This window comes from Pezoporus occidentalis, unplaced genomic scaffold (genome assembly GCF_034315485.1).
Source record: "Pezoporus occidentalis ecotype Australia unplaced genomic scaffold, CSIRO_AGI_Poc_V1 ctg112, whole genome shotgun sequence".
Taxonomy (NCBI): domain Eukaryota; kingdom Metazoa; phylum Chordata; class Aves; order Psittaciformes; family Psittacidae; genus Pezoporus; species Pezoporus occidentalis.
In genome coordinates, this window is record NW_026912907.1 from 2280998 (window position 1) to 2425176 (window position 144179).

General features: G+C 36.7%; 2 protein-coding genes and 2 long non-coding RNA genes across 6 annotated transcripts in view; 2 read left to right on the forward strand and 2 right to left on the reverse strand.

Moving 5' to 3' along the window:
- Positions 1 to 10824: 10824 nt before the first annotated feature.
- Positions 10825 to 24884, forward strand: LOC134171477 (uncharacterized). 2 transcript variants are annotated; one of them, XR_009967645.1, is made up of 4 exons: positions 10825 to 11312; positions 19099 to 19255; positions 20897 to 21064; positions 24825 to 24884. It is a non-coding gene; the product is annotated as an uncharacterized LOC134171477 (long non-coding RNA). The 2 variants fall into 2 exon arrangements; XR_009967646.1 differs by lacking the exon at positions 24825 to 24884 and adding an exon at positions 24135 to 24234.
- Positions 24885 to 53525: 28641 nt separating this feature from the next.
- LOC134171483 (uncharacterized) lies at positions 53526 to 65401 on the reverse strand. Its single transcript, XR_009967647.1, has 3 exons — positions 62818 to 65401; positions 54131 to 54197; positions 53526 to 53786 (listed from the first exon to the last, which is right to left on the reverse strand). It is a non-coding gene; the product is annotated as an uncharacterized LOC134171483 (long non-coding RNA).
- Positions 65402 to 78280: 12879 nt separating this feature from the next.
- Positions 78281 to 100689, reverse strand: TMTC3 (transmembrane O-mannosyltransferase targeting cadherins 3). 2 transcript variants are annotated; one of them, XM_062633758.1, is made up of 14 exons: positions 100499 to 100688; positions 99676 to 99892; positions 98367 to 98585; positions 94253 to 94352; positions 93461 to 93576; positions 91638 to 91810; positions 90682 to 90934; positions 87151 to 87299; positions 86749 to 86869; positions 86022 to 86133; positions 85177 to 85280; positions 84143 to 84312; positions 82002 to 82228; positions 78281 to 80464 (listed from the first exon to the last, which is right to left on the reverse strand). In XM_062633758.1, the coding sequence occupies exons 2-14, from the start codon at positions 99862 to 99864 to the stop codon at positions 79653 to 79655; spliced, it is 2745 nt and encodes a 914-aa protein (XP_062489742.1). In that variant the 5' UTR covers positions 99865 to 99892; positions 100499 to 100688; the 3' UTR covers positions 78281 to 79652. The 2 variants fall into 2 exon arrangements, with proteins under 2 accessions (XP_062489742.1, XP_062489750.1); XM_062633766.1 differs by lacking the exon at positions 98367 to 98585 and having other exon boundaries at positions 100499 to 100689.
- Positions 100690 to 107350: 6661 nt separating this feature from the next.
- The window catches only part of CEP290 (centrosomal protein 290), a 49601-nt gene continuing 12772 nt past the window's right edge, over positions 107351 to 144179 (forward strand). The window contains 42 exon segments of the mRNA XM_062633870.1: positions 107351 to 107545; positions 108694 to 108746; positions 109311 to 109432; positions 109575 to 109652; positions 110420 to 110489; positions 110742 to 110788; positions 111259 to 111402; positions 111626 to 111679; positions 112640 to 112792; positions 113166 to 113348; positions 113659 to 113748; positions 113834 to 113956; positions 115719 to 115842; positions 116393 to 116565; positions 117190 to 117352; positions 117989 to 118089; positions 118183 to 118270; positions 118742 to 118854; positions 120514 to 120598; positions 121885 to 122027; positions 122636 to 122800; positions 123761 to 123910; positions 124881 to 124996; positions 125283 to 125385; positions 125535 to 125765; positions 126303 to 126476; positions 128277 to 128388; positions 129087 to 129292; positions 131426 to 131577; positions 133366 to 133477; positions 134202 to 134657; positions 135624 to 135788; positions 136033 to 136140; positions 136228 to 136362; positions 136910 to 137173; positions 138406 to 138513; positions 139076 to 139272; positions 139985 to 140198; positions 140394 to 140531; positions 140622 to 140843; positions 141406 to 141522; positions 142803 to 142948. Coding sequence (XP_062489854.1) covers positions 109331 to 109432; positions 109575 to 109652; positions 110420 to 110489; positions 110742 to 110788; positions 111259 to 111402; positions 111626 to 111679; positions 112640 to 112792; positions 113166 to 113348; positions 113659 to 113748; positions 113834 to 113956; positions 115719 to 115842; positions 116393 to 116565; positions 117190 to 117352; positions 117989 to 118089; positions 118183 to 118270; positions 118742 to 118854; positions 120514 to 120598; positions 121885 to 122027; positions 122636 to 122800; positions 123761 to 123910; positions 124881 to 124996; positions 125283 to 125385; positions 125535 to 125765; positions 126303 to 126476; positions 128277 to 128388; positions 129087 to 129292; positions 131426 to 131577; positions 133366 to 133477; positions 134202 to 134657; positions 135624 to 135788; positions 136033 to 136140; positions 136228 to 136362; positions 136910 to 137173; positions 138406 to 138513; positions 139076 to 139272; positions 139985 to 140198; positions 140394 to 140531; positions 140622 to 140843; positions 141406 to 141522; positions 142803 to 142948 — 5825 coding nt within the window. The 5' untranslated portion in view covers positions 107351 to 107545; positions 108694 to 108746; positions 109311 to 109330.

Consider the following 144179-nt stretch of genomic DNA (forward strand, 5'->3'; position numbering starts at 1 on the left):
AGATGATGGCACTACTCAGGCTACTGGATTTTTTCTGGTGTCACAAAAATATGAGGCTTATGTATATTGTCCTTCTCCACATCAGGGTCAGACCTTGGTGTTCTTCACTTGTCTCATCTTTCTTCTTTGCAATGGGACAGACTTTCTTTTATCTTCTGAAACTTCTGAGGAGCATAAATGCATTGCTACAGTCCTTCCTTCTATAGACTTTTTACCCATAAGTTTCCTGCTATAGGTCTACTTGACCTTCTCCTGTTTGAGACAGAAGAGTTTCTTCTCTGTTCTTCCTCTCTGTCTGCTTTCTCCCACCTCCAAGCAGTTGTTCACATCTTTGATCTTGCTGAAAACGTGCTTCAACCTTTATCACTGCTGATCTCCTACACTGGTACAACACAGCTCAACATCTGATCAGACATGTAAAGAGCTGTAAAGAGCTTTTCAGTCATTTACATCCTTCTTCTTCCATGGAAAGGAATATATGTGCCTCCTTGAAGATTCAAAACAGACAATATGTCCATTTGAGACAAGTGCTATTAGATTTAAGTGGGGTCACTCAAAACTGTGTATCCATCATCCAAACTATAACTATTTTCTAAAAATACTGTGGAGGGCACAATAGCTGAGGTCCTAATATTTTACCTGTAGTAAAATCAACCTATTATGAAAGGCATTCCAAGAGCTGGGAAGTGGGAGTGGTCAAGGCATTTAGCCTTCAGGATGACTGTGCTGTCATTGTATAAAATAGTGTGGCACAAGCCACTTGTGTCTGGGTGATTTTGTAAAATGGAGTATATAACTATGATGCTGATTTCAAGAGTTTAGCCTTCCCATTCGTGCTACTAAAGAATCTGACAACAGTCATGCTGTGGCACCATTCTCAGTCTGGTATCATGTATCTCTCCCTCTCACACACATTCACAGCTACTCTGTCACCTCCATGAACTAGACAGTTTGATCTGTGGGACTATGACAAACAAGAGAAATCAAGGTCTTGCACTTCATCTGAGAAGCATATCGCATTGTGAATTTCTGAGCTTATAACATCCCTGATAGAAGAAACCTGAACAAAGCTTAGTGCCAGATCCTTCCTTCATTACATAAACTGATCTAGCACATACTCTCATCAGAGAGTGGAAAAGTGGCAGTTCCCTATTTATGCTGCCACAGCAGTTGGTACTGCACTGTATGCTGTAGCTAATGGCAGACTTCTTGAATAATACATTACAAAAAGCTGCATATAGATTCTTTATGCAAAGCACTTCAACTATTGAAGTCAAGAGAGGTAAATTAAGATGACTCTGTTGTTTCAATTTGAAGATTAAAGAAATTATTTATAGATAAGGTCAATCCATATACTTTTAATAGGGTAAGAGATTGTGAAGAGAAGTTGAAAGATCTGCATGTCTTTTAGTGCATCGGTAGGTCTGAACAGGAGCACTGCTTATACTGAAGGGCTATGTCTGTGTTGTTATCAGATGTATAGAAGCCAGGATTTAAAGATTGACATAGTAATAAGCTTAACTCCAAATGAATATAGCTAATCTTCTAAAACACCATTAAATTATATTCCTTTCCAAAATATGTTAGAGAAAAAAAATAACCTACTTTGCTTCTGTAGAAAGCAGCCAAGTCATTAAAATATTATATAGCATTTTATTCCCTAATAGATTGGGTATGCAAATAATGTTATGGATAACTGACAGCTTGAGTGTGTCAGGTCATACCTAGAACAATATGTAACACAATTAAAAGATGTCCTGTTGAGAAAGACAGGTTGTAATGGGAAGTAACAGTTATGTAGTTATTATTTACAAAAGTTATCCAAATTAATAAAATACTCCCTTACAGTATAAGATAAAATGTAATCTAAATGTTTTTCAATACTTCCCAGTACATGACTAACTGGGCAAGTCAGACAAAAGATTTGCTTACATTTCCAGTGATGTTAGGTATCAAACAAAGAGCTGTCAGTGGTAATTATGGAGAACATATCAGCCTACCTGTGAAATTAACAGTAGTCAGACTGATCAGAAGAGTTAGAAAGAATTTCCAGTGACTTAAATGGAAGATAAAAGTGAGGGAAATTTTGGGTCAAAGTTGTTTAGCTGAGAATGATAATGGTGGTAATTCATTTTTTTAATGGGCTTCTTAGAGTAAAGGAGATAACAGTAGGACTTTTAATCTGATTAGAGTAAATATCTTGTTACTAATCTTGTCTGATTACTCTTTAGTTAGTTAGTTAGAAATGTAAGTATTAAAACTTTAACTAGAAATGTTGATAAGATTAACTGTAGTGCATATAATTCACCTAAACAGAAAACTCTTGGAAAACCAGAAACATTCTTCTCAGTTCCCTGATAAACACGTGCTGTTTTTTTAGGCACAGACATGTGACTAGATCTAATGAAGTTAAACAGCGGAGGTAGATACTTCTCCTGGAAAGTGAGAGAAGTCTTCTTTCTCAAATGGAAAAGAGAATTAAACCTTGACTTCTCACTTCCTCTGCATGTATTCTAATCACATAAGAAATAACTTCTAGAAATAACCATTGTATGTCTAGGGGAGAGAGATCAATAGACTAACTTTGAGAATAATCCAAGATTAGCAATGCACTTTCTATGTTGGCCCACCACTGTATTCCTTCTATCCTATTTTTGGAAACCCATGCTCAGTTGCTTTGGTAAAGACAATACAATATGTTCACAACAAAATTCTGTTGTGAAATATGCTTAGGTCCAAATGGAAGAGGAAATCCCTATTTAGCTACTTTCATGGCTGGATTGCTGCTGAGCGTTTCAGGTGATAATTTAACATTTATGGCCAAATTGATCTGCCTCATAATTTTGCTACTTCCTGAAATGGTGCAGTAATTTTAAAATATAATTGTAAAGGTGCACATTTTACAACACGGGGAATAAATTTGATGGGACAGGAATGAATGTGAGAGCACAGGAGGGAGGAACACCTTTAGCTGTGAGAGAAAAGCCAAACAGCCTTTATGTTTGGGGATTCCTTTGGCACACTCTCTTAAATGGACTGTGATTCAAATACCAGACCAGCTAGATTGTTGTGTTTCTGCCAAATCTGGCAAGTAATTCTCAGAGTTCTAAAGTGCCTTGTTTTCAACAATTTATGATTTTTTTTAATGAATTCTTTGTAGCTATGACTTGGCACAGTTCCACTGATTTCAGAAGCATATAGCTGATTTACACCAGATGAGAATGTGGACCCCTGAACAATGCTACAAGTAGAACATCTTGAACAAAACAGTCTGGAGTCCACAGCTGGGAACACCATTATCCCCATTATTTCTTTGAAATGCCTGTACTCAAGGCTTCCACAATATTTTGAAACACTTCAGAGGGCCTGAAGCCTTCCTCCTATTTTGAGTCCTAAGAAGGGTAGTTCCCAAGAGCTCACAAAGGAGATGACTATTGAAGCCAAGGCTGTCAAAACTGTGAAAGCCCATATTTAGCTCAGCACTTTAGGCTAGCATAGGTGAATGGAGGCTGTGTAAATTGGTCCAATCGATGTATCAGGACAACCAGTCTCAAGTCGTAGCATCCTGCTTAGTGTAGAGACTACCTAGACACTGTATCTGTAGAAGGGATGTGCTGCTGGGCTGCAGCCTTAAGCAACTGGATAAGATTCTGTAGGAATACAAATAAGACACTACTACCTAGAAATGCCATGCTTACAACTGAGTGTTCTTCCTAAGGTAAGAGGAGGAGATAACAGCAATTTACCAGTTATAACCACACTCATCCCCATAATGTGACAAAGAATACAGGTTGTTATTCTATGCTAGCAGGGATGCTATACTTCCGTTAACAATTTTTTTGATAAAGTTTGCTTTTGCTGGCTCAGCCAAGGAATCCATCAATTCACTTCAGCAGCTCTGAGCCAACCCCAGAAGGAATAGTATTGCCAGAAGCAGACATTCACCTGGCAGCTTCCTACATCAGCCCACTAGCTTCTGGTCATTTGGCCCTACCAAGCCCCAAGAGAAAGGCTGCCAAACAGTGCATGGTTTCCACATGGTTCCCACACGGTTCCTACATCCTACAGCAGGCTGAGACTGCCTTGCAATCTTGGCGATCTGCAAGTAGCTCTGAATATATATTGGAATGACAGCATTGTTTGAAGAAAAGTCTGAATATTTTTCTAGAATACTTTTTTTTTTGCTGATCTTTTTGGCCTTGAAAGTAAATATACACTTGGATCATTTTGAACATGTGATGGGTTCCAGAAGTCAGAAAGACTGTATACAAATGTACTCTTTACTGCACTGCACAACAGTGCTGAGTGACTGTACACAGAGGTTAGTTTCAGACAAGTCTCGCTACAATCTTTCTCTAGTTAATTGAAAAAGATGAGCTACTCCAAGGGTAGTTCTGAACATGAGAGATTCTGAATTGTCATCTGAAATAACCTCTTACTATTAACCTCTTTCTGTCCTTTTTTTCCCTTTTTTCTAAGAACCTCCTATTCTTTCTAGGGAGAATCCAGGGTCTTTTGGACTGTTCCCCTTCTCCCTTGAAAAAACTCCATTCACAGTGAATATAGATTCTTCCCTAGTCACCCCTCTTAGGAAATTAAATTTCAGCTTTATCTTCCAATCCATAATTCACCTAGAACTGACATAGATTTTTGTATATCCTTCCTTCCTTCCTTCCTTCCTTCCTTCCTTCCTTCCTTCCTTCCTTCCTTCCTTCCTTCCTTCCTTCCTTCCTTCCTTCCTTCCTTCCTTCCTTCCTTCCTTCCTTCCTTCCTTCCTTCCTTCCTTCCTTCCTTCCTTCCTTCCTTCCTTCCTTCCTTCCTTCCTTCCTTCCTTCCTTCCTTCCTTCCTTCCCCTCCCTCCCTCCCTCCCTCCCTCCCTCCCTCCCTCCCTCCCTCCCTCCCTCCCTCCCTCCCTCCCTCCCTCCCTCCCTCTCCCCTTCTCTCCCTCTCTTTCTTTCTTCTCTTTCTTTTCTTTCTTCTCTTTCTTTTCTTTCTTGTCTTGGACTTTCACATAACTTTGCCCAAACATGCCTAAACATCCTGTAATTTACTCTCCTACAGATAATCAGGGGTAGAATTTGAAACTCTACCAAACATACCGACTTATTTTACTTAGTCAACCAAGCAAGTATCACACCTTAGCAGAATTAATCTTTCATAATTAAAATCAATAAAGGAATTTTTCTGTGAAATAATTCTTGTTGAAAGATGCTGATTGACTGAAGCCAAAATTTTTATGAAGTTACTCTGTTCTGGGATGAGATAGCTGATAATAACTAGTCCAACTCAGCGTATAGCTATGAAACTCTACTGACTCTACTGACTCTAGCTGACCCTGCATATAGTCATTTGTTCTATCTCATTTTCTGCAAATTAAAACTGATAACTGGATCTGTTCCATTTCATGACTGGTTGTTTCATATAAACAAAATAAAAGTTTCATTAACTAATGCAAGGCCACTCCTTCAGTCTGTGGGAGACTAGCTTCAAGTTCTACCTCTAAATTAGACAGAGATGGGAATTAACTTGGCTATGACACAGCTTATATGAATGGTTTGACTGCTCAGTAGTTTCCCTTCTTGCAGAGGTGTGAGAAATTTCTGAAACATCAGTTTCAGTTGTAGAGAATAACCCCAAATTCCCTTAAGCCACATTTAAACATGACACAGCCTGACTTTCACCAAGCAACTTAAAATTGTAGGTTCTGATGCTCCAAAACCTCTAGTGCATTTTCTCCTATGCAAAACAATGAATAGATGTTCTTCCAGTCCTTACTGGCTTTTTTCCCATAGTAGATGATGAGAGGCAAGTCTAGAAGGTAAGAGATTTGGGCAAATTATTGCACATTACTCTTATTTCTAAATATTTGTAAGTGAAAATTGTTACCAACTCATTAAGTTGCCCTCAAATTAAGACAAAACTTTTGTATCTTTATACTATCTGTCCTTGTATTTGTAATATTTTGGAAAGAAATGTTTTAGAGGGCAGAAAATAAGCTTCTTTATGGAGTAATAGTGTTTGTCTTATCAAAGCTTTGCAAAATATTATGGTTGCTAAAGATATTCAGCATGATCAGTACATGCCAGAACACAATGTTGCCGAAGCAAGTGATGTGTCCCTTTCTGGTATAACAATCATCCTTTCAAAAGATTTCATGTTTCTGTATTTTCTACCCTGTAAATATTGCAACAAAATAATTATATAACAAGCCAGGTATGTTTTTGTTTTCATTGTACTTTGGCTTATAAATAGTTTAATTAATTGCCATTTATCAAAAACTCTCATGTGCACTGCTTCAAAGCTGTTCACATTTGGTATTCCTCTTAAAGACATATTACAGGCATACAGACAGAGCTGTTGGAGCAAAGGAAAACACACTTAAAGCCTAGACCCAGGATTATCTCCACAAAAGATATAAATGGCAAAAATTGGAAGTAAACACCCAGGTCAAACCCCTCTAAATCACATATCAGTTATTGCTCAATTCTCAAGGCACTGAAATATGAAAGGCAGACAGTTTTTGCAAATAACAACACTGAAGTCCAGCCTCTGAATATGACCAGGAGTAATGTATTTCACCTTCTGCTAGACAGCTGTCTTATGCATAAGCCTAGTCAGAATTCAGAGACAGGACGTTTGTATTCTGCCTTGTGCATCCTATAGGCAGTCTCACTACAACCTAACAGATTGCAATGGGAGAAAGTACATCCAGTAACTTCAGGATTGCTTGGGATGCAAGAGATTAAAGATCTGCTCCTTTCTCTGCTGCACGTCAATCACTGTCTCCCAGAGAAATCACCAAACAAGCAATTCCCAAGCCTTTCGCAGCCAATCATCACATAAAAAAACTGGTAGCTCCCTGTGCCCCATCCACTATCATGCTAGAGTGGCTATCTCTGCTTCTTTACTTTCCTCTGCCCTGCCAAGAGCTGCTTCCTACTCCTTTACCTCACCGCTCTGTGGATTTAACTATTCAAATTTTCATTTTCATCTTATGTACTTTCATAACATCCACCTCTGAGGGAACCTTTTGCTTGGATTGCACCTACTATCTTGAGTGAAAATTGTGGTTATATGTTCAAGAACTAAATTTCTCATTAACACCTGTGTAAGATACTCCACTTTACACAGTAGAATTAAATATTCATGAGACAAAAGAATGTAAGAAACAGTGAAAACCTAAGGGCATTCACCTGGGAAGAAGAACTTGATTACAAATTCTGCTCCAATTAATATTTTTAGCATCAAAAAAATTTTTTTTTTCTCTGTTTCAATGAATATTTTGCCTGCAAAGCTGAACAGCTCCCTCAGATGTGTTTGAGGAAATCCCAGTCAAGGGTACTTCCTAGCAAAGACAAGAAAACAGTCAGCCAAGGTTTGTCTCCTCATGTAGGAAACAGACAGTTGTTTCTCTTGGGTGCCTTTCTTCCCTTCTGGGACTGTGACTGCACATGCCACAAGACCAAAACCCATGTAACAGTAAAAGAACCTATATATAGCTCCAGCTGACAAGGAGACAGTAGGTCAGAAGAATATGTACCCCACCTGCGGTTTCGAAGTTAATCTGATTGCAGGATATCCCTGGTTTTGCTAATATTGTTAAATAAAATCCCAGCTCTTTTTATTTTCAAGAAATAGAACATGGAAATTGATCAAAAATATTAGTATGAAAAATGAGATGAAGAGACAATAGAGCAGAAAAATAAAGTACAAGATGTGATAAAGCTGTCTGTGATTTTGACTGCTTTCAATGAAGCAGGTCAGGAAGCCTTTGCTTCACAATCAGTGACTGTAGTGTCATGCCAAAGACATTCTTACTTTTCCTAACTTCTGTTGCAAACTGAATTATTCCAGAATTGTATCAGACATGGGAACATAACTAAGGCATTAGACTCATCACCACACAGAATAATTTGCTTTCTGCTGGAAACAAAAGGGTAATTGTCTCTACTGGGAATCAGTATGATGCATGCTTAATAATATATTATTATTTAACAAGCCCCATGGGTGCTTTTAAGTAGAAGAATGGTACATAGGTTGCTTCATAGCAGTGTTCTTTTATTGCTTCCCTGATATTACAAGAAGCTGTTCTTTAAAATTTATGCTAAATATTAGTTTTCAGTTCTTATTGCACCTAGAGGAGTTAAAGTTTGATCATACATGAGAGAATTTTGAGAATGAAACTGTATCTTGTTTTTTAGGGAAAGATGAGATCAAAAGATATTCTCTAGGGACACATATGATCTAATTAGTAATAAAACAATGACAGTTATGCCCTGTTGGCTTAATTAATGATATTCTCCAGTAAAATTGTTTACAAAAATAACTGTTAATAACAAATAAACAGGCTGTGAAGGGCTTCAGTGTGGTATTATAAAACAGAAAACTTGCTGGAATATGAGTCACCATTCAACTGAAAGTATTTTTTATTTCAAACAGATTTATTAGAATGGCTAAAACTCATAAAAGGAAGACAGCAGAACCAGGCCTGAATGTACGACCAATAGCAATACAACCCTGATTTGCCCATTATGTTACAAAACCTTGTTTTCCGAAATCCAGTCCTTTTCATATATCATTTTTTTGCCCCTAAAAAAATTATTATCTCATTTTCATTGCTAGATATTTTTTGTTCAGCTTTAGCTGGCTTACAGCAGTGAGATTTTTTAATCAAATCAGAAACAGTTGCATTTTTTGGTTGACCAGTTCCAGCTGACCTAACTGTTATCTGCTCATTGAGTTAGCTTAATTAACTGCACCTAATTTATGTTAAAAGCAATGGGAATTATAACAGGCAAAAAAGTTAGATACTCAGAAAACTATCTTTGAAGTTAAAATTATTATAAATTTGCCTGCTTTTTCAGTGTTATTATTTGCTAGAGTGGTTAGCTGGAGCCTGGTGACTTCAGACAGTCTCCTTTGAGACTGACTTCCTGTTTATTCCATGTTTATCTGAAAGCATCCTTTAAGTAGACAAAACAGAGCTCTGAGAACAAGAATCAACTATGACAAATTTTTAAGTAGACATTGCAGTCTGTTGTGTATATAAATCCTTCCATATAGTAGATGATATTCTGTACTTAGAAAACTGCTTCCCCTCTCAATCTTCAAATTAAGTGTCTGCAGAGTATTTCAAAACAAGCTTTCAGGGATAGGGGAGGTGTGGGAAAGTCCACAACACGGTAATTGTTGGACTTTATGATCTTATAGGTCTTTTCCAACCTAGCTGATTCTATGATTATCACACAAAATGGATTCAATTAGTGAGAAGCCACAATACTTGCAAACAGATTTTCCAGCCCAACTTTTTATTGATGGAGTGGGTGGGAAAAGAAAACAGTGCAGTTCTCTAATTATTCTTCACTTTCATGGACGTCTTCTTCCCCAGCCCGAGATAAAATCTGATATGCCAAACACTTGTCTGACTTCTCTTTAATATCTTGAAGTCACGAAAAATGAACAACCCAAGGTGAACTTTCCTGCAGCTCACACTTATTTTTTTACTGGGGACCTTTTTGTGGTGTCTACTGTTACTGTAATTTACATTTTTTAAAATCTCTTTATTTTGTTTATTTTTTACTGCTTTCTCCTATAGATTTCTCTCTGAATTTAATATACCAGTTGCTTTCAAGAATTCACTGCACATCATTTTTCTAAACTTTGATCATGAAGCACCAGATAGCACAGACCTACTTCATGCATTCACAGAAAATACTTTGATTTATTTATTAAAGTATGGCTTTTGTCTCTTTTATAACAATAGGAGAGATTTACCTCATTTTCAGCAGATGATTTACTACAACTGTGTATTTTGCTCTGAAGTATTTGTGCATCCTCCATTGAGCTATATTTATACAGCCAAATATTTCTCTATAAAGATAGATTTTTGTATTTATCTTACTGAAATTCAGAATATTTTTATCAGACCATTTGTCAGATTTTTCAAGATTGTCTTGAATTCTAAATTTGCCTCAAAAATCCATGCAACCATTCATCCAAGTCACCAACAGAAGTGCTGAACCCTCATAGGTACAGGGCAGATTCCCATAGAAACTTATTTTATTTAGCTGCTAGTCTGACAGTAGTGGAAGACAAATTACTGTTCCTCTGGGTATGTATTTCCAATTAGTTGTGCAACTGCTTAATCCAGTTGTCATTTCCCTAGTTACTTCATGACAGCGCCTTTTAAGTAGTACCAGACAAGACTGATATGTGCCAATCCCCCCTTGCAAAAAATAAAATAAAATTGCTATCTAGTCAAAGTAGGGGAATACTTTCTTTTAAAAAGTAGCATATTTGGAGAATACCATCTTGATTGGTACTTATCTCCCTGCTGTTTTCTATTTGCTTAGAAAATATTTGTGGGTTTTTTGTTTCAGTAGGTTTGTTTGTTTTGGAGCTGAAATTAAATGGACTAATCTAGATCACTAGTTCCTTGCTTTTATTAAATACATTTGGATGACTCTGTTAGGCCTTCAAATATTTGCAGTTCATTCAGCTATTCTATAACCCATTCTTCCCTTACTAAAGCAGTGTAACCCCTTCTTTCTCTGCTGCACCTGTACTAATTGGCTGACTGGATCTGATTTTTTAAGTGAAAAAAAAAAGAGAATATGAAGCACATGATCAAATGAAGATAATAGCTGCCTATCCTGCCTCAGGAAAAAGCTTCTCATCTGAGTTAATATTAACCCTTACACCTCTTGTTTACTTTGCACTCTGGACCTTATGACTGTGTCCCTTTATGTCTGTGCAACTATTAATCTTTAGCAGTATCTATTAGAATCTACTGTTATTGTTCTCATATCTTGTTTTCAGGGGGACTGAAACCTTACCCAATCATGAGCGTGGCAACTGATGTAAACCTGTATCACGTAAATGCAAATTGTGTGTTCTGTAACAGAACTGTGGCTGGGCAAGGGAGAAGCTCTCTGACCTGCCTGACATGCTTTTTGGTGCCTCCTCCTCTAGAAAGGAAGAAGTAACAGGAGTGTGTTCTCCTGAAAGCAGCTGAGCATATCCAAGTGCAGAGAAGCCTTGGGCAGCAGTATAGAGCATCCAAGGACACAGAGTAGAATGGGAGCATGAAGCATTGAGATAACCAGGAGTTTTCCTCATGAAAGGAGCAAGGGGCCTTTCTGAAGCAAGAAGTAGTTCCAAAGTCAAGACTCAGAACCAAAAGAAAGCAGGAGACCCAGAAAGAACTGTGTGCAGTTTGTGGAAACCAAGGAAGCTACAGGAACTTGCTGGAAAGAGCAGCAAGGCTGAAGAAATGGATGCGTCCTTACAAGAGCACAACTGGCAGGGTACTGGTTTGTTTCTGACCTTTAATTTCAGGCTCCTTTTCCCAGGAGATCTGAGGTTTTCCCTTATAAATAACTACCTGGTGGAGGTTTCATATTTTGTGTTACAGTAATACCAAATTTAAGACACTGGTTAGCAAATTCAGGATTTTCTCACACCACGTGTGGGGACCAAGTTCAGAAAAAAGTTATTGCAGACTCCTAGAGCTGATTAAAGACACAAGACAACAAGTACTCCTAAGCAAGCTGCAAAAAGGTAGGAAATGGAGGAATCACCCAAGACTTAAGCCATGTTTTGATGTTCTGTTTGCAGTAAAAGGAAACTAGAAAACCTCCAGGTATGACTTAGGAGTCATGAAGCCACAAAACAACACCGGAATTGAAAAGCGCTGCTGAGTCAGTCCCTTAGTTCCCACAGATGAACTACAGTAATAAGGGTCTCTAAACCAGCGAACTGCCAAGACAATAGTCTCTGGAGCAATGGAATAAGAACTGCAGGGAGAAGAATTGGCTATCCAGAAAGTTCCTCCATTTATTGTCTGCAACTCTGCATTAGGTGGTCTTTCTCTGAAACAAAAAAGGGAAGGATATATTAAGCATCATTGTGAAATCCTTTGGCTTGTCTCCATTAATGATGACATAAGTTAGAATAAATTATTATATGAAATTATCCAACTATAAATTTCAACTTGAAAGAAAAAAATCAACTGATTTTTTTTCTGGAGTTCCCCCTGCTCTCTCCACCAGACACAATGTAATAAAGCAGAAAGCAGCGGAGATGAGCCAGCAGTTTCATGACTGGTGGGAAAGAAGGTTCCTGTTAGGTGGAACACTCAATATTATTTCAGTGGGATTGGTTGGGATTCTATGTAAACAACTTTGCCTTCATTTCTTAGGTTCTGAGGAGCAATATTTAGGATGGGTTCATGGGTGAGTTCTTGCCAGTTGGTACACGTGTGCTGGGTTTAGACGTAGCAAAGCTACATTTTATAGTAATATTTTCTGTTTCCTGGAAAAACTGGTTCAAATAGCTATTGGATCTTCTGTAAAAGAAAAAAAGTGACCTCCCACCTGGTAGTTTTTGTCTTTCAGGAGTCAAGAAAATCTCTTTCTTTTGAGGATCCCCATTATCCAGACAATTCCACACAGATGTCCAAGCTTCACAGATCCACAGCATTCCCTGTAAGCTTTAGTTCTGTTACACCTCCTTTTTCAGTCCCAACAATTATCTTCTCTGATCCTCACTTTTTTCCAAATGTAATTTTTCATACTGCACAGGATTTAGGTTAGTTACACTGGACTTCTAGGTTTATTGTGATTTAATTTCAGAAAGCAGGTAGAGACCATGTAACTAAAGTGATTATTCTGACAAGACTTTTTGTGTGACAGACAGGCTTTGACTATTGCTGGTGCTCAGCTCTGAGAGATACCATTACATATATACCAGACCAAATATAGGATTATAACAATTATAACCTGCTGCCTAATTCCTGAAAGTACACTTTCATGGAAAATATGTCTTTATTATGCACTCCTCCATAGCATAAATAAAGTGTATTTTACATCTGTACATATCCTTATTGAATTGCTGAGATACTATTCCAGCTTCAGCCTGTACTTTAAGAGCTGTTAAAACATCTGATTTAGGGAAGGTGCAGACATAAAAACAATCCAAGTACTAAAAAAAACCATAATGGTAAGGGTAATAAAAAGCTCAGTCTGCCCAGTTTTTCAGAAGGAGATTGAAAGCTTACTGTGTGCAAATACCTTGGAGAGAGGAAAAAAATATTGAAATTGTTTGGCTTTTTTTATTTTAGTAATGAAGGCATAACAAAAGCCAGTGTCTGAAAGCTCAGCAGAAATCCAAATAAGAACAAAATATATGTTTTCAGCAGTTTCAGTAAAAAACTTGTCCAAGTTGTGTTTTCAAGTCTACATAGCATGAGTCTCTGAAAAATCAGTTTTACTGTACACTAGCATGGCTTAGTGAAATTCAAATTACTTCACCCAAAGGGGGATAACTAAGTGAAATGTAACTGCATATGACTTTCATGTTAGATTATGAGCTAATGGTATAGTAGACTAAGGTTATTGGTAGAGCATGTTATTGCTCCTTTGAAGAAGTTCCCATATATGTTAGGAATAGGACTTCTTTTGCTCTCCAGCATAAAACATGTTTTGGTTATTTGCAGTGGTATTACTGTAGGTTTGCTGGTACTGGTTACCAGATTACTTACTGATCTTTTTTTTTCTTCATGTGCACCAAACAGCAAAAATCATTAATTGTGCTATTTGGTTTTATAGTTATGGTATGTAATTTCAGCAGTAATGAGCAAATCAACTTGTTTGTATCACACAGGTATTTGTAGGTTGCTCAGACCATAAACCAACCTTTCAAGTACTGTTATCATCATATTTTTCCCCTGTATCTTATTTTTGGTTTTTTATTGTGTGAAAAGAGGCATATTTCAACTTTCTCACTGCTTCTTTTAAACAAAAAGATGAAACTTTCCTGGTCACTGGCCTAGATGTAACTTCCTGTTGTGCTGCAAAATGTAACCTTAAATATTTACAAATATTTGTAGGCATTAAATACACATGATGTTCAGTTTCTCATTTCTTGCTGTGAAGCATATACATGCACACAGATAGATATATACACAGATATGCATATTCTTCCTTTTTCAACTTTCTATACTTGAATTCACCGTTCATCCAGAGAACATGGTGTTGCGTGGTTTGAATCAAGGTTATGCATATCCACAGATTGAATAAATCCTTTCTGCAAAATAAGGAAATATAAACAACTTTAGATAAACATGTCTTTAGCATTTAAAACCTAGTCACGTAGTCCTAGTAGAAGTATTTTAACCATTTTTTCCAGTATTTCTATAGGCATATCAGAGTCAAAGGAAATCTTAGTAACCTTAAAATCTAAATACACTAAATTGCAATTATTATTCTTTTTTTTTGTTTACCAAGCTGGGAATTAAAGAGAAATAGGGAAAATAAACAAAATACTAGCTACTATAAACAAGCAAATGAAGGTTGCTGCCAGAACATTTCTCCAGTTTTAAACTTCCCACACCAGTCATAATGCCAGAAGTTATTTTTCAAAGAATTTTAAACACCGTTGAAAATAAAGATTAAGATGAGTTTGACATACAGAATGAGAAAATCATAGAATTACAGAATGGTTGAGGGTGGAAAGAACATCTGGAGTTCATCAAGTCTAATCCCTCTGCTCAGTCAGGGTCAGCTAGAGCAGGTTGTCCAAGGACTGTGTCCAGTCCAGTTTTGAATATCTCTAAGGACGGAGGCTCCATAACCTCTTTGAGGCCATCTGCATAGTAAAAAAGTGTTTCCATGCCTTTGGATGGAATTTCATATGTTTTAATGTGTCCATTATCTCTCATCCTATCAGTGGGCACCACTGAGTGTAGTCAGTGGCTCACTCTTCTTCATTCCCTCCTCTCATGTTAGTATACGTATATAATATACTTTTGAGCCTTCTCTTCCCAAGGTTGACCACTCACAGTAATCTCAGCCTCTCCTCTTGTCAAATGCTCCAATCCCTTGCTCATCTTCATCACCCTGAATCACATTCACTCAAGTAGGTCCATATCTTTCTTGTACTGGGGAACTCAGCATTGGATTCAGATGTGGCCTTACGAGTACTGACTAGAGGGGAAGGATCACCTCCCTTGATCTCCTGTCAAACTCATCCTAATGTGGGCCATGAGGCTTTTGACATTCTCTCCTGCAAGGGCACACTGCTGGCTCATGGTTTGTTTGTTGTCCAGAAGGACATCAAATTCGTTCACTGTTAGAGCTGTTTCTAGCTTACTAGCCCCGGTTTGTACTCCTTCCAAGGGAGCAGAATTTAGTACTTGACCTTGTTGAACTGAATGGGGTTACTGTTGGTCCATTTCTCCAGCCTGCCCAAGTCCCTCTGGAGGGCAGCGTGACCCACTGTTGAATTAGCCACTGCTCCTAGATTTGTGCTATCTGCAAATCTGCTGAGTACACTCCATCCCATCGTGGTATGATAGACATGAATCATAGAATAGTTAGGGTTGGAAAGGACCTTAAGATCATCAAGTTCCAACCCCCCTGCCATGGGAAGGACACCTCACATTAAACCATGCAACCCAAGGCTCTGTCCAACGTGTTGAAAACAATTTGTCCCAGTATTGATTCCTGGGGTGCACCGTTAGTCACTGTTTTCAGTCACTGCTGATAACAATCCTATGATCCCAGCAGTTCAGTCAGTTTTCAGTCCACCTCAATGACCTTTTACCTAGCCTGTATTTTACCATTTTTTCTATAGGGATGTTAATGGACACAGGGTCAAAAGCATTGCTAAAGTTGAGATAAACAACTTCCACTGTCCTGCCCTCATCCACCAAGCCACTCATCACAGAAGTCTATCAGATCACTCAGGCATGGATTCCCCTTCATAACTGTATGATGGCTAGTCCCCATTACCTTTCTGTCCCTCATGTTAGGAAATGATTTCCAGGACGATTTATCTCTATTCCCTTCCTTGTATTGAGGTAAGGCTGACCAGCTTCTGGTTCCCCAAATCCTCCTTCTTGCCTTTTCTATATATCAAATGGATCATGTAGCAATGGGTGCATATTCTCCCTACTTTTAGCTCTTTTTGTCTTCTGCATACCTGAAGTGCATGTAACTCCCAAATTCTTCTTAGTTCAGGCACTATAGTTATTATTTGTTTAGAACAACTTACAACGATGAAAGATCTATTATTCAACCAGTCTCAGACACTTAGAATTTGGATAAATAGGGCTATTTTTATCCTGAATTCTGCAAAATCACACTTTCATTCTGTTCAGTTTAGTCAAAAGTTGAAATGACAGAGTTTATATGAAACAAAAAAAAAACACTGGCTGACTGCTTATTAAGTGATTTCTAAAGCAATCTAGCTGTTGGTTTCAGCTGAACAGGAAAATTAGAGAAAATTTAAGTATCAGGGGAAAAGTACTTAGAATTGGCCACTGTGGCAGCTAACTGTGCTAAATTAATAGCTTCTGAGATTTTCCCTTTTTTGTTTTAAGTGTGAGTGGAAAGATGTTCAAGAAGGTTTTCAATTTTGCAACAATGGATTTCACATTGCACATGGATTTCAATGAAAATATTATCCTTATCAAAATTTAACATTTTACTAGTAGCTCTTTCTCATATTCAGACTTACAGTACTTTGTAGGGTTAAATTTCTGTCAGCATTAAAGTGCTGATGAAATGGGGATTACATGATAAAGAAATTTTTTTTTTAATTACTGTCACAGAAGTCTCATTAATGCAGAGTCTCATCACAGTAATTGCTTGAGAAACAGGCATTAGAACATCTAACAGCTTTAAAAGACTTTGCTGCATTCAACCCAATGTTGCATAAGTGTGTTTGATTACATTTTTTATCTCCATATTTACTTCTGACAAGGTAGAAATGGTAGAAGTAGAACACAGTATAGAATAATAAAAGTATAAGAAATAAGAAAATAGTGGAAACACAGCATTAACAAATGGTATGCCTAGTATTTTGTTATCTTTCTTTGCAGCAGACATAATACCAAATGTCAATCACCTGATATTAGATTTTGCCCTTTTGAAATGCTTTAAAGACTAATTATGTGGACCAGACCAGTATCTCTTGCAATATCCCTGTGGTGATATCTGATAATAAAATGCCTTTGATCATATACTAGTCATATTCTTACTTCAAGTCACACACAGCATATCTCTAGAGGAATGGCAAAATATTGCTTCAGCTTGATTGTGCTGCTGGCTGGGAAGTTACCCAGTGAGACACAGGTTACTGTTAATTTTGATACTTTGAGTGGATGGATGATTTGACTTTCACTATATCTGTAAGATGTAATGGTTTTAACATTAGTATTGGAAAAAATATGGTTCAGAAAATGGCGTGCAGAAGGTGTCCCACGTGAGATATTATTTTCTTAGGAAAGCTTCTCCATAGAACAAAGTAAAACTTCAAATACATTGACTTCTCCCAGTAACAACATGGAGCCCTGTTAGGAAGACAGGAAGGCTCATTGAGTTAAAAAAGCTAAATTAGTGACAAATTGTTGGAGATGACTCTGTAATATTTGATGACAAAATATTTTATATACAAAATCAAATGTTTGGTGTACAATATATATTGTGTATCCCAAAGGGAATTAGGAAACTAATAATCCTGCTACAAAATTCTTGTTAAAGACACTGGGATGGCAACCCCCTCTGTAGAGTTAATCCTGTGATCAGATGGTTTACTTAAGAAGAGGTCTAGAAGTGTGATCAAGCTAACACTGTCCTAGAGAGACCCTTTTTTTGAGAAGGAGTATCATGCAGAACATTTAGTAGGACCTTATAAATGATCCCATGGAATCAAGGGACGTATACCCAGAGGATACACTTTGGGGAAAAATGCCATTTTTAGTCATCTTAGTGACCTCTTTGTCCATGACAAAAAGTCCTGTGTTGTTCAAAAGGAAAGTAGCAAAATTCTAGTTCAAAAGTAATTTCCTTAGTCTATTGCTCTGTACTTCTCACATCTCTGTTTCCTTCTATCTGCTCCCTCTCCTTTTTCTATGAAAGTCATCTATTTATATAACAGTAAAAAAGCTTATGTCAGGATCCCAATTACCTATACCTTCCTCTTATCATGTCTCCTTTAACCTTAGAAGATCAATTCTTGCCTTCATTCAGCACAGTAAGACCAGCTTGGGATCTCTGTAAATATGCACAAAGCTACTTTCTTGTTCCTCTTTACTTTCCTTTTTAAAATTCTCCTTTGCATTGATGCCTACATCACCACCCGTTTGTCAGTGTTGATCTGACATCTCTACTCTTGTGCTTATAGGCACTGCCTTCAGAAGTTGCCAATATTTTTTTCTGTATTTATCCAGTATTTAAACAGTCAGTACTGATCTGTCACTAGTGTTCCTCAGCTGCATACTAGGAAAGTAATCAGTAACAACTTCATTAGTCTAGCTCTAGAAGTTTGGAGGAGGGTCAGCATTTGACAGAATTTGAGGATCTGAACAGGCTGATGGGGCAGAGCTGAGAGAGGACCACCTAAACCTAATGCATTATAACATCCTGTGGAGTGAATGGCAAATATGGATGAAGAGGTTGGTGACAATCAGAAATTGCTACAAGACAGCTTTTTCCTTCCATCCTATTATTCTTTTATATATGAGTACTATTGTCTAAGACATATAGTCATAAGGCATATACAATAAGTAAGGGGCAGAGCCTGCCAGTTTATATCCTGAAGTACAGCTGGAGACAAGCAGTCCCATCAACACAAAATATCTTAGTTACTTATAGTTAAAATATACCAAAAAAGGAAAACAATTATGTTCATGTAACCAGGATGTGTCTTTCTTGTGCACTTAGAATTGTCTTATTTCTTAATTATTAGCAAACAAAAGTATATAGAAAGAAATGACAGCAACTTATTTACAGGTTAATTTATAATCTAAATGGTTGCATGGAACATTCTCCTGTTACGGGTTTTGTCTTAAGTGAGGGCTCAGAAGCTAAACACAGAACAGTACACTTAACACTAGGAGTATTTAGTTGTGGCTGCTCATCTGGCCCATACCATTTGCCATTCCAGGCAATGTAATTTTATGGATCAGATTCTCATAAAGCACTTTTCTACACCTTGTGCACTTCTGATGACAATTTATTCTTTCAAAGCCAAAGTCTTTATATACTAATGAACAACATGTGACACAAATAAAATAATGATTTTTTCTCATCACAGCTAATTAGGTTGGGCAGAACCTCTCAGTGATGCGGCCAAGTAGTTTTGAACAGGCTTCCACTGCTGTGAAACATCTGTTTGCACTTGACTGTGTCAGGTTGCCAGAAGTGGGATCAAGCTAACTGTGGAACCAGGAACCAGTGTCAGACATGCTAAGGTGCTATAAGTAGCTGATTTTTCCTAATTGCTAAGAAATGTAGAGTACGTAACCCAAGCTTACATCTTTTGAGGAGATTCATTTTTATTTGAAAAACTGAAAACAACTCAGATTAACACCACCTTTCCTTGGGTTCTCCAAAGGCTCAGCACTGTGCAATTTTATACATCTTTCAAGTGTTATTTTTCTGTGATCAGGTTGACCCAGCACTGAAGCAATTTTTGTCTCAATTAATTGTGCCTTCCTATTGAAAAAAAAATCCTTCCTCTAGGCTTGCTATCAGTAGGTACAAGTGATTATCCACAATTGTTACCAAGATAAATTGTTGTCCACTTCTTTCCGAGGCAGAACATGATCAAATCCTGACAGATAGGCAATTTTAGGCAAAAAAAAATTCTTCTCAGGAATAGGCTATAATGAATTAGCATATTGGCTATTTACGAGTTAATTTTTTACCATTATTTCTGGAAATTATGGTAGAATGATTCCTTTTCATTAATCAAATAACAGTAATTAAGTTCAATAATTCAAATTACCCTGTCTGTTTTTGTACACAAGTTTTCTGCATGACCCTCAGGTTTAGTGGGCATGTTCAAAATTACAAACAAATGTTTAAAGTGGGTCTATTAGTACAGCAACTATTTTGATGCATTATGAAGAATTCCTGAACAGAATATCCCATCTGACAACTAACCATTGCTAATTAATTAGGGACATTCGCTAAAGAAGAGAAAATAATCCATCTTTGTTGATCCTGTTAAATCAGAAAACATCTTAAATAACATAAGGTATTCCAAATTGGTTTAACAGAACTTGTTATATAACCTTTAGGAAGGACGGAAGAGGAAGAGTGAGCCTTTAAGTATGTACGTATATCTGCTCTGAATGTTCATCTTGGTGCTGCAACAAGATGTCTTTCTTATATGGCATGATCAAGGCACTCTAAGAACACATTATGGGAAATACACACTCTTATGACCTGCTTGTGTTGCGCCATCTCTTCTTGTAGTGAGATCCCAGAGGTCCACGAGATGACTCAGTATCCTGAGGATGTTAAATCCATGCAACTGAAAGCATTGAATTAGCTTGACTCAACACAGAAGAGTTCACAAAACATGCAAAGCTTTGCTCCCTTTCAGATACAGATCCTATATTCTCCTCTTCCAGAGACAGGATGTTAGATACTGGTTTTAATCTAATATTCCCCACCACTCCATATTATCCTTAAATCTGTATGATGTTCTGTGCTCCTGAAATCTGTTCCTTAGTTCTGCAGTAAGTTCTCTTTCTTTCAATAGAGTAAAAGTCCTGGAAACCTGAAAGGTGAGAGTCCTGAGCCATGTATTGATATCTTCTTTCTTTATACAATAAAATATTTTGGGTTACTTTTTTGCATTTATAAATTTTGAATACTATGAACAAAGGAAAATTAGAACTCTTAGAGAGAGAACCTAATGAATCTGAGAAATACAGCCCTGTTTTAGGCAGACCACGATTTTCATGTCATATAGGCCTTTACTGGGAGCATGGAATTTGTTATTCAGAGTTTTCTCTGACCACTCTGGTTAATCTCATTCTCTAAACACAACAGCTTCCCTATGTAAACACTAAAATGTGCCTTTAATTTATGACTACTTGCAGACTTGGAATTTATTGGATTTACAGAAGACAAGAATAAAGCCTGTTGCTATCTCTGTGGATCAAAGCATTTCTTTGTTAGCAGGATGTGCACAAAAAGCATTGCTAGTGACAAAATTGTATCTCCAGAGCAAGCCCTGCAAAGATTTAAAGCTGGAGTAGTATTCAGAGGTAAGGAAAAAGGAGATGGAAGAAAAGCATTAAGGTTGTTTGACTTTTTAGTTATAGACTACAATGAAGTAGAAGAGATTTTGTTTTCTTTTGTAGCATTTTCATACTGACAGCTGTACTTCTTGTTTCCTGAATACACAGTCCATGTTGCAAAGAGCCCTATGATATTCAAAATAAATTAAATGTGAGGTATTTCTGTATTAGATTTTGCTCAAGAAACACATCTGAGCATAATAAAATAATACATACAGCAAGTATTGAAGTTTCATTTATTTCAATGGGATTTGTACCTGGACCTCAGTGAAATTAGTTCTTTAATATCTGTTTCTACTGTTTTTCATATGCAGCACAATTCACTACAAAACAGCTAGTGGACTCCTTAAAATACCACCAATAAGCAGCTGTTCTGCAACTTGTACATACAAGGTCTGAAAGGGAGACTGTCACTCTTGTCTAGAGGATTAATTTCAGTGGGATTTTCTTTAAAATCTACTCCTATGTTTTCAAACTCACAGGGACAATTCAGGGTTCTGCTTTTCAAAGGTACTATTAGTATTAATAATATGAAAGGTGCTATTTTCAAAAGAATAACAAAAAAATCACAAGAATATCAAGAAAACTAAACTGTTGCAGGTTTTTTCTCCTCATGAAAACCTTCCTACAGCATGTTCCCTGTATACTTATGCAAACCCCACAGATGTCTACATTTTATAATACAGAGATATTTTAAGCCAATCCATCATCCTTGCCTAACAGCACAATGTAGCTTGACAGAGACTACCACTTGCATGAAGCCTTGAAGAAATATAACACCTGAATCATCATGAGTGTTAATATTTATATTCGCAATCTCACTTGCCTTCAGGGCTTTGCAGATGCTACTGCTAAAATGTAAGATAACCAAAGATGACATGTTAGCACCTGAAATATAGTTATATAAAGCAAAGGTATTATTTATGAAGACTTTTATTAGAGGATATGTTTAAGTACTGCAACACAAAACTATATGAAGACATCTAAGCTAACTCTAAAAACACATTGTCACTAAGAGGAAATGGCATAGTTGTTCTAATGTGATATTCTGCCTTGGCCGTGGCATGTCATTTCTCAGCCAAACTAATTTCCTTGGATGTAATTCCACAGAGATGTGTGCAGCCCTCTAGCACTGACTGAATGAGACTGCTCCATGGAAGCCTGGATATCCCTGTGATGTTCCTCTTTGCTGTGTAGACTGACACATATGAAGAATTTTGAAGGTTTGGTCCGCTGCTCATCTTTTCATGGGGCACAGCAATTCACAGAACTTACATGAACTAGCAACAGCTCTACTTAGGTGGCTCTGAAAGTTAAGAACTTGACAGCCCTAAGGCCACAAAGAGGATGAGTACGTTAGAAAGCTTTTGTGGCATCATTTTGGGGATCATTTCCAAACAACCCTGGGTATATGACGAATACTAAATTTACATATAAGAAACAAAACCGAACTGTGAAGATGAATTTGAGAGCCTCTGTTATAAGATTAAGAGATGATTAATATGGCAAGCTGAAAAGCTGAGTGAAAGGTTTATTTCCTTCAATTGGTCTAGCTGCATTTGAACAGAAGAAAAATTATATGCTTACACAATTCAAAGGTGGATGGCAAATGTTAATCCTTACCTAATGATTGATCTGCCATGGATTTGTTTTACATAAGGGATCTCCTCCCTCTTAATGATGCTTACTGAACTATTCAGATATCTAGAAAGGGTAAAAATTGTCCTGGAATGACTATGAGGGTAGATTTTTACATGAGGCTTTATCACATTTTTAACAGCTTTTCAACTCCAAGTCGTTGTACAGATAAGGCTTAGACACATTTCCTCTTAGCAGTGACTTCAAGTACTTAAAAATGCATAAGTGTGTAGAAGCCCTAAAGAACTGTAAAAACTAAGTTGTGTATAAAGGGAATCCCACATGAGAATGTAGGACTATAGAGAAGTTCATTTATCCTATATAACCAAGCTGCTAAAAGAGAAAACATGTTTTGGCCTGGGATTCTGCCTTGAGAGTAGGGAGGAGATGAAGTTGTGTTTTAGAAATAGTTTTGGCTAGTAGGTAACTTGAAAAATATGAAGTTCTGCTTTCTGTGATTCCCAGAGGGAGATAAGGAGTTTTGTGGGGGCCAAGAAAGGAAAGGATTGCCCTCTTTTCTCTAATATCCTGATTGTGATGAGATATGACATTAAGGGCATAATTTTCTCTTTTCAGCATGCACTTACTAGATCTATGTTTAACCATTGTGGCAGGTTGACCATGGCTGATCACTAGGTGCCTGCCATGCTGCGTTATCACTCCCTTTCCTCTCCAGGACAGAGGGAGAGAAAATAAGGTGAATAAGAAATTCTGGTTTGAGATAAAAGCAGTTTAATAAATAAAAAGCAAAGACCTGAAGCACAGAAGCAAAGGAAAACAATAAGATTTTAATCTCTATTTCCCATCAGCAAGTGATGCCCCACCACTTCCTAGTAAGCTGGGTTTCAGCAAGTGTACTGGTTGCTCTGGAAGGCAAATGTGGCTTTTATTACTGAGCATGATGTCATATGCTATGGAATATTCTTTTGGTCAGTTTGGTTTGGGTCAGCTCTGACTGTATCCCCTCTCCACCTCTTGCCCACCCCACAGCCTACTGGCCTTTGGAGGGAGGACAGTTTGGAGAGACGGGGTTGATGTCATGTGAGCACTGCTGAGCAGCAGCCAGAACACCGGTGTGTTATCAACACCTTTCCAGCTACCGATACAAAGCCCAGCATTACATGGTCTGCAATGGGGAAAGTTAACTCCATCCCAGCCAGAATCAGTACACCCCTGCAGAATTTGAAGGGCATTCAAAATTTACTTCCAGAGGACTGTCTTAGCCATAAATCCTTAAAACTGAAGAAATAAACATGTCTGTCTTCTGGGGGAGGGGGAGGAGGGGGAATGGGGAGGTGTGTCCAAGTTCTGAGTAATACGTATTTGAGTGTTGTTTGTCCAAACATAAATCCAAATCTGACATTCTGACATGGTTCCAACTTACTATGTTTTATAACAGAACTCTTAGTTCCTTAAAAGGCTGCAAATCTTATTTCCATACATGAGAACCCACATGTATCTACAACCATATTCAAGAACACAGAGTGAAAAATGCAGCATATCACCTCAAGAAAAATGCTAGTTCTTCCCCAGGTTAGGCAAATTTTTAATTTCAGCTATTATTTTCTTTTTTTTTTTTTTTTTTTTTTTTTAAGGCTAAGAGACATCAACATTTTCTCAGATGGAAAATGGTTCAATAAATCTGCTGATGAATCTGTTGGGATTAACAACTGCTACTTCCAACTCAACATCCAGTCCTCAAGAGGGCCCTACAATGCCCAAAGGAAAAGCATTTCCTCTAGTCCTGACCATTGAAACCAGGGGCTGAATCCACCATCCTATTTGGAGGACTATAGGAGAATGGTGGATTAATCTCTTCTGTTATTCTTAAAATGCATGTATCCTTTCTTGCTGGCAATCCCAATAATATAAATTCTTAAGTGTTTTTCACTGCGAAGGCTTATGGGGAGAATATTAGTATATAAAACCTTTAATGCATGCCATACCTATCGTGTTTAATTAAATATTATCCACATAGACAAGCTATTAAATAAGTATGAGTATATCCACAAAAGCTTATCATCCCAAAGTTGGACCAGTTACAGAGGCAACAGGATAACTAATGTTACTTTTTCTAATATTTTTTTAGGAAATATCTATCCACCCGACCAAACACAAAAGTCAGATTTAGGATGAAATCCATTAAAGGTAGGTCAGATTTCAGGCTTCTGGAAGAGTCAAATAGCCTATCATAGAAAACACATGCAAATGTTGATGAACAAACACAGTATCTCATTATAAAGTAATGTACATATATATACACAAATATATAGACATATATATAAAACAAAACTTATACTTACATTGAATTACTTATACCATTTTAAATTACTGAACACTTGCATTGGATTGCAAAAGTACTCTAGAATTAAATGACAATAGATGGTAAATACAACTCAAAGAAACCACACACTGCAAACCATCCTGCATTTCTTGCAGTTGTTGCACAGCCTGGTAAAATGTGGTACTACATCCCTCAGCTGTTACAAACCACAGCGACCACATGTTCCCTAACCTCTGCAGTGGGCATCATCCCTTGCACATCTTCCCTTTGCAATCTATCCAATCTAAACCACAAGTTCTGCAAACTCAAGTTTTCTTTGTCTGCTCTGATTTTATCAGGCTTGACTCCTGTTATGACAAATATGGTTGATTTTCTTCTCATTAATAATATCTAATACACACAACATTTCAGTATGAAAACAACAGATTTCAATATCTCATTTTTTTCAATATGCAAGTGTCACATACAAATGGTAAAACCTTTCACATAAAACTAAACCAGATTGATTTTTTACACTACTCAGAAGTCTTACTGCCTATTGTATTGCTAACTTGAATGTAAATTAAATTATTCTGTGTTATATTTTAGCCACTGATTTCAATTCTCAGTTACCTTCTGGGACAGAAGTGGCAAGAAAATGGGCCAGTATTTTATATGCCAAAAACAACTTTTGACATTTTGTGGCTTGAGACCTAGCTTGTTTGGTTTTCCTGATACTTTCCCTTAAGTTCTCCGCATTGTGTTGCAATAACCCAACACATTCAATACCTCAAAGTATATATATATGTATATATAATTATTTTTTTTTGGCTCTCCCTGTGCAAATTCCATCTCATAGGTTTCTATTAACACTGTTTCTTGTGAGGTCTTCTAGGCTGCAAATAATAAAAGATTTGGTCATACTAGGGCTCTGTCTAACCCCTGTCTTCAGGTCAAACCAATTAGTCCTATTTTAGTCTTATATGGTTTTGACCAACTCTTAGATAAGGCATGAATAGTAAATACTTGTTTTTATAAAGTTTTCTGCATCTGAAAGTGCTGCTTCATCAGACAGAAGTTTTCTGCCTTGGATTCAGTCTTCAAAAAGACAGTCCATGAAAATATTTAGCAAGGGTGTCAATAATGTGTTTACACAGTAATTTTTATAGGGAACAAAGCAACCGTCAGAGACCATGGACTTATCCTGGTTTTGGCCATTTTCTTTACTCATACTAGAAGCTTAAGAAACATCTGGATAGCTGCCCTTTCTTTTTATTTTATGTATGTTATTCATTTAGTATGACTAGTCAATCGTGTCCTCACTACACCTTCAGCTAGATCTCTAATGCTTTCTTTATATCTCACAAAAAATATTTACAATTACTAGAATATAGCCAGATTACACCTTTCTTTATAGATAGTTGAGGGATGCTCTAAATGTAAATTCTGTATCATATCCTTTTATACTTACTTTGATAGAATGGAAAGAGGCATGTTTTCCTAGATGTTCCCACAGTCTCTCTCAGGCTAAATGAATTGACAAAAATAGGCGTTAGCAAAGCTGATCTTTACTGCAACTAACATTTGTACTCAGATCACATACAACAGTTTGTCCTTCATTTGTACATATTCCAAAGTGCTGTATTTCAGAATACAGCAAAACTTCTAAGTCTTTAGTTTTCCATTTTTTGTGTTTCAGTCTGGCTGCATAGCAATTTAGGTAAGTCATGTTCAATAGTTCTGCAAGATATTCTGTATTTGACAGTGTCTATTCATATTTTTATGTGGGAAAGAAATGTTTGATCGAATAGCATAACAAGTATGTATCTCAGATGAAAATTCCTCATTTTGTTCTATGATAGCTCTCAAAAAACAGAGACTTCCTTCATCTTAAGCACTTTTCTCTGGACTGCTTTCTTAGTACATCACTAAGCCATAATACTTCTGATAAGACAGAGGCTTATTAAAGGTCTGCTGCATGTCTTTTCCTAGTTCTAGAAGAAAATCCCAGCACGGGTAGGCTTAATTTGGTCAATGCTTAGTTTGGTTATAAATAAAGGATTTAAAGAGCAGCTCTCCATTCTTGACAGATCCATTGATTTTTTTGGCAAGTTTCTCATGGCAGATGTGCTCAGTAGAACTGTAGGGCATGCTTATAGCTACTTACAGATTTTTGGAAGCTGCTGTTTCTGCTAAGTTATTCAGTTTAGAACTGGAAACCCACATTTTATAATAAAACTCGGTGACATCTGTCACAGCTTGATTACTTATGTTGAGGTAGTTCCTTAGTGTGAATAAATAACGGTATGAGAGTTCATGTGTAATGCTGCTATCTATCCAAAGTCTAAAATCAGTTTCCTATCAAATCGTGAAACAAAAAAGGCTCCAAATGGGTATAAGGACAAACTTTTCACCATGAAGACAGTCAAGCATTGGAACAGGCTTCCCAGAGAAGTTTGTGCAGTTTCATTGTTGGAGATTTTCAACCTTGACTGATTAAAGCCCTGAACAATGTGGTCTGACCTTGCTTTGAGAAGAACTTCTTGAAGTCCCCTCCAACCAGTATTTTTCTATGATTCTGTAAGAACTATTTTGCTCTTGATTTAGAAGAATAGGTGTATTATTTTTGCTCCACGGCAGTTCTGAGTTAACTATACATCATCTTAATAAGATATTAGTTAATATGGCACATCCAATGAACATCACTATCATTTTAACTGACAAAGTTTTATTTGGTAGCTTTAATATCAGAAGAAATTTTAAAATTCAAATTATAAGTTGGGAAGGTTTTCCCCCTAATCTGTAATTATTAAATTTTGGCAAAAGATAAACCAATAAAACTTTAATTGCCTGAGACATGATGAGGAAGGAAGTACACCGAAATACCAGAGCTTTATTGATATTCGAGTTCCAGTCTACAATTTTATGGACTTTTCAATGCTAATCCAAAGGAACAATTGCTTACTATTCTTTCTGTCATAGTTAGTGATTCCATGCTCTAAGAAAATAAATTAATCTTAGAAAGACAAGATCAAAGTATAAGAGCAACTATGACTACAAAACAATATCCACATGACTTGAGAAGTCTCCAGAAACAAGACTGAATGCAGACACAGTGGAATAACAGAGAAGAGAGAGGAAACTTTATTTGTCTGGAAGAACATTTTTATCAGCAACACTGGTAGAAAGGTACTACTGAAGCTCCAAAACATATTGCATTAGTGTGTACTCTAAAGAGAAGGCGATAAAAATAATCAACATTTTTTCAGAGACAGAAACTGCAGTGCACTACACATACCATATTTTGTAACAGTTCTGCTTTCATCTACCAACTCTACCTGTAAATTGCCCAAAGCTGTCATCTACCTGAGAATCAAACAGAACATTTTACAGAAGTGGCACTGGAGGGCTAGGACTTACAGTAGATTATAGGAATTCAAATGACTTTGTAGTGTCAGGGAGTCAAACATGAGTTTTGTATTCATTGTGTGACAAAAAGTTCTCTCTAGAGACTGCATTTCTCATATAATGATGGAGTCCATTAAAATTTACCAGAATATTAAAAGACTGGACTAGGGATTTAAGAGGAAGTTACTACTGTTCATGTAAAAAGTGATTTGGGCTTATCTGAGATTTTTGTTTTTAATTAAGACAGAACAAAAAAGAAAGCATTCACAATGTTAATCTGTTTCATTTTTCATAGTGTAACTATGAAATAAAGATAAATAAGGCTGCGATCATTATCTTTGGATAGCTTGAGGCAAATTCTCTCTGTAATCCTACAACTGGGTAACTTCTGAGTACTTCATGTAGAACTAAATTTGTTTTCCAGAGTTAAAAAAAAATCATACTTCCAATACTAGTAGTAATTTAATGGAAGTATTATTGTGTGTCCAATGCAGATAACTATCTAGTAGATTTTATTGGAGTAATAGAATTATAGAATCACAGAATGGTTTGGGTTGAAACAGACCTAAAGATCGTCCAGTTCCAGCCCCCTGCCTTGGGCAGGGACACCTTCCACTAGACCAGGTTGCTCAAAGACCCATCAAACCTGGCCTTGAACACTTCCAAGGATAGGGCATCTGCATCTTGCCTGGGCAAACTATTCCAGCACTGCTTGCTCTTGGACAAAGTCCCTCTGCAGGTTTCTTGTAGTCCCCCTTTAGGCTGTGGAAGCTGCTCTGAGGTCTTTCTGGAGCCTTCTCTTCTCCAGGCTGAATAAGCCCAGCTCTCTCAGCCTGTCTCCATAGGAGAGGTGCTCCAGCCCCCAGATCATCTTCATGGCCCTCCTCTGGATTTCCTTCAACAGGTTCATGTGTTTCTTATGTTCGGTTCTTACAAGTCTTCAGGCACCTAATGTTCATTGCAAACCCTATCTGTAGGTACCTGTTTGTTGTACTTGGCTGCCAGCAGAGACACCTAACATTAACATTACTCCAACGGTAACTTTCAGAAGTTTCTCCACACAAACAAACAAACACATACACACACAAAAAAAACACAAACAAAAAACAAAAGATCCCAGTTCATAGCAAATTAATTCCATTACTCTGAGTTTGACAATTTTAATTACTTTCTGTGCATGCCCACAGGTAATCTACACCCAGGTACACTGGGCTTTAAGATTAAAGTATAACAGAACTTAATAAAAAATCTAATTCTTCCCCTAAAAGGAGGTTAGCTGAGATGAAGCTGGGAACAAGCACTAAAGCTTTCAACAGCCACAGTCCCTACAAACTGCTTTATGCAACAGATGTATTCTAAAAGTGTAGGTGTGAAAAATGCATTTCTGGTATCCTTTAAAATAAAGCACACAAACAGCCCATATATGAATGATTCACATCATAAGTCTTCCTTCCTTTAAAGTCCATATTGATCTTTGGAGGGCAATAACCAATAAGGTAATGTATGCTATGAATATAATTGCCTATAATCATTGAGAAAAACTAAAATGAGGAAGGCACTGACTACAGCGTTCAGACAAACTGATCCATTTGCTCTTGATCACCCCAACTGTACATTCAGGAAGGGCAGGTTGCATTTTAAACGATTCTGTTGTCTTAGGGGGTGCTATACACCAACAAGGCAATTATTGTTCTATGGAAGTAGGTTATATCCAGAGAGTACAAAAGGTGTCTTCAGTTTGTAGGTTTATGAAGACTGCCTCTACTGGGGGCTGCTACACCTCATGGTACACCCTCAGTGCTGATATGAGAAAAGCCTCCTCCTGGAGCACACTGTGACTCCCACCCTGTCAGACACAGAGGGACTAGAACTATCAGGTACACCTCAACATGTATGTCCCTATAGACTTGCATGAATTCAGCTGGTACCAAGGCAGAAGGAAACTTGCCAGTCTGGAACAAGAATGACAGAATAAAAAAACCTGTGAGGTCATGGCTGGTTGGAAAACAAACTAGCTTCTCAGTAGGGTGGGCCTGAATTCATGAGGTTTTAGGGAACATGATGCCTGGCCCTTGGTGCTTTTCTTTTTCCCCAGCAATCTGGCTTTTTCTTTCTGGTGCAGCACTGGCTACCATTCTGTGCAGACAAGCCAGAATGCTGAAGCTGCCCTCAAAATATTCCCAATGTCAGTACTCCAACAGGAAAAAGCCATGAGTTAACCCCTTTCTCTATGTCACTGGATGAGTTGTATATGAACTGGGTTAGATCGGGCTTCCCTACTGCTGTCTTTGGAGCTACTAGATCTGTGCCAGGTGGATGGACAGTGGGATTGAGTGCACACTCAGCAAGTTTACCCATGACACAAAGCTGTGTGGTTCGGTTGATATGCTGGAGGGAAGGAATGCCATCCAGAGGGACCTCAACATGCTTGTGAGGTGGGCAGATGTCAACATTATGAAGTTTAACCATGAAAAGTGCAAGGTCCTACACCTGGGTTGGAGCAATCCCAGGCACAGCTACAGGTTGGGCAGAGAAGAGATTCAGAGCAGCCCTGCAGAGAAGGACTTGGGGGTGTTGGTTGATGAGAAAATGAACATGAGCCGGCAGTGTGCGCTTGCAGCACAGAAAGCCAGCCGTATCCTGGGCTGCATCCAAAGGAGCGTGACCAGCAGGGCAAAGGAGGTGATCCTGCCCCTCTACTCTGCTCTTGTGAGATCTCACTTGGAGTATTGTGTGCAGTTCTGGTGTCCTCAACATAAAAAGGACATGGAACTGTTGGAACAAGTCCAGAGGAGGGCCACAAGGATGATCAGGGGACTGGAGCACCTCCCGTATGAAGATAGGCTGAGTAAGTTGGGGCTGTTCAGCCTGGAGAAGAGAAGGCTGCGTGGAGACCTCATAGCAGCCTTCCAGTATCTGAAGGGGGCCTATAAAGATGCTGGGGAAGGGCTCTTCATTAGGAACTGTAGTGATAGAACAAGGGGTAACGGGTTAAAACTTAAACAGGGGAAGTTTAGATTGGATATAAAGAAGTTCTTTACTGTAAGGGAAGTCAGGCACTGGAAGGGGTTGCCCAGGGATGTTGTGAATGCTCCATCCTTGTCAGTGTTCAAGGCCAGGTTGGACAGAGTCTTGGGTGACATGGTCTAGTGTGAGGTGTCCCTGCCCATGGCAGGGGGGTTGGAACTAAATGGTCTTAAGGTCCTTTCCAACCCTAACTATTCTATGATTCTATGATTGCTCCCCCACTGGGAAAACTGAAGTGGAGTAAAAGCTTCAGTGGAGAACCTGGACCACAGCATCACTGTATCCTTTGGACACAGGGATCATGTTTCACGCTCTCATTTTCTGGAAGTAGATGTGCAGAGTACTACTCAGTGTAGAGGTTAAGATGCCTAAATTTATGTGTACATGCACATGACTGTTAGGATTCTACCGATCTGAGCTCTTCTTACCAGTGGAGAGCAATTTATCCTGAAGGAAACACAACACAACTATCAGCTGTTTCAATGTATAAGCTTCATGGGCTGTATGCCAAGATCTCCACTCACTGTAATTGGAATTTTAAAAAGTAGTGCACATCTGGAGGTGTAAATGTAGGTGTTTCTCATCTGGACAGAATTCCACCCTCAGTTCTTAGAGGTGAGCTTTTCTTCCAAAGCTGGTAGAGATATAAAGAACATTTACTAAAGAAATCACACAAGCCCAGCAAACTATTGAACTATCCTGCACAACATCCTACAAGATGGTCTGGTGGGCTTCTGTGTTCATTAGAAAGCAATGATAAAATGGGTTCATCTAGTGTGAAGGTTTACACAGAGAAAAGAAGGCAGAAGTGCTGGAATTTTTAACTACTTACTTTATATACAGAAAAGTTGCTGTTACAGTCCATCCCTGTTGAAGTAGCTGTTGCTCTGAATGGACCGGTGTCATGTTTTTTCAAGTGAGGCAGTTTAGAATGTTTCTAAGGGAAAAGGACCAAAAAACTAGTGGAATGGTGGCCAACAAGGAAAGTCTATGACAGGTTGATAAACAATAAGTCATTTCCTATTCACTATGTCTATTGTTTTTAAACTATGTTTGGATTTTTTTATAGTAAAGGTCAGAGAACTATGGTCAGTCTCAATGCATAAGGGCTTTCATAATTTTTTGCCAGATCTGATACGAGACAGAGAGGATACAGTCCTCTTTTAGACAGAAAAAGAGACATCACAAACTCGCAATGACTTGGAAGTTTAGCGATCTCTGTTGGAAATGGTCCTAATATCAAAATAACTACACCATTATAGAAGTCTTTCTGGAGGAAGATCATAATGGGTTATCTACATTCTCTGGCACTGTATGCCAGTATCACCATGATGATGATCATGGTGATTGATATCTGACTTCAGACCTACCTCATCACTGTGCTACTGATCTGGACTGATGGTTGGACCTGTCTGTCAGCTATGAGTCTGACCTATTCCCTGGCTGAACCACAGGAGCCCCTGCTGCTTCCAGCCCTCATCCCAGCCAGCCCAGGTGTATTTTATTTACCAGTGTTAATTTAGGTCTGCAGTGCCTGTGCTGCCAGGGTGTCAGATGCCCAGCACCAGGGCTGGTGTTTTAAGTGGTTCCTCAGCTAAGTGTTTTCTCAGGAAGGGTTCTAGGGCAGTTCATCTGTAGTGTCTTTAAACCAGATTGGGACTCCCATATTTCTCGTTTCTGGGCCAGCAATGATTTGGGACAACTGGTTTCAGAAACAGTGTCACTGTTGTGTTTTTGGTGTTTTCACGGTTGTGTTGTTTTTGTTTTGTTGTGATTTTTTTTTTCACACTGAGTTTTCATTAAGTCTTTAGGCAATCTGTTTTAAAAAAGAGCTCATGACATTTCTGATGTATCTGGCCAGTGTCAAGGCTTGATATGCAGTCTTTCCTTGAGCAGACTGATTTTGACTTTTAGTGCTACAAGGGGGCAGCACACCTCCTGTATTTCTGTAGTCACGTTTAAGAAAATACTTCCATGGCTTAAGCAGAAATGGGAGGAATAGGAAGGGGAAAAAGGGGAAGAACACTATAATATAGAGGTATCAGGTGGAGCTTGCACTACATGCGAACACTTGTTCTCCGCCAGTGCCATTATGTTTGACTAAAACTTTTAACAGGTGATTTTCTTGCTCAATTTTCCTCTTGCAGGTCTGTAAGACAGCACAGGTTTGTTTGCCTGAAAACTGTATTAAAAAAACAAGATTACAGATGCAAGTGTTGGCATGAATATGCAGTGCTAATTTATCTCTATTATGCAACCGTACCATGTATCAATTACAGATCTGTCCAGACAAAACTTTTCTTTGTGTAATAGGAACCTGCTTCAAGATGGTCCATGAAAAGTTATCTGGGATTACTTGGTAATTACACTAAAGGCTTCAGCATTAAATGCATCCTAAAATACCAAGCAAGATTTTGTATCATGTAACATACTCTCTTCTAGCAACTACTTTTGAAATCATGAGCAAATAACTCCTTTGATAATTCACCTGTAAATCTTTAGTGTAATTGGCTACTTACTGGAGGTTGTAATTTGTGGATTTAAGCAGCCTGACACTGAATGGCAGACTACGAAAATTGCAAACTTAGCATCTGGTGAAATGAATAATCATGTTTCCAGGAAACCAGAGGACTGCAAATTATCTTGCTGTGGAGAAGCCAGCATGGGTTAATCTGCTTCTGTAGAGGGTGGCATTCCTTACCAGACTAGATCTCTAGTGTGAAAATGGATTTATTTTTTTTTTCATTGTACTCACATTTTGGAAGTCAAGGAGTGAGTTTACAGTTTTTTAAAGATATTTATAAATGAAATCACGGTTGTGATAGCATTGTCTTAACAGTGGTGATTTTAGAGCAATCTCTTCTAAATTATTAGCTTTTGTTGCCAGCTTGAGATTCTTAATGAAACCAACTGTAATACGCATAATATAAGTGGTTTAGGGGTATTCTAGGAGGTCAATTGTGTACTGAGCAAGGAAGATGTTAAAACAAGTTAATAAGTTTCAAGCAGTAAGGCTCAGTCTCTTGCTACAGATGGTAAATGGCATCACCTGGAGCTTTGTGTCCTTTTTTTTTACTTCCTTCACACTAAGCTTATTAAGACTACTTATTTTCCTAGAGTTTTAGTACCTAACACTAACTTATACATCATGTTATTTTCTAGTCAATGGGTCATTCCATTTGAATCACTGGACCACATGAATGTTTGTTTTGAGATTTGGTCAGTATAAAACCAGAAGAAAATACCCTCCATAACAGTTTTTCTTGCAAACAAATAAAAAGATATTGTAGACATAGCCTCAGGTTGCAAATTCTTCAAAACAAGGATTACAAGTTGCTTTGTTTGCATACCTCCTATGGACCAATAATATATCTAAACACTAAGATGTTTTGAACAAGTTGGAAACTAACACTAAGAGACACCTGCAGAAAGCTACAATAAATAAAAGCAGGCTATTGTTTTATAACTAAGTAATGACTTAGTCTATTTAAGTAGATAGACTAGTTTAATTTCTAGTGAATGTTACCAAAAAAAGTCATTTTCTTTTTTAATACTTCTCTTGTGGAGACAAAAAAAAAATAAAGAGTTCATCTACTGGGAAATAGAAGAATATTTTCCTCGTGCAATGAGAGGTAATTATGCAAAATAGAGAGACACCTCTTGTAAATACTCAGAAACAAAAAAAAGAAAACCTTTTATTACAACATAAATACTAATTACAGCATGTGAGCATCCAATCCCTTCTTTTGAACCCATTAGTCCCAGGGTATTTAGCCACCACTGTATTCGGGATCATATGATACTGTTGCAAAACCCTATTAGAATGTGTTAATGAAACATAAACCCTAAATGCTGGGTCCAGTTATGGGCTCCTCAGTACAAGATATAGACTTAAGTGAGTTGAATATAGTGCTATGAAGATGACTAAAGGATTGGAACATCTGATACATGAAGAAAGGCTGAGATTCCTGGAAGTGGTCAGCCAAGGGAAAAGGAGGCTCAGAGGAATATTATCCATATGTGTAAAAGTTAGAAGGGAATGAGGAAGAAAGAGCCACTAATTTCTCTCAGTGGTGCCCACTGATAGGACAAGAGGCAATGGGCATAGAGTGAAATAGATGAAACTCCATCTGAAGACAGGAAAACACATCTTTCACTGTGCAGGTGGTCAAACACCTGACCAGGTGTCCCAGATTGATTATGGAGCCTTGGAAATACTCAGAACTGGACTGGACATGGTCGTGGGTAACCTTCTTTAGCTGACCCTGAGTGAGAAAGTGGGTTAGACTTGATGAACTCCAGATGCCCTTTCCAACCTCAACCATTCTGTGATTTCCAAAGCTAGATGACATACAAGGATCAGCAAAAGTGAGTACTTAAATAGTGTCCTATCAGTGTTTTGTAATATTTCCCACCAGGGCCTGCTATAAGCCATCAAAGTGCTTAACATATTCCAGCAGAACTCTGTAACCATGACACAGTGATCCAGTGCATAACTACCCTTGCTCTGAGAGTTCAGTTTCTGGTTCAACAACAGTAAGATTGAAGAAAATTTAGTTAAGCCTCATCCTTGTGCCTCTTCCTCATATTTGTGCCCCTCCCTTAAATTCACACACACATGCGCTTCTTTGTGTCCTGTTTCCTCCCCATTCTGGCTGCCCAGGTCATTATTCCCACATGCAGCACACTGAGGAAGATGCTAGCAGACATTCCTCCCCTAGTGAGTCAGCAGGAGACAGCTGGCAGCTCCACAGAGAGCCTCAGTGCCTTGGAACAAGAGGCCACATTTTTCATACCTATGGTATGCTATGTGCTGCACAACTCAGCTGCTGAATCCTAAGAAATTATACAACATGGCGGTCGCCCGAACACAACATTGGTTTTGAGAAATTACAGCTCAAGTACAGTGGAAACTCTGATACTCCTCTATAGCAAATACTCTTGAAAATCTGAGAGTGAAAAACAGTCCCTGAAAGCATTGAACAGCTGCAGACAGGCTCAGAGCATAATAGGCCTTTGATCTTGTGTATGATGAGAAGAGGACCACTGGGAGGTTAATGCCATCATTTTATGCAAATGTCATGGAAGGAGACTGTGTAGTTAAATTGTTCTGTCTCAAATATGACATTTATGAAAGCCATCACTTCCTCATTATCATCCAGGTGGATACAAATGAGTATTACATAATATAAATTAAATCTAAATGTTATCTTTGAGGTTGGAAAACTAGAAGATGATTGATGAGAGAGAAATACCTATGATGTTTCTAAGCCAGTTTGCAAAAAGCTACTGTGGAGAAATGCAGACTGTAACTAATAATGGAAACCCTACTGTATCATAAGCAGAAGCCCATATAAGCTAGAAACAGAAAATGTACAAAGACAACCCAGTCATTTTAGCAAAAAGAAAAATCTGGGATACAATTTCCATTTACTTTGTGCAGACCTATTGTGGCTGAAATCAAGCAGAGATTTTGTTTTTTTTCAAAATGGGCTCTGCAAGTAAAAGATATTTTTGAATATTGTTAGAAAGATTTTCAGACAATGTCTTTACATGAAAGAATAGGATTTCTCCTATCTTATCCTGAAAAAAAAGAATTAAGTACTGACTTCTGAGCCTGCTGTAAATTCAGGGTTTTTTTCAGGGCCTTCAAGGGTGTTCTTACCTTATTTGTCTAAATAAAAAGGTGTTTGCTTGATTTTAACTTTCTGGTCTTTCATGTGGTGAGTAAATTTTAGAACCCCATGGAAACAAACATGGTCATCTGAGAAAACTCACATCTTTAACTTGCAGCAAATGTTCCTCAACTACAGAATGAATAGCTTTTACTGCACAAGAAAAAAGCATAGGAAAATTATGCAGAACCTTTAATGAGAAAAATGCATCTAAAAATCACAGAACTAAGTGGTACATCACTGTATAAACTGTTTATTCAAAAGAATTCCAAGAAAAAGTGGAAGTTAACTAGGGAGAAATACTGCGTGAGGATATGCTGTGAAATGCACAATGAGAAATTCTAAGAAGAAAGGCTTAGAGAAAGTTTACTCTAAACTGTTTGCTAGTAAAAAATAAAAAAAAATAAAGCAAATCAATGTCTGCATAAGACTCCTGAGTTGAAAACAACTGAGATCATAACATTTTTGATTCAGTGCTACGCAGCCAAAACCCAAAACCAATTAAAATGTAAAAGTTAAGGGTCAATCTTCATCCTGGATTTAAGAAGGTTATTAGATTTTTTTTCTCTCACTCTCAGTATCAAAGGTTACTGGCTTTGGCTTACATTTAAAAAGTAAAGTGGATACCACTGACATGCAAGATTTCCACTTTAACAGTAAGGATTTGACAGTTATAACAGTAACTAATGGTTACTTTCAACATGGATTGATCCTGCAATTTTAATGACAGGCAGCATAGTTAATACAGGCAATTCAAAGAATAGGATCGACTTGTTACAGTAATAGCAGAACTTATTGCAGTTGACTAGTATTACCACTTCAGAAATTAAGTGTTGATAGATTTTTTTATACTGCTTTCTGTGGGTTTTAATTATTTACTTGTTTATTTTTGTAGTACTAATAGAAGCTGTAGTAGTAAATTCTCCCTTTTCTCTTTATTTTACATTCAAAAATGTAGAAATGAGGAACTGAAGGAGGAAACAAGAATGTGTAAGCGACTGCTCCAGTGGGTCTATTAATGACCTACAAAGCCTTATTCCTACACAGTTTATGCCATATACAGAAGTTCTCTGTCCACTGCAAGAAGTAAACAGCTCTGCACATGAGCCGTTCTGGAGGACCCCTAACTCCTTTGCTGTGTTTCCCACTTATGCTTTGAATTACTGCATGCTGTCACTGGTGACATGTATCCAGTTAGGCTGATTGCTATATGAACACTACAGCGTATATAATGCTGCAGTAAGCCCTTTTGTCTTGTGTGCCAGCACACATGAGAGCACAGTAAAATCCTGTATTGGCTTCAGAAACCTTCCTAAAAGAAGGGAAGAAATAAATCTGTCATCTGCCCAACTTTGAAGTTTTAAAAAGCTTATGAAAACCTGATATAATTTGGATATCCCTCCCCTTTGACAAATTTAAATACAGTCAGAGAACTCAAGAACCACTGAGAAAGTACTAGTAAGAGATAAAGACGCCTTTTCCATCATGTAATTTAAATTATATCTGCCAATTGAATGTAGTGGGGAAAAATAGGCTGGGAGGAGGGAGATCATTAAATCATTGTTTAATTTAAAAAAAAAAAAATTGTAGCTGTAAACATAATTGATTCATCAAAAAATTGGAAAAAGAGAGCTGAAAAATATAGTAGCCTTCTCATAGAATAACAGCCAGCACATCTTTTCACTATTTTCAACCTACTATTAGAAATGTTTGTAAAAAGCATAAGATTGTTTTTGCAAGAATATACACTTGGGAGAATGTTTTTTTAATATTTCCAAAAACAAAGGATTCATCTATTACACAAAGACCTGATGCAATTCCCTTTTTACATAATGCTAACAAGCACAGCATGTTTGATAAGGTAGTGCCCAATGAAAATTCAGTTTGAGAGCCAATCCCTGGCAATGCTGGCACATTGCTACAGCAGATGTTTCTTACTTTAAGATAGTTGAAATGGCTCTTAACTGTATTCTAGAACTGAAGAGCACAAGAGGCAGAACTTGTCAAGAACGAGGTATTGTGATTCATAAAAATTTAGCTTCATAGAAAGGCTCCCAAGAAAATGGAATTGTCTCTTTAGCTCAGGGAAGTCTATTGTCATGGACTGACTGTTCTCTTGTTCTCATATGAAAAAACATTTTAGTGGGATTTGTTATAGTTTTTCCTCCATCTTCTCATAAATATTTAATCTTGATGCTGTTTCATAAACCAAGAATCTATACTTCATGTTCTGCTGCCAAACCCATGTAGCTTGGTATCATTTTTAGCCCTGTACACTGCTCCAACAATGTCTTTAAACATTTACTGAGACCAAGATTAAGATAATAGATCAAGATTAAGATCTTTCCTGTATGTAATCCTGCTACCCATAGATGCAGCTCTACCACTTTTGGGGCTTGAAGCACTAAATACTAGCCTAGTGCTTCTCTTTATCAGGACATACCTTACAGCTCTGAGCAGCTCTAAGGTCTGATGGGGTGTTCTCCTGAGTTCTGTACAGTTTTAGCTATCCCCTCTGAATTCCCATCTTTGAGGAATTTCTGGCATCCCTGTCAGGGCAGATGATGTCAGTTATTCCATTTCTATAGTACTTAGCACAACGGAGCTCTGCTCCTCTATGGCCCCAGGATGCCACCCTAATGCAAATAATAGTATCCTTTTCAGCTCTCTGACCATCTGAATTTCTTCTAGAAATCCAGCACATTTGATGGCATTACAGACAGATGTTCCTTTAATTTCACTTCTTGATATCCTTCTCAAAATTAAATTACTACCTTAAATGTTATGGGACATGTCTACAAGTCATGTGTCATACTGATTTTCACAGGGGGTTGGGCAGTTCTACCAAGAAAGAAAGTATAGAGAAGATTCATTATAGCTTGCATGTTACCTCTTTTTTAGTAAAGGGAGGAACAGTTATATGAGTAACTGCAGGCAAATATTAGCTTACCTTTCTCACATTAGAATACCTTTCACCTACAACCTGAACAGAGTATGTCAAATGACTGCATAGTAAATAATCTCTCTCCACTCATCACTCAGTGATGCTTCCTTTCTTAGTCATATATTTTCCTCGTAAAATGTATAATTAACAGCCCAAGATGAAACACAGACGCTGTTGCAAGTTCTGAGCTCTATGTGAATTTTGTGTCTCCTCAAAACTCAGTAGGATTTCCTTTGGTTTTTTTCTTAATTTTCCTAAACTGAAATGCAAACCATTATAAGATTGAATAGGCAATGAAAACAGGTTTGCTTTTTGATTTGCAGGAGCCATATGTCAATCCCTTGAAATGACTAGATTTTTGTATGGCTTGCTGTCCCTAACAGAACTGACTACAGTCATGGACACTAAACATAATTTTAAACCACATTTTAAATGATATTTCTTTCTATGTTGGGTAAATACCACAGGAAAAACAGAACTGTTCGAGTTTTTGCTGTGTTTTATGAGTACACTCTAGGTGATTATTCCTAACTTGAGCATAAGCTCTTCCGTGTGTTCTTGAAAAAAGAAACTGTAGAATCAAAGGAAGGTGATTCCTATGGACATATGGTATGGCTGGATGTGATGTATACAGCCAATATGTTGCATCTACAAGAAGAAGGAAAGAAGAAAGGAACTGCCACTGAGCCAAGAAGCCTGAGGTTATTAAACTTTTATTAAACTTATTAAACTTATATTAAAAAGTAGCTTGGGAAAGAAAAAGAATGAATTAGAAAGTAATTCCTGTTTCCTATAATCACAGCAGAAATCCTTAGCTTTATTTACCCTCATGAACCAAGAATTTTTCACGGTGTTCCAACAGCTGCTTAATAGGATTGATAACACCCACTGCTGTGGGAGGACGTGACTTTCTCTAATTGTAGAAGCACCTGACAGGTAGAATTGCACTGGCAGAGATAAAGCTCAAGAGGTTTCAGGCAGAAAGTAAATTGTAAGCACAACAATTGCTCGTGGTATCTTCAGCCCTCCCACATGATTCATAGGAGCCCTGACACAGCCTCTGTTGGTGCTCTCTCAGCACTGGGACAGACAAGTGCTATGGGTGCTTCAGGAGATAAGTCCCAGCGTGGGAGACAATATTCCAATCCCTAGGAGGTCTAGAACATTTCCTCAAGGATGAGGGCTGGAAGATATGCACTGCACGCGATGTGGAGCCTGGAATGATCAGGAATTTCCTGAGTTGGACAGACTTGGGTGGAAAAGCTGTGAACAAGATAGAGCTGTTGTAGTCCAGTAAATATGGTATTTTACCATTATGATTTAAAGTCCACAAGCTTGGTATTAACCTGGAAGTGTAGGAGCTCCAGGCTTGCCTGGGCTAGCCTATGGCCTAAGCTAATTTTAACTTGTTTTATCTACAATAGCTATTACCTAGCAGTCAGGTTTCATTTAAGATAGCTTTAGGTTATAGTGAGAAAAAGGAATTATTCTTTGTAGATTGAACTATCTGTAATCATAAAATAAAATATGGCTTCCAAGAGTGTAAACACAGACTGGTACCAGACATCCTGAACTAAACAAAAATCGCAATGATCAGTCAGCGGTCACCACAGGAATACAATCTTGTTAAACCAGTTTAGACATACAAAGAGAACAGAACACTAAGCAACTGAAATCCCATGAAGATAACTCAGAACAAATTAACAGAATGCTCACATCCACTTCAAAAAAATGGATAAACACAAGTGGATTCCAAGACAAGGAGGAAGGTACCCCTTCCCTTTTTCCTTGAAGCTTCAAACTCCTGCTGGTATATAGCCGTGCAGACATAGACAACTTGCTTGAGAACGGCTGACCAACAACCTTAACAACCTGGAGGGACACTGAAAAGTGAGCACAACACCAGAGAAAGTAAGTGAAGACTAAGATTTCTTTTTCTGTATAACTAGCTGTACTATAGAGACTTTCCTATATTAATTTGGAGTGTAATTGGTAGTACTCCCATTAAATGGTAGTATTGTGTTAGTATTATTATAATTCTTTGCTTTATTTTGATTAGACTATCAAATTAGACTTACAAAAGCTCCACATATATATAATGAATTTCCCTCTAGCAGTAATAATATTTGGAGTGTTATGCTGTGCATGCAGTTCCAAGTTCATGCATTAATAATAGCTACCTCCTTTCTAGTCAATTAGAATTCAAGAAACCTCCACACCAGCAAAGCCCCATCACCAATCACCAGGAAAGGGGATCACCATGTGGCTGCATAGTGGCTTGAGCAGACACAGGAGAGGGAGAATATGCAGCCAAGGGCAGAGAGGGCATTGTTATTTTCCAGTTCTTTATCACTGTATACCCCAAATGAACTTCTTCTTTCCTAAAGTATTGTACAAGTACACACATTCAAGTCATTGCCTATAACTGTGAACAATATTTTCATCTGCCGTGTGTAAATTTTTAATTCCTTAACAAATATTGTAGGCCTATGATTATTGTCTCTAAAATTCCTTTCTCCTGTCAGTAGCTGACCTGATTCATCAGACAGACAAGCCAGAAAACCATTAAAAAATCAGTGGAAGAAAGCACAAATTCACCTAAAATCACACAGATCAGAAAACAATAGTGATTAGCTACCATACGTGGTGCTGGAATCAGACCTTTTTTATGTTCACTTGAATTATGTTAGGTTGATGTTTCCAAGTCATGAATGTGAATGCAATGTGTCTCATAATCAAAGGCAAATATCTTTTCTCAAATCACACACACACCCACAAAAGTAACATATTTACTGAAAAAAAAGTATGCACTACAAGTTCTGCCTCTCAATTCCTACCTCCTAACATCTATTAGTGGTTCCAAAGCCACTAGTGCTTAGTTTCAAACCCATCTCTGCCCCACCTACAGTAAAGCCCTGTAGCACACCAGCCTTTCTACTTCACATGCTCTACCTCTTCTCTCTTCTTTTATGATCAAATTGCCAACATATCAATGGCTTTTGGTGGGATCACAGATATTGTAGCTGCCTAATGAGAATTCTGGATTGAGGTTCTTTTTTCTGTACCTGCTGTGCTGGCACATTTCAGGGCTTTCATGAAACAAAATAATGAATATCTGTAACCACTAATTACACACACACAGAGAAAGAAACAGTCTTTTGAAGCACTTCCTCATTTTCAGTTATTACTTTCGAATATCCAAGGAGTCTGACTTCTTCCTTTTCAGATTCTATCACAAGTTCACATATCTAAAACACTATTTAAAACTTAAATTAGTGTTGTTAAGGAAGCAGTGAGATTACTATGATTTCCGTGTTAGGACAAATTCTTTAGTCTCTCAGTACTTTTGTTATTGAGGCAAAAGCATGATGCGTGCTCTTGCCTCCCAAGAAGACAGCTTTCTTATTTATCCCTTGATACTAGAATGCAAGTTTGGGATTTTTGTTTTGGTTTTATAATAGACAAAATAAAGACAGCAGTTACAGGTGTTTATGTTAATATAAGAGGTAATATAATATTCAACTTAGCTCATAAAAATTAATGTTCATAGCTTCTTTCCCTCCACTTAAACACAGCTGGCTTTCCACATGCATTTAACTGATGCAGCTTTCAGATACTATCCAGCAATTTTTTTTTTCCTCTAGTAAGCTATGCTTTCTACAAATAACCTAACTTTCTTCTAGTGATTGCAGTCACATTCATTTCTATCTCCCCAAAGCTTATCACCTGTACCTTTTTCTGGAGGTCATTCTGGCAGTATTTTTCTGCTAAACAAGTAAAAGTGTCACCTGTGTGAAGGTTCTAGCATCTCTGCATTTGACACGTCTACTAGTGATTCCTTGATTCAGGAGTAATACTTCTCCCTGTTGTCAATAGCTATTTACAATAATATAAAATGCTTCCATCCATCGAAACTTATTATTTACTTCAATATCTAATATGAAGAATACCTTTCACACAAATGCATTATTATTAAGTCATGCAGCTCTTCACTGGCCCTTCATGGGAAACATCCGTGATTGCAGTCATCTGCTTTGTGTAGGTGGTTCTCCTGAGCTACTATTGAGAAACACTGTAACCTAAAATATTTTATAACATGTAATAATCAGGGAGGTAAAGTAGTAAAAAAAAAAAAAATCAGAGATGACAGATACACATTGAAGGAAAATAGATTTTTTTCCTTTGTATTAAATTATCTCATCCTAATTGAGATCAATTAAGACATAATTGCACACCAGAAATGTTTGCTTCCCTCCACTGTCTAAAAGAGAAGTGAGATAACAAGCCCAGATGCAGAAGTCTACAACAGAGGAGTCTAATATGAAATGGGATTAATTGACCCCAGATATTTCACAAGAGGCTTGTCTTTTAAGCATTTACATTAAAAACAGCACTGTTTTTTCCCCTTTGATAAAGATTTAGGGAAGGGTAAATAATATAAAATGGTAAAACAAATAAAAGCTTGGTTTCCTTTTTAGAAAAACAGATTTTAAACTAAAATCAGAAAGATACACTGAAATGTAGGTCTCGTCAAAGGAGATCAATATGAAACAGAAAAAAACTTTTTTCAGTGTTTTTCTTCTATACCAAGCGCAGCCTTTGACATTTGCCCCTTGATAATTGAACAGATAAAGTATTATCTGTAAAAACAGAATATGAAATAAAGATTTTCCTTTTATACTAGAAAAAATACTTTCAACAGAACCAAAAAAAGAAGACTTCCATAAGCATCTTTTTAGAAAGCTTTCTCTCTGTGACACCAGCTTTATGAAAGTGGAAAAAAATATCATACTCTAAGGGGAGCAAAAAAATTAAAAACAACTTTGAAAAATTTTTAAACTGTCCATAGTGAAGATTCTATAATGGGAAAAATGGAATTTGCAACATTGTATAGTCCAAATGGTGAACCTATAGCAGACAAATCTCTATATTATTTCTTAAAGAAATGGGTCAAAGACAGGAAGGGAATATTGGTGGTGAATGTGTACCCTAATATTCAGTGAAGGTGGTGCCAGGATGTGTGAGTATATTTTGAAATATTGTGTCAATGAGCTTGACCAATTCTGTAGACATAATAAAATATAAAATAACATCTGACAGTATGCAATGCAAACTTTGATTTTGGAGCCGATTAATAGTTTGGGGTTTATCACTGGAGATGGCAGAGGAGGACAGCACACTGGATTTATGGGCCCAACACAGATAGTCATAAACCAAAGAACTATATAACTGAGAAATGGAGTGTGTCTGCCTAGACCGGTGTAAGATGGTCATTTCCTTGGACCCGGGAATCTTAAAATACAGCCTGCCCCCTTGGGATGAGCAGCAAAGGTGCAACAGATCTGAGGGAAATGAAAACTGAATGGTCTCTGTCTTTTCCTTTTTTCTTTTTCCCTGCTCTTTTTCTATGCAAATTTTTTAATATATTTGTCCTAGCTTAAAATATCCATGGCGTATTAACATTACATTCTTTTTGGTTCTTGGCCCCAGGGCAGAACAGAGTTCCTATAACCATTTGTTATGAACTAAAGCATCTCTCAGTCAGATATAGTAGCTGTCACTGCAAATGTAGTCTGTGTCACTTCCTTTTTTTTTTTTTTGGCAAGGTTACAATGCCCAAGTAGTTAAAGGCCCGCAGCTCACTTATTGTGTTTGAAAACCCTGGCAGTTAAAACAGTTTGTCAGTCTGTTTTCTTTAATTTCTGTCAGGCCTATCAGCTAATCTGGTATCCCTCTAAATATGTTCTCTTGCCTATTCCGTGCGCTCTCTAGACTAAAGCATTCAGTAGGTTGGGACGGTCAGACATGCCCCAGTAACTCCTTTCAAAGATAACAACACAGCATATGGAAACAAGCAAAAAGATTTACAGAAAAAACAAGCAGAGTGCATTGTCAGGTAAAAAGCTAACATGGTACAGAACCAAGCACACTGCCACAGCTGCATAACACACCCAGCTCCCATTCGTTTACTCTCAGAAGAATATGCTGAAATAAATGGCCTAAGACAGGAAGGCCTTAACCTGGCATTGGTAGTGGAACTGCTGTACTAGGGAAGCACCCCATTGCTTTCATTTCCCTTATCCTTCACACCAGCTAACTGAACTACAACTTACTGAGTTCCTGTAGCTCTGCACACATCCAATTGCTTTAAATTACATCTTCATTTTTTTCCCAAAAACAGAAGTCAACAAATTTAATTAAAAGCAAACTTGCAGCTCATGCTTTGGATTTATTTATTTCAAAAGAATCCATTTACAAATATATATGTATGCATGTATAATAAATACACAGCTAATGCATTATGTATGTTGTATTTAAATATATTTGTGTTTGTAGGAATAATATCCATACGCACATTTACATAATATATACATGTATATAATTTTTATATATATATACATATATATAAAAGGTCTATAGTACATTGACTTTTTCTTTTTGCCCTTTGCCAGGAGTATTACAAATAAAATAATCTACCCTTTCTGCCATGGACTTCCCCTGGTTTATTGAAAAGTACTAGAATTTCTAGCTGAAGGACTATCTAGTCTCCAAACCTACAAGATAAATAAAACCATAAAAAACTCACAGCATATTTTTAGCTCTGACTTGGTCTCCTGCAGGGAAAAAAACATACAAAGAAGCAAACAAACAAAACCCCAAAGCAAAAAAGAAAAAAAAACAAAACAAACAAAGAAAAACAACAAAAAAACACAAACAAAACAGAAAAAAAAAAAGGAAACCCAGACAAAACAAAAAAACCACCAACAAAACCCTGTTATAATTTTCAGATTTGTTAGTTTAATTCCAAAACAACTTGAGGAGGGCAGTAAACTTTTGTAAACTAGAGTTAGTATAGAAAAGCTCATTACTGCTAATGTTTTCTAAACTTCACACTATTAAAGTCCTTTGAAAACACTGTAAGATGCCAAGTCTGACCGGAGGTTGCCTAAGTTTAACAAGAGGTTGCCTAGGTACAGCTCAGACAAAGTAGACTGACTGAAAACTGTGTTGTCAGTATAACGTTTACATTGCATACTGTCAAAAAGAGTGTCTACTCTGCAGCAGTTACAAACACTTCAAAGAAACACAAATAAATTCAAAGGGAGTACCAAAGCCATACATTTAAGATAGAAGTAATGAAATAGTATTTCAATTACCAGAATTAACGAGTTATCTGGAATATTTTTTGTGTTAATTACTTATAAATGTTTGTTGCAAGTCTTGCTAACTAAATTTTACCATCCACTACTTCAATGTAGCTACGTGGACAGTTTGATGTTTCAGATTCCCAGTCTACAGTTTATCCATATGATCTCTACCGTGGCAGCAGAAGAGCTCACATGGATAGAAAATATCATGGTATATGAAAATAGTTAGTTCTGCCTGAAAAGTAAGCTATAGTGAGTAGTCACATTGACGGATGATCCCTGGCAGTATACACTGAAAGAAAAATATGTTCTGGAGTGCCATACACATGCATATCTTACTGTTATGGCTGACTTTTATGACCTAAAATAAACCTCTGTTAATGAATCCTCTATCCAGTGTTTCCTGATGTGAATGCACCAGAGGTCTCTTCCTGCTTCTGTATAAGTAAAGAGACAAGAGAAACAGCATCGCACCAAAACCAGTTTGCAATGAACATTTATAAAGTCATTTCTCTTTGCTCTCCTTTGCAAAATTACATAATTACAATCTTTTTCCTCTATTTTTCTTTTCTACAGATTAATGAGAGACAACTTCAGGTGATCATGTAAGCAGCTGGGAAACACACGTGATATTTCTAATGTGTAAGCTCTAATGATGTTTCTGAGACATCCAAGGAGTATAAAAGTTTCTGATATATGGATGATATACATACATAATTTAAACCAAAAGAAAAATGAATATCATATAAAGATCCAACAGTATAAAAGCTGGCCTCTTCCCTCCAAGTACTCACGTGAAATACTACTTATTTGAATTTTGCAAGTAATCACCAATATATGACCAAAAAGCAACATATGACTGAGAGCCAAACAGTGAATGCTCAGATTGTGCAGTCACTATATTCTTAATATATTTTCTTTACATTACGGATCACCCACTTAAAAGAAACCGTCAGGTGAAACTTTTTCTTAATGAATAATACAACATACAACATTAATTTTTCATACCAGGAATTCAATTTTAACACAGACAACATGAAAGTGCTTATTTATCCGCAAAACCACATTGCTGAGCAGGTCACACAGCGCTTGTTTTTTGAATGGCAGGGCTGGCCCACTGTAATACACCTGCAGTCAAACCCAATGGCCTGTCATATGGGAAGGAAGGAGCTGTCTGACTTACTCAAATTTGATAAAGTTTTGCTTTGTTTATCTTCTCTCTGACAATTGCAACTTTTTAACAAACCACTTTGCTACCCCGTTGCAGACATCCTGTCTCCAAAGCTGTTTTAAAGATAGCTCCCAACAGTATGTCTTCACTTGCAAGGCTAGCATAACACCAGCAATGAGCACTGATGTAATACAGAGCTTTAAGTACTTTTAAAATTGCTCAGTTATCCTCTGAGATACCTTATTCTGCCATTTGGACTTGAAAAACTCCTTTGGTTATAAGTATTGCTGAGAGGTGACAAGGTCATCTGTCCTAACAGTACCACATCCTGCGGCTTACATTTCTTGAACTGATGTTTCTTCACAGGAAAAAGGTACAGAATAAATGCTCCTTATCCTCACCAGCTGGATATATAAACCATTTCAGTGACTCCTTTCCATTATGCGCCCAAATAAAGTGGATGCATAACAACTCCCTTAACGTTTCACAGTGTCTGGCAATCATTGACTCCTACCATATGTAACACCTACACCATCCTTCTGAAACACAATACTTATATGGGGTATTTTGAAGTCTTATCCATCAATTTTTATTTTTTCTTTAATAATATGTCAGTGTTTGATAGCATGTTACTCTGTGCTATTCCATAGCAACCATGCTAAATATGGATCAGTTTCTGACTACATTCTTTTTCAGCACATTTTTTATTAGTCTGATAATTTTTTTCCACCATCCTTTGTCACTGTGTTATAAGGACTAACAGTTACACACCTAAATTCATATTTCACTGTCAACTGCCTAAATCATGCTCACACTCTCCCGACAAATAGACCCCTGTGAATATACCATGGCTGACGAGAAGACAGAACTGACACACATTATCTACTCTTTATCCAATATAAGAAAAATAATCTAACATAAATGAATAATTTCTTTGGTGAATGCAAACCTGTTTATACATACATGCTTTATTTACTCGCAGTCTGATATATATATATAAAGCACAAAGTTGTCTCAACATTACTTGTTCTAGGGATAAATATAGTACTGCGAGTGGGTGGGTGAGATAGAAATAGGAGCATGGCATGCAGAGAGATTGTACTAGTTTGTAACCTCTCTCTACTAGCAGCAAAGAATGCTTAATGCTGTATGGTATTAAGTGGGGTGCAGGGAAGGCCAGTTTTTCTCAAATAATTTAGAAATTGGTATCTGGAGGCTGGCAAGTGAACCACTCCAGAGAACTTTTGCAAGCACAATTATCTGCTTAGGAGAATCCTATAGGATATGGTCCTGCAGAGAAGAAGGTTCAAGAAAAGCTAAGTGATTTTCAGGTATCAGCTTCTGCAAGCTCAAGAATGGTCCCACCCTCATGAGTAAGAGCAAGAATGGCAGGAGGCCTTCATAGATAAACAAGGAGCTCCTTATAAAAATCCAAGCTTAACAAGGAAACCTACAAGAAGTGGATGTGGGGTCAGGTCACACAGAAGATACATAAAAACACTGTTCTTTCGTACAGAGATAGTGTTAGGAAATGCCCAGCAGGAATCAAATCTGATAAGGGACATGAAGTGCAACATGAAGGGATTCTACAGGTAGCTAAGCAGTAACATAAGGCAAGTGAAAACACAGGCCCATGGCTGAAAGGGATGGGACATACAGTGACAGAGGACGTAGAAATGGCTGACATATCCAACATCTTCTTCATCTTACTGACGTGTAAACTACTGGGACAGATGGGGAGATGATAAGGTCATACTTTTAGTCATGGTGGTCAGTTAAAAGGCACAAGGGGAGGTACAGGAATTTTCATTTCAAGAGGAGAAATGTTCCCACTGTGAGGGTGGTGAAACACAGGACCAGGTTGCTCAGTCAGGTTGTGGAGTCTCCATCCTTGGAGATACTCCAAAGCAGGCTAGACACAGTACTGGAAACCTGCTCTAGCTGAACCTGCTTGAGGAGGGGGTTGGACTAGATGATCTCCAGAGGTCCATGCCAACCTCAAACATTATTGGATAGTTTGATGTTAGGGGTAGAAGCACACCATCTTATTCAACCTGTTCTGATAGTTTCAATCATTTTCCAGAATATCCTGCTCAGTAGATTGGGCAGGTCATGTCCTGTTTTATCTAATACTGACTATATTCTTTGTTTGGTTTAGATTAAAACATACTGCTGTAAAAATTAACTTTGTACTTTGCTGAACTGCACTTTTTGCACTTTTTGTAAAATTGTGTCTTTAACCTACATTCATTTTCTGTCCCATTTTAAGCAGCAGCAGCAAATGATTTATAATGTTTCATCCAGTCTTAGTTAAAGACATTAAAATTTCATATATGCATCAAGTTCTTTGTTCAGACTGATTATATACATCTTTATGTATTTGGAGATACTGAAACAGAGAAGAAATAATATGACCAAACCCTAAAAAGAAAGAAGTAAGGAAAGCCTGTTCTTTTCTATTTTCTAGAAGGCCAGGTTGTCCAGCCTAGATACAGCCATTTTCAGTGCAGGTTTCAAAGTACAACCATAAATATCTTAGGATGAATTATACTTTCAATTTTCATTAGTGCTCTAAATATCTAAATCTGTAAATTTGATCTTAGTTCTTCAGAGGAGAACTGCATCCCTCCCTGGAAGTACCTGCGGAAAACTAAGTTTTCTTCTTCAGTCTGACTGAGAATTTGAACTTTTATAAGTTTTCATTTTCTCAGAGTCTTTATCTGCATTACATGTCCACGAGGAAACACTGCTCTACAGCATTAACAAGACGTTGGGTTAAGCAACAAAACTGGATAAAGTTTTGCAGGTATAATCTCTCATTCCCATGGACATTTTCCTTTGCCAGTTAGGGCAGACACCTTGGTGGTAATCTCAGCTATGCTGTGATCTGTGTGTACATGTCCTGTGTTAATTTCTTCCTGCTCCCTTTTGTTCTTTATTAAGGATTTCTCTGTTCTCGGGGAAACATATTTAAACTACTTAATTGTTCTGGGCCTCTGAGCCCTCGATGAGGATATTCTCCTGACAATAGTAGAAATCTTGATGCATGGCCAGTCCAGTAACAGCAACTCTTTGCATTACAATATATCAGTTTAAATTTGCTCTTCACTAGTGAACATATTTAACATGGTCCTTTAGGAGGAATGTGCATCTTCCAGCTTCTACTGTTTTAAGTTTTGAATATATTGATATATCAAGCTGCTGTGTCTCCTCTATTCCTACATTCACTATGATCTCCATGGTTTGAAAACTTATTATTTATTTATTTGTTATTTATTTATTTATTTTAGGGATTAACTCCAAATCTTCCACTTCTCTCTAAACTTCTTTATAGTGCCAGGTGTCAAGAATAAAACCAAAAAAATAGGAAGCCTCTCTGAGAGGGATTGTGTTTACATAGACATGGTGGGTTATCTGCTCCATCGTGGACCTCCATAGGCTGCAGGGGCAGAGCCTGCCTTACCATTGTCACCATGGCCTGCAGGGGAATCTCTGCTCTGGCACCTGGAGCACCTCCTCCCCTCCTTCTTCACTGACCTTTGTACCTGCAGAGCTGTCACTCACACATATTCTCACTCCTCTCTCTCATTCCTGCTGTGCAGCATGTTTTTACCCGTTCATAAATATGTTATCACAGAAGTGTTACCAGCATCACTGATTGGCTCAGCTTTGGCCAGTGGCAGAACCATCTTGGAGCTGACTGGAGCTGGCTCTGTCCAATACGGGGTCAGCTTCTAGCATCTCACAGATGCCACCCCTGAAGTCCCATGTGTCTCCCCCAGCATTGCCATGTAAACCAAAATACATTTGGGCACAATCCAACACTTACCTGTCTAGTCACTTCAGACTTCAGCTAACATATGCTCGGTTAATTCACAAATAAAAGGTTCTACCTTGAAAGTATCTTGGTCAGATCCAAGTCAGTTTTGTCTTCCATATGTCTTTGTCAGTACTTTTGTGTTTGACAAATCATAGAATCATAGTCAAACACATTAGTCTCTAAGCCTGAGTTAAATGAAACTTCGTGAATGTAGTCACTGTTTCAAGATATATGACAGTCAAAATCAAAGCTGCCTCTTTCCTTTCAATTGGCTCACCATGATCTGTTGGCTATCTTACAACTTACAACAGTATCAGTGCCAGTGTTTAAGTCTTAGTGTGCCACGATTCATATAAAGTACTTCCTTCTTAAAAGAGCTTTTACCTTTTTGTAGTTCACAAACACACATGCACACACACACACGCATGAATATGCACATACATAGTTCTATATAAATCCTAGCTTCACAAGAAGAAAAGCTTTTACTCAAGAGAATTATACTTGTGCTAAGGTTTTCTTTCTTGATCTAGTTCTTATTCAGCCCCAAGCTCTTTAGAAATGCAATAATGTTCTAGAGGAATAGTTCAAGTATATGCTTAAAGTATGAAATAAATATGTGAGTTAACTTGAACATCCCAAATTCTAACTCAGCCAATTACATCTTCTGTTTCAGTTCCATCTTTTCATGTCTGAGTAAATGGTTATGGAAAGTGTTAAGAAATATTTGTAAATATAACTGTAAAGAAATATTTGTAAATATAACTGTAAGCACAACTTTGGATTAAAGGTTAAAATTATAATTAAAAACTGAGAAGTACACAAGGGGGCTGGCATAATATTGCAGAGGTAAGTTTATTTCTGATATATGCTAAATTTTAAGAGCATCCCTTTGCAATCTAATAATGATATATGAACAAAGGTGCATATAGGTGGATAAAATATAAGGTAAAGATGATTCTTTGATGGAGTCAGACATGGGAGTCCTACAATTCAAAATGTTTTTATTCTCAGAACAGCTAAAATTGAAATTGGTAGTGACAGCAGGGACATGTTTTGTGTTTAAACAACAAAGGAGATGTTAACTTTTAGAACAGAGAACAAGGTACTGACTAAACCAACTGCGTCTTTAAAGATGCCAGACACAATTCTAGGAAGTTTATAAAAGTATCCATTTTTAAAAACAATTATGTATAGAACATCAAAGGAAAATCTTGCCAAGATTTTAGTTAACTTCTGCAAATAATGAAACCTGTATTTCTTTTAGGCATTTTTGATTTGCCTGTTGCCATGCTATTACATCTAACAAACATATTCACATACAGTCTGTGTAACTGCTTGTGTGTAACACATTAACATGCCTGTATGTATTTGCAAAATATAAGTCATACCTTCTAAATTAGTTGGATTAATTTTCAAATGAAAGGTATGCTTTCATTTCAGTTGTCCCATATGAAGAAATTTGTTATTTAAAGGGGAAACCATTAGGCATTCTTCAATTTCTGCAATTACTCTATTCTCCATTCCCTAAAAATACCAGTTCTCTCATATTGACAGTAATGGGACAATACTAAAATGGCTTCTAGACAAAGCTTTTTCTGAAAGAAAATCACAATTACATTTGAAATAGTAGTATTACTACTTATTACTAATATCATTACACTAAAAACAAAAAGTCTGTGCAGTTGAGTATTTTACTTTTGGTGAGTGAAGCAGAGCCTTAGTTTCATTTATAGCCAGAACCAATAGCCAAATTATAAACCAGTATAACAACTACAGGTTAACTGAAAATATTAAATTGATTAATATTTAATATTAAGTCAATCTAATTAAGGTAACAAAAGACTCAAATTGTAATGCTTAGGTAATGGTCATTAGAAAATTAAATATTTTTGAAGGAGAAAAGATAAAGAAATCATTAGCACAGGGCTTTGTAGTCTACCTTTGACTCAGCCTTGGCTAGGTGACTTCATCCATCTGCTCCTATATAAAATCACTCACAGTAACACCTAAATGAAAAAAAACAAAGAAATATCTCTAAGCTTATGAATTTATTTTTTTCTATGATCATATTGCCTTTGGTCTTCAATAATCCTTAAGTACTTATTTAAAAAAATAATCTTAATTAAATTTTCTTCTGGAAAACAAACAAATGAACTGTGATGTTTATGCATTTTGAAACATTTATTATTAAAAAGGAAATATCATGTTTTTCAAAAAAAACTTAGTAAAGACCACTAAATGCAAGAGACAAGAATTGAACAATATCAAGAATAATAATTACTGTACTTCCTTACAAAATGAACCAATAATAAGTAAAGTGTTCTTGGTGTTTTTTTAATGATTTTTAAGTGATTTGTTTTGGTAATAATTAGTCAAGATTCTGAAAAGAATTTCCTTCATATCTCTTCCTTCACATTTTCATCCCACTTTCTTTTATTCTGTTCTCATAATATTCAGCAAGCCAGCATTTGAATGTGAAAGAATGATTTAAAGTCTTTTCCCTTCCTCTCATCTGCACTGGCATCTATGATTCCTTTTGTGTCATTTTGTTAAGTAAAAGAGATTATATCAGAGTGTAGCTCCTGATAAACATCTCGTATATATATATATATACACATATATACATCCTATATACTTCATATATACATATATATTCTGTGATTCTGTGATGTATCTTTTATATGGCCAAGAGAATGAAGTCCACTCTAACCAGTTCTAGTGTTTTAAATTAGATTAAAACACTGTTCAGAAAAACATATATGCTCAGCTTTTAAAAAGTATTATTAATTTACAGCATAGGATTTGTTTAAACAAGATCTTCAGTACAATTTTGATGAGATCCCTGCTATTTCTTCTTTTCCCAACACACCAAGTCATCAACCTTTACAGAGGGGCCAGCAGGTAAGAAGGTGAAACACACAGAAAATGAAAGGAAAAATTAAATTCTGACACCCCCAAAATAAGAACCTTTGTAGCTCTATTTAGTACAGTGTTTAAGACCAGAAATTTAAAACACATTTTTATTTCAAAATTTGGAAAAACAAAATGTATCTTTCATTCTCTAAAAATAAAAGGAAAACACCATGTACCACATAATTAACATGTAATGCAAAACAGTCTCAGGTCTGTTGTCAATCTGCTGTGGAAGGTTGCTGTATGCAAGCACAAAAGTCTCCTGTGAGAATTTAGAGACTCAACATAAGGAAGTACTGAATTCCCCTCATTTTCTTAGCAAACAAAATTAATTTGAAACAACATTGTGCAGCCGCACTGCCAGCCTAGCTGTCTTGTGCTGTGGCTGCGGATATATCCCCAGAGGAGGCAGGACCCACCTGCACAGACAGCACTGGCTGCTGTTTCAAACCACACAGGGTTCGGGGCTCAGCTGCGTGGCACAGAGAGAGAGCCTTGGGCTCAGGTCCTCACCTCCAGCCTCCTGCAGATGTGCACCTGACAGCCATTGCTTCCCGTCTGGAGGCACCTTCCTCCTTTCTTTCAGACACCAAGGAAGTGGAGGAGGCTGAACTGCTCTCTTTGTCCACTCCAAACTACCCTGAAGTTGAGCAGTCAATTAAGCTGCTGCGAGAGTGACAGTCAGCTTTCCTTGATTGATCTGTTTGTAAAGTCAACTAAACATAACAATAGATAACCAAGGAGGCTAGATAACCAAAGGAGGCTGTATAACCCAACTGCTGTGCATTTTTAAGTGAGGAATGGAAAAAATGCTGTCAACAGCTTAGATGTTATTGATTCTGCCTTAGGAAAAGAGGACTAAAGTAGTTACTGTCTCAGGAGTCCTTAGAGAACACTTTCTATGACTCTGTGTAATTCACATATCCTTAATGATTTCGAACATGGCTATTTAAGAATTCCTAAAAAATCCCTCTTCATTTGGGAAGTCATACAGAATAAAGAGCTCCAGTCAAATATCTTCTTTTTTTTTTTTGTTTAGCATACTTACTATAAAATACATATACCTAAGATATGCAAAAAGACACAATCAAATATGTGAGTAGATATACGGACATCTGGTTTTCAGTGATTTTAATCATTAAATTCATAAAGATGATCAACTGTGTTCAGAAAAAATAAAATATAGCACTGATGCAGTGATGTAATTGGAAATGACATTCTTTTTGTTGGCAAACTATAGATTATGCTTGCAGAGTACTAGACATTATTTTGAGACAATCAAAAAGCTTTTGACAAACAAGCCAAAACCAATAGAATTCAACCTGAAGTTAATGTCATCTGAAACCTCATTCTACAGTTCCAGTAAAGATTTTGGAATTTCAGAGTTTCACTTTAGAATTTCAATAAAAACATAGACAGCAAATTGGAATCTTAGAAACAAGAACTTGAAATTATAATTTTTCAGCCTGTCTGCAATTTTGTATCATATTTCTTGGATGCCCTGAGCTCAGTATTTGCCCTCTATTAAGCATATCTGTACACTTCCTGAAGTTAATGTAACTGTTTACGTGCTTTGCTAATGAAAGTTCCTACATACCTTCTTAAATTGTGGCCTACAAGAAGTAGCTCTTGTTAGAACTATTTGCAGGATACTATTTTTGCATTTATTGCAGGCCTAATTAATCATTCACTAAAATGATCAGGGGACTGGAGCACCTCCCATTTGAAGACAAGCTGAGAAAGTCAGGGCTGTTCAGCCTGGAGAAGAGAAGGCTGCGTGGAGACCTCATAGCAGCCTTCCAGTATCTGAAGGGGGCCTATAGAGATGCTGGAGAAGGACTCTTCATTAGGGACTGTAGTGGTAGGACAAGGGGTAACGGGTTAAAGCTTAAACAGGGGAAGTTTAAATTGGATATAAGGAAAAAGTTCTTTCCTGTTAGGGAGGTGAGGCACTGGAATGGGTTGCCCAGGGAGGCTGTGAATGCTCCAACCCTGGCAGTGTTCAAGGCCAGGTTGGACAGAGCCTTGGGTGATATGGTTTAGTGTGAGGTGTCCCTGCCCATGGCAGGGGGGGTTGGAACTGGATGATCTTAAGGTCCTTTCCAACCCTAACTATTCTATGATTTTATGATTCTATGATTCTAAAATAAACACTCCCCTGACCCATCTAAGAATCAGATAAATTCTAGAGTCTTTTAGAATATTAGATTTTGAGAAATCAGGTTGTAGATTTAACATTTTCCCTTGAAATTTCTTAGAAACTAATTTATCCTAACAGTGTTAACACAATTTGGTATTAATACACTGCATTAAGAGGTATGAATCGAATGTGATTTCCAATCCCTGCTCCAATGATTGCTAAATATGAAATGTTGGAACTTTCCTTTCTTCAGAAGCCAACACTGGTTGACTTTGTGATAAGTGAATGTACCAGCCAAGCAACTCACCATGAGTCACCATAAAACTTTCTTGCAAGACAAGTAGAACAATGCTGGCAGAAAAGTAGATATTTTTTTCTCTATCACTTCTATTCCTTCTATTTGCAGGTCCTAATGTTTTAAATCTTGCAGGGCTAAAATTTAAGTTTGATGATGAAAAGGAAAAGGCCGTGACAGGTTAGAAAATAGCTTGAAAGGGGATGTCCACATATTGGCCAAAGCAGGGCAAAGCAAGTTACCAAAAGAGCCTGCATCTGTACCCAGCAGAACCTGGGGAAAATTAGAGATTTGCTCTTTTATACACCTTGTGGATAGACACAATCCTTGAAACGTAACCTCAAAGCTAGTGTCTTAAACTAATATCTGAGCAATATTTAACATAGTTTGGCACTTGACTGAGGATTTGTGTTTGTATGCTTCACACTAGATGAAGGTGGAACATTGAATTCATCAACCTTTTTCAACATTTTTTTGTTCTGAATATAATCTTCTGATATCAGAAAATTACATCTGCTGGCCTCTTGCTGTGAATATTTTACAAAGAATGTCTTTTTTTTCCCTAAGAAAAACAATTACTTTTTGTAGGAAACTTGCCATGGTTAACAGCACCATGGGAAAAATGCCCAGGAAAATCAGGCAGTTTAGAATTCTAGCAATACTAGGTATACAATGGATGGCATTGAGAGTTGCCTAAACTCTGTCTGCACTTTTTAGATCAGTGAGAAAGAGCTGATGTATGTACATACCACAGAAGCTAAAAAGATGAAATGCTGAAATGCGTAGTTACTGCTGCTGGTATTAATTTCGGAGCAGCTTTTCAGTTAAACCTTCTGATCAGTATTTTAATCAGTACACAGATTCTGTTAGCCTAACATTAGGAAATACATTATAATAAATGTAAATACCATGTTCTGGTTCTGTTTAACATGAATATCAAGTACATTGTTTGGTTTAATGGCCTGTGCTGGAAGTTCATCTTACCCCAGAAAACAGAATGGAAATCCATCTGTATGACTTTTGATGTTTGATATACTTAATTTCTTCAGCGCCCAACAACCAAACGTATTATAATAAATAAGAGTTCAAAAAGTTTGAAAAGTACTTCTGGAAGACTAATCAGACCAGAACATTTAAGACAGAGGTAGAATTAAATGAAGTATAACACAAGCAGAAACTGTAGAAAAAGCAAGGTCTGAAAAAAAGTTGTGCATTTGCTTGAGTAAGATTAGGATCCACTTACAAAAGTGTGCTGAAATTATAGTTAGTTAAAATTAAATTAAATTAAAATTAAATTAAATTAAATTAATTTAATTAAAATTGCTGAGGAAAATTCAAATGAAAAAAAGAGGCTTATAGAAGGTGGAAACAAGGACAGGCGGCCTGGGAAGAATACAGGGATGTTGTTTGGGAAGCTAGGGACCAGGTTAGGAAAGCTAAGGCCCAGTTAGAATTAAACTTAGCTAGGGATGTTAAGGATAACAGGAAGGGATTCTATAGGTACGTAGTGAATAAAAGGCTAGGGACAACGTAGGCTCCCTCAGGAAGCTCTCGGGAGAGCTACCTACACAGGATTTGGAGAAGGCTGAGGTTCTGAATGACTTCTTTGCCTCAGTCTTCACGGGCAAAGGCTCTGACCACACCACCCAAGTCTTGGAAGGTAGATGCAGGGACTGTGAGAATGAAGACCTTGTGCCCACTGTAGGAGAGGAACTGGTTCGAGACCATCTTAAGAACCTGAATGTGCACAAGTCCATGGGACCTGATGAAATCCATTTGTCGGTCCTGAAGGAGCCATCGAATGAAGCTGCTAAGCCACTGTCCATCATATTTGAGAAATCATGGCAGTCAGGTGAAGTTCCCCATGACTGGAAAAAGGGGAATACAACCCCCATTTTCAAGAAGGGGAAAATGGATGACCCGGGGAATTACAGACCAGTCAGTCTCACCACTGTGCCTGGCAAAATCTTGGAGCAGATTCTCCTGGATGGCATGCTAAGGCACATGAAAAACAACAAGGTGCTTGGTGACAGCCAGCATGGCTTCACTAAGGGGAAATCCTGCCTGACCAATTTGGTGGCCTTCTATGATGGGGCAACAGAACTGATGGACAGGGGTAGAGCAGTTGATGTCATCTACCTGGACCGGTGCAAACCATTCAACACTGTCCCACACGACATCCTTGTCTAAGTTGGAGAGACATCAGTTTGGTAGGTGGACCACTCGGTGGACAAAGAACTGGCTGGATGGCCGCACGCAGAGAGTTGTGGTCAGTGGCTCAATGTCCAGCTGCAGACCGGTAACGAGTGGTGTCCCTCAGGGATCAATATTCGGACCAGTCTTGTTTAACATCTTCGTTGCTGACATGGACAGTGTGATTGAGTGCCCCCTCAGCAAGTCTGCCGATGACACCAAGCTGTGTGGTTCGGTTGATATGCTGGAGGGAAGGAATGCCATCCAGAGGGACCTTGACACACTTGTGAGGTGGGCTGATGCCAACCTCATGAAGTTTAACCATGCCAAGTGCAAGGTCCTACACCTGGGTCAGAGCAACCCGAGGCACAGCTACAGGTTGGGCAGAGAAGAGATTCAGAGCAGCCCTGCGGAGAAGGACTTGCGGGTGTTGGTTGATGAGAAAATGAACATGAGCCAGCTTCAGCGTGCACTTGCAGTCCAGAAAGCCAACCGTATCCTGGGCTGCATCAAAAGGAGAGTGACCAGCAGGTGGAAGGAGGTGATCCTGCCCCTCTACTCTGCTCTTTTGAGACCTCACCTGGAGTATTGTGTGCAGTTCTGGTGTCCTCAACATAAAAAGGACATGGAACTGTTGGAACAGAGAAGGGCCAAGAGGATGATCAGGGGACTGGAGCACCTCCCATATGAAGACAGAGAGGGGCCACTCCAGGGGACTGGAGCACCTCCTGTACGGAGACAGGCTGAGAAAGTTGGGGCTGTTCAGCCTGGAGAAGAGAAGGCTGCGTGGAGACCTCATAGCAGCCTTCCAGTATCTGAAGGGGGCCTATAGGGATGCTGGAGAGGGACTCTTCATTAGGGACTGTAGTGACAGGACAAGGGGTAATGGGTTAAAACTTAAACAGGGGAAGTTTAGATTGGATATAAGGAGGAAGTTCTTTACTGTAAGGGTGGTGAAGCACTGGAAGGGGTTGCCCAGGGAGGTTGTGAATGCTCCATCCCTGGCAGTGTGCAAGGCCAGGCCCTTAGGTGAGATGGCTTAGTGTGAGGTGTCCCTGACCATGGCAGGGGGGTTGGAACTAAGTGATCTTAAGGTCCTTTCCAAACCTAACTATTCTATAATTCTATGATTAAAGGTTGCTCTATCCAAAAGCTGAGATAGGATTTTTCAAATTCATATATCAAAACACTTTGAAGAATGAAACTAATGTTCTATCATTTCTGAATTTCTACTCAAAGAGGGTAGGTCTACATGGTCCATAGTGACTCAGAAGGTAAGTATTTGTCAATAAAGAAATTAGTCTCATCTGCAAAACTTGGAATTTCACATCTGTTGGAAGCTGAATCAAAACAAATACTGTCATGCAATGAGTGTTTCCTGTAAAAGTGCAATATGAGCCATGTTCTCTCCTACAAAAGTCATCTATATGAAAGTACTTTCCCGTAAATTGGAAGATTTGGAAAGTACTTTCCTGTAAATTGGAAGATTTGGGCCCTGATTCTCTTCACTGCATGTTCTTGGCTACTTCACTGCTAAGAGAACTAGCAAATCTCCTAAAATGATCACATTTACAAGGTCATTTACAAGGTTATTCACAAAGTCAGTTAGCAGGTCATTACAAGATCGTTGTCCAGACTGCCTCCGGCAATGCAACTTTTCTGAACCTGCTGGCATCCACTAAAAATCTTGGCAGATTCTCCCTATCCCAGTGAGACTCTTGGTTTGACATCCTCCCAAATTAACTGAACTATCAACAGTTCATTTGAACAAAACACAATAAAGCTCTAGAAATTGTCTTTTTCTATGATGCTTTACTTAAGAATATTTATTATCATTTTTCTGTCAAATCCTTCCAAACATGACTCTTAGAAATATCATAAATAATTTTCTTATGTCCCTTGTAATATTTAACTTTCATTTTAAACATAAATTTTCTGAAGCATGGGAGTAATTTTTGAACAATCTATATACAACTCTGTCTTGTACAATAGGAATATTTGTTACAATTGAGATGATTTATTTTTATTCATTTTCCTATGTGTATCATCTACCACTTGCACGACAGCGCTCATACAGTGAGAACATCGGTGCCTTGGGTCCTAAGCAGAGTATTTTACAATCTGCCTTTAAAGTACACTCATAGCTTCTGTTCTCTGAGATATACACCTACATCACTACCACCAAGAAAGAAAATGCGCTGACGTGATACAGCCAGTGAAGAAATTAAAAATGTTGGTCTAAGACTTGACTCAGCAATAAAGCAGCAACATAGATAACAAAGGAAATAATTTTGAAACGTTCCCATTGCCGTTTTAGTATGCTTTAGTTAACAGTTCAGTTCCATTCTCACAAATCAGAGAGGTCCCTAAAGACAGCAAAATGCAAACTCAAGTTTAGACTTGAGCATTTTATTGGATGCATGAAAAGACTCACGTGCCTGAACCTGTCCAACTGTTCAATATCTCACAGGTTGGACCTGACTGGACAGGTTGCAAGCATGGCAGATGCACATGTAGGTGTGTGTCCTTTGTTTTTACAAAAACTTGAGGAAAAAGCCCTATCTTAAAGAGAAGTTTAGACAGACAACTGTCTAACCACTGGCACTAAATCTCAAATAGTCACTGGCAGTAACATTTAGCCACCAAATTCTGCCTCATTCAGGTGGACTGCGGGCTTTGATCACTCATGGAATGACAGCTGTCTGATACATTTAGACTAGAAAATATCATTGCTTAGACACCTTACCAGCACATCACTTCACAGGTTCAACACAAATCAGATCTACCACCTACCTCCCATACCAGATTCCCATTAAAATCACCCAAAACAAAACATCAGCAATATGCAGGGGTTCATCTTTTTCTATAGCCTACAGGAACAGAACACTTAAAAAGGACAAATAACTCTGCTCCTGTGTCACAAGGCAATTGTCATGGGGGACATGGGGTTCTCAGTCTATTTAAGTCAGGGAATATATTTGTCAGATGACCTGAAATCCTGGGGTAAATTCCTCTAGAAGGTAGGACCTGATATGAAGACAAGACTTGTACTATTGTTTTTCAGGGTTTTTTTTTTTAAACATACCATCTTGTTGACATTAAAAATTAAGACCACTGCTTCCAGAGCAAGCTTCTTGACTGTGTTGCGTGTCCTGAAAAGGGAAGGATAAATGACATAATTACTGTTTGTCAGATTATTTAAAGTAATATTGTCAGGCAGTAAAACACCATGAGTACATCAGAGCTCTTGTCTGTAAGTAGACAGGAATATATACCCTTTTCTGAATTTAACATAAAAGAATTACAGAATAAGGAGAAATAAAATTATAAATAAATCATCGATGTAGCCAAAATATTTGAAGGCTTAGAAGTTGCAGAAGCTAATGTCACCGATGGTTACCAACACCAATAGAAAAAAAGCAGATTTCTATGGAATTCCAGTAATTGCTCCTTAAGTTCACTGTGAGTAGAAAAATTCTATCTCCTAAGATTCACTAAAGGCAAAAGTCATAACAACTTCATTTTTTTGTATAAGTATCAAAATCTGCAATGCAAGTTACATACACAATATGTACATGGAATTCAACTTTGCTCAGCATAAGAAGATAATTTGAGCTTCATTTAGTTCATCAGCCAACATACCAAGAAGTTGACTGCAAAAGATTCCACCAGATATTTTCATGAAGTGCAATATTTCATACTAACTTTCTTACATATTTCATCTTAAAAGTTAAGAATTTTTATTTTGTTCACGTAAAACTGCAGTAAGAAAGAAAACCAAGGGCTACATCTTCAGTGTTTGCTTCTGATCATCCAAAAGAAGTGTAGTGTTTGTTCTAAAAACCTATTATAAAAGCTATTCTGGTATACAATCAGAAGTGCTGACCTCTACAAATGCAGAATAAAAGTTCAATCCACAGTAAAGTTAAATAAACACAGGGAGTATAAAGATACTCTTGAAGAGCTTAATTTTTTGCATAGTTCTGAAATACATAGTATTAGCAGAATTAATTATTAACAGGCTAACTGTAACAAATTATGAATCAACACATTCTCAGGATTCATATTTCAGATCTCTTTGGAAAGTATTCCTCAGATTCTCAGTCTATTTATTTCTGAAATGTGTTTCTACAAACACAGAAAACTATATAAAATAGTATTAAATGTTTTACAGCTATTCTCCTTTTTATATATTGCTGTCATCAAAGATCCCACTTGCTGAAGCTTATGTCTACAGAATTTATGACTAGGTTTGTCAAAATTATTTTCCCTCCATCACCTTATGTTCCGTATATACTAAAAATACAATTATTTTTAAATCTTATACCAAATTTAAACTTCGGTTAGGATTTTCATTTTGAAGTTATATTTTCTGCCTCTAACTTATAAGTATTTGCATAGTCAGATTGTTATAAACCCATTCAAGCTTCTCTGGGAATAATGTGTCCTCATGTGCATAACTCATTAGAGATTAAAAATTCCAAGCAAACAATATGATTTAACAGCATAATAGTTTAAATGCATGTGAGAGTTATGAAAGAGATTTAACCCCAGGACCTCATCCCTTTCAAGTCTTTTTGTGCCAGATCCTACACAATTTGCTTCCTCATCTGATTTCACTTATCTTTGTGTTCTATACTTACACAAGTTACCTGAAAATATATGTAAAACTTCCTATCATTAAAGGAGTGCTTCTATTTGCATAGTATTGTTTCCAACTATAATTACTCAAAAGCAACCAAAGTATGAGCAGAAGCACAGTTTCCATTTTGAATATTTTCACTCTGTTTACATAGGAAAACATCAGATATCATGAGAATACCTGTAATTATATCTTAAGAAATCATTTTTAGAAATGCTATTTGTATAGGGAATACAGTGAAAAATCTACCTTAGCTGTAAAAAAATCCACTTAAAGTCATCTCTTGCACAACAGTTACTCTACTCAAATCCTATGATAATATTTTTTGTAGTCTATTTTATTACTAATTTGAGTAACATTGTAGGTTGAGAAATACTGTTACAAAACTTAGGATGGGTTACATGGCTCATTCTCTCATTGTGAGAAAAAGGCAGGTTATGAATCTGCAAGGCATGATTTGATTGGAAACTGTCACTTTAAGCACATGTTATATTACTTTCATTTACTCTGGAATGAAAATATGGGTGCAAACAATTATTGGGGTGTAAGTAGCACATTGCATAGAAAGTCCATAACTTTCTAACACACATTAAGAGATAATTTCCTACTTCACACATATACTAGCACACCCACGTGGCCACTAGAAATCCTCCTGAAGATTTCGAGAACCTTCTCCTGCAGGATCTGGTCCAATGTGCTTTTTGCCTTAAAAGAATGCAGAAAACAGAGGAAAAGGTAATTAAACAGTGCTATGAAAAAAATAACACACACACACCAATTCTCTTAAGAAACTCATTGAAATGTATGAGCACCAACGTGGTAAAACAGCCAGAAAACTTTCACATCCATATAATTATTTTTTTCATTGATCCTCTAGGTCAAAGAGGAAGACCTTGAAAAGGCCAGGTAGATTTAGCAGGTTAATAAAGGCTAACAAAAGTTAAAAAGGTGGTGCCATATTCAGGGTTTTGGTTACTTAGACCATGGTACTTGATATGGGAGGCCAGGTCTACTGGAGACTGATGGGGCTAGTTGCACGCCGTTTTGCTAGAAACTTGCCAGGCTGGTCAAGGCAGCTTTAAACTAGATTTGTTGGGGGAGGAAGGCACCAATCCATCCCAACACTGCCAGTCAGTTGCCAGCACATGTAATGAATGCTTGAATGAGTGATCCATCCTACATTTGGGATAAATCTAATCAAGATTCTTTCCTCATATGAGACATATTGGAGGTCTAAGTTCAAAACAGAATAATTAAGGACTTAGTTGTTGTAGATCAGAATTCTGATACTTAAAAGGCAAAGTCTTGTAGTCAGATGTTAGATTGCTTAAAAATATTTTTTTTCTTAATGAAAGAAATCAGTCCAGCCAGAAAAAAAAAATAAAAATCCACATGAACAAGCTTTTCTCTGTGTATACAGGAAAAAATTAATAAAGCAACAAAGCTGTCATTTTCAATAAAATTGAGATAAAGCAGCATGAAATACAATGCAAGCTCTCAGATGTAATGTGAATGGGTCCAGTGTCAGGGGAACTCCCCCAACTCCTAACAGCTTGGGTCCTAATGAAGATCTAAACTAAATCCCTATTGCTCTCAACAGAATATTCTGAAGAGGAGAGTGTGAGAAGCATGCCTTAAAAAGTAGCTCTTGTGCAGTCTGAGGGCAGTCTCAAATCAAGAGGCTAGTTTTAGACCCAAAACTTCTGCATACAAAGCAAACCTGTAATAACAGATTGGTAAGGATGGATCTTTCCAGTGCATTTTAAGAATGGGAAAGGGAGTAATTTTCCATAGGAACACAAGCTCAAGTATGCCCATTTCCTGAGCACTTCAGTGCCTTAATAGCTTTGGACTGTGTGCATTGCAGTGATAGAAGCTAAGCTCTATGAGATCTTGACAAGCAGAAGCATTTAGCATGCTCTCGAAGTGAGTCTTGTGCACACAAGGAAAACTTCTGCATGAGATGTAGGTAACCCTGTAAAAAGGGCTTTACTGAGGACCTGCATCCTACTAACCATGTCCTTTTTATGTTGAGGACACCAGAACTGCACACAATACTCCAGGTGAGATCTCACAAGAGCAGAGCAGAGGGGCAGGATCACCTCCTCCCACCTGCTGGTCACTCTCCTTTTGATGCAGCCCAGGATACGGTTGGCTTTCTGGGCTGCGAGCGCACACTGAAGCCGGCCCATGTTCATTTTCTCACCGACCAGCACCCCCAAGTCCTTCTCTGCAGGGCTGCTCTGGATCTCTTCTCTGCCCAACCTGTAGCTGTGCCTGGGATTGCTCTGACCCAGGTGTAGGACCTTGCACTTGGCATGGTTAAACTTCATGAGGTTGGCATCAGCCCACCTCACAAGCGTGTCAAGGTCCCTCTGGATGGCATTCCTTCCCTCCAGCCTATCGACCGAACCACACAGCTTGGTGTCATCAGCAAACTTGCTGAGGGCGTACTCAATCCCACTGTTCATCGGTCCCAACACAGACCCCTGAGGGACAACACCATTCATTACTGGTCTCCATTTGGACATTGAGTCATTGAGGTCTGCTTTGTAAGCAGAAGTTTTGGGTCTAAAGCCAGCCTCTTGACCTGAGACTGCCTCAGACTGCACAGGGACTACATTTTAAGGCATACTTCTCATTCTTGGAATATTTTGTACAGTTTTGGTGTCCTCAACATAAAAAGGACATGGAACTGTTGGAATAAGTCCAGAGAAGGGCCACGAGGATGATCAGGGGACTGGAGCATCTTCTGGATGAAGACAGGCTGAGAAAGTTGGGGCTGTTCAGCCTGGAGAAGAGAAGGCTGCGTGAAGACCTCATAGCAGCCTTCCAGTATCTGAAGGGTGCCTATAGGGATGCTGGGGAGGGGCTCTTCATTAGGGACTGTAGTGATAGGACAAGGGGTAACAGGTTAAAACTTAAACAGGGGAAGTTTAGATTGGATATAAGGAAGAAGTTCTTTACTATGAGAGTGGTGAGGCACTGGAATAGGTTGCACAGGGAAGTTGTGAATGCTCCACCCCTGTCAGTGTTCAAGGCCAGGTTGGACAGAGCCTTGGGTGACAAGGTTTAGTGTGAGGAGACGCTGCCCATGGCAGGGTGGTTGGAACTAGATGACCTCAAGAATCCTTTCCTAAGCATTCTATGATTCTATTATTTTGTGCAGAAAGATTTCACATGCAAAATACATCAGTTTGCAATAAGCACTGTTATCTTCACAGGAGTAGCTCCAATTTAAACCTGTTCTACAAAATAAACAAAGATGGAATGGAAATTCCTATAACTTCTTAGCTCAGAGGGCTTCCTTAAGGAAGCACAAAATTAGAATGAGCCTACCAGTTAACAAATATGTGTTCTTTATTAAGATCTAATGTATTCACTTTCAAAACTATTCCTAGCCTTAGATTAAAAATAACTACCCTATCCCCCTCCCATCTCCACTCCCACACACCACCACCACCACCACCACCCCCTTTAAAGATAGTCCCGGAATACATTGTTCCAATAGACTGGGCCTTTTGCCTCATTTCCAGCCTGAGCTATTTACAATTGTTTTCTCCCTTTTTTGTTCTTGTACAAACATTGGCTTTATGCCTAAATGGTAATTTTTCTTCCAGTTTTTATCCTCCTAGTAAATATCTTGATAACCACATGCCCTGCTGACTTGTTTAACCTCAGATAAAAAGCTCTAGCTTTGTGCAGAAGATAAGCCCCCTGCTTTCCTTATTCACACAGCAGAGATTCTGTGTGATTATTTTAGTTTTAATTTATTTATCTTTAACATAGGTAATCAAAATTGAGTTTTCCAGATGAGCATCCTCTTGTAGGAGGAACATCTCTACATCTACTGGCATTACCTTTTCAACAGTCATCTCATTTTCTGGCCACAAGGCTAGTAATTTATAATCCTGCTGTTATATAGGACAGCTGATTGCATTTCCACCTTCATTCTTGGCAAACTTCTGTTTTTCAACAGAAGTTTGACACCAGGACTAGGGTACATCCCCTCATATTATCTATTGAATTTTATCCTATTTCTATTAATCCAGTCCTAACAAGTGATATTTATACAATACCCTACCCTGTATGGGCAATGTTTACAGATTTATATTGTCAACAGATACAATCAATATTTTTACTATATTTCTACAAGGGGCATTACTGACAATGTTAAACAAGTTCAGTGCCAGGTTCTTTTAGCAACTACTGTGCTACCAGACATTGCAGGGCTGCCTGTAGCTCTTTCCCTTTTGAATAGCTTTAATGCACTGTCCAATAACTCCATTAAATCTTGTCGTTTGTAATTTAACTATTAGTTTTTCCAGAGCTGAATTTCAGAAAGATGGTATCAAGCGTTATCTTCATCTGTTAAATCAACTGTAAAATATTGCATCTCAATCTACATAAATTTCATGGCATTTTTACTCAACCTTTCTCTGTATTTATTTAATTGCCTTAGTACATCTGTGTCTAAAAATCTGTCCTTTGCAAAACTGAACTTGAATAACAGACCTACTTATTTTTTCCATTTAATTTTCAATAAATCATTTTTTCCCATAAAACTAGGGGTTTTTTATTTGGTTGATTTTTTGGTTTGGTTTTCTTTGGTTTTTTTTTTTGCAGCCAGATCCTCTCAAATACCTCACTACTTATCAAAGCTCATTTTAATCGATGTCCTTTTTTGCAGGTTCACAGCCTATCTAACTAATAACTTGCTGGAAAGAATGTGCACAAATATCCAGGCCTTACCATATTCTTAGCATTTGTTCTCTAGCCTATATCTGCAAAGTTAAAGACCCCATAACATTTGTCTGTCCAAAACCACTACAGACAAGATCATCTCTGTTTATATATCCAAAACTGGGGGTACAATAGATAATTGTTTATTCTACGTTACTCCAATCAAAATTTTTTTATTCTCTAATGGTTTTGAAGTTAAGAATAATATTTGCTATGGCATGGGTCAGACCAAAAGTCCATTTAGTTTACTGTGGAGTCTCTGACTCTGCCTGCTGCCAAATGCTTAGGGCAAGAGTTTAGGAACAGGTTTAAGAATCGTGCAAGTACATAGTGTTTTTCTCTTGGTATATCCTACAAGGTTTTGGAAGTTCTTCCAAAACAATCTTCCTAAACCAGGATTTACATCTATTCCCTTGTGTTTAATGGTATTTTACAGCTATTTGCTTCTTGGGATCATTTATACCTCAGCAACCACAACATCTTGCAATGAACTATAAATTTTAATTATGTATTCTGTGAAGACATTCTTTTTACCAAAACAGTTTTCAATTATTTTAGTCCTTCATCTGGTATTAGGACAAATAAAGTCATTTCCTGTTCACTTTTACTGTAAATTGCGTAAGTCTTCCCAGGATCTCTTCTACCCTGAAAAACCCTTACATAAGTAATGCATGACCTCTGTCTTGCCTTTGCACGAATTTAATTGCTGCTTTCCTTCTGTGTACCTTTTGAATTCTACTATGTATGCCTGGAGCTAGCCAAACAGTATCTGTCACGGCAAAATGACTTGCTCCAGTTCTGCTGACGTGCTTGACCAGTACAGTCCTGTTCTTATGGGGACTTGACTGCTGAGGAGACTGAAGCAGGCAGTACACCAAGGAGATGATGTGTCTCTGAATAGCGTGATCATCTGCAAATGGAAATGCTGAGAAGAATTATTTTCTGCATTTAATTAGAATTTTCCCTTGTGCGGTTTTTGTCCGTTGCCTTTCTTTGTGCACCACCAGCTCCAGCTGGCTCCAGCTTCTTTGCAAATACCTACAGAGAGCTGAAGACTGCAGTTAAGAAGCCCCTTTAGTATAGTCAGCTTCTTCAGCCTCTCTTCACACATCATATGCTACAGCACCCAACCACCTTCTAAGAGAAGCCACACCAAATTAGACCATATTTTATGTAACCCACTTGCAGTCTCTGAAAGTGAATACTTTGAAAAAGAGAAATGAGAAGCAACTTGGAAGTGGTATTGCTCTAGCATATACTCAAGCACCCACTAATGTGTTGAGTAAGCATGCCTTGACACACTGGTTGTATCTTTGTGGTTTTGCGTTCAAAAATCTTGGATGATTCCCCACCCCACACCCCCCCAGACATGGACCTGCAATATCCCAAACATGGCCTTCACAGCATTTTCACTATTTGGTGCAATTCTACATACAGGCTCTTCAAGATGTATGTGAGATCATCCTGTATTAAAATTAAAAATTTGTGAGTATGGGATTTGACAGTAACATTTAAAAGCAATAAATTTTGAAGTAGAAAACTACAGGCCTGGAAGGATGTTAAAAAACAGTCTCATGAAGGTCATTGTGTTTCAGAAGAATTAAGAAGCTTTCTAAGATCCTAGATGCTTTATTTCGAGTCCCCAATATATAATGGAAATGCCATTTTTATTTGTTTCCTGGATTAGATCACCACATACTTCCATGATGATAAGCTTCTTAGCTCAGAAGCTGCATCTTCCAGTGGTGTTATTCAGAGCACTGCAATTGATCCTGCCACATGGAGAACATGGGCTCGATTGCTGCTTAAGATTTATATTGTGACTGGCCTAAAACATACCAAAGAAATTACTAGGACTACAAAGGAGACTACCTGTAAATAGCTAAATGCAGGACAGAAATACAGAACAATGCTAGCTAATGTCATCCTTTATCCATAGATCAGCTTTTGATTATAGCAAAACTGATATAATTGTCATCTTGAAATCCAGTTGATGTTTAGCTTGTTGAATCTACCATCTGCTCCCCCCTTTACCAAGATACTTACTAAGAGGTCAAGGACAAAAATAACAGCCTTCACCTCTGAAGTGATAATGGACAGCAGATGAACAGTTCCTGCCCCTGCAAACAGAAACTTCTACCTTCTCAAAACCTTGCTAGATCCCAAGCAATAAATAAACCAAATCACAAGATAACAGCAGCAAAATTCAGTTACATGGTGCTTTGCGTATCACACAACTCTACATATTTATGTAAGTCTGCACTTAGTGATCATTTGTGTAATTTATGCCACTGCTCCATACTAGTTAATAACCTGAAGCAGTAACTTGCTCACCACTGCCTGTAGATATTTTTCTGCATTGCTTTTCCAAACAACAATAATAGATTTCAATAATAAAGCAAAATGAGCACTCATCCCAGCCAATGTTGAAATAATTGTGTAAAAGCTCTTTAGCAAAGATTTACACATCTGATTTATATAATACATATAAATTTATTTAAATCAAAAGGAAAAAGCAGAATATTGAAGATGGTTGCTAATAATACATATATAAAGACTTTAAAACTTTCAGCTCCTTTCCTTATTCTTTTTTCCTCTTTACAACCTTCTGTCCTGGAACACTGGCAGTGTGAGAGAGTACCACTACTACAGAAACAGAAGAACACAAGAGAACAAAGGAGAGAGAACCTAAAGGTAATCACAAAATACAGAGACTGTGCTACTGGAATCCATTTCATCTAGAGTTGAAGAAGGAGCAATATACTAGTAAAAACAACTATATGAAATGTTTTTTAAACTCTGAAGTTGAGATGGTAATTGATAAATTTAAGTTTGCTGTATTTTTGTCATCAGCCGGGAGGCTCTTAGGACACCCAGACAAGCGACAGCCTGAGATAACAGTGTTTGTTATTTTGTTATTAATTTTTAAACCGAAACCCCTAAATGTCTTCTTGAATCTCAGCTGCTTTCTGTTTTAAATGTGGGGTTTTTTTCTGCAGTCACAATATGCTTCATGTTTGCTAGCTGATGGATCATCTGCCAATTTTGTACTCATAATTAAATAGCATCATAACAGTAGAATCAGCTAGGCTGGAAAAGACCTCTAAGATCATCAAGTTCAACCGTTACCCCAGGACTGCCAAGACCACCCCTAAACCATGTCACCTAGGGCCTCACCTACATGGTTTTTGAACACTTCCAGGGACGGTGATTCCACCACTGCCCTGGGCACTCTGTTCCAATACTTGAGCACCCTCTCAGTGAAGAAATTGTTCTTAATATCCAATCTAAACCTCCCCTGGTGCAGCTTGAGGCCGTTACCTCTTGTCTTATCATTTCTTATTTGGGAGAAGAAACTGACCTCCACCTCACTACAACCTCTTTTCAGGAGTTGTAGGGACCAGTAAAGTCCCCACTGAGCCTTCTCTTCTCCAGGCTAAACAACCCAGGTTCCCTCGGCATCTCCTCACAGGACTTGTGCTCTAGATGCTTCACCAGCTTTGTTGCCCTTCTCTGGACCAGCTCCAGCACCTTAATGTCTCTCTTGCAGTGAGGTGACAAAACTGAACACAGTATTCAAAAAAACATGAAAGCGGTTCTTTAAGGAAAACGGACTTGCACGCAATAATCAAACACTAAAGGAAGCTAATGGGAAGAGGTTGCTTTTGTTATTTTTATCACAAGATAAAACAGTGCAAATAATTGGAAAATCCTTCTGCATCATTTTAATTTCTTACTCTTCATAATTTTGGTGTTATTTTTATCCTTGTGCAATGCACGTATTTTTGTTCATATATATATTTTTATGTATATTAGTTAGAAGGAAATGACTCCCAAAACTTAAGTATGCTTATTATATATTATTATATTATGCGTTACATTATTATGTAATATTTTATTATTATATTACTACATAGTAGGCATTATATATTTTTATATATTACCATAATGTTTATTGTGAGATTATATAATTATTCTTATTTTTGCTTTTCACGAATATTACAGCAAATTGGTTCTTTTCAGTTACCTTTAACACACCTGAAGGAATATTCCTGCATAGGTCAATTTAAACCCAAATGTTTGCACTAGAACCTTGGCTATATTCACCCAAGTGAGGGGCAGAAATATGGTATGACTCATCCAAGTAATTCTCATCATTGTAGCTCTAACTTCATGCAAACCCTCTCATATAAAGACATCTAAAGAAATACTCCCCAATCACCTTCTTTAATGCTTCTGCAAAGTATTTGAATTCCACAAGTTTTAGGTTTTTGCATAGCTTTCATTGCCTCTCTATCTTTGTGGTAGCTATTTATTCTACAAACAATAAAAGTTTAAGTAAAGAGCTGAAGAAAACCCAGCTTTCCAGACATATAAAAAACTTGTTCAAGGGGCTAGAAAGGCTGTTCAGAAACTCCTTTTAAACTTCTTTTATCAGTTGCTGTCCTTCGGTTTTTAAACTGAAAAATACTTCCCATATTTTTGCATAACTTCAGAGCACAGCAGTTATTACACGCCTTTCATCTTACTGCATTTCAGTAACACTTAACATTTCTTATAACTTGGCTTCCCTCACATGCACCATCTACAGTATCACACTCTGAAGACAATCACATACAAAGAAAGTGTAGGACTGGGTTAACAACTGCAAATGAAATAAAGGTGAGTGCACATTCAAGACGGTATTTTAAAAATCAAGATTTATGACTTCTACGTTTGGTAAGACATCCTGCAATTGTTGTATTTTCCTCCTCCACCTACTCTCATTGTGCAGGGATGAATACATATATGATTAAAAATACCTTGCTGTGTGTTTAAAAAGACAATACCCTGATAATTACACGTAAGGAGCAAACATATATGCTGAATAGGTGCAGGAAATCTGAATGACATGCTTTATTCGAATGTTCACTTCTGTTCTACTCAGAATCCTTCAACATTTCACATTCCTAACAGAGTAAAAAAAAAATACAGAGAGTTTAAAACCTCATATAAAGCTTGTAAGCTGTACCACCTTCCAACATTGTATCCAATACACCAATTTGTCTGCTACACTGACCTACCAGTAACTAAAATTTGGGTGAGTATGCATACATTTTTCTTCAGTGCCAAGGTGTAGTCTGGCACACAAAGCCCCATAAACCCAAGCATTTTATTTCTTTCTTTCTATCCACATCTGAAAAATGCTGAGCCTCCACAAGCAAGCATGTAACCTCTAAGCAAACTGTAAAGAAAGTGAGCGCCTCTGTGGCGACATTTAACAGCAGACATTTACAGTTCTGCAAGCACCAGTGAAGACACCAGCTGAACAGGAGTTTTTACTCTTTTTTGGTAGGGTATTTCTCATGCTAGTAGGGATGTGGCATCTAACTGGAGTAATAACATGATAATAATGTTTTATTCAAACATAAGTCCTTAGTCCAAACTATATGGTATCTATAAAGTCCCATCTTTTTCTGGCAATCTTTGAACATATGACACTGTGCCAGGGAAGGTTGAAGGTGTTTTTCTGGAAACATTTCCTAGCCCAAGAAAGTTGTATAACTTATTACATTGTTCTCATCCCAGGATAATCATGCAGAAAGTTCTGAGACATTTTTTTGTTTTGGTTCGGTTTTTTTTGTGTTTTGTTTCATTTTTTTCATCACTGCTTTTTGTTTGTTGATGTGTGCATAGAATTTCTTCTGGCTGTTTGCAAAAAAGAGATATATCCTGCTAGCAGGACCACTGGTTTGTTGATAGGCACTAAATACCAGACTGCAGAAAGCAGTTTTTAAATTTTCAAAGAATCCTAGCTGCACTACCAGACACTGAGTGCTATAAAAATAATGTGACATCTACCTAGGATTATTTAAAAAACAAAATAAATGTAGCATAGTAACATATGTAGCATAGTAAGCTATGTTGATTCCAGGCAGGAATATCTTACCTTTTGTAATCTATGTTGGAGGTTGGGGGACAGAATCTTATTGATCGGTTGAAACACTATACAAGGAGTTAGTTTTGTATGGAGAGGAAGTGAGTGAAGGACGGGTGGAAGGAGAGGTGTCTTTCCACTTTTAAGCTAAGCAAAGCAGGATTCCTAGGCTGGAAGTCAAAGCATAATTTTGGCTACATGGAAGTGGCTGAAGCAGGACTTTCCAGGAGTAGCAGGTTCTGCTGCAGTTCCAGACATTTTGCCAGGCAGAGGTGGATTATCGAGACTTGGCCAGGAAAAACCCAGTCATGTACTCTCACCCAGACTGGTACTCTTCCTCATGCTTTTGTGGAATGCAAAGTTTTCAAGAGCCTGGGGCGGGCTACTGACTTCCCAGAATTATTTTGATCTTCATTGAGTCTCTCTAAAGGAAACTTCAGGAAGGAACAAAAGCCTGCATGTTCAGCCCAAAGCTCTATACCCTCGAAGAAGGTACGTAAGCAGCTTTACAGCTAACAAAGCACAGCTAGATCTCGCAAAGGCCTTGTCTGACATCCAAGTGGCAGGTGGCTGAACTACACTTGAAGATCCGTTCTCAGTGCCCCTTAGCCTTGGAATGCCCAGCAGCTGTGAGGAAGGGAAAGCTGCTGAGATGCTGCACTGGACAACCTGCATGCCCAGTGCCAAAATGTTTCAGCAGCTTTTGCTTTGAGAGAGCACTTACTTCCCTATTAGAAAACTGACATTTCTTGCAGGTCAGCACTTTGAAGTCCCATGTGAAACATGAGGTTGACTATGCTTCAGGCATATGCTTCAGCTACCAGCGGTGAACAAACGCCATGTAATAAAACATACTGTTGTCAGAAATTCAAATCCACTAGGGGAACTCAGTAAGCATACTTCCCTGAAAACTAAGAACACATGCATCTTTCTCATTCCATGGGCACAGAACAAAACTGTGTCCCCTTCAGAGCAGGACCTTCTAAGCCTCACCGCTTCATGCCAGCGACAGTGGGGAATGGGGAGCTGGATGATAAGTCCCTGTAGCTACACAGGTATTATTTCACAGGTTGAAGCCAAGACCCACTTAAGATTTCAGCATCTATATTTCCTTTCAAGTACGCTGGAATTGTCATCATGTTCCAAAAGAAGGTGCAGTTCAGTAAGCCTCCATAACTGAACAGGAATCTAAAGCTTCCTATTTCCTTCAGTTAAAGGTTCTGGCAGCACATGTTGCATATTTTCTTGGTTTTCTTTATACGAAACTCTTCACCCACAGCAATCTTTCTATACGTTCACCCCTGGGCTCCAGATAAAGTCCGTACTGCATTTCTTCCAGTATTGCCTAATCAAGATACAAACTGCACTGCACACTAAAAAGAATTTCTGTTATCACTGGACCCTTTGTGGCTCCAATCTCTGGCACTTGGTCCATGCCCATTTGTAGGAAAATGAGAATACCTGACTATTTCCTTAACTGAGCTAATAAAAATCAACACACTAAAAAGACTACGGAAATCAGATCTGAACTATCATGGTTTTAACTGGTTGAGATGCAAAGACTAAATGCTTAGAAAATAAAGAATACTTGAAATACTTACAAAATGAAGTCCTAGGATGTTTCATGTGCAAAACAGACAAAATCTGTAAGATTAATCTACAATTGCACACATTGTCCTTTTGCAACTGTGCTACCCATAAACATCCAGTTGTCCTAACCATATGCATGCATATATAACTAATCCTTATGCTTACCTGTATTTACCTCTCTATGCATATACTCACCTGCAAAAGATCAAAAAATTAATCTGACATATTAATGAGTCTGCACTGAAATTTTATGCACAAATGTGTATAACACTTGCATTGCTTACTGCAGCCGTACTTTAAACAATTTGTGTATGCATGCAAAGATGACAGAAGACGTCTCTTCAGGTTTCTTCACCAACCTCAGCAACTGCATTATATCAGAAGAGGGCTACAAATTATTTTAGCCTGTCCCATCCTTGGAAATTCCCAGTTCTTCCATGTTAGTGAAACTGTGGGCTCTGAAGAGGTATGACATTTACGCTTTTCTGGCACAGGAGATAGATAGCAGGAGAGGAGAAAAGTTGAACTTTAAGGGGTAAAACACCTGTCAATTACTCAATTCTATCTGCAAGCAGACAGCCAAAATTCTTCTCTTTGATTGTTTTCCTGTAAGTAAATGCCATTTTGATTATTTTTCAAAAGTTATCCTACTTAAATTTACTGAACCATTACTCTCACAAGAATTTACTTTTAAAATGGCTGACACATCTGAACAGGCTAAATACAACTCATCACACTGATGTGACTCATAATACTTGTTTTAACTATAATTTCTTCAGAAGAGGCAAAGGGGGCATAGCACCTGGTAACAGACTGGCAGAATTGCCTCCAGTACCCTTCCGTTTACATGAGTCTGATGATTTTAGTTAAACTTGATGGCACCTCTTAGTGTCAATAAATCTAACAATTCTTGCTAGTCACTAAAGAAGAGCTACTTGAATTGTCAAGATGAGAAGCAGCATGACAGAGGCTCAACTGCAGAAACTGAGAATGTACCTGCCCTCCCCCCTCTGCAATTTACAAACTGAATGGAAGTCTGGGAGCTCTTGACAGAATTCTGGCCTGCTCCATGAGAAAGTACCTTTTCTTACTACTTAGTTCCTTCCATTTTCATATGAATGTTCCTTTGTATCACCCAGAACAATGACCAATTCTTTTGTAAAACAAGGTATGGAGGGAAGACTTCATATGCAAGTTAAAGTTTTGATAAAGGTCAACATACCAGCTATTTTAGCTACAAGTACCCACGTTATTCACAAACAAGATAAAACAACAATTTTTAAGCTGTGGTCAAGAGGTTCCCGGAAGCGATTCACTACAAGCAGCACTTAAAACTTTCATATGAAGAACAGCTGCACAGCATATTCCTGTTCATGTCTGCAGCTTTAAAATTGTGATTTGAAAAACCCACTTCCCCCCTCCCCTGATATTACCATTCAAGCAGTTGTTGTAGAAACATTACAAATGATACATACTAAGAAAAAGTCCTTGCAAGGCCTTCAACCATTTAAGATCCCTCCCACAGAGATAAATATTACATTGTACAGCTGAATTACTGCCCCAGGCAGAAAGTTAAGAAGTTACGGAAAGGAGTGTGTTTAAACAGTAGCATTGCTAAGGAATAACTTCACATCATTAAATAAGACAAAACATAAGAAGAGTAAGAGTAAGATTTAATGATTAATTAAATTATTACTTCACCCAGCTCTTACACTTCTTTTCCTTCTCATATTAAGGAAAAAATGGGGTTTAGGCAACGGGTAGTATATTTGAACAAAAATATATGTACTGCACAAGGATAAAAGCAACATTGAAATTGCAAAGATTTTCATTTCATGTAAGAAATTAAAATGATGCATTAGTGTAAAAGTTAAATGGGAATATTTTAGTCAAAATAAATATTTAATAAAAAACCACACACCCGTGACAAAGTATCAAAACAACAGAACTTAGTATTTTGAAAGTACTATCTACATTTCCTTGTGCTAAACGTTGCTAAATTCAGTGGCTTAATTATTATCATACTGCCTTCAGCAATCATTGCTTATATTAGTGTTGTAAAAAGTCATGAGAATAGAAATACTGTTCTGATGACAGAAATAGTAAAGCCTGTTTGCTATAAACAAGGAAGAATTTACTACACCAATGAGTCAATCCACAGCCACTGATACAAAGTCAACAAGGACTACTGCATAGCATACTTGTTACTGTACCAGAATTGCATTTATCAGCATTCAGTGAACTGGGAGAAAAGTGAAAAAACCACCCTTTTTTATACATTTTTTTTAAAAAACAACCAGATGATTGACAGTTGAAGAAAAAACACTTTTCCTTCAAAAGTAAAATCATAGTCTAAAGATGTTAAGAGCACCATAAGATTTCTACCAGGTAAAACAGTATAAACCATTATCATTGTAAATAAAGAACAATTAAAAGGTTATTGTATCATTCTGTATTTAGAACACAACTGAAAATTTTAGTGTTTTGTTACATCCTCCTATATACCAGTGGCATTTTGATGACTTTTTGACAAGTTATAGAATCAAATAATGTGAAAGAAAACTTCTTTCATGCACAGCAGAGGTCTAGAAAGATTTAAATTGATGATGTATAAACTGAAATGTATGAAATGTTAATACAAAGAAAATTATACAGGAGACAGCAGCAGTGTCTGGCTTATCCCATTAATTCTGCATTCAGTTCTTACACCAATACTTTGAAAGTAGCATTCCTGAATATCCCTGACTAGCAATGATTTTTATGAGTGCTATTTTCTCACTGATAGGATTCTGCATTTATGATTATTCTCAATCCTTTATGCTTCAATTCCCATCCATCTCCCACATTATCTTTAAAAGTTGCATTTTCTTACATAAAGCATTGTAATGCCTTTTTCTGCTTGCTAAGTGATACGCAGTCAAAATTATTTCTATTTTCAAAGCACTGAGAACACTTTCCAGTTGGACCATATATTAAACAATAATTAAAAATAGCATTCTCCCCTTATTCTGTTGTGACATGATAAAGACTATTCACCATTTAATATACGTTCAATTTCTTCTAGTCGTTTCAAAGCAGCAACTCTCTTTTTCTCAATGTCTTTGATTTCTTGTGTAGATCTTCTGGGAATCTCTTTGTCCATATTTTTCTCTGTTAGTTTCCCATTTTTTGAGTGCCCTTTATTGTTATCAATTGTTGTTTGGGCAGCTTTCTGCTCGTTTTTTACTTCTTTCAAATTCTGAAATGACTTTTTTTTTCCTCCTGCAGCTGCAGTCCCACCTGGTGGAAATGATGACTGTTCTGTAGCGCCGAGTGATGCAATTTTACTTCTAACTATGTTTAGGTGACGCTGAATATACTCTTCATGAGGTGCCAGTGCTAGAGTTTCAACCAGACATTTTTCCGCTTTTATTAAGTCTCGCTCTTCGAAGTAAACCACACAAAGATTGTGTTTTCCCTGCACATTGTTGGGATCCAATTCCAAAATTTTTTCAAAACACATTTTTGCTCCAACGATATCCTTCTTTTGGTTCATAAGGATATCTCCTTTCAAAATGAGACCTTTGGTATGATCAGGATAGTATCTTAGTAAGTCTTCCAGGATGGGCAAAGCCATCAGTTCTTTTGCTGTCTGAGAATAAAGCAGCGCCAAATTGAACAAAGCACTTCGGAAGTTTGGCTGTAAACTTATGGCTTTCTTCATCCATGCCTCTGCTTCCATATCTTTTTTGTCATCCATTGCCAGCATACCCAAATTGAAGTACCCATTTGCATCCTGTGGCTCTTCTTTCACATAATGTAGCAGTCTTTGCTTAGCTTCAGGTCTAAGCCGAGCTTCACCTAAGTGACAGAAAACACATTTAATGCTACATTTACTTTGAAGAACTTTTAAACCAGACCTGTAAAATGCTAATTTTTATGCAAATTAAAATGTAACAAACTTTAACACAACTGTAAAAGGGAAAGGGTTTAAAATGCTACTTTTTATCACCGCTGTGTAACAGAAAAAGTAAATTATATCTACCTTCTTTACAGAATGAAACTACTTACAGTCGACTTGTAGCCAAAGTCAGCATCATTATTTTATTATCTGTTGAATTATATTTAGAGGTTTGGTGTAACAGATACAAAAGGTGTCTCTACAAGTTTAAGAGAAGTTATTTTCACGTATGGTTGAGCAAATAGAACTCAGAGAAAAAGTCAGTTCTGACAAACCAGCTCTTACAAAGGCAAACTTGGAATGCAAGATCTCATTTTGTTAAAGACAGATTAAAGGAGTTTAAAGACAAAGATCACAGAGGGTGACCTTGGATGTAGCTAGGCTAAAGTATCTTCAAACACAAAAATCCCACCATAAATCTGTAACTCCCATATTTTAATTTGCATCAGTTAGAAAAACATACAGTAAAATAATCTTATCTGGTAATACCAGGACTAGTCAGACTGGCTTGTAGTCTGCACTATTTTTCTGAATACTCCAGTGAACATATTTAAGGAATTCCAGGCACAGAGTTACTGCTTGATGAGGGGACAGGGAGCTGATTTTAACCACCTTCTTTCACCTCCTGAAACAGTGCCATACCTTCCAATATGAAAAACTGAATACTAGATAGCTAATGATTCTGCTTGTTTGAAGCCCCTTATGCTTCTATAGACAAGAAACAAGGCATTTCTTGTGCTACCTAACTTGCAACGTTAGAAGAAATGGAGAAGAATCCATTTGCATCAGCTTCAATCAACTCCATATTACCTCTTTTTTAGGGGTAGTTTGCCAGCCCAACAAAATGAAAACAAGTCTTAAGTGTCACTTGCCAAACATTACTCAGAAGAGCCTGAAGTTACTGAAGGCTTACACTCACCCATACAGCTAGAAGCTAAGCATATGAAAAAACCCAAAGCCCAACTCATGAAAATCCAACTTGATTCATCCTAATTAGCAGTATTACAGTGGAACCTATGAAAACGTTCACATTTCCTAGGGCTAGATTTAAAGCCCACAGACATCAGCTATATTTTCTAGTCAATGAAGAATGAAATAAATCAATATAAATGAAAAATATTACACATATTAAATATTTTATTTTTTTTAGGTTTAAGGCATAGTTCTGAATATGTTTGTGTAACACTATCCTTTATACTATATTGTAAAATAACACCTGTAGTAAAGATGCTGATCAACTAAGATAGATATGAACACTGCACAAATTCCCTCCACTACCAGTAAATTACAAAGCTATTATAATAAACAATTTCTTCTTTGACAAGGCTACAAACTTCTGCTTTCTAAAAATAAAACAGTTCATAAAAAAAAAAATGAAATAGTATGGATCCTACAAATGCAAATATACAATTTTTATATAAGGCGCAACTAACATACCAGATTCCTGCATTAGCAGTGCTGAGTTGAATAATGCCAGTTTGTGTGTAGGGTTGAGTTCTAGTGCTCTGTTGAAATTCTTCAGGGCTTCTGTTGGATCTTTCAGTTCAATGTAAACAATTGCCAAGTTGTACCACAGGTCTGCATTGGTTCTGTCTAGCTCTAGAGCTCTGAGATAAGCTTCCTTAGCTTTCAGAGGTTTGTTCATTTTTAAAAGTAATTCTCCCCTGTGAAGAATGAGATTTAATCTTTATTCATAATAATACAAAAATAACTTTTTTTCAAAAAGCCTGACTTCCTACAGACAGTAAATGTGAGATAACAGTGTTGGGTTTTTTTTTGATTGTTTTAAACATAAAAAAATGCAGGACCTTCTTTACAAACCATTTGTCCCAGGTTCAACAGTAGCAGTCATTTTTCTCCTTCTTAGTAGCTGGTGCAGTGCTGTGGTTTTCACTTTCAGCCTGGGAACAAGGCTGATAACACTGACGGTTTTAGTTGTTGCTCAGTAATGTTTACTCTGACCAAGGATTTTCTGAGTCTCATGCTCTGCCAGGGAGGAGGGGAAGCCAAGAGAAAGCAGAGACAGGACACCTGACCAAGCTAGCCAAAGAGGTATTCCATACCACAGCACATCATGCCCACTTATATAAACTGGGGGCAGTGTTGCGGTTTAAACCAAACCAGACAACTCGTTAACTCACTCCCCCCACCCCTTTTTTCCCCTCCCCCTACTCCCAGAGGGACGAAGAGGAGAATCAAAAAGAGTGCAACTCCCACAGGTTGAGATAAGAACAGTTTAGTAACTAAGGTATAACACAAATCACTACTGCTACCATCAATAATAACAATGATAAAGGAAACAACAAGGGAAGAGAATACAACACCTCACCACCAGCCAACCGATAACTCGCCCCTCCAGCCCGACCAAGCTCTGACCGATACCTCCTCCAACCCCGCAGTATCCCAGCCCTTCCAGCTAACTCCCAGTTACCTCCTGGGCATGACGTGCTGTGGTACGGAATACCTCTTTGGCTAGCCTGGGTCAGGTGTCCTGTTTCTGCTTCCTCCCCTCCATGGCAGAGCATAATGCTCACAAAGTCCTTGGCCAAACCAAAACACCCTTGTTATCAGCTCTGTTCCCAAGCCGAAAGTCAAAACACTGCACTGCACCAGCTACCAAAAAGGAGAAAAATGACTGCTACTGCTGAACACAGGACAGGGCAGTTATCTGGAAAGTCTAGCTCGCTGCTCGGGTCGGGCTGGGTATCGGTCGGCGGGTGGTGAGCGGTTGTATTCTCTCCCCTTGTTATTTCCCTTATCGGTATTATTACTCGTGGTAGCAGTAGTGGTTTGTGTTATACCTTAGTTACTGGGCTGTCCTTACCTCAGCCCATGGGAATTACATTCTTGCGATTCTCCTCCCCATCCCTCCGGGAGCAGGGGGAGGAATGGCGGGGCGGGGGGCGATGAGCGAGCAGCTCCGTGGTTCTGATTTACTGGGTGGGCTTAAACCATGACACCATTCCAAAGCTTTCAGCTCTCAGATGTTTGCATACAACAACTGCATTTCCAGGACAAAAAACAAATGAGTTCCTTATATTGGCTCTGTAATTACACTGCAACAGGTGTAGTGCATACATCTTTGCATCTCCCTAAACCCTAGGGAGTTGGGAATCACAACTAACAAAGCAGTGAACAGAAACCTCAATAGCCACAGCCACATTACTCTTATCTGTTTAGCTGACATTTATGTGCTGTTTACTTGCATTTTCTGGATCACATTTAACACAGAATGACAGAAAAAGCTCCATGATTCAGACTAACCAAAGCTGTTTACTTCAAAATTAAACTAAGGAATTAGAAATTCGGGTTTGAGATTTATAAAGAAATCTAGTGGAGCATCTTGCTACACAATCTTTGAATACACAGCCTATGTGGAAACACACTACTTGAAGCCAGAATTTAAAAGAGCAGAGCTTGTAATAAGTAATTGACTACTGCCCCAAATCTTTATATTTTCCAAAGGAAAATAACAATTCCAGCAGCTAATTCAACTATAAGAACTAAATTCCTGCATAGCACTGCAAATACATAAATGTTTATTCAAGAATGTATATCTCTAAAATTATAAAAGATACCTGCTGATGTAGGCCTGCTTGAAATCTGGCCTCATACTAATTGCTTGTCGATATAATTGATCTGCTTCTTCAAGGCGCGATTCATTTGCTCGAATTAAGTTTGCAAGATTGATATAAACATTCAGATGATTAGGAGCAACTCTTGCTGCATATTTTTTACCTGGAATAATCTGTCAAAAAGAATATATGTACCAAACACAGATGAGTAAAAATATGAAAGACAATCAATATAAATCTCCTCTTCACTCTGCCACACTTGTTTTAGGCTATCATTGGATACTAGTATACAGGCTTTTACTGATTACAAATAGCAATTCTTCTCCCAGAAAATCATATCAGAATATAATAGAATCATAGAATAGTTAGGGTTGGAAAGGACCTTAAGATCATCTAGTTCCAACCACCTCACACTAAACCATGTCATCCAAGGTTCTGTCCAACCTGGCCTTGAACACTGCCAAGGATGGAGCATTCACAACCTCCCTGGACAACCCATTCCAGTGCCTCACCACCCTCACAGTGAAGAACTTCTTCCTTATATCCAATCTAAACTTCTCCTGTGTAAGTTTTAACCTGTTACCCCTTGTCCTACCACTACCCTCCTTAATGAAGAGTCCCTCTCCAGCATCCCTATAGGCCCCCTTCAGATACTGGAAGGCTGCTATGAGGTCTCCATGCAGTCTTCTCTTCTCCTGGCTGAACAGCCCCAACTACCTCAGCCTGTCTTCAGTTAGGGACTGGAGCACTTACATGCTCAATTTCAGAAAAAACACAACAACACAGCAGTATAAAAAGTAACCTAAAATAGTTTTAACAAAGAAGTTCCAAATTAGCATTATTTAGCAATTATAATTGTACAAAACCTACTCTTTTAACAGATAGGTTTTCAAAAACCTTAGGAACTTCGAAGTATACAGCAACACAGAGCTTCAGGAAGAAAAGAAAAAAAAAGTATCATGCATATATATATATATATTTATAGGCTAGAAAGAGTTTCCTCCTGTGGTGGCAGATAAAATAAAGTTACTAATTACCTGTGGCATCAGCGATTTAGCAATCATATATGACTCTTCAGCTTCTTTAGTTTTGTTTAAGTTTTTGTAAGTTCTTCCTACATTCATGTGGGCACCAATATCATCTTAATAAAGAAAAGAATGACATTTCAAATAATTCCATGCACTGAGTATCATGAAAACAAATACCTATGCCTTCACAATAGAATGAGTTATAGGTATTGCATAAAGACCACCATCACCAAAACAACCAATTCTATATTCTTTTTAATCTTAATTATGAAGCAAATTAATTTAACCATGAACCAAAAATGGATTCTAAAGTTACTTGGGAAACAGCAAAATCTTTCAGGACTTAATTCCATGTATCTATCCCTATTCTCTTGCTATAGTAGAGGCATGTTAATTGAAGGGTTTTTATTAGGCTTCTAAAAGGAAAAAGGAGAGATTGTGTAGTACAACCTAGAACTTCTTTTGCAACAAGACGTAAAATAGAGTAAATATGCGCCTTGATACCATCTAGATTTTTAACTTTTTTATTCACCTCTTTACTTTTAATAAGAAGATTAAATAATTATGTTTCATAAGAAATTACTGTTTAATTCAAAAAGAGTGTCACCTAAATTGTTATTTGGACATAAATAAAACAGTTTTAAATGGAGATTCCTTCCATCTTTTCATAGATGGAAACTTTTCTGGAGGACTTAAGTTTATTTCCAAAAACTATGGATCAATTAACTTAGTGTATGACACTGCTTGATGATCAGCTAGAGAAAAACAAGAGCACTGAGAAGATTTTAAGTAAGCTAAGAACACACCTAAGAGTGTAGAGAAGCTATTCAATGGCAACTAGTCAAAGCTTTTACCTGGCTGCACTTGTGTGGCTTGTATGAAGAACTGCAGTGCTCTTTCAAAGTTCTTTTCATTTTCTAACGCATGCCCCACATTGTTCCATAGTTTTGCATTGTTCTTATTTACCTAAAACCACAAAAAAGATACCAATGAATAATGTATTAAACTGAAAGTACATAACAACTGATTTTCTTTTAGCTATGCCTTAAAGATGTAAAAATGACAGAACAGGAAATGACAGATTTCATCAAGCTGCTATATGTAAAGAATAAGAAAACACTGCATACAGAATGATTACATTGAATTTGTTGCGCAACATCCATTATAGTTATTTGCCCCTAGAGACACCAAAAGTTTTCAAATTCATTATAACTGTTACGGGATGTTGTACAAACTATCCTATCATGCCATATGCACATTGAAGAAATTATTCTATAAAAACTGTTTTTAGATTTTTGTACTGAAACATATCATGCTTTCATCCAGATAATATATTCAATTGATTTAACACAAGAAAAAGCTATCAATCATCTATTTTGTGCACATGAATCCCCATGTGTGCATCACACTGCTTTTAAAGCATACGCAAAAGGAAATAATTAATGTTAATACTGTCTATGTAGAAATAAAAGTGGACAAATAAGCATCATTTCTCTCCATTTTTACCATGCATTACTGCAGCTTTTTGAGAATAACAGCAACAGAAAATTTCCTTTATTCTTTTAAAATGGAATACAGTACCTTTAAAGCCGACATAAACAATGTGTATTCTGACTCCCAATCCCAGTTTCTGTGCAGTGTTTTTAAGGCATGAGTGAACAGTACAGCAGCCAGACAAACCCAAGATATTTTTCTTAGCACACTATTAAATGAAACAAACAAAGGTTTAGTGTTTTAAATAAACACTATAATATCCTCCAAATAATCCCCTGGTCTCATAAGAACATCCTTGTTGACATTTGTTCACGTGAGTGCCAAATGGTTTCTTAGACATTACTCTTTGTTTACTAAGAATTTGAAAAGGAATATAACATAATAAACTCATACTGGTAAAAGCTCTACTGGGAAAGCTTGTTAGAAATACAGTTATCTCATATGAAATTGAGAGATGAGTTAAACCAGCCATAGGTAACATTACTTTACCTTTTATTTGATAATTTCTTCCATCCATGTGCTACTAAAATGCAGAATCCCATGCTAGGAACATACAACACTCGTTCTGCTACCACAAATCCAACAGGAAAAAAGAGGTTTGATGCAGGAATGAAAGGCAGCACTATTAAGCAGAGTGCCTAGAAAAAAAATGCAAATGAATTAGTAATCAAGATTAGGCAGTGACAAACTGTACCCAAGAAACCAATTATGAAGCAATTTAAAAAAATCCCAGAAAAAGACATTAATATCTTTTTTACACTGATGTCAAGTTTTAACCTGCAAATTACACTCTTCCTTACTTAGGGCCTAGCTATATGAAAAGAGCAGCTGTATGACAAAGCACTAGGATCAAAAGATCAGATCCAAAACTGTTTTAATAGGAGTTCCACATACAAAAACATTACAGTCTGAACCTTGGACATTATCTTTCATAACAAATTTGTACCAGCTCATATGACGTACAAAGCAGTCATTTTTTTAATATAATAAAGTCCATTTTTAGTTTCTGTAAAAAATGTGAATAAATAACAGAAATCAGAATCATCACTGAATAAACATCTGTTTAGACAGCGCAGTAAGGCCATCCTGAAATACTTAAAATGACAATGAACCTAAGAATCGGGTAACTGCAGCTTTTAGGTTGGTGACAGATACCATAACAAAAAGTGTATTAAAAGAAGAAAGTCCATCTGCTGCAAAGGAATTGGACATGATCACTTGCCTTAAGGCCTGGGTGACTGTTACACAGCAGCTTTACAATCTCTGGTACCAGAAAAGACTTTAATTATTTCAAAATATCTGGCCTTCAAGTTACAAAAACAATAACCCCTAGAGGAATCAAACGTTTCTTTGAAGAAAGAAAGAATAATTTTCTACAAATTTTAAATACAACTGGCTGTCACCTTATGTCTAGATTTAAGCGCAACCGTAATTGCTTTTTCTCTGCTAATACAGTTAACACATCCAGTCTGAAAGTCAATCTAGGATTTCTATCTAAAAAATGCAACACTGATTTAAGATTTCAGTTAAGGTTTTAGCTCATATTTCAAAGGGCAAAAAACACGGGCATGGATCATCAACACGGCTCAGCTGATCCACAGCAATTCATTAAGTTACAACTTTTGCATCTCCCACTAAAGCGTATGTCCTCTAAGACTGTATTGGGGGAGAACTGTGGAATGCCCACTGGCACCAGAAAGCAGGAGAAAGAATCTCTTCCATCTTGTCCCTTGAGCAGCACAACACTAAATCCATATCCATATCAGGAAATACAGAAAGACATGTTCAGTCGTATTTGCAACCTCCCTCCTCTTTTGCATCTTGGATCCCTCTCTTTCGCATCTTTCTCCACAAAGTCCAAATAAACATCTTTAATTCTGCAGCAGGGTCTAAAGTTGTTTGTACCTTTTCTGATCTCACAAACAAAAGTAACTTGAGACTTTTCCTTTAGCTCAGGCTCCAGCATGACAACTCAGGATCTTACTCAGCTAATGGAAGAGCTAGAGATATTTAACACCAGAAGCTCTTTACAAAGTCCTTTACTACTCCTTTAGATTGATGTTAACTGCAAAATATCAAACAGTGCAGTCAATCATGGTACCAACTGTGATAAAGCCACCATTATACTAATACCATGTGGCATCCATATGGATAGCATACCGAATTCCTATCTGCCAGGGTAGTAGTATGTTTTGACCAGCACAGATTCAGGCTTTTTTTGGCAGAACTAAGAACGAAGGTGGAATTACTATTTTTTTTAAAACTAGTAATATAACACAGTTATTTGGGGCTTTGCCATAAAGATTCACTTTCTCCACTTTACAGATGATATTATGATTTCTCTAGGAAGTGAGACAGAGAAACCACCAAAGAAATTGTTCTCTCCCTCTCTCTCTCTTGCCAGACTATGCAGTCTACGCCAGTACATTAACAGCTTACTGTAAGTCAAATGGGCTTTGGCTTACCATGTTGGTCCATGTTATAACTCAAAAAATTATTTGTTGCATACTAAATATTGCATTCTCATTTCACAAAAAAATTAGCTTCTGGGCACTTAGATATTATGTCTGAAAAGAATCGGTATCATACAGAAGGTTATATAAGCAACACAGTTATATATTAAAGAAAACTTTCATTAAACAAGGATTATACTGTGTTAAGTGACACTGAAGATTTCGCACTGGAGTGAATCATCTCAGACCTTTCCTATAAAAAAAAACCTTGGTGCAATAAAAGCAAAGTATAAAACAAACACAAAACAACTGACAACAATACACGCTGGCAATGACATTAACCCTTGCCTCTTCTGTCCTTTACTGGCTATGAAGTAAACAGAAATGTAGGGAAACAAAGAGCCTTAAAGTTCAACACCTGTCCCACGAAAAAAAGTGAATGACTTCCCATACACATTTGCACTGACAGTGACCTGGAGAGAAACTGTTTCAGCTTTTGTAAGAAGGGAAATTAAACTACTCCCTTACATTTTTAAAGTGCTGTAAAACTATAACTTTTTATTATATCAATAAGGAATCTAAGTTGCTTTCCTTCATACACGGTTTCCAAATTTGAGACAAGAGGCTTCATCAGCAATACTACGGATCATTTTCACAGATTTTCTAGTGAAACAAATTGGCTTGCTCCAGTGACAAGACAAGAAAAAACGTATCAGTCAGAGTTATAGTGTTAGCTCTCTCTGAGGTGAATCAAAGTTTGTCGGCTGATCCTTAGTCTTCAATTTTGCATAGATATTCTCACCCCTCTCAAACTTTTTCGGCTGAGTTACATGTTTAAAAATAAATTATTTCTAAAGCAGACTAAGATCTATGCATGCAGGTTTGTTGTACACATAACTATACCACTGATTTAATACAAACCAGGATATCAGATAATCATTAATCTTGTGAAAATTTGCAATGGAAGCATTAAAAAGATGACTGGCTTTGGATGAAAAAAAATACTAGCTCATTTGCTCCTTTCCATTTCCTCCAAAATAGTCTTTCCTGTTAATCCATTTCAGTTTTAAGGTCATATGATACTGAAAACCAGGAACCAATCTTACAGGTTAACAAAACTAGTTTTTTCTTAGAGTATGGAAAAGGCTACAGAAGAGTGCCTTTGTTATAAGAAAGACAACAAAACAGGAAAACTTATATTCCTAAATGCCAAAATATGTCCTTTCCTTTTACACTATGAAAAAGAAAATCAAGTCACTTGTTAAATATGCAATATGAGTACTGACATTTAAATAAGGTAGACAGTTTGCAGGATGGAAATGCATTCTGATCCTTAAAACATATTTCAATTCTATTAAAAAAAAACATTTGCTAGTTGAGTTCTGAATACCTAAGAAAGGCTGCAATACAGTTTGAAAATACTTAACAAGGGGCATCCCTCTGCCCAGAAGGAGATGCATGTAGTATCTCTGTCAGAGCAGATTAGACATGTGACCAAACAACCTAAGCCATTTACAGCCTTTAAAAAAAAATAAAAAAAAGGACAAAACCACTGCATCAGTCATACCATCAATACAGTCTTGGAGGAATCCCCAGGATATCGTAGACTGAAGACAAGCAAAGATCCCAGAAAGCAAAAGAATGTAAGGGTGGCAACATTTCTAACATCTAACAAAGACTCCACAAGAGGAATAGTTCCCATTGTCCAGTCACAGCATAATTCTGAGGGGTTGAGAAGAAGCCAAGCATTTACAGGGAGGAGGTAGTTGAAAGTCAGCTGTCTTGCCGGTGATGGACTAACAGCAGCTGGGTTATCAAACCTGAAGCAAAAGAAAAAAGATAAAGCTTTTAATGAAAGAAAAGGTATGGTCTTGATACACTGTGCTCAGAAACCAACAAATTTTAGATTCATAACTAGAGCTACCACTCACAGACATGTACAATATCCTAATCTTCCTGTATTTATCGGATGTGTAACTTGGGAACCATGCATGATGATTCACCTCAGCATGGGACAGAACCTCCTCCCAGTTTAAGAAACTGGTTTGGGATATAACCAACGTAAGTCTGAAGAAACAGACTAATTTACACCTAAAGTTGGGTTCAGTGGTCCTTGTTCATGTTTTTGTCAGTTTGCATCATTTTCCAGGGAAAATATTAGATTTTTGCATTTCTGTATTGCTCACACACTTTTAAGACAAATTAAGGTTCATAGCCCACACAAAATACTTTAGTAATAAGGTATTTAATTTCTCAACTACTAAGACAAACTAACAACTGTAGAGGTTTTAAAAATGAACATCTGCTCAGATACCTCAAGACTGTGGATGTGCTTGTTAACAGGTACTGAAATATACCATTTATCAATTAAAAAAAAAAGTAATATTTCACAATCATTGCTTACCAATATTAACATAAGTTAATAAACACTTCAGCTGATGAAATTCTGGCCATTTCACTCACACCTCATTAAATCACAGGTTATTTATCAGTGTCTGTGAATAAGAGACACTTTACTATTACCTTGTAAACACCGGAAGCTGAGATTGGATAACCTGGACTCTGACAACTACAAGCAGCAGTGTACTGAACATTAGGACTATGAGCTTCAATAGTGTTTGGAGCATAGAGAAAGGAATACTGCCCTTCCCTCGAAGAATCTGTACAGCTGTGTCCAACAACACTGGCAAGGTGTACTGCAAAGGAAAAAGGCTTATAATCAGATAGTAATCCCTTAGATAAATATGAGCTACCTAGCATTTTCTTTTTTTTTCTTGGTTTTCTCTAAATGCCTGATCCTAATAGTTACTTAACTCAGCTTCTTAGAGATTTCATGACAAACCCCAAAAAGAAGTCCACCATTCTAATGAAAGTAACTCTACTCAAGTATTCTTGCTAACACTATCACAGCTGAGCTATGCATTGACAGACTGAAAAAAAAATACCACCTTCACAGACTCCAAGAAATCAAGTATGACTGTGAAACAAATTTTGGAGAATAAAAATCACTTAGTATTATCAGCCCCTCTGAAAACTTGTCCTACAAACGAAATTCCTTAGGAATGGTAGAAATTCTATGCACTTCCTAATTAGCCCTAGATTTCTATTTTATGTCTCTATTGCAGTAAACCATCTCTCCCTGCTTCATAAACATTATGAACATGCACAGTTCCCCATTACATAACTTAATTTCTTCCCTGTACCTCTTTCCCTATTTGTTTATGTCTTGTGCTGGGGACAATTTATTGCTTTACATACACTGGTTGGCTGACCTACAGATACTGACAGGTTTTTGACAACTGGTCAAATTCTTAGCTCATGGTATACCTGTACCCTCAGAAGAAGCCTCAGTTTGGATTTAATCTTTGCTACTCAGTTGACTTACAAAAACTTGTTAAACTTTCACGAAACCGAGGATCAGATCAAAAGGTACCAAAAGAAAGGAAGAGTGGATTGATGCATATGGACACATACTGATGATTTCGTTAGAAATGCAGTTTGAAAAAAAATACGCTTATTATTAGACTTCCAAAGGCAGTAGTTACAAACACATGTATTTCTGTAAGCACATAAAAATATGATTTAGGTACTTTGACTAAGACAGACAACATTTCAGCTTTTACTGGGGCAGTTTTTTGCAAAATATTCCTTCAAGTAATTAAGGAACAGTAATACTAGAAAAATTTCTTAGAATATGCAATCATTTATTTTTAAATTGCACACTGGTTGACCATTAAAAAGCCAAGAATTATTTAATTGCAGGAACACCTTGTTTCTCTAAGCAAAAGTTACTATTCACTCAAAGACATATCAGTGCTTAAGATGAAACCATTCAGATTAGAAATGAAATTTAAATGTATTCTTAAGAACAAATTTCGTAAGAATATTACTGATTAAAATAAGACTACTCCAAAATGCCTGGTTATTCATTAGAATGTGATGAAATGGCATTTGTATATAATATGCTATTTTTTACTACAGGAATTAAAACCGAGTAGTCCCCATCTTTATGTACCTCAGACTTGATAAATCACATAGTAGTCTTTGAAAACCTCAGTCAACTAAAACCTTTGGTTTCTATTAAGACATATCAAATCTTCATTGAGTATATTTGGTAAGCATGTAAAAGACAACTTAGAAGTAAGTCACTGTGCTCCCTCACCATGAACTATGTACGTTAAACATCAACTAAGTAAAAAAAAAAAAAAAAATCTAAAATATGTAACAAAACTATAGAGTTAGCCTGAACTGACAAATACCAGCACTGAAATATGACTCTTCAGCATACTTAATATCTCATTACAGAATTCCTGAGAAGAAATCCAATTTATTTTTCAACAGCTTACCCCTTGAGCAATAAATACTTCATAGACACAGCATATCCCAACCACCGTTATTCCTTGTTCTTTACACAGTGTTGCAACAGCTACTAGAAACACAGTTACTCCAATTGGAGTCCACACTGCAAATAAAGAAGACATTGAAAATGTTCCATCTTACAAAAAGCCCAGACATTTAATAAAGTAAATTAAGCTGAAAAGCAAAGACTTTGGTTCTTCACATTTGAACATGCTATTTCTGTAAACTTATTCAAGATGACATTGGTTATTAAAGGGAAGATTACCAGGTTTTCTCTCAAGAAAGTAATATACATGCATCAATTTTAAAACTGCCTCCTGTAAATTGAAAGGACTAAATGAAAGGCGAAAGGCCAGGAAAACAAAAAAAATCCAATCCTTCCTAATTCACCAGAGGACTTTTTCAAATGTAATGTTTTATAGGCAGTCATGAATTTTTACAAAATCATTTTGACCTTGGACAAGAGGCAAGTCTCATACATCTCCACATACTTGTGAGGCATTTCAGCATATTTCAACTCACCTGTATTAACAGGAGTACAAGAGCCCCTACACTAGGTGTAAAACAACTGAAGAAGTGCTTAAGTCTTACAGGAGGAAAAAAATAAAAAGGGGGGGGGGGCAATTTATAATGAAAACTACTATTACACGGGGCTCTTTGGGCTGAAGATTTTTTTGTACACACTTGCAGAATAACCAATATACCCATATTACCATTTTAAGAGCTCTCTTATCAGTGATACAGAAACGAAGTTACATATATATTTGTCAATCATTTACCTATGGTATTATCTGGCCCTTTAGATTTTGTATATGACAAAAACGCAGCTAGAAAAAAGATAGATGACAAAAGCTCTGCTCTGCCCACAACTCCAGTAACCTGAAAAAGAAAAAAAAACCAAGATTATTATTATTATAACTATTCTACTACTAGTGTGCGACCGGTACACTATCAGGATACGCATTAACAGGATCTGTAAACCAAGCAATAAAGGCAATGAAGAGTAAGGCTGCTTTCAGATCAATCAGTACTGAATTCAAGAACAGGATGACACAGGTGACTAGTGGCCACCTATGGCTGATTTGCCCCTAAGTATCACCATTAACGAGACAACTGAGAAATGCTGTACTTTCTCTTATATTTAGTAGCACCAGACACAAACAGCATTTGAATTTGGGCATGATAACAACCTCTTTCTTTGTAATACTTGGAAGAAACTAGGTTTTGTGAATAGGAGATTTAAGTGGAGCCTGACAAGGATGTATGTATGTATATATCCTGCTGACAATGGCATACAGAAACTATAATTGTGACTTTTGTTCATACCTTTTCCGACTGACCTAACAGATTTAAATCTGAAAAATGCATTCCTTTTACTGCTGCTATGGTAACTCTTAGGTGAGCAGACAACAGTTATGACTAAATTGATGGCAAACTGTGCAATGGAGTTAAGGAATGAGTCGGGCTTTCTTAGGCTTTATTAAAGGTCTCAAAGTTTTCGAAATGGTAATTGGGTTGGCAATATTAAAGTAATGACATATAGAGGAGTGGATTTTATGAAAATTTGGAGAAGCATTAAAATCCACAGGGCAGAAGGTTATTATGGAATTCCCAAGGAAATACAGATTAATTTCCATTTCAGGAGCTGTTTTCCCAAAATGCCAAGGTGCAATCAACAGGCAGAGATCAAAGACAGGTCACTGTGTGAATGGTTACTGTAGTTACCACTGTGCTGACCACAAAACCATTTAGGACTGTCTTCTTCATTAGTCCTATTCTGCAGTGTTTCTGACTGCACTCATTTTTTTTACAAGTAAGATGGCTGAAAAATGGCATGCTATCCCGAAGTAGACCGTCGTATTTATCTACAGAAATCTCTTACCTCATCATTTAACGATGATGAGGCTGAAAACTCACTTTCAGTCATCTGGACCCAACTGTAAGTTTTTATTGCTAGCTACATTCTTGGTCAAGCACAACTGATCCAGCACAGCATAAAAAGAGAAAGCAACTCAATATCCAAAGTCACAGTGTAAAGAAAAGTATTCAAATCTGAATGTGAAATCATGCTCTGGTGCTTCCATTGGGAGCAGCATACATTTACCAAAGGACTCAATGAACAATGCACAGACAAAGCATGTTTCATAACTGACAGGGCAGCAGAGTTTGTGTTAACATTTTGGTTAGTATACAAGTTTTGTTTCCAAAATGTCTTAAGCTGTTTCGACAATTTCTGTCTGCACCTCAAAATATAGGAGAACTTTGTAGATCAACTGAAAGAGATCATTAGGAATGTAAGTGTGTTGGTGTGCCTCCAGTCTCTTCCCAATAAAGAAAGATTCTATTTCTGGATACAAAGGTGATGCATGAGTGAAAATTCCAGCATTCACCAGGTTAGTTGACATCCTGTAGCTGTAAAGGTGATCAACATGCCTCTGGCCAAAACAATAGCAAAGTAGCTAGAAAGACTGAACTGGAATTCTAAAGACAAGGATAAATGAAACTACGATGCTGTTATTCGACACATTTCCTCAAAGATTCTTCCTCAGAAAATGATGTATTACCACTGGAAGGAACCAGCTTCTCTCTGAGGTCAAGCAGAAAATTATTTGTCTTTCTCCTGCTTTGCTAACTTATCCAGGAAAAAAAACATTTATCATAAGACAGGTAATATGGATTGCATCTGCTGTTTCAAGCTCTTGTGCAGGGGATTAATAAATAGGAAACTTATTTGAAGGAATTCAAATCAGATACATTTCTACTATAAAAGATACACATACCACATAATAGAAAAAACTGGGAACGAGACCTGCTTTGGAGTTTTCACTAAAACCTGAATAAGTTAGTTGGCAGTCAAGTCTCCAGTTCATTATGACCTCTTCTTTTCCATGTATGGAAACTTCTGGTGATTTTGCCTTTGTACAGACAAACAACTCTCAAATAAGAATTCTTTCTTTGTTGGATGTTAGGCAGAATTCTCAATGCAAACACTTGAAAGGATAAAATGCACTATTTCTCAAAACCAGAAAGCTTAAATTGAAAATGGCAAGAGGAAAAGAATGAACCCCCCTAAACGATCCTTCACCTAAGTATAAAAGCAGGAGAACTCAACTGCAACTGCACTTCAATCTCAGAGTTTCTTAAGTACATCAAGTTCTAGCAATCTTAAAGTGCCCTCATGTGGTTAGTATAACGAATTACATGCTTATTACCAAATTGCTTCATAACTGTACTTTGTAACTTTGTAATACCTTATCTCACACAATTTAATGACACGATGTTTTGTAGGACACTTTTTGCTAACTCTGTTGCAAAGTACTAAATGTGACTGTGTTACTGTTATCTCATAGGGAATCTGACCAAGCTAAGAAATCACCATATTTGAAATGGAAGTGATAAAATTACACAGGATAATCCAAACCATGAACCATTACTGTAAGTCAGTAGCAACTTGATAATGCTCTTATAAACATACTATCGCATTTACTACAAGAGGCAAAGCCAAACTTTTAAATTTAAAGCATGTTTTTTCAAAGAAACAGAAAACCAAATGAAATTAACAAATTATTTTTTAACCCACATTTTACCCAAGATTTTATGGGGGTTTGTGCTTTCAAGCACAAAAGCAAGCAAAAAATTTTAGGTGTTTAACTTCTGCATTTTTTAACATGCACCTAACTTCTTATAGCAAGGACATGTTAGTAGCTCAAATAGCAGCCAATGATAAACTCCATGAACTTATTTCCTACAAAGACTTTCTCAAAATTCACGGATGCAGGCTACTGAATTGCTAATAGCAGGGATTTGTGTCTTTAGAGAACAAGAAAGAGATGCAAACTCTTTACCCTAACAAATCAGAACAAAAAAATAAAAACCCAACATAAGGTAACAGCAAACCCCCCTCATTTTCTCAAATGACATCCCACACAACTCAAAAAAAGCAACCCAAAACAAAAACCATCTCAACAAAAAAAAAAAAAGAAAAGAAAAGAAAAAAGGATAACATCTCCAAAGAAGCAAAAGGTTTTCTGAAAATCAGCTAATACTACAAGAAATAAAAAAGAAACTAAGAAAAGGTTTTGCAACACCTGTGGACTGGAATCTATGAAAGCCAATCTAAGTGGTGCAGAAGTAACAGCAGAGAATTCCACAGATCTGCTTTATCAGTGTTTCTGAAGAAAACAAATCTAATGAATGGTGATCACAAGACTCCATTTATTCCACAACCTTGCAGGCCTGGTTGAACATTAAGATACATTATCAGACAGCTTGTATAAATTATGCTTTTCATAGCAGTGAAAAAAAATTCATTCAGGATCAAAAAAAAGGTAACTATGAGAGGTGAGACATGTATTCCTCATTCTTATACCACATATGTTGAAAAAATTGAAGGTTCAAATAGAATGGTCCTAAGGTGGATGTAGCATAGCAACAACAATCCTGGGAAAAGGTCTGCTGAGACTGATATATTGACATAAAAGATAGTGAACAGAACTGACTTGGTAATTAGCTAGAGGCAAGTACTTAGCACTTCTGGAAATGAATGAAGTGGTATTCATAGTATTTGCAAAATATGGTACTGGATGAATCACCACAGAACACAAATATCCATGTAAGCTACAGTAGCCATCGTCATAAAAAGCAATGTTCATAGCGGAGACCTAAGTTATTTAATAACTAAATTCATGTTTCTTTAATGGTTTTTAGTAGCTGCATGCAATATCAAACAACAAATTTGTCACCTTTGGCACTCATTGAAAAGGGCAGAGTTAAGCACAAGTAAAATCACACACTTTTCGGAGTTATAATTTATGAACAGACAAAACAAACCCATATAATTTAAGGTTAATTAATACAGCTTGAACAAATTAAGCACATCACAGCTATACCTACCGCTTCAGTATGTATCGGGTGCACTGCAAAGAGCAAGGATGCAACTATGCTGCTCTTGTTATCCAGAAAAAGCTTACAGACCTTGAGGAAGACTACACAAACCACCACATGAAAGACCAGATTTAGGAAGTGGTAAGAAACTGCATTCAACTCGCTGAACAAGTAGTTTAAACGAAACGTAAGAACTGTAAGGGGACGGTAAGATTTATGACTTCTCTCCTAAAAGAAAATAAATAAATCAATCAGTCACCACCAACTCCCACACAGTGAAGCAAATTGCACATACAGAAAGACAAAAACACGGATAGGAAAAAGTATTTTAAAAGCCATGAATGATCAAATTAATCCAAGTTCATTTAGTTAAAATTATCCTTTCTGTTGGTTTTTCAGTGCAAAATCAGTACTGAGATGGCCTTCTCTCCCTCCATGTGTTTAGGGTTTTTTTTGGAGTAAAAATACTACTTGAAATTTTGCTGGGAGAAGTTTAGGAACCCACTTACTCTCAATGACTGCAGGACTAGATGGCATCTGAAAAAGTCTGGAAGCTTTCATTAGAAGGTTGTATGAAAATTATGAATTAAAAGTCTATTTGTAGAGTGGGCAATTACTATCTCAAAAGGAACTAACCCTGTATGTTATGAACATAAGAAAAGAGATTACAAGGTGGAATGCATAGGCAAAAATGACCTATGACTATCAGCTTATTTTTGTTCATTTGCAATGGCACCATGTGTAGCCTTCTAAACTGTATGTAAATACTTTAGCCACTGCCACTTAACAATGTTTATAAACAACTTTAACACCAATGCAGCTTTTCAAATAAAAACATAGCCATCCTAAATAGGCTACAAACCAAGCCCTATGAATTCACATAAACATACTTCCTCAAAAAAAATTAATAATTCAATAACCCATTCTCTAACTTATAGCTTTCCTGTTTAAGAGTGTTATCTTTAATTCCATAATGCAATTAGAAATAAATACCCTCCTTGTATGTCAATGTCTAGCTATTGCAGGAGAAAAAGTGAAAATGGTCAGGGTTGTCCAATTTCAATACTGAAATTAGATAACACACAGCATCTTGAATCATGACGTATTACTTAAATTTTCTTACAAGTTCTTTTATTGAACAGAGGGAAAGAATATAAGTGACATCTGTTCCTGATCTTGTAGTACAAAACACTAACATCACCACATTCCATCAGAAACAAACTATTCTGTTAAAACCATGCTAGGAAAAAGTGTAAATACTCTTTGCAAGGCTTTTTTCTTTTCCTAAATGCCTCTAAGTGTTTCACAAACCATTTACCTCAGACATTGGAGTGCCCCAGAAGTCATTCTGAAACAGATTTTTTAGTGGAGTAGAAGGATGCAAATCTTTATTGTCCAAAATTGCTGAAACATCATCAAAAACAAAGCCACAAAAGAGACTGTTCCAGTAGCAGGCTGTCACCACACCAACTATTAGTGCTGCTTCCTTCAGGCTCACATCAGCCATCTTCTCTAAGAGTTTTCATGGACAAAAGCTGAAATACATGGACAGCAACTTGACTAATGTTACTGATAAACTAAACTTGACAAAGTCAAAAAGATATACAATATTTTAGAAATTAACGATACTACATATCTAAAAATCAGTAAAATAGAAAGCTTTCCGCTAGTCTTTTCCATCTTACACAATTTATTGTCTAAAAGACGTACTCTCATTAAATAAGTCTCACCCTTAAAAAGCCCTCACAAGCTGGATGCACTGCTACATTTCATGGTTTACTAAGAAAAGAAGATTGATGATAAACTGAGATGTAGTTTTTAGCAGACAGCAGTTCAAATGAATGCTGAAAACTAGAGAATTATGAAAATTAAGTTCCCTAGAGCCCTGAGTAGTTTAACATACTGACACAGAATACTACATCATCAAAAAGGAAGGCAGATATTAATTATATAAATATTAATTATTCATGTCGTTTAGGTTTAAAAGTATTTCATAAAATATTTCAAAAGCAGTTAAAAAAAAAAACAACCAAATTTCAAACATTCTGAAGAACAAACAGGAACCTTTAAGAACTTCATAAATATAGGTGTTCAAGAACAGGTAAAGAAGGACGTAAGTAATAATAAAAAGTTAAACTTACCATTGAAGCTCACACTTCCATCATTTGCATTCTTCGTAGAAGTTCATGAAAAAGTCATTTTTTTCTCAACTTTGCCAACTGTTCTGATGTCATTAAATGCTCATAAGAGTCCCATCTAAAGAAACAGCAAGCAAAAAAGACACTACAAATTAACATTTATCTTATTTTCTCTCATCTTGCATAAACTTCCTAAGCTCTAGAAATTATTAAACAGCAGTTTTAGGTTTATTTAAATAATCACCTAATCAAAAGGTGAAATTACCATGCATTAGGTTCGTTGAAAACACTGTTCTGCCTTGGAAGAATATGAAGGTAACTACAGGTCAAAGGCATTCTTTCTGACCCACGGTTGACACAGCCCGGATTACTGCCAACTGTTGGGACCAAATTGGTGAAAAGCTACAGATAGCCAAACACTGACTTGGTTCTGAGAAAAAGGAGAGATGACTGAAAAAAAACTACACAGCCTCTTCCCCAAAACTAGAGAGGGCTAATATCCCTAAGGACAGAGAACAGCTTATATTAGCTGGATAATGTGGATCCATAAATATATAAACACACTAGCCTTATGTCCATCATGGTTCACACAAAGCTGACGAGCGATTTGGATGCTGTATTATTATATGCCATATTATTTGGATGATGAAATGCTGGTGATTTTTTTTTTCCCTTTGGTTTGTTGGTGTTTTGTCTTTTTTTTTACTTGTGCTCATATTTAAGTATACTACCCTCTAAAAACAGCCCACAGAAAATTCTCACCCACACATGTAATTTCAGAAGCGATTTGCAGCCTGGGCTGCACCTGAAAGCACAACAATCACCTACCACAACTAGTGGTAAAGGAGCAGTAGTACAGGAAGGAATACATGTGCAGCAAGATGCAGGTGCAGTTAAACTAAAAACCAAGACAAAGATCATTTAAAAGGAATCAAATCAATCCACTCAGTGTTACTTACATAATGTCAGTGAAGGCTGTGGCTTTTTTTCTTTTGTAGTACCTGGAGCACTGGTAACTGGTGTTACTTGAATCAATAAAAAGCCTTTTTTAATTAAAGAGAGAGAGAAAACATTGTTAAATGTTAAAGGAGGAGGCTACGTCATTTTGCCAGGCTGGATCAAAGTACTTTAAGCCAAGATTAAGTTAGAACATACTTACGATCTTCGTGGTAGCCAGAGAAATCTTATTTAAAAAAAAAAAACAAAAAACCAAAAAGCTTACTGCAGGAATACATGAAAAGCCAGCCCCTTTCTGAATTTAACCCACCAGAGTTTTTTAGTTCCCCTCCCCTCCCCCCCCCAGCATAAGGAGAAGAAACTGCTAGAAAAAGTGTTTGAAAATTCTTGTTTACAACAGTGTGTAGAACAGTGTGCTTCCTACTTCCTGAACCTCACTAGTTCTACTGAATAGCAGTCACATCTGAAAAGGACCTACAGCAAATATGTAATGATTTTCCAACATATAAGCTACATTTCTTAAATACTGTGCTCCAAAACTTAATGGGACAAGATAATATTGCCACACAGAAGCAACCACAAGGTTTATTTAAATTCACCCTTCAAGAAAGGGCCTCGCTAGGTGAGTAGGTTTGGGCGACTTGAGACTTCTTTATTAACAATATAAGTTTATTGCATTGGTTCAAGTAGTAAGCCCTTGCAGACACTGCTTTGTGTATCAAAGAGTAACTCCAGGTAATTCTTCAGCAGCAACCCTATTTCAGGAACAGCTGCTGATCCCCAACTAGAAAAAAAAAAAAAAAAAAGGGATAGATTCCTAAATATAGCCTCCTATCAAAAGGAAAAGCCTAACCAACCTTAATTACTAGCTCCTCAACTACTTTTTGTATGTTTTTACTTCTCTTTTCCCCAAACAGAATGTATGTCAAGACAGCTGCCTTAATTATCCCTTAACCCTAAGCAATTCTGATGCTTTTCATGAGCCCTTTTTGTTCTGAATTTCTAGAACTTCTCCCACCCACAACTCTTTTTATACCACTATTGACTAAGCTTTTCCTTAACAGAGTTGCATTTCCCTACATGTCACCTGTAGGGAATATATGGTTTATATTTGAATGAAAGGGAACTCTTAGACAGAAAGAAATTAGTATTTTAAGCTATATCAAAAGTCAGGATTAAGTGGCTAGCCCACCACCAGAGAAACCTGTTTGAGAACTCCAGAAGAAAGTCACCTTTAACACCACATTTTTTTAATCTGCAACTTACCTTCTCCTTTCCATGTGCATTTCAATCATAGATATGACTGCAAATACATGGCTATAATTTGGTCTTTCAAGACAAGTATCCAAGCCACAGACACTCAAAACAATACTGAACAGCTTAGTAAGTTTGAGGAACATACACAACAAAACTCATTGTTCTGGCTTTGGCAGCAAGCCACACAACACACTGCTTGAACCGTGCCACGCTTGGTAATCTCAAAAGCATCACAGTATATCCCTCAAATTTTTATTGTGTGCAAAAGCACTAGGAAGTCTTGGTAACAGATGGGCAAAATGGAGATCTGGAAGAGCCCCCATTTTCCAGCAATCTGTTTCCAGGATAAGTGCAAAGAGAAAAACAGGAAATGCAAGGCCATGTACAATCTGTAGATCACACAAAACCATAGCAGAGATACTACTTCTGACTTGCAATCTGGTAGTCTAAGGTCTTATTTTCCTGAAATATACTGTAAAGATACAAAAAATTAGGGAAGTCACTTTTTCCACCTCGTCTGATTACAGGGTAGTTTAATGCTCTTGCTGAATTAAAGCATAAATATGGAAAAGATGCTTTTACTGTCCTTTACATTAAGCATAACAAGGCAGATTTTGGGGAAGGCTCACCATCAGAACTACTACTTCCTATCTTCTACTACAGCTCGGTCCACCACCAAACTCAAAGTTTCAAACCTGGAGTGATCATCAATGCCTGGAGAATGCAAGACTAAAACAGAGGGAGGCTTATAAAAGCTCATCTGTACTTAGTAAACTAGGCAAAATGTTTTATGTCTGCCATTAATCTCAGTGGAGAACAGCAATTGCTATTTGGCAGCCAACACTATTCACACCAGATAACCTGTTATCAGTTTGATACTGGAAAGAAAGAGGCCATATGAGGATTATGCAACACTGAGAACCTCATCAATCAAACATGTGCAAGAGGCTGCTGAAGCCTTGGCTATGACTGGGCTACTTGAGTGAGTGGATATATTCCCCTTCTTGCCCAACAGACACGCTGAAATCTGCTATCAACCCAAGTATGGTCTTGCAAGTGCCAGTACTTCACTGCTCCCAGTGATAGGTGTTTTGATGAATACCAGTAAAATGCTTAAAATGCTGCCTAACAACCTGTTAACACAGCCTTGCTGTGATGGGAAGCCACATCACTGACTGCTCCAACACATGTAAACAGATTGACTGTCCCTCACATTATTTTTTTTCATCATGCCTACCTGCTACTTTCACAGATTGCCCATCAGATACCTTAACAGGCTGTATGACTGCCAGTCTGTGGTCTATGGAACAGCCACAGAGCCCCATTTGACTGGCTGAAATCAGGAGAGATACATACTTTATTACCAAGATTTCTGTTGGATGTTTTAATTTACAACAGTATCTGACCATGCCATGAAAAATATGTCTGAAAACAATAAACAGCAACATAAACCCTGTGAGACAGAAACTGCATGATCATGACAGCCAACTGTGGAAAACAGTTGTTTTTCTGTGCAAAACACCTGATTGTTAGTCTGATTTTCCCAAGCTGTCTGGCACAGAAATCTGCATTTTGCACTGTAGGGCTCCCATGCGTGTACAGAGACATTGAACAGAAAGGACAGACAAGAACCAGAGCTCTCAAACAGGTTTGGCTTGTAAGGCATGTATTCTCCTCCAGCTATGGAGAACCCTTTACCAGTTCATCCAGACGAGTACTACATAACGAAAAATTGTTTTTAGGAAAATAGACAAACAAAATATTTCTCTACAATCACAGTTTAATACCATATATTGCAAAATACAGTAGTCTGCACAAAAAAAAAAATGCAACATGAACAAAAAATGCACAATGATGTTCTAAGAGTATCCTCAATTGGGAGATTTGGGAGTGTGAGAGCCATTTTCTGATCATACGAATTTAGTAAAACTTAGGATGTACTTAGGGAGGAATACAGCTGCAATCCCTAAAGACTCAACTCCATAATTAGCTATTATCTAATAAATGTGCTGTCACCTTCTACCAACAACAGACCCTTGCAAGAGCAAATATATTTGTGTTGATTAGACACAACTTACTCCCTAACTTTAGAAATTTAAACACACATCTGAATCTTCTACTGGGTAATGGCATTTTTAAACCCAGAAGTTCATTACTAACAACTTCTGTTCCAATCAATCCTACTTCAAAAAAGAAAAATATGTTTTATGAGTCAGTTTTTTCTTCTTTAGAGAACAGGACACAGGTAGCGGAAGTATTAGAGAATTTGGGAACTGTGGCAAATCTGTTGGGGAAAAAGCTTGCACAGATCACCTAAGGATTTCCACAGGATTTCCACAGAAACTGGCAAGAACAAACATGATCATTAAACTTAATCTCAAATGGATGTCAGAATTGGAAAGTTTCAACTTGTTTCAGATTTGTATGAAAGCTCTTACTACTCCTGAAAATACCCACCATAATTGACATATTGCAGCTTTCGATACAGTCAATATTTTGAAAGTCAGTTCAAGCTGTCAGAAACGTTTTTAAATTCACTTTATTCACTGCCCATAACAGAACATTAGTTACTACAATTTAAAGTTTTTGATCTCATATGCAAAGGCTATTTTCATTCACACTTTATTAAATATTCATAGATATTAAAAATACACCTGTCACTTTTCAGTCATATCAAGATGTTAGCATTTTCAACTGTAATCAAACTGCAATTATTCTCTGGAGATGACCATGCATCAGAGAAGGAACAGTCTGTAGACTATGGGAAGCATGAGCGAGGCAACAGTCTGTAACTCCACAGAGTCACTTTGATAATCAGTGCTTTAGCCTGTGCAATATGCAACATAATTATTACGCAAATCTCAAGGAACTTAATTTTGTGTCATATTAATTAGGCTGCTGGAAATAACAAAACAGGCAATTTGCATACAAATCAGGCAGTTTCTTGAAAAGCTTTGAAAACAAGCTAATGAGCATTTTATGCACATACCTAATCATAAAATGTGGGCTTTCCATTCTCCTGTTTGAAGCTCCAAAGGCAGTGAAGACACAGATATATACAAATAAGCTTCCAAAAGAGTTGTACATCTCATTTACTCTGGAGAAATGTACTCTCATAGCCACTGAAGGTCCTGGACTGCTTAAAACATATTTACAGTTCACACAGAAAACTGACAAATTTTCAAAGGTGGAAGGAAGGAAAGAACTGACAAAACTACTCCTAGATTTATTTCCAGTTTTAAACAGGTGAGCACCAAGTTCATTTAAGATGAACTGATGAATATCAGCAAAGATATATACAATGGGTTACCAAAGCCCGTAGTATAGTCACTTAAAAATGGCATTTTAGTTTAGCTTCTGAGGCTGTGCTAATGTCCTCATCTGTCTTGCCTACTTGCTACTCTCTGGCTTCATTTTTGGCTAAAATGAATATTCATTATGATGATTTGATACAAGTGTTTAATGACAAAAAAGATCATTTCGCTTGCGTTGTCCCTTTCCACATGACTGGAACAAGCTGCATAACTATAAAGAGTGCCAAGCAGCTTGCATCTTGTCAGCCTTCATTAAATATCAACACTAATCAAGAGACAGCAAAGAAAAAGTAGACAATAAACAATCCAGAAAAAGACAAAAGTCTAAAGATGACACTATAATCACCTTCCTTTTTCCCTTAAGAAATTTTAAAACAAATTCTCTTCAGTTCTCTACAGCTGTTGAATGAATGCAGATATATACACGTCGCAAATGGCTACTGGTCTTCCTTTTTTATTTGAAAAGATGCGTTCACGGCCATTTAGCTAACACAGGATCTCAAACTTTTGGGGCCACCAGACCACTATCAGTACTCAGACGTCCTCGTTGGCCATTTGCACTAAAGGATTCCGTTAGTTTATAGATGTGATCTTTCCTGTACCGCTCTGCAAGCTATATTTTGCCCCCGACTATTACATACCGACACACATATATAGCACACGCATACCGGCGCAGTGTTTCAGCCCTCCAGTCAGCCTGCCGTGCTGCACAAGAGCATGCCGCCGCCCGCAGCGGTGTCGAGAAGGAAACCTAAGGACGGCTGGGGGTGGAGGGCAACGGGCAAGCGGCCACTGCCGAAAGCCTGCGGAAGGGAAGGGACAGGACAAGCCGGGGCGCGAGCCCATGGTCCTTTCAAGCGACGTGGAAGCGCGGCCAGGGACCAAGGCGACACCGCAGCCCGGAGCGGAGGCTCACGGATGAGGCCCGGAAAGCACAGCCAAGGGAGAGAGACCCAAAGACGACCATCCGCCACCGCGGGCGGCAGCTACACGGGACCCAGGCCTCCCGCACCCCAAGTCCCGTTTACGAAAGCAGAGTCCGCCGCTACTCGCCCTACCTGTGGCCACAGAAGCAGCAACTCCTCCACTTCCGCCGCCGCCGCCACCGCCCACAGCGTACACCGCCGCCAGTCTCTAGGCACTGCACATGCGCACAGCTGCCACCCCCGCGACCAGCAAGGGAAACTAACAGATCCAGTTCCGGGATGGTATTTCCGAGGCACGGTGGGAGTTATAGTTCCGGAGCAGCTACACGCTGGGACCTGCAGCGCACCGCCCGCGGCGCGGGGTTGTCGCCACAGTGCTGTTCCCCCCAGTGAGACGGTTACCCCCTGCCTCTCCTGGTTGCCTCCTGCGTGGCTGTGCAGCTCCTCGGAGCTCGGAGTGCCCGGCTTGCCCTTGTGCCGCGGCATCGTTGGCTGCCTCTCTGCGCTTACAGCTATCCGGGGAGTGGAGCCGGCGGGAGAGCTTGATGGCGTCGCCTAGCAGCAGCCTCCGCCGCCACTACCGTCCTCGGGGAACGGTGAGGTCAAGGGGCGGGCGGTGCTCTGAGGAAGGAGGCAGGAACCCCTGCGATCCCTCGGGAGCGCCGCGGGCATCCACGCCAGCGCCCGGGCCGAGGCTGCTGGTCCCCGGCAGGAGCGACCGGGTGCGGGCACCGTCGCAGTGCGGTGCCTGGAAAAGGTTATAGGCCGCTGTACGGGTCTGCTCTAGGCTGATGGATGTTTCGAAAATGCCCCGTTGCGTAAAATAAGGCAATTTGATAATTCGTCAGAGTCGGATGAGACGGAGACAAAATTGTCCCTCAGTAGCATCCAGGAGGGATTGCAGGCTGTCATTGTATCATTCTATATACAAATTGGAAGAATAATAGGAAGCTAGCAGGAGATTCCATTTTGGTTGGGGTTTTGTAGTTAAGATCTAGTGCTCTGTAGAGCTAGTAGACGAGAGCTAGTCTCGGTGATGTAATTTGAAAATCAGAAGTAGCTTAAGATGGGTTAGTCCGGGTAAGTTTACCTGCTGTAGGAGAAGATCAGGTTTGAAACTATAAGGAACCTGAAGGTGCACAAGTGCATGGGAACCGATGGGATGCATCCACAGGTCCTGAAGAAGCTGGCTGATGTAGTTGCCAAGCCATTATTGGTCACATTTGAGAAGTCATGGCAATCTGGTGAAGTTCCCACTGACTGGGAAAGAGGAAACAGAACCTGCATTTTTAAAGCAGGGGAAAAAAAGGAAGACTCGGGGAACAGCAGACTGGTCAGTTTCACTTTGGTGATCATGGAGCAGATCTTCCTGGAAACCATGTTAAGGCTCAGGGAAAATCATTCTCTGATTCTGTGAAACTAATACGGGAGATACTGCAGAGGATATCTCCCATGTGATTATGCTGGTTTTGATGGAAAAGATCTCAGTATCATGCACAGCATAAATCATTGTTAGAGTTATTAGAGCTTGTTGCTAATAATTAATTTAATAGTCTAGTTAGGTTTATTTCTTAATTTTCTTAATCATTTATGCTATATTCATAATTTAAGGCAATAAGTACCTTAAAAATGTTCTTGTTTAAACTTGGCAGATTATAATTTTTGAAATATTGATACTAAAGGCTAGAGACAGCTCCAGAGGATAAAATAATCCAAGGCTTCCAATCCCTTCTGCCTTTTTCAGAAACTGCACTGACTTTCAGATATATAAGAAGTCACCGTGTCCCACAGCAGCTGGTAGGTAAGCAGTAGAACAAAACTTTGCACTACTTCCTGGTCAGATTTTTGTCAGTTTCCAGGTTGTTTACTGTTCTTTATCAACTCAAACATTCTAATCAAGAGTTTAATGTCTTATGAATTGGTATCTGGAAATGGATGCTCATAGTACTGGTCTAAAGCAGGTGTTGGTTCTGTTCAAATATCAGAAATAATGTTTTTGTGACTGTAAGGAGATGTTTATCCTACAAGGGCTGGTTCAAATAGGTATCCAGTTGTGTTTGTTAAAAATACCACATTGAAAGGTGGGGAGGAAAAGAAGAATATTAAAGTTAAAATAGAGGTTTTGCGTGTGTCCTGTTCTTCACTGTTAGTGTCACAAATTCATTGAGTATGTGTGATGTAATTTTTAACTTAAAGAAAAATGGTTTTACTATAGTCACCTTCGTTTGCAGTAGACCAAAATGTGCACACAATGTTAATAAATGTTACAAAATCAGTACAGTTTTTATAGTCATCTTGTGTGCTTCAGTGGCCATTTGACATAACAATGTCTGATAATTTTTATTTTAATTTTTGTTCCAGGAAAAAATTATAAATTCAATATGGCACAGATTTTAGATTGGAAGAAGCTTATGAAAGTGGATCCAGATGCTCTGCCTCGTCAAGAGGAACTAGCAGACAGATTGCTGGAGACTGTGTTAAAGGTACTCAAGGGAAAAACAGAACATAGAGGGTTTGTTATACATTCTTACCTATACTGTCTCTGGTCTTTAACATGCATAAATGATTTATTTTGTGGTTTTCATTGATATTTCATTGTATAAAAACAGTTGTCTCTTTGCTTAGGTTGATGAGAAAGATCTAAAAACTGAAACCCTGGGAAAACTGATACACCTTTTTAAAATTACTCAGTCATTATTGAAGGTTTGTGTTAATTCTTACTTTCTACAATTCTGCAGAGGCATTGTTTGGTTTTGTTATTTTTTTAAATGAAATCTTCATTACTTTTTTTTCCCCCTCCCTGCATTGAACAATGATCTTAGGTTACTCCTAAGATTGTTTATATGCTAAACGTGTGCTTGCACCACAGTATTTGCTTGTAGCCATTGGGATTACAGCATTTAGCAGTGGGAAGTAAAGTGAGTAGGACTAACATATAGTTAAGGAAACTTTGTTCTATAAATAGAAAACACAAGCAAGTAGCTAAAAATTTGTTAGATGTTCTAAGTTATTGGTAATGATTTTAAGTTTAATAGAAGTTTCTGTGATAGGTTGATGTTTTAGAGTAAAGGGAAATGTCACCATGAGTGAAGAAAACACCTTCATCCTAAAACTGATTGTCTAAATCTATCATACTTTCTTGTAATTACTTATGAATATACTGACAGCAGAAAATAATGGCAGCACGTTGGTTTTAGAGAGGCTATTTTATTGTTTTTGATTCTCAGCAGTATGCTTTTGAATGGTTACATAGCCCATTAGAATAAATTACTAATAAAGATATTTCAGCAGTGAACGTCTTAATTGTCAGTATGGGCAAAAATGGGAGTGGTTCCATTTGTTTAACGAGAGAAAATTGATAATTCTTTTGTAAATGTTTTCATTGTTTCAAACATGAGATCTAAGAAAAAATCTTTTAAATTACATAAGTAGTAAGTATTTCTTCTTTGTTTACTGTAATTTTTTACCAGATGAAAACTCAAGAGGTAGAGCTGGCACTAGAAGAAGTTGAAAAAGCTGGGGAAGAGCAAGCCAAATGTGGTAAGCAAGCCTTTATAAGCTATCCCTAAATGATTTGTTAAATTAATTAATGAATTTTTTAGTGTGGGTTGGTTTTGTTTGTGCTTTGGTTGGTTGCTTGCTTTTTTTTAAATTTAGGAAACAGCAAAATACCAACTGCTCTAAAGTCAGTTGTTTGAGTGGAGCCATATTTAAAGACTGAGGTTAAGCATTGTTGGTTTGGGTACTTTTTACTTTGTTAGGTATTTCACTATATCTGTTCCGTTTTAACAGAAAATCAACTTAAAACAAAGGTGATGAAACTTCAAAATGAATTACAGGTATGTTTTCAAATTTTCCTGTTTTATAGATTACTGTTCAGTGGTTTTTCTAAATGAGTTTGGTTTTGGTTTTTTTTTTTTTTTAGACCTCTGTTTTAATCTAGTAAAGAGATGTAGAATTTTAACTAATTTACTACATTTTAAAGAAATTTAAATAAATTTTTAAATTTATTTAAAAAAATACATTTTACTAATTTAAATACATTTTAACTAATGCTTTTTGTTGGCTTACAAATGCTGTCTAGCCTCAGGTTTGCAAAGTGCTGTATGTACAATAAGATTTTATACTTTAATAAATCCTGTTTATTTTCAGAAATTTCTGAGTATTATTGAAAGAAGTTAGTGAGTCCTTCCTGTTGCTTTTCCTGAACATTAAGGACATTAATCTTAGCATCTGCTGTGGTTTTTTTTAGTTCTTTCTGTTTTGAAAAACTGTACTGTACTTAGAATGTTATTTTAATGCTTTTAAGATGGCACAAAAATCTGCTGGTGGTCGTGATACTCGTTTTTTGCGTGATGAGATCTGCCAACTGGAAAAACAATTAGAACAAAAAGAGAGACAGTTAATAGATATAGAAAAAGACCTGGAAAAAGAGAAGAAAGTGAATGAACAGGTAAGAAGGAATCCAGCTTTACACCTCTAAAAGCTGTTCAGGAACATCTTTTGAAAAGTCAGTGTTCTGAAAATAGCCTCTGAAATTAAAAAAAAAAACAAAACAGACCCATTTGTGAAACTGGACTGCTCTGCATATGTTTTCTGGTTTGCTTCTGGAGTTCTTTGTTTTTATAGTTTGTTCTTTTATTGATACATATAAAGGTTTTCTGTCTTCATTCTAGCTTGCTCTTCAAAATGAAGATGCTGAAAAAGAAAACATCAAATTAAGGAGAGAGGTTAGTAAAGAATTATTGCTGAATTACTGTATTTTTAACATTCTTTATAAATAAATCATTATCTTTCTGTATTTATGGTCTTTAGCATGACATAATGTTTAATTCTGTTTTAGAACGTTTTTGTGGCTACCAGTACAAAGAGAATACAGAATTTTAGTCGCATTTAGTAAATATGTTATACATCTGCTGCAGTGAAACATAGTTAATTGAGGTCAGGAGGTGTCACCACTTGTATTTACATAGTCCTAATGTGCATTAATTTTGTCTGGATTTTGTGTTTTGAATTTTTAGTGTTATTCTTAAGTACTGTTGACAAATAGATTTTGTGGATATTAGACTAGATTTGGTTTATGCTTGTTGCTTTTGCTAAGATTATCTGGTTAACATAAAATTATAAAAAGTCAGAAGTTAATACAACAATAAATGCAAAGATAGAGTTAACATTCTTTATTCCTAGATTTTCTTGGTAATTCTCTTAAAACTACTTTTTTGTAGCCATTTTTAGAAAAAAAAATACATGTTTTAGAGCATTTAATACCTGTAATCTTGGCCTTTGAGAGAATAAAACAGCAAAAGTTAAATTAAGGTCCATGGGGAAACCTTTGAGAATTGTTCATCAAAATGCCCTCTTGCATATGTGTGTATATGTTTGTATATGCATACACAGGTATAGAGAAATCTCTCTTTTATTTTATCTCAACCTTGATTCTTATTTAGCCCTCCAAAAGATAATTTCTAATGTTTTTCATGCTTTGTTTTCTTGGTCTTGTTCTCTCCTTTTTAATCTGAAGAAAAAACGCTTACAGAAAAAGGTGAGGCTTCTAAGTTTCTTAAAAGCAGACTGTAGGAATTGGAATGGCGTTTGACTGTCTTAGGTCTTTGTGTTAGCTTGCTAGAAAAGCAATGTCTTTGTCTTTAACTCTTCAAAATAGATTTAAGTTTGGGTTGTTTTCTGTGCAGAATGAAGAGCTGTGTCAGGATATAGTTGAGTATCAGAGGCAAATAGATTCTCAGAAAGAAGCAATTCTATTACGAAGAGGAGAGGATTCTGATTACAGATCACAGTTGTCCAAAAAGAACTTTGAGCTTGTCCAGTATTTGGATGAAATTCAGGTAAAATCTATGCATGCTATTGAGTACTTATTAGACTGTTACTGACAATAGTGTTTTTCACAAAGCTATGTCCAACTCATGTGGAGTAAGGGAATTCATAACGTAGTTGGGTTCTGTGATGCTTATGCCTAGCACTGGTGAATCTGGCAGAGGTAATTAAGTCACTGGAAATGGGAGATGTGTCTTTTGTTTGCTGCTAGGATTTGTTGCAGTTGATAATCTAGAGGTGAAAAATACTCTCTTTTGTGCTAATTTCTTGTAAGACTTTCAAGTCTTAACATTTAAGGTAGCTTAGTGCTTATTAGTCAATGAGTACTTATTTAGATCTTTAGATGTGCACTATTTAAAAGCAGCTTTTTCTTTAATTTTGCAGAATTTGACTGAAGCTAATGAGAAGTTAGACATTCAAAACCAAGAAATGAGGAAGAATCTTGAGGAATCAGTACAAGAAATGGAAAAGATGACTGATGAATATAACAAAATGAAACTAATTGTGCAACAATCTGATACTGTTATGGATCATTTAAGAAAAGAGAAAGAACAGTACAAATTTCAAGTAAGAGCTTCACTCATATTTTAATTTAAAATAAAAAAATGTTCAACATATTCAGTTAGAAATATACACTCTTCCGAAATAACACTCTCTAAAAGTAATATGATCTTTAAATTTGGTGCAAATTTTAAAAACTGCCTTCAGATATTTTGTACAAAATGTTAGTCTTGCTTGTGTTCTTGAGAGTCATGATCTTCCCTTGCTGCTGTAATGCTAATGTGTTAAATTGTATGCACTTGATATAATGTGTTTATACGTACATATTAAGCAAAACATTTTTGTGATATGATATCAATACAAATGGCATTTCTAGGTTCAGGAGCTTTCAGACCAGCTGAAAGCAAAGAATGAAGAAGACTATCCACTTATGGCAGCTGTAAATGCAAAAGTTGAAGAATGGAAGGTACTTTTTAATAGTTACCTAATAATTTTTATTAGTTTTATGGATTATTTCAAGTGTTCTGATGGTATTTTAATCTTCTTTTCAGAATATCTTAGCTTCAAAAGATGATGAACTCCTAGAGTATCAGCAAATGTTATTTAAGTTGAAAGAGAAATTGAAAATGGCCCAACTTGATGTAGACAGAAACAGTATAATGGCCCTTCAACAGGTACAGTCTGATTGAGAAATCATCACTCACTAAATATGCTAGTGACCAAATAATAATAGTCTTTCATAGTTTGCAAATACCAGAATATGTATTGCTTAAGTTTGAGTATTACGAGACAGGTCAAGTCATTCCACTGCAAAAATAGCTTAATAGACAGGGGCAAAGGAAACTTCTCTTGCTGTATGTATGAACTGAGTTCTTGGTGGTTGGTTGTTCTGCTAGTTTCATATTTGTCTTTTGCATTATTAGAGTGATTGTTTTAACTTCTAAGCATCCATAGTTTAATGTTTTTAAATTATAGCTGAGTTTCTGTCTTCTAAATTTGTGAGTCAAGGAAGACTCTTACTAGTGTTTAATTTTATGTTTCTTTATTTCACCTCATGCCTTAATATTAAGTGTTCTTCAGCCCCTGACAAGTATCTCTCACATAGCTCTATGATTTTGTATTTCCCCATTTTCTTCACAAACATGAAGAGAATAAATTAATAAGCAGCCCATTAATAACATTGAAACATGCACCATGGAAAGCATACTGTATGATACAGGATGATTTTGTGCCTTTCTTCAAGGAGTTATTTGACATTTGTATTTCATGTTGGGCCCATGTAGACTGAGCAGTGATGTGAGATAAATTTATGTAGTCTTCCAAAACTAGAAACAGAGAGCTTCTCAGGAGAAAAAAAAAACAAAAACAAAACCTTAGGTGCAAATCAGCCTTTTCATCTTCAGAAGAGGAAGGCAGCTGACAGTAACTTTGCTAAGAGTTGTAGAGTCTGGCTTTAGGTGACTAGATGGTTCTAGAGGTTGCTTTTTTGGATGACCATCATTAGCATGCCATTATGAACAGTTTTGTGGAAATAAGTGTATTTTTAAAACAGTTGCTTTAAAGCCAAATCAATTTACTGTGCTGTGTTTTAACTCAAAATGGCCCGAGCTTGTTATGCTTCAATGTATGTTCACATTCTAAAGGGTTATATTTAGCTCCTTACAACTTTGCTAAGCTCTTTGCCTTTAGGTTTGAACTGTGGTTATATTTGTCCTCTAAGAAAGCCTGCACTTTTGTTTTTTCATAATATTGGTGTAAAGTAACGTCAGCAACTCTTGAGATTTTTACATTATAATTACGTTCTGTAACTTTTTTCCAAGTATCTTTTGTATCTTTTTCCTCCTTTTGTTCATCACAGAAAAAATAACATGAAGCTCTCCGTATTTCTAAAGTTCATGTATAAGCACAGAAATAGTATATTTAAATAGAAGGCACTTTCACAGTCTGTGTGTACTTATGGATGTATATGCATGCAAAATACGGTGTGATATGACTTTCTGAAAGTTGGATGCCTTGCTGAAAAGCAGTCTGCAACACAGGTGTCATGTATGATGGATTGTTCGTCCTCCCAATCTTGACTTGTATCTCTTGGTTCCCACTGGCAACTGTTTATGAGGAAGCTGTAAGAAACATGTATCATCTGAAACTTTTCATCCTACCTTGTTTAACTCTGAGAGAACAGTTACATCGGTGTACTGAAATATTGCTTTGTGTGTGTGAGTGCTTTATTTTTACTCACTCTTATTTTTCCTGCTTTGCCTTTATATACCCAACTTCTAGATAATATCTGAACTCTCTGTTGTAAGTACAGTATATTTGGTGTTCTATAAATTGTTTTGTCTTAGCTACTTTTAATTTTTATTGTGTGGTGTTCTAGATAGGTAGCTTGCCTGTCAGTAGAGAATTCTTAATGGAGTTTCTTTCTTGTGTGTGTAGGGTGTGCAAGAGAGGGATGTGCAGATACTATTGCTTACTGAGCAAGTTGAACAGTATACCAAAGAAATGGAACAAAATACACTGCTAATTGAGGAATTAAGAAATGATCTCCAAAAAGATAAAGGTAGCAACCACTTTATTTTAATGTCTATGGAAGGGTGCTAAGAAACCACGAATTTTACTGTACATTCTTTATTCACTAAAAATACCAAAAAAATATTTGCAGTATATGAGTAATATTAGTTTTTTTTGTTGTTCATTATCATTTATTAAACATTCATAAAGAGTTTAAATTCATTCACAGTAATTCAGTGGGGTTTATGGCAATGCAGTGTGTAGTTAACTATACCTGGTCTGTAAAGGTTAGAGCATAACATACAAGATCTCAGCTCTATGAAGAATTCCAAGTGAGCAGTAGCATGCAATTCAAAATAGATAATGCATTTTTAATATAATATATTTATACTATATATAAAAAAAATGATGTGCATTTCTCATTGTTTGAATGAACAATTGGGAGAAAAAGCACTAGTGTAGTCTTTTGCAATTACTTAATTTAAAAGAGCAGCAAAAGTAAGATCTTCTTTGTAACATCATCCAAAGTGTTTCTTTCTTGCTTGATTCCTGATAGCAAGAATTCCTAGTTGTAAACAAATCAAGATTTTTCTTTACAGGGCACTCATCTCTTGCTCAGCAGAAACGCATTGGGGAAATGCAAGAAAAGCTGAAAATGCTAGAGGAGAGAACTAAGGAGGCTGAGAAAGCAGCAGAATTAGCAGAAGCAGATGTTAGAGAAAAGGACAAAGAACTTGTTGAAACTCTGAAACGAATGAGAGACTATGAACTGGTAAGCAGTGTGTCAGACTGGACAGGGTATTACATCATATTTTTAGGAGGTCGTTTTGTCCTTCCATTTTTTTATTGACTCTGTTCTAATTAGAAATTAAGTTCAAGACTTCTGATGCTGGGGTTTGTTGTTGTTTTTTTTTTTAATAAGAACATTTAGCATTCCAAGGCCAGGCTGGCTAGAGCCTTGGGTGACATGGTCTAGGGTAAGGTGTCCCTGCCTATGGCAGGGGGGTTGGAACTAGAAACATTCTATGATTCTATAGCAGTCACTGACTGCTTGCCATATTTAACAATTTGTACAAGTCATCAGTTTTAGCATATTAGTATGGGCTTCTGAAGTCCACTGAACAGTAATTGAGCACTCAAGATAAGATTCTTCAAAGAATCATGTAGGAAGAGGACTCAGTTTTGAAATATGCAGAGGCTCCTCTATAGTTAAAAGATTAAATTTGTAAAAGACAGATTTGTAGATCTGCTTTTTATTCAGTAACCTTTTTCATTAAGTGTAGTGCAGAAGAGTTATACAGATTGAAAAACTTATCTGTGTAGTGATGAAAACCATATTCATAATTTATTTTTCTTACATCTGCTGTTGGTTATTTTACTTTCTATTTGGTTTCAGGGAATATATGGTTTGGAAGAGGCTGTTGCTGAAATAAATGATTTAAAAAAGCAAATCAGAATAAGAGATCATGAGATCGAAACATTAATTAAGGAAGGCAATAAACTTGAACTTAAAATAAATGATTTTCTTGATGAAAATGAAGAACTCAGAGAGCGCTTAGGTATGCTATATCCATTTTGTTTTCAATTATTTGTTGTGTAAGAATTAAAATAATATTGTATCATGGAGTGTTACTACACCAAGTAACTGCTTGGAAATAATTTTGTATATTCTGGTAATATTTGCAAGTATCAAGTTAGGACAAACTGCATGAATGTACATGGCTTACAGGTTGCTTTGACTGAAGGAAATGGGATAATAGGTTTTGTAGTCTTTTCTTGGCTTTGATTCCTATTTGACTGTAAACTGCTTAATTAATTTCATAATACAGTAACTGGAAACTGAAGTTCTAGTGCTGGACTGAAAAACAGAGAAGACTTTGGACAGGCTTATTTTTACACAGAAGAATCTAAACATAAATGTTAATTTTAATTTAAACATAAATATAGTTAATTTTAGGTGGCATTTTATTGCATTTTGGGGTTTGTGTGAAGTAAAATTATACTTTTGCTTGGTGCTGTTGTATGTAGCATAAAATATGGACACCTATTAAAGTGCATATATTCAACTATCTCCTTTTTAAAAAAAAAAATCTGTTTGACTAGTTATGTTCTTTTTTAAATTAAATGCATTCTAATGATTGCTCACATAGTGTTCCTGCATAATGGATAATTATATAGTGTTTACTATGTTTTAGGTCTTGAGCCAAAGACAATGATTGATTTAAGTGAATTCAGAAACAGCAAAGCACTGAAGCAGCAGCAATATAGAGCTGAAAACCACATTCTTTTGCAAGAGGCAAGTGATAAATCTTATTTTTGTGTAAGAGTTACGTAATAAAAATGTGGTTGAACAAAATGAAATACTGATCTGTGAACAATAAATGCACAGATTGAAAGACTAGAAGAAGAAAGAATTGAACTGAAAAAACAGATTCGTAAGTTGGCTCAGGAGAAAGGAAGAAGAATTGCAACAACAGGTGGGATTTTTTTTTGTTTGTTATAAACTGTTCTTTCAAACACATGTTGTCTATACCTGTTATATAGTTATGTTATATTTACTCATTTGTTTAAATTACAAGGCTAAATACAATGAATTTAATCTGTAGGAAGAGGTGAGTGCTTTTGTATTTTCAGTCTTATAGCCCAGTAGCTTTTTGACTTGCAGTGGCTAGTAGTGCATCACTGAGAGTTGTGTGGTTGGCTTGCAGTTCTTGGATGAAGGATGTTCTCACCATGATTTCCAAGAGATCTGTATAATGTATGTTTTCAGAAATCTTAAAATTTGAATTCTGTGCCACTCATGGAAGCATGCGCTCAAATGGAAGGGTTTACAGCTCCTTCCTTTGCAGGTAGAAAACCATAACTCAGATGTATTAAGTGGAATATATTCCTTTGACTTGAAAAGTTAAAAATTCATAATCATCATGCATACATTTACTTGCAATTAGGATTGGATGCTGGTAATGTGCAGATAACAGATAGCTTTACTGAAGAGAAGGGAATGAATAAGAGGAAGTTGGATCTCTTGAACAGACAGGATATTACTGAAGCAAAAGCAAAGGTAGGTTCATAAAGCAAGTTCATAAACATTTGCTGTATTTCTCTTTTGAAATAAAAGTAATATGTAACAGATATTTGTAAATATCTGTTCAAATATGTGGTGCTTTTATTCACAACTTTTAAAGAATTAATAATTTGTAATTTTTTTTAGAAAACTACTGAGTATTCTGAATTTTTTGTGAGTATAGGCTAGCAGCTCATACAACATGGAAGGGAGAAACACATAGGCAGACAGAGAAGCACCAGTTAGACTTCTGAAGTCAGAGAAAGATATAGCTGAAAAAAAGTAAGGCTGTGAGAAGTCTACGTAGAAGAACTTCTGGCATACTTCAGAATTCAGATGCCTTGGAAAAAAGTAGAAGTGCTTCTTTGGTTCATTTATGTTCAGAGTGGCAACTAATTAATGACAACTGTAGTTCTGAAACTCTTTGTTTAAAAGAACGTTACATATCAGCAGACCTACAGTTTTCACAGACATCAGGGATAACAGATCATGCAGACAATAGAGAGGTATCAGAAGACTCAAACTGCACAGGTTCATTTTCTCCTTATCAGCCAGTGTGTGAGACCTCAGAGGTAAATAACCAAAATTACAGAAACAAGCCATCTTTTCAGAATCAAGTGTCCAGAACTTCTAATTCAGACCAAACAGGTGAGGAAAATTTTTCCCCAAGACAGTCTGTCTGGAAAAACTCTCTGACTGCTTGTGCATCTGCTCTTGAAAAGCTAGTAACAGACAAAGCACAAGTAATGGCACTGAAGGATGAGCAAGACTATTTGCAAGTAAAGTTTTTTGATTTAACTACCTTTCAAGAAGACAGAGGAAACAAATGCCTAATACAATTCTTGCAAGTAAAAACTTTGGAAAATGGACTCAAAAATGGACAATCGGAACACTCAGGTCAGGTAGATCCTGTTGAAAATCTCATAGAACAATTGAGGAGAGAATTAACCCTTAGATCACAGGTGAGACATTTATAGTATGCATATGCTTATATCTATTGCAGTTATTCAGAAGGTAAATTCAAATAATGCAGATGTGTTAGTTTACTTTCATCTTTATTAAGTAAAGCTATAGCATACTTCAAATGGAACTGGCATTTTTTCTTGTAATAAAAAAAGTGCCAAGTCATTCATTTTCAGTTTATTTGTTAACATAGGCAGATATTTTCATTCCATTGGTGGAAAAAATTTGCATAACACCTGTGCACACACACACACGTAGACAGGTACAAAGACAGAATAGTTTTTATTCTAAGACCTTCCGCACATCTGTGTAAGTAAAGTACTCATCATTTTCCTCTGTGCATATAGCCTTGCATCTCATACAAAACAAAAAAAACAATGCCTCCAAAAAACCCCCACAAACAAACAAACAAAGACCACACAAACACACACAACCCCACAGGGTAAATATTTATGTAAAATTTATTTACGGGTTTTTCCTGATAATTCTGCTTCTGTGAAGATGAGGCTGTTTCTTTGTTGCCTTCTATATAACACCTCATCTTGGTTTACGTACTGTGTAATTTCACTGTTGAACATACATGAATTAGCAATATTTTCTAACATTCTCATTTAACTACAGAGTCTTAATGAAAATTCTAATACTGAAATTCCTGAACTATGATTTTTGAGACGTCTTTCTTCTTTTCTTTAGAATGAGTATCTTGCAAATGAATTAAGTATGAGAGAGCGAGATTTGGAGAGGAACAGGACCAAAATAGCCAAATTTCAATGTAAATGTAAGTTACAGCCTGTTTTAAAACTAGGGAATGTTATCAGGCACCTGCAGATAGTTTGCTTATTTTGTGACCACAAATATCTAACTTCGCAGTTTCTGTTTTAAATGCAGTTTACTTTGGTCTTTCACAGTGATTGTATTTGCTGTGTGCATAGAAGGTTATTAGACAGTCATTCTTACATACTTATGAACTGTGGGCATTATGGTTGTGGATTGGTCCAGGTGTGAACACAATGATGAGAAAACAATGAATGTTAATGGCATTTATCAGGTTGGAATTTCTTTGAATTATGATTAATGACTTTTTAAATTTTGTGTTTATGTTAGTGTGTATTTTTGTGTACTTGTGTATGAATACATACATGGTGCTGCTACTTTTAAATTAGTGATAGAACATGAAACATAGTTAATTCATACTAAATATGTTAAACTAGGATCTCTCACGTTTTTCCTTCCTGAATCAGACCATATAAGGGCTTCAAGTCTGTGAGTGATCCCAATTAGAACAATTTACTTGTGTGATTGCGGTGCTTGTTTGACTCCAAGGAAGTGTTTGGGAATTAAACCCATTCATTGCTTACATATACATTAGCTGAAGAGTACTGCTCAAAAAGTCCAAAGTAAAAATAATGCTTATTTCTCTAGACAAGAATCTTTTACTGCTCCAAATATTGCATGCACTCCTGTATCTTCAGAACAGTTAGCCATCTTGTAAACTTGCAGAAAAAGTCCTGAGCGATTTCTTGTTTGGGTTTTTTAAAAGTTTCCAGACTTCTTGCTCTGTCTTGGGAAATCTGAAATTTCTACTGTCAAACTAATGGTGGCAGGAAAATTGTATGTTTTGAGAGTCCTTATTAAAGTAATTTAAATGTTCTTTTTTTCCCAGAATCAGGGAATTCAGGCAATTTCCATATACCTCCTTGTAAAGCGCAAACATTTCCAAGATAGCCACGTTTCTGGATTTGTGAAAGCTAGTCAGACAGGCTACTAAAGAATTGAAGAGAATGGCAGGAAACATTGGAGGCTGGAAGGTTCAAAAAACTCAGATGTGTTCCCATATGCATTTCATATTTCATTCATATTATATTTTGTTTGTATTTGACCAGCAAAATACACCCTGTAGATGTTCCTAGCAGCTTTACTTTTCACATCCTAATTGGTTATGTTTATATATAGTATGAACATTCTTTCTCCATATCAAATCAACAAGTATTATAATGACATGTCCCAGGAAATCTTAAATTATTTTTTCAATGCTTTTAGATGCATTTACAATTTTTATTACAGTAAAAGAATTATCAGAAGAGAATAAACAACTTGAACAAGGAATGAAAGAAATATTGCAAGCTGTCAAGGAAATGCAGAAGGATTCTAATGTGAAGGGAGGAGAAACAGCCTTAATAATCCCTAGTCTGGATCGTTTAGTTAACGTAAGCTTCCTTTCTGAAGTATTATTTAGTTTTATGGGATTTATAAGCTTCTGTTTTCTCCTCGATTAGTGGGTTATTGTATAATTAAATATTAGCTTCCTTATACATATGCATCCATAGTTACAAGTAGGAATACGTAGTATAATACCTCTTTAAAAATGCAAATTTATAATATTCAGCAACAGGAGATTGCTAGTAAAAATTAAACAAAACACCTTCAGCTGGATGGTACAAACCTGCCTTTGGTAAATTTATTGTACCAGTCATAAAGCTTAGGTAAAAGTTTGTTTGCATGTCTTTTATCTCTGGGACCTGCAGAGTTTAAGAAAAAATTCTTTATTCAAACATCTTGCAAATAAAAAAAAAGGGTGATTTTTTTTTTTTATAGTTTTTTTTTTTTTTCCTTTACAGGAAAATTGAATAATTTAAGCCATAGTCTATGGTAAACTATACAGGAAACTGATATGTAGATTTTACAACATTAAGATTTCATTCTTTTTGCCAATTTTATATAGTCTAAATTTGAGGATTCCAGTTTATTATGTGCAGAAAAGCTTTTTTTTTTTAACATTTTCTCTGTTTTGTTGATTAAATGTTTACTGTGTTAGGCAATGGAGTCAAAGAATTCAGAAGGAATCTTTGATATTAGTGTGCACTTGAAAGCTCAGGTTGATCAGCTTTCAGGACGAAATGAAGAATTAAGACGGGAACTGAGACAGACTCACAAAGAGGCAATAAATTTCTCTAATCAGCTGGCAAATGCAAATGAAAAGGTATACGATTTATTTTATACAATTTATTTTGTGCTTGAAAAGTGGCTGCTCTAATAATTCAGAACAAAACCACAATATCTATAAGATACTAAATTTAGCTTATGTGAACAGTGGAATTATGCAAATCTGAAGTATATATATTGGATCTACCAATTTGTCCATTTTAAGTTCAAATCTTACTCTTCTTAATGTTACTTTATCCTTGGAATAGCCTATCATGCTAAAGTCCATTCATACCTATCTTTGGAGAGAGATGTCCCCAAAAAGCTCACGGATTTCTTTCTTCAAGAAGCCAGTAGTCTTGCATTTGTTTTTTATTAAGTAACAGAGATTAAGTGTTCTAAAATGTGAATCATTCTCTAAAATCCTCTCTTGTTTTAAGTTATGCAATTGATTTTTGTGGAATGCTGCTTTCGAGGGCAGGAATGAGGAATGAATTATTGTCTGACAAGAAGCCAAATTTAAATTTGCTTTTTAGAATAGCTTTGGTGATACAAAAAGAGTTCCCAGTAATTAATATTCTAGAATAGTGTTTTATGTACTGTTAGAGTAGAGAATCAGAGCTTTTCAAAAGTTATATGGAAAGGCAAAGATTTGTTTCGAATAAACCATCATACCACTGTAATAATTCTTTCCAAAACTATCTTTTCAAAAGGAATAGAAATGCACTGCATTTTTAACAATTTGGAATAAAACTGTAGTGAATACTCAGATATGAAGCTGCCCTGACTACTGGAGTAATTTCATAAATTTGGCTTAAGATCCAAATTTAAAGATTTATGGAATCAGAGCATTTCTAAAAGATTACTTTAAAGAGTATTTGACTACTTTAGAACATCAGTGGAAAGTGAATTAGGTTGTTAATAACAACTGATGTAGCACAGGAAAACTATGTTTTCCATAAGTTTATTTTTAATTGAATAGGAAAAGCTGATTTATGGTTTTGTTTCTTTTTTCTAGATTGCACAATTGAAAAATGAAATTTCCTTATTACAGCAGTCAGAAGGTGCCAATATTGTCTTCCAAACAGTGAATCTTCCAGAAGGAATGGTTCCTTCAAGTGTTAATATGATTAACTCTCTGAATGAATATTTAATACATCTTGTACAGGTAACTCATTTACTCCTTAACATCAAGAATATTTGTAACATATGGCTAATTCTTTTGAAATGTAATACCATGCCTTGTATGGACACGGGAGGTTGCTCAAAAATTACTTTGAAGTTCTGACATCAGCTAAATTCCTTGAGCTATTCTGTTTAGTTTTTTTAAGCTTAAAGTATTTTGCTGTGTTGCAAACCTGGAAGGTAAATACTTAAATCTTAGAACAATTCAGATTTTTTTTTAAATCTAAATTTTGATCTAACTATTTGCTCACTCTTCCTTCTACTTCTGTAATTGCACTCTTTCTATGAGAAATTCTCTGTTACTGCTGTCTGGACTCTACACCTGAGTCTGCATGTGCAAATCCTACTCTGAATAGGTTTTCTCTATACAGCAAAGGTCTCTGTTTATCTACCATGTGAATTTTCTTTCCATTATTTGTCAAAAATACATCAACATTTGTAAAGAGAGGCATAAATACATTTAAACAGGAGCCATTGATCATACAGTAAAGAAGGCTTGTACAGTAAAAAGAACTTGCATTTTTCTTATTGTTAAATTATATTGTTCTGTCTTTGATCAATTTTCTTGATTAGAGATTATCTTTCAGGTGTGTATGATTATAGAAGAGTATTTGGGAACATAAGAAAACATTGCTTTTCAGTCAGACATTCAGTTAGTATTCTTTGTGGGCTAGCCTCATGTTGTGGTGGCTTGAACGCTGAGGACTGTAATTCACACTGCAATGATGCACTATTTCACACCTTTATATTAATATGTATCCCAGATTTTATTGGACTTGGTTTTATCTGTTGCTTCTAAAGAAAATACACAGTTAATATCTGCAGTTTGTACAGTTCATGACAGAAGGTTCTATCATGGAAAAAAAAAGGGAGAACTGGCATTTTGAGTAATACTTTCATGTGTAAAACCTTTGTTAATCACTTCAATATTATATTTGGAAAATAATTATTAGGAACTGGAAAATAAAGAACAGTTACTTAAACAATTAGAAGACGCAGTAGAAGACTACAAGCGAAAATTTGCAGTAATTCGTCATCAACAAGGCTTGCTGTATAAAGAATATCAAAGGTATTGCTCTCTTTTCTATATTTTGAAAGTTCAACTATCTGAATGTTGAAGAATGTAGATGAGGTAAGACACTTTAACTTAAGAATTACTTCATCATTAAATCAGATGCAGCCTAAACAGAGGGGATAGTTTTTCAGTAATCCAGCTACAGTTTACAATATATTTTTCAAATTATTTTACTGCTAAAAATAAGTATCTTGGTTTGTAATATTTGCAGATAGTTACACTTTTAAAAATCATCATGTCTTTTATCATTATAAATGAAAATACTTAATTACTGTTTTAGTCAAAAGGAAAGCTGGCAGAAAGAGTCTGAAGATATGAAAGAGAAAATGAAAAAGCTAGAAGAGCAAAAAGAACAGGATGCTACAAAAATAAAGGCATATTCTGTAAGTAATTTTTATTAGCAAAAAGAAATTAGTTCAACACAGATGAACAGAATTTTCACACCTAAATAAAATTGTACAAGAAAGCTTGTCTATGGAGTTGAATCTTACCTTATTTCTATACAAGGTTCTTTTAAAAAATTGTGTTACAGAATCTACTCAGTGCACTTCAGCTGGATCCTGATGAAACAAAGAAAGTACTTGCAGAGAACAGTAGAAAAATAACTGTTTTACGAGTTAATGAGAGGTCATTAACAAGGCAGTATACCACTTTACTTGAAACAGAACGGCATCTTAGAAAAGAAAATGAGAAACTAAAGGGTGAAATAACACATATAGAGACTGCAGTTACAGAGAAGATTGGAAACTTGCAACGATTCAAGGTACAGTATTTACAGTAGTGATAGTACATATGTTTATTTTCACAGTTTGGCAATAAATGCCTTTTTTGTTTGTTTTTAAATGGAGACACTATTAGTTTCTTGAATGCATTACCCAAATGCTTGTCAAATGCTGCTGTAAATTTTGTCGAAAGATTCTTTGTGTTTACATAAGCATCATAATATGAAACCTGTCAGTTTTCTCCTTCTTTTTACTTGAAAGTGTCATATGAAACCAAATTACGTTTTGACCTTGCAGGTTCCTAGGGCCTCTATTAACTCATCTTTGTAAAGTATGGTTTTGACAGTGCGTTCATGAGGCAGCTGTTGATAAAATCACCCAGAGAGTTGGAATACCAGAAAAATTTTATCAGTGCTTATTGCAAGCAATTTATAAAGATGGACAGTAGTTTAGTAAAATAAACCAGTATTATGTTCTAAAGCATTATATTAAATAGTATTTTCTGTGAAGTAATTTTAATTTTCCTATTTAAAGATCCAGCAGACCTTAATAATGTACTGTGCTGATTGTTTTCATAGGAAATGGCTAGCTTTAAGATTGCAGCTCTGCAAAAAGTGTTGGATGGTAGTGTGCCATTGTCTGAGCTAGAGCTGGCTAATAAGCAGTATAATGCATTAACTGCTAAATACAGAGATATGTTACAAAAAGATAATGTGCTCGTCCAGCAGACAATGAACATGGAACATGTGGAGGTAATGTTTCCATTATGTTTGAACCTCTCCTAAGGGAAAAACTCCTTCATTATACATTTGTTTTGTATTGGTTTTCATTCCCACATAATAGAAAGATAGAACACAAGTCCCAGCACTGATACTGCTGGTTATATCAGTCCCATAGTGGGTATGAGATGTTAGAGCCAGTCTTACTGTTGCTTTTGAATTGATTTCGTGTCTCCAGTAATTTTCAGTGGATTAGGAAACATACACAAAGTCACAGATTTTATTTCAATGAGCATACGTAGAATCATAGAGTAGTTAGGGTTGGAAAGGACCTTAAGATCATTCCGTTGAATTGTTTTGGTGTGTTGGTTTATTTGATTATGTTTGCTTTTTAAGTGTGGGTATTTTCCCTCACAAAGTATTTTTAGTTCTTTGATTACCAAAACAAGGCTGGCAGAAGGAGTATTTGTTACCGTCTTCCATTTTCTAGGTAATAAGGAAAGTAGAATGAGTGTATACACTTTTAAAGCTTTCTCTCAAAGTAAATGCTGTTACTAATTTCTGATTTACAAGAATGAAATGTACAGTTCCAAAAGGCAGTAACTAGTAAGCCTTTTGCACCATAAAAAAAAAAAAGTAAGCAACCAAAGACTGCTCACAATGCATTTGCAAAATGTTGTAGGGGTTGTAAATATGTAGCTATTCTTTTGAACATTTATTCTCAAGTAGAAAGGAACTTCTTTTCAAGAACTGTAAAGCTGGCTTCAAAGCTACGTTACTACCTCCCACTTTTCATTCATGTCGGAAATAACAGTCCAAGAAAGTAGTAGTTTAAATAGATAAAGCTCATGTCATGTTCTTGTCTGTTGGGTTTCTTTGGTTGACAGGGGTTAAATACATGTGCTGGGTAAACTTACTGAACTACTGAATTTGTCTGCTTGGGAACAGGTGGATGCATTTGTGTCAGCTGAAATTTTTGAAATTTTCTGAAGTTTTGTGCATTGCCTATTTCAGCAGTTTCACAGAGGTAGAGAATCATTTATCATAACAAATGAAAAATGTTTTTAGAAAACTAGAAATTAGAATCATAAAACAGCCCCAACTTTCTCAGCCTGTCTTCATATGGGAAGCTCTTGAGCCCCCTGATCATTCTCATGGCCCTCCTCTGGACTTGCTCCAGCAGTTCCATGTGCTTCTTATGTTGAGGACACCAGAACTGTACACAGTACTCCAAGTGGGGTCTCACAAGAGCAGATAAAGGGGCAGGATCACTTTCAGCCTGCTGGTCAAACTCCTTTTGATGCAGCCCAGGATACAGTTGGCTTCCTTAATATGAGTTATTCTATTTGCTTTACTGGTTAATGTGGAAATTTTTGTTTCTGTGTGGAGGAGTGAAGGAACATTTACAAAACTGATGTTTTTCATCATATTAGATGTTTAAAAGCACTAAAAGAAGCATATGATCCATCTCAAATATGTATTTATGTGCAACATGAAGTATCCTGTGCAGGATGAAATATCTTCCAGAAGTACTTTTTTCTTTCCCAGTGTTAGTAAGCTGTTTAATATTACAGATTTCTTCATCTAATTCTAGACACTCTAGGAATCAGTCACTGGTGATAAATGTTCACAGTAATACTAGTTGGCAGTAAGATACAGCATAGAGAAAAAAGACTAGCATTTTTACACTTGGGGGGAAACTTACGCTCTTCTGTTGTGGTGTATGTAGATTATGGGCTATGCATTAATCTGTTAATTGAAAAGATTTTATAGATACTAATTCTGCTACAGTTAAATACTTTGCTGTTATGTTGCAACTTTTTTGTCATACAGTGTGAGAATATATCCTTGAAAGCACAGATAAATTTATTGAATAAGGAATTGGAGATCACGAAAGAGAAACTTCACACTGTAGAACAGGCTTGGGAACAGATGACTAAACTGGGCAAGTATGAAAGTTATTTTGCAGCATTAAAAATCAAATGGTATGTCCTGCATGAAAGTAATATCTCAAAATGTTTTAAACTTTATACATCTTAAACAGAACAGTCAAAACTATTTTGTCTTTGTCATTAACAATCTTAATTTTTTTGGTGATTTTGTTTGTTTCATTTTATTTATCTGTTTGACCAATACCAACTTTGTTTTTCTTCCTCTGTAAATTGTTCCACGTTGATTTTTCTTGGGTTAAGGGTTTAAAAGCTGGAATTTCCTGGTTTCATGCTCTGTAGCACAGTATTTTTTTCTTGATAGCTGAGGCTTCTTTCTGTACAGTTTACAGTCCCATTATTCAGGAACAACTCATCCACTTCGATTGCCTTCACAGATCTTAAATTAAATTTCCTGAAGATTTGCCAGTTGAATTCAGGACAGAATGAAAGGCTACACTGAAAATACTTATCTGTCTCAATAAGGATAGTTGCAGATATGCCCATTTTTAATTGATAATGATATTTTATTCAAATTAGATACTTTTCAAACACGTAATAAGGCAAGATAACCATGTCTCCAGTTTAAAGAAGTAATACAGTAAAAATTATCTGACAGAGATAAATCAAAACTCATATTCTGTTTCATGGTGCAAATAATTTTATAGTTGAATCAGTTTGTGTATTTCCTAATGTAAATATTTTTTTAATGTAGGGGATGACAATACCATGGATAAGGCCACAAAGGCAGTAACCAACAGTGAGATTTTGTCCATTTCTAAGAAAATCACCATGTTGGAAATGAAGGAACTAAATGAAAGACAGAGAGCAGAACATTCACAACGAATGTATGAACAGTTAAGGAATACTGTAAAGCAAATAGAAGAACGTAATTTTGAATTAGAAACAAAATTTGCTGAGGTAAATCTGTTGAGAATTTACAACGTAATTTCACACATCTTAGAAGCATATCCTTGAGCTTTTCAAAAAATATTAATTTGTATCACAACTGGCAAGTAAGCTTATGCAAAATATAGCTGCCTTTAAGAGCTGCAGTCCTGCATGCACAGTACATATGATAATTTATTTGTCAGTAGTTTAGTTAATCTCTGTAAAATGCATCATTACATCATCTCTGTAAAATAGCTTGCTACTTTTTCAGCAGACTGCTAGAAAAAGTTTTGTTCTTATTTCTTGTGTCTAATTCATATGATCCCTTTTCTGCTAACTTTTCCTTAATTACCAATGATTAAAAAAATGTTAGGCCTTTGCATCCCATTTGCAAATGATAGTGTCATGGTTCTGTTATAGACTGGTTATGTCCTCTGTTACATGCCAAACATTATCTATAATGCAGGAATAGAAGAGAAGAGTGTGCTATTGAAGCTGGTGATCTATAGTATTCCTGTCATATCAGCCTTAATCTTTTCAGATTTTTTTTGTCCTAACTACTTGTATTTGAAATTTGTTACACAAATTCTTTAGTAGTAGGAAACTTTATTATAATTTCCAGTTAAATTTATTTAAGCAATTTTACATGTTTGTTCTTGTGCCAGTGTTGGTCTGTAATTTAAACACAAGAGAAGAAATAGTTATGTTGACAGGAATGTTGGTAGACTGTATTCATTCCCCCTGCTTGTGCCTTGCTAGAATTTAGCCTAACTGGTTTGCATTGCTGTTATCTGACTTACCATTTCTCTGGGCTTTAGCACAGTTTTGTTACATGGTTTTCATTTTAATTTATTTGGGACATGGAGTAACAGAAAGTATAAAGCTTTTCAGCAGCAGTGTTGTATTGTTAAAAACTTTGATTGCATGTGTTCTTTTATTTCATTAAGAAGTATCTCAGATCATGCACCCTGAGATCACATTTTCCTTTTTCCCTTTTGCATATATTATCTACCTTTTGATATATTTAGGTCTACGCATCTTCCTTCATCCTGAATTGATGAACTCCACATTTTTTTCTTAGTAGTTTCTCTGTGTATCCCTTTTTTTCCTCATTCCTGTAGCTCCAGGACGTATGTTTTCTGTTTCATACACTCCTGTTGTCAGTGCCTCCTAATCCAGCATCACTGCTTTTTTCTTTTTTTGAAAGAGATATTTATATGTATATATATAACAACATTGTGCTAAGGTAACCAATGAAAGTTGTAAGTGATATCAGTTTAAGAATTGGTAAGTAGAAAAAATCTACCAGACATAGAATCATAGAATCGTTAGGGTTGGAAAGGACCTTAAGATCATCTAGTTCCACCCCCCCTGTCGTGGGCAGGGACACCTTACGCTAAACCATATCACCCAAGGCCTCATCCAACCTGGTCTTGAACGCTGCCAGGGATGGAGCATTCACAACCTCCCTGGGCAACCCATTCCAGTGCCTCACCACCCTAACAGGAAAGAATTTCCTTCTTATATCCAATCTAAGCTTCCCCTGTTTAACCCATTACCTCTTGTCCTATCACTGCAGTCTCTATTGAAGAGTCCCTCTCCAGCATCCCTATAGGCCCCCTTCAGATACTCATAAATCTACTCAACACAACTGTTAGATTTCCAGATACTAGTGCTTCAGATATGTGAAGTGCAGGTAATAAGATACACTATTTTCTCTGTTTAGGAAACCAGGTTTTATTAAGGGGTGGTATCAGATTAATCTGCCACCATAAATTATATTTACTAAATTCATTCCTGAGGCTTCTCCATGTTGTCTAACACTTTTCAGATATCTATCTTTTCTTAATGCTCATTGGTTTGGACTGAAAACATTGGTTACTTGGTATTTGAAAAATCAGGCTGCTTGAAAGAATATCACTTAAATATGAAAGTCTTTTGTATTAGAAATAACAAAAGATCTACACTATAATGACACTTCGCACTGATATTTGTGTTACCAGTCCTAATAAGTGAAATTGTGTTTTCAACACAGCTGAACAGTGTTTTTTAACAACTAAAGAAAAGATGCTTTTGGCACTGCTTTTTCTTTGCAGGGTTGACAGCATTTGTGTGCTTAGAATACATTTTGTTTTTTTCTGGTTTGTTTTGGTTTTTTTTAAGCTTACCAAAATCAACCTGGAGGCACAGAAAGTGGAACAGGAATTAAGAGATGAATTGTCAAAGAGTGTAAGTAAGGCAGTAAGTGATGCAGATAGACGACAAATCATGGACCTAGAAAAGCGTGAGATGGAACTCAAGACTGAGGTATCAAAGTAAGTGTTGATATAACAAATTTCACATGCAGTATGTTTGGAAGCATGCAAAAATTTAAGCTATATAGGTTTACATAATCACAGAATAGTTAGGGTTGGAAAGGACCTTAAGATCATAAAGTTCCAAGTCCCCTGCCATGGGCAGGGACACCTCACACTAAACCATGTCACCCAAGGCTCTGTCCGACCCAGCCTTGAACACTGCCACGGATGGAGCATTTGTAACTTCCTTGGGCAACCCATTCCAGTGCCTCACCACCCTCACAGGAAAGAACTTCTTCCTTATATCCAGTCTAAACTTCCCCTGTTTAAGTTTTAACCTGTTACCCCTTGTCCTACCACTACAGTCCCTAATAAAGAGTCCCTCCCTAGCGTCTTTATAGGCCCCCTTCAGATACTGGAAGGCTGCTATGAGGTCTCCATGCAGCCTTCTCTTCTCTAGGCTGAACAGCCCCAACTTTCTCAGCCTGTCTTTATACCGGAGGTGCTCCAATCCCCTGATCATCCTCGTGGCCCTCCTCTGGACTTGTTCCAACAGTTCCATGTCCTTTTTATGTTGAGGACACCAGAACTGCACACAATACTCCAAGTGAGATCTCACAAGAGCAGAGTAGAGGGGCAGGATCACCTCCTTTGCCCTGCTGGTCACGCTCCTTTTGATGCAGCCCAGGATACGGCTGGCTTTCTGTGCTGCAAGCGCACACTGAAGCCGGCTCATGTTCATTTTCTCATCGACCAACACCCCCAAGTCCTTCTCTGTAGGGCTGCTCTGGATCTCTTCTCTGCCCTGTAGCTGTGCTTGGGATTGCCCCAATCCAGGTGTAGGGCCTTGCACTTGGCATGGTTAAACTTCATAAGGTTGGCATCAGCCCACCTCACAAGCGTGTCGAGGTCCCTCTGGATGGCATTCCTTCCCTCCAATGCACAAACCAAACAATACTTATGTGTTTCTAACATAATTTTTAATGCTTAATTTTTTTGGCATTATATATTAAGCATTTAATTCATGACTACGAAGAAAGTAGTTTGATTAAATTTGATTTCACCAAGGAATTAAATGCTGGCCTGGATAGGGTAAGTGTGAGCTTAGACACTTATTTCTGGTATTTTTAAACTAAGAATTAAGGCTTATTTTGTTTCTGCTACACAACCTTCCTTAAATATATAAAGAACCCATAAAAGAAATTGGAAAATAATTCTCATTTTGAATGACTGATAGATAATTTAAAGGTAAACTGCAGGGGGTACCATTTACTTAAAAGAGATTAACTTTGCATGCATAAATTGAACAATTGACTTTTTTAGCTATGTTGATAAAGACATTTGTCTTTGTGTAAATGATGTAATCCTGTTGTATCACTAAAACAGCAAAGTCTGTGGGATATTTGCAGTGATTTTTGACGCTGAAAATGAGTAATGGGACTTGGGGAAGCAGAGAAAGGAACTGAGAATGAAACTTTTTGAGCATTTATGTCCTGAAGTAGGAGAGAGATAGAGGACAGAGATACGTAGTTGAGGTAAAAAACAGGGCACTACTTTCCTGGAGTAGATTACTGCTAGCAAAGTTCTATATAATTTATAGGAAAATGTCCTTTGAAGAAATAGAGAATACAGAAGAATTTTCCAAACCAGGACTCCAAGTATTATGTAGAAGTATGCTGAAAAGAGCAAAGTCTTCAGATGTTTTGATATGAGGAAACATACTAAGCATCTTTTCTTCTGTGTAGAAAAACTTCATAGGACATTCAGTGGTTTCAGGTGACACAATAATTTTGTTTTCCATGCAAGGTTAAGAGAACTGTCTGATGTGGCAACAATGCAAGTTGAAGCTCTGGAGGCACGCCAGCAATACAGAGATAAAGAAGTGGAATGCCTTAGGATGCAAATTTTAGATTATCAGGTAAGAGGCAACCTTTATTACCACTGCAGTTTGAATTTTTTTCCCTGGAGTGAGAAGAAATAGAGTAATTTTACAGTGAACTAGGAAACTACAAAAGCATTTTGAGAGGATCTTAACAAGCTGGTCCTTGTTGTAGCCATACCCTTTCAAGAGTTCTGTATTACATTGATTGTTCCCTCCTCATTTCTTTCATTTCTAGATGTACATATATTAGATATCCTGAGCTTTTTTTTGTCTGTGTTATTTAGCTGATATTTATTCCCATATGATTAATAGCTCATGATCTTATTTAAATATAATATCGGGAAAGTTTGGTCTTTTTTTACAAGACAAGCAATGACACGTAAATCTTGAAGATTTGCAGTAGACTTATTACATTGCTTTGTTATTAGCTGAAACAATTTTGTGGCATTTATTTTCATGTTCTAGATTGGTTTGAGTTCCTAAATACAACATTTAGTGTCAGTTTTTATTACCATACTTGTAAGTTTAGGTATATATTTCTTCCTCATTTCCTGGTATTTTGGTAATTCTGAAATGTGGCTGTAGAAACAATAGTGGAAAAATAAAAAGCTGGATTTAGAGGCTAATTATTGCTCTTATCTATGGAGTAAAATACATGCAGTATAGAAAATAATAAAAACAATAGCTTTGTATTTGCATATACACTGCATTGACATATTCAAAATGAAAAATAGATTTGTTCTGTAAATTTTGTTCTTAGGCACAGTCAGATGAAAAAACAGTTATCGCAAAACTACATCAACAGATCATATACCTTCAAAATAATGAATCTGATGCTGTAGGCAAATTGGAGACGCTTAAATTGAAATTACAGAAGATGGAGATCCATAATGTACGTTTAGAGCAGAAGCTTGATGAGAGGGAGCAAGCCTTATATTTTGCTCGACTGGAAGGAAGAAATAGAACCAAACATCTACAACAGACAGTTCAGTCTTTGCGTCGACAGTTTAGTGGTGCTCTGCCTTTAGCACAGCAAGAAAAATTCTCTAAAACGATGATTCAGCTACAGAATGACAAACTGAAGATCCTGGAGGAAGTTCAGCACGCTCAGGAGGAGCGTCGAAATGCAGAAAACAGAGCATTAGAGATGGAGTTAAAACTGAAAAGTTTAGAAGAATTAATAAGTGCCTTGAAGGACACAAGAGGAGCTCAAAAGGTTTGCTATTTTACAACTTTGAATAACTTTGTTCATTTGATCTGCATTTCAGTTGCATTTCAGTTCAGCTTGTTACCTAAACATCTTGTTTAATGTAGAAATTAATGATTTAAAAATACACTTTGTAGAAATATGACATATCACTTTTTTGTTTCTTTTTTTTTTTTTTAAAGTAATACATCATTAGTTATTTACCCTGTTAAAGTTGGCACAGTCAGTTTTACTAATTTTCTTTTGTGCCCAGTTAAGTGGCAGAGGAAGTAGAGGCTAACTATGAAACCACTTATATTAAATTGAATTTAATTATGAATCAAATTAAATTAAACTCAAGAGTAGCATTCTGAAGCTCTGTACCATGAGCTTGCATGAGATTGCACTTCATAATATTTTGCTATTGTAAACAAAGTTGCCTTGAAATTTGATTAAGGCTTTCTCACTCTTCTGATCACTGTATATTATATAATCCGGTTATGTTTGTCATGGCTAAAGATGTCTGCATGTAAGCAACGGTTGTAGTGCTCTTGGCATGTTTAAGCCAGTTTTCAACGAATCTTCTAGAGCATTTTGACATGAATATGTTTGTTACTCTTAGCACATTTGCATTTTTGAATACTTCCAGTTTTAATGGTTTTGAAAATCTTGTGCTGTTTTAGAAGTCAGCCAAACTTCTTCCATGCTTTTCGTGTTCAGCCAGGACAGGGTCTACCTTAGTTAATTTGAAAATTATTTGTAATACATTTATGTCAGTGTATGGGAAACCTGTTCCTTCTCCTGTTGTCTCCTGCACTTTTTAGTCATTCTGTGCCTACTCACTCAAGAGAAGTGAAGAAGTTTAAAAAGGCAGAATGTCTTTTCTTCCTGTTGGTTTGATCAGTAACATAACCGCTTCAAAGTCAAAGAGCATAACTGCATCTAGTTGTCCTGTGGGCTTGGTAAATTATACTACTATGTATTATTCATTATAAGGTAATTGAATGGCATATGAAAATGGAGGAACTCCATCTGCAGGAACTTAAACTCAATCGAGAGTTAATCAGGCAAAAGGAAGAGGTTAAGCATTTGCAGAATATAATTTCTGAATATGAACGTACAATCAATAACCTGGAAGAAGAAATTGTACAGCAAAACAAGGTATTTATTTCTGTATGCTATTAGAAAAACAGCATATTCCTTATTTTACTAAGTGATTTAAAAAAGAAAGATTCTTCCTAGTAAGTTTTTAGCATAGATGTTTGTATCTTAGCTCCATTAATTCTTTTTAATGGCACACTTGAGTGTTTTACATTTTGGTATCTCTTTTTTTTCCTGTTTGAGTTAGTTATAAAATTCCCATCATCTTCACTAAATAAAACACCTTATCAAACATTTGTTACAGTTTCATGAAGAAAGGCAAATGGCTTGGGACCAGAGGGAAGTAGAACTCCAGCGCCAATTAGACCTGTATGATCATCAACAAAATGAGGCATGTAATACAGCTTTAAAGGTAATTGCAATGAATTAACTAAAAATATACTTAGAAGCATGTTTTGCAGAGCTGTCAGATTACGCAAATGTTAATATTTCTGTACAGTTAGAAGAGGCTACTGGGTCAGTTCCAGACTCTAGTTTACCCCTTCCACAGCAGCTTGAGTTGGCTTTGAGAAAAATACAGGAGCATATTCGAACAATCTTGGAAACCAGGGCAACCTGCAAATCACTGGAGGAGGTAATTAAATGTTTAAATTATCATATAGAGGGACAAGTTTGTATATCTGTGCCCTTTAATTTTTTATGTATAATAAATATCCTTTTATAAATGTCACTCAGATGTGTCCAGTCCCTTAAAAATATTTAACACTGAGAAAAGGTAAATCACATCGTGACTAAAATGAAACGTTTTTTCCAATGGAACAAATTATTAATTCAATTTAACAAGTGTTACATTAGATATAAGAAGTAGCAAAGAAAAATCCGTTTATCGTGGGTTGCTAAACTGAAATTCTATTACAAAAGATACTTTGTGGTTCTTAAGAAATTTGAAAAACACCAGCTTAATTTGGTAGCACAGAATGAGTTGCAAAGGGTCTTGTGCCAAGTAGATAACTCATAAAGGCACAGTAATTACATTCTGGGACTTTTAAAATCTAACAGTAATCCCATACAGCCAGAACAAAATATTTCGTGTTAGGTGAACCTTCTGGTAAATTTTTAAAAAGTAAGATCTTTTTGCTGTGTTTGAATTCTGGAAATGCAACAATTGCCTTTTGTTGTAGAAATTAAAAGAAAAGGAAACTGCTCTGTGGAAAGCTGAACAAAATGTTTTATCAAGAGACAAAGTTATAAATGAACTAAGACTTCGATTATCTGCACCATCAGAAAGAGAGAAAACAGTGGCTGAGTCGGGCAAACAAGATGATCCAGAGTACCGTCATGCCATAAAAATTGCTCATCAAACCATTGCAAATATGCAAGCAAGATTAAATCAAAAGGAGGAAGTGTTAAAAAAATACCAACATTGGCTTGCTAAAGCAAGAGAGGTACTTAAAATGTTTGCACAAAATTTCTTCTATTTTTATGCTGTTTTAGTTGATTCTTCGTTTCTCTCATTGCTACTGAAATCTTAAAAAGTTTCTGACCTCAGAGGTAACAGAGCAGAAACAATTTGTAACTTCCTATGTAGAAAATTCACGTAGAATTTTTTAACTTCTTAAAATAGGAGGCTTGCTCAGTCAGGACTTTATGTATATGATGTCTGTGTAGGAATTAAATCAGCGTGACAGGAAGAAAACTAAAATGCTGCTGTGAGAAGTGGTTTCAATATGTTTACTTACTGTATTGTTATATGGAATTTTCCAGTACTTGCAACAATGATCTCTGGACTGCATCTTGTAGTGAATTCAGATACATGAAAGACATCATTTATGGAAAATATGCTTCTTAAAGCATATTTTAAATTAAAGCATATTTAAAAGCATAAACAATGTATCTAAGCATACTTTATATATCCTTAAAGCATAAACCTTGTGTCTAAGAGGTACTTCAAGACTAAACACGCATCAGTTTTAGTGTGTTTGTATCAGGAGCACACTTATAAAGCAGACTTAGAATCATCTTCACTTAATGTGCTTTGGTTAACATGTGTAGCTGTTACTTCTGGGAGAAACAAAGTTTTTTTTGTTTCAAACTAAACCAGAAGATGCAGTCTAAAAATGCGTGCTCTGTGTTAGCAGACAGACAATCCATGGGATCATGCTGTATTCCAAAGTAAATAAAATGGAGAAGTATGTAATATAGATATCACTATCAGTATTGATCGTTATAGTTGGTGAAGACCAACACCAGCTGTTTTGCTCTCCAGGTCCTGTCCTGTTGCACCATACTACTTATTACTTTGTTGAAGAAGTTCTTTGCTGTGAGGGTGGTGAGGCACTGGAATGGGTTGCCCAAGGAAGTTGTGAATGCTCCATCCCTGATGGTGTTCAAGGCCAGGTTGGACAGAGCCTTGGGTGACATGGTTTAGTAGGAGGTGTCCCTGCCCATGGCAGGGGAGTTGGAACTAAATGATCTTAAGGTCCTTTCCAACCCTAACTATTCTATGATTCTGTGATTATAGCAGGAAGAAAATAATTTTAAAACTGCCAGAATTAAAGGAAAATTTGGGGAGTGATACTGAACAATGAGTGATGAATCAACGTAAAGGTACTGTAGTTTCATGGCTTTCTGGAATAGTGTACATCAGTAGAATTATACTTTTATTTTGAACAAACAGGAACAAGAAGAAATAGCAAAGAAGCATGAGGAAGATCTTGGAGTTCTACACCAGAAGTTAAATTTGTATGCTGACAATTCCCTTAATAAATTCAAACAGACTGCTTTGGTAAGTGTGATCAGTAAATTGTTCCCAAATTTTTAAAATTGTTGACTAAAAGAACACTTTTGCAGTCAAAAGTAAGTAATGAATAATGACAAGAGAAATAAACGGGTGGTGGATACAGAATTATTGTAGTATTCTTGAGAAAATTCATAAGAAATGGATTAGAAATCACGTGTAAAAAAAGTTACCACCTCAGTATATATGAGCATTTTTCATATCAACCTAATTTATGGAGACTTCTAGGAGAGAAAAGTATATTATTTGTCTCTGCATTCAGTCTGTTCTTATATTAAACTAACCATTTCAATACAAATTTTTTCTTGACGCTTTATGATATGGTGAAACCTGTATTTAACTGGTTATTCTGAGGATCATTAAATGCACAAAGCTCTTTTCAAACCAGAGTGACTGCTTTCTCTGTGGACTAAGAAACACATCTCAGTAAATAAATACGTTAGATATTAATGCCTGAATATATTCAGGAATAAGTTCAAAATGCATCAGTAATACTTAGCTTTGATTTAAAGCTTAAAATATTACCACATGCATTTGTCCTCTTTTACAGGATTTAGCAAAAAAGACTTCATCACTTTCCAACAACAATCATTTTCTCCACTTGGCTGAAATGGAGCAAGCTGTAGCAGAAAAGGATAATTTTATTGCTTTGCTTGTTGGAAAATTAAAGAAAACATCATTTGATTTGGAGAAACAAAAACAAATTACTTCAATGAATATCAAAGAGTTTGAGATTATGAGAGCCCAGTAAGTTTTTAGACTGTGTTAATGTAAGTCACAACTGGATTGGACAAGTAAATTATGTATTGCTGCTACGGGACAGATCTAAAAGTGAACATGTTTTTGTTGAATTTAACATTTGGCTGAAAAAAACTAACTCAAAAGAGTTACTAGTAGTAACTAGTTGGTTGTTGGTAGTTGGTAGTCACAAGTTATTTTTATCTGTAGCCTTTTGCTGGGGCTAATATTGAAAACCTGGCTTGGAAAAATGCCTTTCAGTTGTTAGCTTTGGCATTCAGTGGAAAAGTATTGGTATCAGAGTTGTCTTTAAGCTATTGTGATACTTCCTGGTTTGTACTTTGGTTCAGGTTTTTTGTGCTTTGTTTTGTGGGTTTTTTTCCCTGATAGGGAAAAATTAACCGGCCTAACAAGTTTAAAGTAACGAAAATGTAACCCCTGTTTAAAAGGAGAAATGATAATGCTTTCTTTACATCTAAAGATGTAAATTAGAATGAACAATGAATGATGAAATTAGAATGAACAATGCTCTAATCTTATTTTCCTGATTTTCTTGAGCAATTTTATTATTAAATGGAGGCCTTCTTTAGTGAGTCCTTTCTTGTTATTTCCAAGTCAATGTGTCATTTGCTTTAACAACGATAAAAAATCGTTCTTACCTAATTACTAATTGCTAATTTTATTATTGCAGTGTACTCTATTAATGCTTATTTTTTATTAGGCTTCGTGAAAAACACGCAGCTGATGTGGAACAACTAAAAGATGAGGCAAATGTCTTGAGGAACACGGTATCTCAGATGGAGAAGGAATTTGCAAATGTAAAAGCTGAACTAGAGGTCCAAAAAGAAGCAAATAATAGAGCACCCACAGCAACACTGAAAAATCTGGTGGAGCAGCTGAAGAGCCAGTTAGCCATAAAAGAGAAGCAGCAAAAAGTTAGTCAATAAAAATTAATCCCTATGTCACATAAATGTTTAATGTTGCTTAGTGCTTAAGAATTCTATGTATAGTACAGCAGAAGACTATAACTGCATAATATAACATAGTAAAATCCAGTTGCCTTTTCTTGTTTTGTAATGTTCATATTAGCAACTTCTTCACTTAAAAGAACTTGAATTTACTGTTTTCAGGCTTTGAGTAAAGCAATTCTGGAACTCAGAGCAGAAATGACTGCTAATGCTGAACAGCAGATTATTTCTGCTGCATCACAAAAAGAGGCATATATGAATGTCCAGGAGATTGTTGACAGACAAACAAAGGGGTTTACGGTGAGTATTAGGTAATATCATTGTATTGCATTGTTGTATAACCAATAATCCTGATTTGAGGGGTTTGCTCTTTTGTTTGTTTTCTTCTAGACACAGATAGAAGAATTAAATAATCAGATTACAAAACTTACAGATAACCTTAAAACAAGTAAAACCAGGGAAACTTCCTTGTCTGATGAAAGAGATGAATTGAACCAAGAACTTCAGAGGAAAGAAAAAGCATTTGCTAAAATGTTGAAAGAAAAAAATGAATTGGAAGAAGAAAATGAAGAACTTAAGAAACGGGTTAAGAGGCTAAGCAGTAACATTCAGGTAGACGTGATTTTTAAAAATATGTTTGATCTTGGTCAAGTTTCTGCATAGACGTGCTGGGTTTGGGGATAAGACTGAGTACTTTTGGCAGGCATTGAGACATACTGGATTTGAAATGTTACTTTTGCTCATCAGCTGGGTTACATGTGAGCTGTTAGCTTTTGCTGTTTGAAGCATGTTTCAAATGAAAGGAAGGAAGAGACTGAAGAATACTTGCTCCTTGAAATGTTTGAGAGTCTGAGGAGTTGAATCACCACTTTCAAGGCTTCTTTCAGAAATGGAATTTTGTGATTTTCCTTATTTCCCCTTTCAGAAGAAAAGTGAAGAATTTATAGTAGAATCATCTCACTTTTTTTAATTCACGTACTTGTTGCTGATTATTCAGTTTAGAATGCAAAGTTACATTCCAATACTTTAATAATTTAAAGATAATTTTAAAAAGATCATTTAGGTTGTTAACTAACTCTACCAATTGGAGTTAAAGTCCTTATTTTTTGAGTGGAGAAAACAGGTAGGTAGTTGTCATTAAAACTGAAGTTGGTAAAAGTTTGTAATTTTTCAGAGCAAAGCTGATGAGCAAAACCTGATAGATGAACTTCAGAAAAAAATTAAGAAGTTGGAAAATGAACTTGAGAAGGAGTGTGAAGAAACAGACAAAAAAGGTGTAAGAGAAGACAAGGTATGTGGTATTTGGATCATGGCTTTGAAAGACATCATCAGCGAGGTCTAGGCAGTTCAACCCTACCTGCTTCTCAAAAATCCCCAACCAAAGTTTATATGGAGAAAAGTAGTTTCATGACTGTAACTTCTCCATGTTTTTCATGCTGTTTGTTTTTACTGCTCTTGTTGCTTAGTATTGGTATATTAATGTTTTTCTGCCCTTGTAGAACTGAAGATACATTACAAATCCTAGAAAACTAAGATTTATAGGTAGCAGTGAAATTCATTACATAAGTGCTGTCAAATGTGCATTTGTGAAATTAATGCTGTGATAAAACATGAAGTACTTAGGAGCAGAAGTATGAATCTTAAAAGGGATGATGTCTGTGTAAGTGATTATCCTTCACAGTAGTGATCTCGACGTAGAAGAGGTACAAGAGCACTTGGAGATGTGTTCATTTTACCAGTTGTTTTGTTTGGGGTTTTGCTTGTTATTTTACTACTTCAGTACCTAATTAGTGGCTTACCATAGTAATTATAAAGTATACAGGAATATTATAGGATGCATTCAGATTATTTATGATATTTATGATCTTAAACATTATTTGATGACTACACTTACACTTACAATTAGTCTTTTTAAATACCTTTTGCTTAGTATCTCGAGATACTTTTCTCAGACTTTGCATGTATTTTCCTTTTTCCAAGATTCCACTTTCTATCTGTCTGTTAGTAGCAGTGACTATTCAGAACGAAGACAGAAAAGCAAGTACAGGGATACTGAAGAAAGTACTGAAGAAAGAAAAAGACAAGTTTAAAAAAACCCAAATTGCTTACAGAAATATTAACTGTTATTGACCTGTTTCCAGTAGCTATTTGTGATCACATAGGTACAGGTTTTATCTGATGTATAATTTACAGCTACTGAATTGTCAGTAGAGATTCTATTTCAAATAGGAAAAAATACACTAAGGTGACCAATTGTACAGCTGTTGCAGCAGGGGCATATAAACTCCTGGTGAGCTGCAGATCTGCTGTAAATTGGCATAGAAAACCACTTCTTTAATCTGTCACTTTACTAACGTGTAATTCTGAGTAAAAGGATACATTAAACTACACCAGTCACCACAGCATACTGCTATTTACCTTTTGATAGATGAGGTTAATAATATGTGCCTGCTATGGCTTCATGTTTTAAACTAATAAATGAAGAATATATCATTTCTAGCTTTTAACATGCTTGCATATTTTGTTTTAAGAAAAAAAAAGACATACATAATTTGATTATGTTCTTCACAGACCTCCAAGGAGGAAATACTTAAATGGGAAGAAAATAAAAAATGGCAAATCAGAACGGAAGGATTGCGGAACAAGCTAAGGGAAAAGGAAAAAGAAGCAGATGCTTTAGGCAAACAGTTGAATACATTGAAGGAAATTTATACCAAGTGAGTTGGTTTTATAGACTGTTAGGAAATAACGACATAAGGGAAATCCAAATACTTGTCACATAAAAATTGGAACAGTTCATAATGTGTGTAAGATTGATGTATAGAATTTGACATTGCTATTGAGATTGAAAGGATTAGTTACTTTTTTAGAAGCAGGCTATTCTTCTAGTACCTTTTCCCTTGTGGAAGCCAAAACCTTTATTAGAAGAAACTGTCCTTGAATAAAACTAAAGTCCATCAAAAGGAGCGTGACTAGCAGATCGAAGGAGGTGATCCTGCCCTTCTACTCTGCTCTCCTGAGACCTCACTTGGAGTACTGTGTACAGTTCTGGTGTCCTCAACATAAAAAGGACATGGAACTGTTGGAAAAAGTCCAGAAGAGGGCCATGAGTATGATCAGGGGACTGGAGCACCTCCCGTATGATGGCAGGCTGAGAAAGTTGGGGCTGTTCAGCCTGGAGAAGAGAAGGCTTTGTGGAGACCTCATAGCAGCCTTCCAGTATCTGAAGGGGGCCTATAAAGATGCTAGGGAGGGACTCTTTATTAGGGACTGTAGTGGTAGGACAAGGGGTAACAGGTTAAAACTTAAACAGGGGAAGTTTAGATTAGATATAAAGAAGTTCTTTACTGTAAAGGTGGTGAGGCACTGGAATGGGTTGTCCAGGGAGGCTGTGAATACTCCATCCCTGGTGGTGTTCAAGTCCAGGTTGGACAGAGCCTTGGGTGGCATGGTTTAGTGTGAGGTGTCCCTGCCCATGGCAGGGGGGTTGGAACTAGATGGATGGAACTAGATCTTAAGGTCCTTTCCAACCCTAACTATTCTATGATTCTATGATTATGCTTTTTGCATATAATATTCTGTTCTGCCCATGAAACAAAAACAGCTTTATGAAGAAAGGCTATTTCTTTGATTAGTAGGGTTGGACACTGCTACTGCTATGTGTAGTGCTACTGCAGTACTTACCATTCTACGATTATGAGTTTGAAGCCTTTTAAAAAAATTACAAGTGCAAACCCTCCACAAATGTTATGTTTACTTTAGTACAGTAGTGGCAGGCTTTTACTGATAAAAGATGCAGAAGAGAACAGAAACTGTGATGGTGATTGTAGCTGTTGTTAGATTTGGTTTGAAACTGCTTCAAGATGGCATTTATTATCTGCAAGTCTTGCATGAATTTCACATAAAAGATGGGCAAGAACAGCAAGTGGTTTATGACATGTATGAGAC

Coding starts and splice junctions, on each gene's coding strand:
- TMTC3 (XM_062633758.1), bottom strand. CDS start 99,864: ATGGCTGATGTGAGCCTGAAGGAAGCAGCACTAATAGTTGGTGTGGTG. Junction 91,811..93,460: donor AAGTATTTATTGCTCAAGGG/GTAAGCTGTTGA, acceptor TTTCCTTTGCAG/TACACCTTGCCAGTGTTGTT. Junction 84,313..85,176: donor CTAAATCGCTGATGCCACAG/GTAATTAGTAAC, acceptor TCTTTTTGACAG/ATTATTCCAGGTAAAAAATA.